General features: G+C 39.3%; 6 protein-coding genes across 7 annotated transcripts in view; 4 read left to right on the top strand and 2 right to left on the bottom strand.

Moving 5' to 3' along the window:
* The window catches only part of sntg2 (syntrophin, gamma 2), a gene marked incomplete at its 5' end in the record, with an annotated part of 34065 nt that extends 28567 nt beyond the window's left edge, over nt 1-5498 (top strand). The window contains 3 exons of the mRNA XM_079457910.1: nt 3724-3816; nt 5070-5180; nt 5361-5498. Coding sequence (XP_079314036.1) covers nt 3724-3816; nt 5070-5180; nt 5361-5492 — 336 coding nt within the window. The 3' untranslated portion in view covers nt 5493-5498. The remainder of the gene's footprint in view (nt 1-3723; nt 3817-5069; nt 5181-5360) is intronic.
* An 11233-nt stretch (nt 5499-16731) lies between these two features.
* Nucleotides 16732-31356, top strand: tpo (thyroid peroxidase; the record flags this gene model as incomplete). The annotated part of the gene is made up of 9 exons (XM_079459384.1): nt 16732-16864; nt 19544-19667; nt 20938-21067; nt 22095-22289; nt 25363-25866; nt 27641-27899; nt 29716-29886; nt 29978-30215; nt 31137-31356. 9 exons carry the CDS (start codon nt 16732-16734, stop codon nt 31354-31356), a joined length of 1974 nt encoding a protein of 657 aa, XP_079315510.1.
* Nucleotides 31357-47239: 15883 nt separating this feature from the next.
* Nucleotides 47240-66954, bottom strand: plcb4a (phospholipase C, beta 4a; the record flags this gene model as incomplete). Its single annotated transcript, XM_079459383.1, has 31 exons — nt 47240-47434; nt 47504-47561; nt 48442-48560; nt 48660-48725; nt 48795-48847; nt 48936-49083; nt 49342-49430; nt 49514-49718; nt 50435-50599; nt 50821-50923; nt 51716-51767; nt 53291-53415; nt 54775-54859; nt 55147-55300; nt 55475-55566; nt 55739-55834; nt 55908-55998; nt 56076-56160; nt 56246-56325; nt 57229-57322; nt 57595-57805; nt 58047-58155; nt 59221-59278; nt 59539-59639; nt 59803-59884; nt 59965-60018; nt 60751-60830; nt 62091-62234; nt 62311-62370; nt 65895-65975; nt 66871-66954. 31 exons carry the CDS (start codon nt 66952-66954, stop codon nt 47240-47242), a joined length of 3219 nt encoding a protein of 1072 aa, XP_079315509.1.
* A 2071-nt stretch (nt 66955-69025) lies between these two features.
* Nucleotides 69026-104683, bottom strand: plcb1 (phospholipase C beta 1; the record flags this gene model as incomplete). Its single annotated transcript, XM_079458230.1, has 32 exons — nt 69026-71282; nt 72526-72612; nt 72700-72757; nt 73604-73693; nt 73768-73844; nt 74292-74472; nt 74562-74781; nt 75030-75083; nt 76128-76263; nt 77608-77723; nt 78235-78339; nt 78696-78795; nt 78875-79039; nt 79330-79484; nt 79571-79695; nt 81058-81169; nt 81249-81345; nt 81447-81523; nt 84371-84557; nt 84624-84708; nt 85202-85284; nt 85493-85650; nt 87375-87521; nt 88818-88984; nt 89073-89173; nt 90932-91007; nt 91099-91152; nt 91470-91549; nt 91816-91956; nt 97248-97316; nt 101685-101762; nt 104585-104683. The coding sequence occupies 32 exons, from the start codon at nt 104681-104683 to the stop codon at nt 71085-71087; spliced, it is 3678 nt and encodes a 1225-aa protein (XP_079314356.1). The 3' UTR covers nt 69026-71084.
* Nucleotides 104684-105525: 842 nt separating this feature from the next.
* On the top strand, nt 105526-112693 carry tmx4 (thioredoxin-related transmembrane protein 4). The gene is made up of 8 exons (XM_079459223.1): nt 105526-105887; nt 106322-106437; nt 107913-107958; nt 108059-108187; nt 108936-108981; nt 109111-109212; nt 109902-109965; nt 111055-112693. Exons 1-8 carry the CDS (start codon nt 105712-105714, stop codon nt 111273-111275), a joined length of 900 nt encoding a protein of 299 aa, XP_079315349.1. The 5' UTR covers nt 105526-105711; the 3' UTR covers nt 111276-112693.
* Nucleotides 112694-113019: 326 nt separating this feature from the next.
* hao1 (hydroxyacid oxidase (glycolate oxidase) 1) lies at nt 113020-121074 on the top strand. Of its 2 annotated transcripts, XR_013786837.1 has the most exons (9): nt 113020-113289; nt 114996-115147; nt 116092-116347; nt 117245-117420; nt 118364-118455; nt 119291-119449; nt 119679-119748; nt 119864-120011; nt 120083-121074. XR_013786837.1 is itself a non-coding variant. In XM_079459222.1 (8 exons), exons 1-8 carry the CDS (start codon nt 113153-113155, stop codon nt 119929-119931), a joined length of 1110 nt encoding a protein of 369 aa, XP_079315348.1. In that variant the 5' UTR covers nt 113020-113152; the 3' UTR covers nt 119932-121074. The 2 variants fall into 2 exon arrangements, 1 of the variants encoding a protein (XP_079315348.1); XM_079459222.1 differs by having other exon boundaries at nt 119864-121074.
* Nucleotides 121075-144179: the final 23105 nt, after the last annotated feature.

Raw genomic sequence — 144179 nt, 5'->3', positions numbered from 1 at the left:
GAGGAGAACAGGTGAAGGGCATGAATCAATAACGAGGATAGGAACAGAGACGAGACCAGAGAGAGAGTATGGAAGGCCATAAGGGCCATAAATACCTCTCCTCACACAAAACATGAGATTCTGTCATGATCCTGCCACTAAACCAAGAGAAACATGACATGATGCGGCAGAATCATGACACATTTGAATAAAAATCAATTTTGAATGTTTATTAAAGAGTGTTGAGCATCACATCAATGATAAAGGACATGATCTGTTGATATGATGGATGTTATTGGCGTTTTATTTTGAGATCCGAGAACAGGTTGAAAGATCTGTAAGGTTGTTTGGTGTTTAGTAAGGGATAATCCAAGGCTCAGGATTTAAAGGATGTGGAGGCCGTGAACCACCCGAAGCAAGCTGTGAAGTGCATTGTATCCCGCTTAGTACACGGCTACTTGCCACATGAGAAAGAAACTGAACATGAAATGTGAATTTGAAATAAGTGATGAGCTCATTTTACTGAATGCAGTTTTGGTTTTAAGGTGAGAAACGACGTTCAAACGTCACAAACATGCAATTTGGTTTCATCATTTGTTAATATAATGCCAAATATGTTATTAAAAGACATATTTATATTTCATTTGTCAAATAAACTACTGCGTCCGGGTTACCGTGTGTTATTAGTTTTGAGAGGTTGTTATCTGGGAATAAAGAACCTGCAAATGTCAATCAGAATCAAGCATCCCAACGAGCAGTGTAATAAACCGCTTTAATGCACACTTACCAGCCAATTAAAATCACGTTTTCACACAGACCATGGTATTATTCTTTATACAAGAACATGATTGCAAAGTTATTTTTCATACAATGAACAAGGTTAAATAATGAAGGAAGAACACATTTTTAACACCAGTTTAGGAATAGTTGAGGAAAACTACTAAAAAAGAGAATTTTGCTGTGATTATTTTCAGCCAAGCGTTGGGACCCAACAATGGGTTAAAACAACCTAGCACAGGTTCATTTACAATTCACTTTTTGATCCAACACTGTGTTGAAAATAACCCAGCTTTCTATTGGTGTTGGATGTTTTCTTATACTAGAAAAAATAAACGAGTAAAGCAAACACACTTGACACATTTGTATTTGTGTGCTTAAGTTGTCAAATAAAATTTTGGCCTCCATGAGAAACGTTATCATTATATAAGTTTTATGTGTAGTATGTCCGGATGTGCAGTATTTACAGTGCTTTTATGCTTGGCTTGTGAAATCTTTGACAAAGCTCCGTGTGTTTCTCCGATTCCTCTGAGGAAAGTCTCCAATTAGTGGCGCGTAGTCGCCACTTCACATCTGACAGCCAGCGTTACGCACGGCTACAGTAAGCGCTGCAAATCCGCTTGTGTGCCGCTGACTTTCCCAGGCAGCTGAATTTAAAACGGAACATCTGTGAATCGACAAGCCCCCTCACTTCAGTTCAAACACATGAAGACCATTTCGTGTGGGCTCCGTATTCAAATACATCTGTGACAGAAAGAAAACAAACATGCTCCTGAATGTTCGGAAGTCAACAACAGATCTCGTTGCATAGTTGAGCGGTTCTGATGGGATATAACATCCAAACTCACTCAGTTCACAGAAGAACCACGTTTGGTTCCACAAAGAACTATCCGGCCGAAGAACCATCTTTACAGAACCATCTCAATGTGAAGAACAGACACAGAAACAGAAAGGTTCTTCAGATGTTGAAGCTTCTTTATGGAACCATTCAGACAAAAAAGGATTTCCATGGCACCTTTATTTTTAAGATAATAGAGACTCGGGAGAAATCTCAAGATGTCTCAGTGTGGTTGAAAATGCTTCAGTGTATGTGAGTCAGGGCTGTTTTCTCTTCTGTGAGTAAATGTGTTTGATGATGATGATGTTGTGGAACAGAAATGTTACTGTCTGACGTCCTAAATAAATTTCTTTTTCAGGCCTAATTGATTTAAAAAACCGCTAATCTGGATAATATCTTTATATTTCATGTACTAATGTGTACTACACATATGGGACAGAATAGATAGTAGGTAAGACTAGAACAGAACACAATACTGTATTTCATTTATTCATCAGGGTTGATAGGATTTGTGAAATGGAAGTTAGCAGCTGTAATCCCAGCACACATCCCCTCAGTTTCTTTGCATCTGTTAAGATAGTCTTCAGAAAGTGTACAGTATCTCAAGATGATATGATTTGAAGGGTCAGTGTGCTGTGAATGCTGATGTCTTGTCTAGAAACACAAAACTGTCATGAATTTAATTCTAGCGTTTAGGGTTAGCAGGTGAATGAGTAGTATGTCCTATAATAAAACGGTAGGCGAGAAATACCCGGCTGGTGCACTATTTCTTCCGCGATGGTGAGCTGGTTACGCCCAGATTCTGAAGCACTCGGTGACGGAGACTTGAGATGCTTTATATCCCATGAGCCCACAATACAATGCACAGCCCGCAAAACAGTCTCAGCCGACTTTCATGTGCAATGAAACATGTTGATAATTATTGTAAAGATAATTTTACATTAACATTGACTTTGCTTTGTTCTTTAATTGACCGTGTTTTATATTGTGCATGGTTTTCATTCATTGAAATGAAATACGAAGCATTATTGAGCTTATTTTCAGCAGCTTATATACCTTTGTATTTTATATGTATATTTGCCCTTTACAATATTATGTATTGCTCAAATGTTTTTTATAACTCGCAGACAAAACAGACGACATGATAATTATTCACAAGATTGTTTTAATCAGGTGGTTTAAAGGAAAAATAATAAATGCAGCAGTTTACAGTCAATACGCATTTTTCTGTTACAAAAAGAACATTTCATTGGCATAATCCTTCTTCACAATGGGCCTGTTACCTCCGAAATTAAACTGAGAAAACGCAAAATCACAAAGCTGCTGTATTCCTTTGAATTGTTTACTTTTATCCAAAGCATATATTGCCCTACAAGGTAAAAATGAAAATACATCCAAATAAAAAGCTCTGAATGTGTTGTACTGTCTCTCATAACTTCAGTCATTACATCACATCTCCAGTACAGTAGGTGGCAGATATGCACCTCAAACGTAAATTGCCACCCGCCATTGAAAAGGAACAGAAGAAGAATTACGTCACATGATCACGTCAATATGGCGTATGACGGCCGATCGCATTCATACTACGCCCATTCAGGCAAGACAGTACGTACCCCATGAAGTACTTACTCAATGAAATGAAGTACCTACTCATCGAGTATGCCATTTCAGACGCAGCCAGTGACTTCATCTCTCCGGGTGCTGCTCATATCTGCACTCAGTCCATTAACTAAAAGCTTTTTACACGAATGCCCTGATAAATAAATAAATGCACAGATGAATCTTTAACTGTGCTGTGTCAGCCTTCACTGCTGTGCATATTAATGTATATCTACAGAATAAAGATGCGATGTGATTTTGGTTGGTGATGATAAAAAAAGAAAGACAAGCATCACTGTTGATATTGTTCAGACGTTAACATCTAGAGTTAGTCCATTTTTCTGCAAAAGCTATGAAATATATATATATATATACAATGTTTCTTGATTCCTTGTTTCTTAGACTAGTTTTCTCTTTCCTTTAGTTTCTGCTTTAAAGAAAAGTATTGAGAGTGTTTACTGTGAACAATAAACTTCATCAAGCACAAACGTTAACACTCTGAATGAACCGCTCTTGTGTTTCTTCAACAGTCTAAGAGTTACATGTGCAGCAGTCAGGGGAAGATTCTCTGCTTCACCATCCACTTTCAGTCGGGATTTTCCTGCTCGGACAACATTTCAGCGGTAAGAACAGCAGACATCACTGTGTTTGTTATTTCTGACCTTCCATGTGATTTACACATCTATAAACTGTCAGAAAAAAAGTACAAAAGCATTTACTGGGTTGGGACCCTTTAAAGATCCTTTATTGTATCCACTGACGGCTATTGTACCTTAAAAAATAACATTTTTTCCTTTTTCGACTGTGTACTATTTGTTTACCATAAACTCAAAATAAAATAGCAATTTTCAGATGATGCTCTTTCAGAAGTGCGTTTGAGTCAAAAGTTCCTCTATCACATCATTCTGCTGAACAGGGCGGTTCTATGTTTTCAATATTAGTGGGGCTCAGCCTCCAAGAGGATATGCTGTATGTATATACTGTATATATATATATATATGTGTATATAGAGAGAGAGAGACACTACACTGTATACATTACTAAAATAAAAAAATTAATAAGAAAGAATATGCAGAATAAAGTTATTGTTATTAAAATGAATATCACATGAATCTATCAATTTGAAATTGAACAATTATTCAAAGTGACAACATGAGCCACAAAAATAAATAAATCACAAAGGACTGTTGTGTTGTGCTGTTAGTTGGTTTGTCCAAAACATGTGATATACGATCAAATTGATCAAATGAAAGCAATCCAGCAAACTGTTCAGGCTTTAACTGTTTAATGCCATCTTGTTCATTTGTGTGAATTATTACTTGTTCGTTTTAAAGGTCCTTCTGAGAATATTCTTCCAGTTTATTTTGAAATAACCAAAGGTTGTGGCATGGTGATGAAAGTGAGTAATGAGTGAAATGACTGGTGTGTTATTAGTGAATGTGTGACAGGCTGAAGTCTATATTTAGTTTCTATTGTTCTTCAGTGAGAATATCAGGCGATGATGTTCACTGCGGTTAGACGTGTGTGTTAAAGTTCATCATCTCTCTGTAGTGTCTCTTAGAAGAACGTTTGTGTTTTAACACAGTTCACTTGATTCTAATGAAACTAAACCTTAGACGTCCGCACACATTGACATTTAAACTCTCGCCTTTAAAGATGAACTTCTCTTGATCTTTTCAAAGAAGGGTTTGTTGTACTGTAAAAGCACACTGTCACTTTAAATCACACTACAATCTCAAGACGTTCTTCAGTATTTAGACTTTTCTGTTCTGTGTTTTATCATTTATTCTTTTTTTTGTCAATTTGTTTTTAACTTCTGCTTTGCTTGGTTACCCTGGCTGGTATTTTGACTCTATTTGATGTTTTGAATTGACAGAAAACCATTTGGAAATACAAATTCTCTCAGCTGAAAGGTTCCTCGGACGATGGAAAAACACGAGTCAAACTTTTGTTCCAGAATTCAGAAAACAAACAGATTGAAATGAAGGTATTTATATCATATGTGTATTTATTTCATTAATGCTAGTTTAGAGTCATGCACATTGCATTTACAAAAATGGATAAAAACCTGTAGCGTACACACCTAGAAGTATGTTTTGGGCCTAATTCATTCACGTTAATCGACGGAACAAACATGTGGTATTTGTTTGTTTTGTGTTGGTGACAGGAGTTGGAGTTTGCTAACCTGACGGCCGTCCTGCACTGCATTCACTCGTTCATCGCTGCTAAAGTGGCCACGGTGGATCCGGTGTTCATCAACAGTCAAAGCATCACGCAGAAATACATCAACAACAGCTAGAACATCATGAACGTTCACAGTCTCGTCTGCTTTATGCACAATATCAACGGATGTATCTCGTTCTTGTTATTTTTGTATGAATCTTCTAATCTCAGAAATGATGTTTAATTAACAAAGTTCGGGAGGAGCCGTAGCATATAATCAGCCGGCTGGCCCACAATCAGCAATCACTGCACATACACAATTAGCCATAGCGAGCTCGCTCATAAATAGAGAATCCATCTTACCTGCTCGATCTCCTAAGATTAAGCATCAACGCGATGTCTGAGACCCACGTCATCGACGACAATCTTTCAGCGCCGCCGAGCGCTCATCAGTCCAGCTCAGGATCGGATACATCAAGCGATTCCCCGGCTTCATCACGAGGCCGCCAGCTCCGCCGTTCTACACCTCGGAAGGCTAAATCCACAGGTGGCAGATCGTCTCCTGGCTCAAAGAGACGTCCACCTGCTTCCCCGGCTTCTTCCTACACCTCCGCTCACAACGCGATCCCCGCCATACAGAAATGGACCGTCCAGGGCTTACGACTAGCTCTGTCCAACGCTGACGTCCACTTCCACAGGCGGATGACCAAGGCGGAGCTTTACGGCCTCTACGCCTCTTCCCTGGCGGACACCGCCTCACCGAAGGGCGCTACGGGGGGTTCCGCCACCAAGCCGGGCACGGCTCGCGGTTCTCCGTATTCCCGACCCGGGCAATCCACCTCCGCAGCTGGTCGCGGCCGCCCGCGGGGAAGCCGGAACAGCAGGGCTTCCGCGAGCGCAGGTATCGCCACGGACCCACCGGTCCCTCTCGCCGTTGGCCAGCTTCGGCCTCCTGCAAACACCCCGCCAGCAGTAGCGGGCCGCCTTCGAAGCATTGGCTCACCAGCACCTGGAGCTCCGGTGCTTTACCACCCATTTCCTGCCCCTGGCTCTTGGCCCACGGCGCCTGCGTCCACCACTAGCGCGAGGCTGCCTCAGCTAGCGATGCAGGCGCCGGGTCCTAGCCATTTCCCAACCCCCTCGGTAGCCGCCGCTAGCGCGAGGCTGCCTCAGCTAGCGATGCAGGCGCCGGGTCCTAGCCATTTCCCAACCCCCTCGGTAGCCGCCGCTAGCGCGAGGCTGCCTCAGCTAGCGATGCAGGCGCCGGGTCCTAGCCATTTCCCAACCCCCTCGGTAGCCGCCGCTAGCGCGAGGCTGCCTCAGCTAGCGATGCAGGCGCCGGGTCCTAGCCATTTCCCAACCCCCTCGGTAGCCGCCGCTAGCGCGAGGCTGCCTCAGCTAGCGATGCAGGCGCCGGGTCCTAGCCATTTCCCAACCCCCTCGGTAGCCGCCGCTAGCGCGAGGCTGCCTCAGCTAGCGATGCAGGCGCCGGGTCCTAGCCATTTCCCAACCCCCTCGGTAGCCGCCGCTAGCGCGAGGCTGCCTCAGCTAGCGATGCAGGCGCCGGTTCCTAGCCATTTCCCAGCTACCCTGGTAGCCGCTGCTAGCGCGAGCATGACTCCGCTAGCCGCTCAGGCGGCCGCCATTCCCCCCCTTCTCTCTCTTCCGCAGGCTCGATCGAGCTTCTCATTGGCCTCGGCGACAGCTATGCCAGCGCCAATCAACGCACCAGCCCTGGAACCGCCTCCTGTTTCGGGGAACATAAGAGCACAGATCTTGACAGGTGCGGACACAGACCTTTATTTTCTCCTCTCACCATTATCACCCCCGTCAACCGAGCGGCAGATCACTTACGGTGATCTATCACTCACATTTAAAAATCAGTCACCCAATCACACCCGCACACTGTCTTTCCCCGAATTTACCGTTGCTTTTTCCCGTTACACTGACGTGATCTGCACTGCGTTCCCTCATAGGAGACGCGAGCTGGGCGATTACCTCGCCATCGTGGCAGAGCTCGCTCTCTCCTACGGGGGCGCGCATTTTTACACTTACCACAAACTTTTTTCCGCCAAATGTGCCATTCGTGTGGCTCAGTGGAACCAGTGCCCCTACTGGGGCGCACTGGACACTGAGCTGCATAACAGGGTTTTCTTAGGCGTTCGCAATATTTCCTGCGCGGTATGTCGCTCAGTAGCGCATTCTACTATCGACTGTCCCCTAGTCACCCCCTCTCTTCCCTCACGCCCAGTTACGCCTCCCAAATCCACTTCCTCTGTTCCGCGCCTGCCAAACCGCCCAGCAAACCAAGCTCACGGGCAACCCAGCAGTCTGGAAGCATGCAGGAGTTTCAATTCTGGCAGATGTTCCAGGCAGCGTTGTCGCTACCTGCACGTGTGCCTTTTCTGCAGCGGTGCACACGCTCGCATCGTATGCCCGATGTCCCAAATGCAGAATAAAAATCTAAAAAATTACCTCTCGACTCCCGTGAACGTTTCTTGTTTGTCTTTCGAGTTGTCTTCGCACCCCGACATTCACTTCACGGACTACCTTCTGACCGGTCTCTCGAACGGCTTCGACCCCGGCGTTATCAGTCTTCCATCACGCAGCTTAGTTTGCCCCAACCTTCAGTCCGCGCTTTCCGAACCAGAGTCAGTCGATCTCCTTATTAAAAAGGAGATTGACGCAAAATTCATTATCGGCCCTTTCGAAGCTCCCCCGTTTTCCGTATTTCGCATCAGCCCCATCGGCGTAGCAACGCGTAAATTCTCTGGCAAAAAGCGCCTCATTTTCGATCTCTCGTCACCGCACGGCTCGGCCTTTCCAAGCATCAACAGCCTCATTCCAATTGAGGAATTTTCGCTGCACTATCACAACATCGATCAAGCCATTACTTTAATAAAACATGCAGGTCGTGGAGCTTGGCTAGCCAAAGTCGACATTACATCCGCATTTAAAGTCATGCCCATCCACCCAGACTTCTGGCACCTTTTCGGCATTCAATGGCGCAATAAATTTTACTTTTCTGTCCGCCTCACTTTCGGCTGCAGAAGCAGCCCCAAAATCTTCGACATGTTGTCAGAGGCAATTTGCTGGATTCTCTCTAACAATTATGCAATTCCCTACCTAATCCACCTACTAGACGATTTTTTAATCATATCGTCTCCCGACTCGTTTCCAGCTGCGCATCTAGCAAAAGTCCAACAGGTTTTTGAAAAACTCGGCGTCCCCCTTGCCCCAGACAAAACTTCAGGACCGAGCACTTCCATCGAATTTCTCGGAATAAAATTAGACTCTCTTCAATTCCAGGCTTCACTGCCAAAAGAGAAAATCGACAGAACAATCGTCATCGCTTCCTCGCTGTTAGCTAATCCCCGCTGCTCCAAACGCGAGCTCCTGTCCGTTCTCGGCCATCTGAATTTCGCGATGAGAATAATCCCGCAAGGTCGCCCGTTCGTTTCACACCTCCTCTCTCTCGCGTCCTCCGCGCACGCTTTAGAGGACATGTTATCCATATCCAGCCCCTGCCTTGACGAGCTGAGCTTATGGATACAATTTCTCAAGCAATGGAACGGCTTGTCATTTTTCTACAGTGACATGTCCTCCTCCCCCGTCGATATTCACCTTTTCACTGACGCCGCCCCTTCTGTAGGTTTCGGAGGCTTTTACCAAGGTCGTTGGTTTGCATCCTCTTGGCCCCCCCAGCTATTAGAGATTCCGCAGGCCTTAGCATCCTCTGCACTTTTCGAGCTGTATCCACTGGTCGTCGCAGCATCCCTATGGGGGAAAGAGTGGTCGGCTTCCAGTATTACCGTACATTGCGATAACGAGGCCACGGTTCATTGCATTAACAAAGGCCGCTCTCACTCCCCCGCTTTAATGCCGTTCCTCAGACGCCTCATCTGGATCTCAGCCTGTGACCAGTTCATTCTAACTGCCAAACACATTCCCGGAGCAAAAAATCAGATTGCTGATGCCCTTTCTCGTTTCGCTTTCCAGAAATTCAGGCAGCTGGCGCCCGAAGCAGACCCCTTGCCAACACCGATACCTCCCTATTCGGAGCTGATATTCCCGTAAACCACCCACTAAAAACCCTCCTCGATGCATCTCGAAACTCCATCATCCAAGCCGTCTCCCTTAGGACCCTCCAATCTTATCTCACCGCATGGAAAAGCTTCAAGGCGTTTCACCACGCGTTCAACATTCCCTTTCCCTCATTTTCCGTAATCTCCATCACCTCCTTCATCTCCTTCCTAAACTTGTCAAAAAACCTCCAAGCAAGCTCAATTAAAGGTTACATGAGTGGGGTCCAGTTCTTCCACAAGCTCATATTCAACTCTCCATCCGCAGCAATAGCCAGCTCCCAAACATCTATGCTCATCAAGGGCATTCAAAGAACCCAGCCTGCTCGCCCAGACGCCAGGCAACCTATAACCCTGGATATACTGACCAGATGCATTTCCACCCTCCGTAAAGGATATCACTCCAAGCACGTCGATCGCACGCTCGACTCCATGTTTATCCTAGCCTTTTTCGGCTTTCTAAGATGTTCTGAAATTTCCACCACGTCCATCTTCAACCCCGTAATACATCCAACGTTATCCGACCTATCAGTACTCGATTCAGAGACGATCTCATTCTTAATTAAACAAAGCAAGACGGACCAAACCAGAAGGGGACATTTCATCTACATCTTCAACCTCCAGTCATCGATTCAGCCTTATCAGACCCTTCTAGCCTACCTTCACTTCAGGAAATCTCAGACCAAAACCTCATCAGACCCTCTCTTCGTGGATGAATCTAACCGCCCAGCCACACGCTTCTGGTTCCAAAAACACCTCAAAGCCGTATTGCTCTTGTCTGGCATTCCCGCAGACCACTTTTCCGGCCACTCCTTCCGCATAGGCGCAGCAACTACAGCCGCCCAAAAAGGCCTATCGCAGTCTCAAATCCAAGCACTAGGGCGCTGGACGTCGGAAGCTTTTAAGAGCTACATCAGGTCAGATCTCTCAATCATCAGGGAAGCCCATCGAACCCTCATTTCCCGAATCATCTAAGAATCCATCCTTCACCCACATGGGCTCGAACCTCCACTATTCAGCCTTCATCTCCCTAGCGGGAGATCTCACTGTCACTGCAACCGCCTCAGCAATCACCAGGGATTCAGACCCAGCCTGCAGGGGCCATCGCCCAAGTCACAGGCTGTGCCACAGCAGACTCTTCAGCAGAAGCCTCCATCCAAGACGTCGAAGCCAGCGTCGCCGCAGCGATCGCCTCCGCAGAGGCCAGTGCTTCCATCCAAGTCATCGAAGCCAGCGTCGCCGCAGCGATCTCCTCCGCAGAGGCCAGTGCTTCCGTCTAAGATGTCGAAGCCAGCGTCGCCGCAGCGATCGCCTCCGCAGAGGCCAGTGCTTCCATCTAAGACGTCGAAGCCTGCGTCGCCGCAGCGATCGCCTCCGCAGAGGCCAGTGCTTCCATCCAAGTCATCGAAGCCAGCGTCGCCGCAGCGATCGCCTCCGCAGAGGCCAGTGCTTCCATCCAAGTCATCGAAGCCAGCGTCGCCGCAGCGATCTCCTCCGCAGAGGCCAGTGCTTCCGTCTAAGATGTCGAAGCCAGCGTCGCCGCAGCGATCGCCTCCGCAGAGGCCAGTGCTTCCATCTAAGACGTCGAAGCCTGCGTCGCCGCAGCGATCGCCTCCGCAGAGGCCAGTGCTTCCATCCAAGTCATCGAAGCCAGCGTCGCCGCAGCGATCGCCTCCGCAGAGGCCAGTGCTTCCATCCAAGTCATCGAAGCCAGCGTCGCCGCAGCGATCGCCTCCGCAGAGGCCAGTGCTTCCATCCAAGTCATCGAAGCCAGCGTCGCCGCAGCGATCGCCTCCGCAGAGGCCAGTGCTTCCATCCAAGTCGTCGAAGCCAGCGTCGCCGCAGCGATCTCCTCCACAGAGGCCAGTGCTTCCGTCTAAGATGTCGAAGCCAGCGTCGCCGCAGCGATCGCCTCCGCAGAGGCCAGTGCTTCCATCTAAGACGTCGAAGCCTGCGTCGCCGCAGCGATCGCCTCCGCAGAGGCCAGTGCTTCCATCCAAGACGTCGAAGCCAGCGTCGCCGCAGCGATCTCCTCCACAGAGGCCAGTGCTTCCGTCTAAGATGTCGAAGCCAGCGTCGCCGCAGCGATCGCCTCCGCAGAGGCCAGTGCTTCCATCTAAGACGTCGAAGCCTGCGTCGCCGCAGCGATCGCCTCCGCAGAGGCCAGTGCTTCCATCTCGTGTTCTGCCATCTACAACTTTCTAAGGATCAAGAACAACAGCAGCTCTCTCCCCAGCAGGAACCTCCATCAGGTGCTCTACTTCAGCTGGATCCCTCCTTCAGTAGCCCCCTCCCAGCATCAGTCCTCATCCAGGGACACCCACGAAGACAGCAGGCATCCTCTCTCCATATCAGTCTCAAACATCCTTGGAGGAACCCCTGCCCCAGTCTTGCCTCATCTCAAACCACACCTTCTAAGGAGTCATCATCCTCTTGTCCTTACCCGAACGCAGTCAACGCCTCCATACTGTCCAGCACCGCGTTTTGGGGGGGGTATGCGTACTCCGGCGGCTGTCCAACTTCTTGCTTTATGGGGGGTGTGCTCTGGGCTCAACCGGTTCCGAGCTCGGCGCACTCACCCTGACCAAGGTGTAGTGTTTCGGGTTCGGATAGATCTGGCGAGCTCGGAGCCCGCTTCCCGGACAGCACGCCAAATACGCATAACCTTCATAACCAAGCTCTTGCTTTATTATCCCTATCAACATCGCTGTTATCTGCGCAGGTGAACTCGTGAAATGATGTTTAATTAACAAAGTTCGGGAGGAGCCGTAGCATATAATCAGCCGGCTGGCCCACAATCAGCAATCACTGCACATACACAATTAGCCATAGCGAGCTCGCTCATAAATAGAGAATCCATCTTACCTGCTCGATCTCCTAAGATTAAGCATCCCTCCTCCACCCCGGCTCCTCTCCCAAACTCACTTTTCTTTTGCAAGAGCCCCGGGGGGTGTGCTCTGGGCTCAACCGGTTCCGAGCTCGGCGCACTCACCCTGACCAAGGTGTAGTGTTTCGGGTTCGGATAGATCTGGCGAGCTCGGAGCCCGCTTCCCGGACAGCACGCCAAATACGCATAACCTTCATAACCAAGCTCTTGCTTTATTATCCCTATCAACATCGCTGTTATCTGCGCAGGTGAACTCGTGAATGATGAATCTTTGAAAGTGGATGATGTTTTGACATGCATCGACTTTTGATTTCCTACCTACAGATATGATCGATGATGTGTTGAAGTGAACTCATATGGATTATGTAGCAAAGTAAATGTCCAGGCATAATGCATGCACTATACGGTTAACCAATCACAGGCCAAAACGGGTGAAACTTCCAGCTGTAATATCAACCAAACTATTTCTCTCTTCTCGCTCTTCTTCTTTTAATGTTTGATCTCAACACTACAAATAAAGAAAACTTCAGTTAGCACACAACTAAATGGCAAGTCGTATATAATACTTTAAGTCGTCTCAATTGTAACTGTTGAATTGAGAAGTCTTGCCAACTGCAGTTATCAGACAATTCATTTTCCGTCCAATCTCATAAAACTGTACCCGATCTTTTCTTTTTATTTAGTTTGGTATTCTAATGAAGGAACCGTTGGTTGACTGCTGACAAAGAACTGAATGTTTCTCACGAGAATTAAAGCAAAGCATTCCTCACAGCGATGCCATAGAAGCATTTTTAGTTCCCTAGATAATTGACTCAAAATGTTGTAATTGAAAGAACCTTTTGTGAAACAGAAATATTCAAATGGTTCTGGCATTGATGTAAAGCCCTTTTTTACGAGTGTATAGTATATGAAGGATTTGTTGCTCTTATTTCGATGAACATTGATCTGAACTCAAACCATAAAGCAAAATGTAATTGAAAAAATGTTCCTGTAAATCTTATTTAAATTCACCCAGGGTGTTACGTAATTTATGTGTTGTCACGTACAGCACTCCACACGCTGTCGAGAGGTCGACAACGCAAGACTTTGAAGAACAGACGTATCTGAAGCGCTCGGATGAAAAACGCTGGCTTGAGTGAATTCTAAAGTAGAAACTCTTGGTGTTGCATTTAAAGAAGTGTGAAGTCCACAGCGGTAACAGACACACAGTCAGCGGAGACGCTGAAGTCAACTCCAGAGACTGAGATCTAGAGCCTCCAGTACTCTTAATGTTCTACATTCACAAACACGTGGTTTCTCGATGACTGTCCCGTCTTTAGAGCTCTTGAATCAGTCTGAAGAGATGCTGGATCTCTGCGTCACATGAGACGCTGTTGTGTTCAGTTAGAAGTGTCATTGATGCTAGACGTCACTTGTGTGGAGAGTTTCTGAATATGTGTTATTATTTAGAAAGTCTTATATAATATGTTTGCATTTCCCTGTGAAATACAGTACTGTACACATGAGATGCTTCACTAGAACAATAGTATCTGTTGTTTTTTCAGTCTTTTCATGCTGGAGGACTTCATACACTAATGACAGTTTAAGGTAAAGAATATACAACAAAAAAATATCTAAATATCGTTTATTTAGAATTGAGAATTTGAACAAATCTCCAAACATATAGACGCTTTATCCTAAAATGTAAAATGTTGTTATTGTCGTAATGTCGGCTCAAACCACTCGTTAACATTTTGCATTATGAATTGCGATGGCATGCTTCAAAATGCAGTGATGCACTAACACTTGTGTAGAGAATGTTTGAGGAGTTCAACTTCTGAAAACTGAACGCCCTGGATCAAGATATGTTTGGAACGTATAAAATCTTTATAACGATGTTATTGTTCTCTAGGGTACTTGTCACTCTTGAGCATTTAGATAATTGTTGCTATACACTGGCTTCAGATCAGATATAACTGATGACAATGAACTCTTAACGTGATTAAATCAACGTTAATGGATTGAATTACTTTCATTACGGATCATGGCCCAGCTGAAGACTTGAAGAGCATATAAATGGCCATTCATATAAGTTAAGGACAAAAACACTGGGTCACCATCTATTACAGCTGAAATATGAGTTAGAGAGGATAAACTGACCCTTCACAGAAAATAACATGATGCCCAAAAGAACTGCAGAGGTAAATGTCATTTATAACCATTCATCTGAAAAATGCAAATACTGTCAATGTTTACTTTGTTTTAGTTCTGTGTTCAGATACATTTGGACACTTCAAACAGGGTAAAAAACACCAAATAATCCCACGATCATGGTCATGATCTCTTGTATGTGTTATACACAGCGTTGGTTTTTCATTGTATAGCCCCCATTGTGTAGAGTGCATGTCTTCCCCCCCGAATCTCAGAATTTAAATTAACCCAAAAACTAATTCTGTTGCAATTCATCAATACATTTGGTTGGTGCTCTTATTTGTGTGATGTTTTATTGCATAAAATGTATGTTAAATATATTTCATAAAATGCCACAAAATCTGTGGCCCCCCTGGATCAATCTTGGGGCCCCCTACTGATATTGAGTGCCACATCTTGTACGTATGATTTGGCCACGGAACTGAACTGAAAATGTTTTTCTTTATCTGTCACCAAATCCCACATTCCACATATAAATATCCTGATGGTTTTACATTCGTGTATTTCTGTGAAGATAACCACGATTAATAACCCCTGACAGATGCTTGACATGATCTTGTGTTGAGAGCACTTAAACACGCTTCAGAGACAAAACTAGTGTCCTGCAGGCAGAATCAGTGCAGTTTCAGTTCTTTTCATTCAGTGAGACAGAAAATACTGGAAAACACAAACGAGACACTTTCAGTTAAGGGGAGACCACCAGGAACGGAGAAAAACAGGTATGAGCATTATATATACAGTACATGTGTCTTTATGACATGATTCATTGCTAATTGTCTGCCAAATGAATAAATGTAAAAATGTAAATGTAATTGTATTTTTGTTTTAATCAGTTGATCTAATTTGCAAAGTAAATCTACGTAAAGTATATCTCAATATTATTTGACAACGTACTGTACATACAAATGTATTGTTGCCTATAGCTTGTGGAATATAGAATAATGTGTCTATAAATCTTGAAAACTGGATGTCATTTTTAAATTAACCAGTCTCTTTGTGAACGTTTTGCATAAAAATTCATATACGTCTTTAAATGCAACTTAAGGTGATTCCAAAAAGTTTAGTTTGCGAAATGAATATCTAAGTATGTTATATAGTATATCATATGTGTGTACAGCATATTATAAAATACACAATACAAATCAAATCAATGAAGTCAAACCTTTATTTTGTGTCATATGTTCACTATCTTTCAGTTTAAGTGAACGTTTCTGACATGACGATGCGTTTGACCTCCGTCCTGATGTTCTGCAGTCTGTTGTGTTTGAGCACACCTTCATCAGACTCACATGAGCGTATGTAAAAAAACCTTCGTTTATCTACATTTTAACAACAGATGAATCTGTCTTTGGGACGGTACTCTTAGAAATGTCCTATATGTACCGTTTAAATACAGACACACCTTTAAGGTCATTTTAGAAAAATGATATCTTCTGTATCTTTATTCCTGATAATGAGACGGATGTCATAGCAAGTAACCCGATCAAGTAAAGAGCTTCTATTAGAATGGAGCTGAACGCAGCTGGTGACAGATTCATTACGGCTTATCTTGTACCTGCTGACATTTAGTTTGAACATCTTTAGACTCGCTTTTTCCAGCACATCTGCTCTGTGACATCTGCTGGCAGATTTCTGTAATGATATCTCCTGCAGCGACCCTCAAAATGACACTTAACAGTAAAGGTCAGAAGATGGTGGACTCTTCACTTTAAAGAGCTTAAAGTTCATTCAAGATGAATACCAAAGACCCAAAATATGTCCCGTAAATTCATAAGATCTAAACGTTCATCTTAAAACCTGAATCTGAAATCTTTTGCATTTCACATGAAACATCATTGAAGGACATGAGCAATCTGTTTTACGTAAAAAACGAAAATTGTTAAATTTATGATAGGATTTTTCTGGAGGTTATAGTTACAGAGACTTGTTCAAATGTGTTTTTATGTTAGCAACAGCAATATGATTCATTTATTTATATTATCAGCATCCATTCCATTAAGTTTGTCTTGTTTTGACGTTCTCAGGAAAACAGATGATGTCTGAGAGTTTGATCGCATCTTCATTCCAAGAGAGTTTTAATATGATCAATAATGCACTGACACACAGGTAAACACTTCTCCTTTCAGACATTATTATCTCTATCTATAGACAGCTCGATGATCTTGTGTTTTTTCCCTCTGAATAGCCGGTCCTGTTCTCCATCGTCCCCTGAGAAGATGTTTGTGTTCTCCAGACAAGCTGCATCAGAAACTCAAGATATCTCTAAAGCTGCAGAAATCTTCCACATGACGTTACGGCTTTTAAAGGAGAAGACAAACAAGAGACACAAAAGATCACTACCTGTGTCAGGTGAGACTGGATATACTGTCTCCCTAAAACATCTACACTAAACATGTATAAATGTCATATCAACATATCGTGTGTCAGCGGCTTTTATTAGAAAATAAGAGAATGTGTAGATGTCAGAGAGATTAAATACAGAGCAAATGGAATCATGTGAGTCTCAGATGTTTCTCATGAGGAGAAAAGAGTCAGAAATGTGTCTGTCGTGAGAGTTTGAGAAGAGACGTCAGCAGTGTGTCAAACTGAGATCAGATTTGTCTCGTCTGCGGTCAAAAGTCAATATTAATGAAGATCTCAATATGATCTCAAACATTTCTCATCACATTTACACAAATCCAGATGATTTCACCTCTACGGTCTACATTCAGCTACACCTCACTCTCTCTCTTTGAAAATACTTCAGGAGAAAGATCTGGAACTAAACTGAGACTTAAATGAAACACAACTGAGAGCTCACGATATAACCAGCTGATCAAAAACCAACACTGTAAAAAAATCTGTAAAATGGAGGAACAGAGACACCGTAAAATAATTATTCAATTGTTTTCATCATTATTCTTTTAAATGTGTTCTCTTGTCTCTGTAATTGTAATGTTTTTGACCGTATTTCGAAAACAAAATAAAAAAGATATTTTCCGGCAGCTGGGGCGCCAGAAATAAACGTGAAAATAACGTTTCTCTGTAAACTTACATTTCCCAAGTTTTTATTGTAAATTTGTGGTCTTTTTCGGTCATTTTACAGTATGTGTGTTTGTGTGTGTGTAATGTGTTTGGTGGGTATAAATGTCACATCTGATGTTATGCAGAAGAGTTGATATGAATCCTCAGTGGAGTGTTAACTCCACTGAGTATCGCAGTATCTCAGGAGTGTGCAATAACCTGAGAAAGTAGTTACAATGTCTGATTTTGAAGAAATTGATGGCAAAAATTTGGAAGAAACCGTTCAACACCTTAAAACATCAACCTGCGCCCTTGACGCACTTCCCACATCTTTTTTCAAAAGTGTGTTAAACTGTTTAGAAGCAGATCTCCTAGATGTGGATAATGCCTCACTTCTCTCTGGAAGTTTCCCAAACTCCCTGAAAACTGCTGTTGTCAAACCCCTCCTGAAAAAGAGCAATCTGGATAAGACCATATTAAACAACTATAGACCGATCTCAAATCTTACCTTCAACCAGCTGAACAAATTCTTAAGCTCAAACGGACAATTTTCAATCTGGGTTCCGCCCGCATCACAGCACAGAGACAGCGCTCATTAAGATAGTAAACGACATTCGCTTAAGTACTGATTCAGGCAAATTATCCGTGCTGGTCCTATTCGACCTCAGTGCTGCATTTGACACGGTCGATCACAACATATTCATTGACAGGCTGGAAAACTGGGTGGGGCTTTCTGGGATAGTCCTAAAATGGTTCAGGTCATACCTAGAAGCAAGAGGTTATTATGTGAGTATAGGTGACCATAAGTCTGACTGGACATCCATGACATGCGGAGTCCCTCAAGGCTCAATTCTTGCGCCTCTCCTATTCAACCTCTACATGCTCCCAATGAGCCAAATAATGAGAAATAACCAAATTGCTTACCACAGCTATGCAGACGACACACAGATATACTTAGCCCTAATGATTACAGCCCCATTGACTCCCTGCTCAAATGCATTGATGAAATAAATAGTTGGATGTGCCAAAACTTTCTTCAGTTAACCAAAGACAAAACTGAAGTCATTGCGTTTGGAAATAAAGATGAAGTTGTCAAGATGAACGCGTACCTTCACTCTAAAGGTCAAACAACAAAAAATCAAGTCAGGAATCTCGGTGTGTCTCTAGAGTCAGACCTTAGCTTCAGTAGTCATGTCAAAGCAATAACTAAATCAGCATACTATCATCTGAAAAATATTGCAAGAATTAGATGCTTTGTTTCCAGGCAAGACTTAGAGAAACTTGTGCATGCTTTCATCACCAGCAGGGTGGATTATTGTAATGGACTCCTAACTGGCCTTCCCAAAAAGACCATAAGACAGATGCAGCTCATACAGAACGCTGCGGCAAGGATTCTGAGCAGAACCAGAAAATATGATCATATCACACCAGTCCTCAGGTCTTTACACTGGCTACCAGTTACATATAGGATAGATTTTAAAGTTTTATTACTGGTATATAAATCGTTCAATGGCCTAGGACCTCAATACATTGCAGATATGCTCATTGAATATGAACCCAAAAGAACACTCAGGTCATTAGGATCACATCAGCTAGAAATACCAAGGGTTCTCTCCAAGCAAGGAGAGTCTGCATTTAGCTATTATGCGAGCCGCAGCTGGAAGCAGCTTCCAGAAGAGATCAGATGTGCTCCTACAGTAGTCACATTCAAATCCAGACTCAAAACACATCTGTTTAACTTTACATTTGATTAATGTGCACTGTGCCTCTGACCGTCCCACTGTTTGTGCTGTACTTTATTTTATTTATTATCTATTCTAAACTATATTTTATTTTATTATTATTCTTAACTGGTTAATTTTTATTTTTCTTATTTCTTCACTGTTTTATCAAATGGATATTTTTTATTTCTTCTATGTAAAGCACTTTGAATTGCCATTGTGTATGTAATGTGCTATACAAATAAACTTGCCTTGCCTTGCCTACTCTTCTATGCATTTGTAAACACATGAACTCCCTCTTAAGATCTCCTTTCCGTGGAACAAGTGAAGCGGATGGCTAACCTGTCCGGATGTGTTGGTGTTTCTCAGCCCATCACCTGCACCGAGGACAGAAAGTACCGCAGTATCTCAGGAGTGTGCAATAACAGGTGCGTCATCTTAATCATTTATCCATGATGCAGAGCTGAAAACACAAAACTCAGAGTCAAGCGCGGTGTGGCCTTTTGAGAAGAGGATACAGCTGATGTGATGAGATGACCTGAGACACAATCTAAACCAGATGGAAATATCACCAAACATTATGAGAATACAGTCTTTGTGCCACAGAGATAAACTTGAAATATTCATGTCTGCCCATCTCATGGCATCACTGCAAACACTGTGGTTTCTCAAACAGTGGAGGATTTGGACAATAGACAGGGGCCACATCTGGGGCCTCATTTGTAAAATTGGCGGAGCGTACACACATATTTGAGTGTCTGTACGAAAAAATCCAAGACACCGTTCATATTCATTGATAAAAACGGTCTTTGACGTGGAAAAGTGCATAGTGCCACATCAGGGTCTGAGCAGACTGCTGCAGGTTTTTGGGATATTTATATATATATACATATTATATTTATATGAACTGTTCAGCTGTGCTTTCACATGTTTTCTGTGCACATGTTAGTTCTCTGAATCACATGTACGCACTTTTGTAATGATCGTAAGATGAAATATAGGAAGGTATCTATGCTGCGTTTTATAAATGAGGCTCGTGGACTTAAACATTTTCAATGAAGCTTGAAACTCCCTCTGTGTAGTTCACACTGAAGCTTTGCTTTAGTTAGTATCTGATGATACTATTTAATTAGATTAGTCAGTCGGCTTCGTTCGGTTTTATCTCAGACACTTTCCTCATCTGGATGCTAGTGTTCAGTTTCTTGGAGAATCAGGGTTTGGGTTTGTTGATCCTGAAATGCTTGTCGTCCCTTGACTGATACATCTGGTACTCTTGAATCTTTTTATAAAGGGGAACCAGTGTTTGTTGTCAACTTGTCAAACGTAACCAGATTTAGATAGAAATAGAGGTGAATGCGATCAAATGAATCTAGTGGTTGACAGATTCGCTGTATGCATGTCTCACTGTAAGTTGCAGTTTTCTCTGATATTGCTCTAAAGGTGTGATGTTTGTGATCAGGGTCCAGTTGCATAAACTTAGATGCTAAGTTTAGACTGCATCTTAACAACTAGTCTCACTGACTAGCAATTAGTTGGTCTTACTTTTCACATTTCAGTCCGTCCAATCTACCTTTTTATGTAACTGATTTAAAGAAGTCATGAAAAGTCTTGACGAAAAAAGTGAGATGACTAACTTCTAAGACTAGTCTAAGCAGTTTATGCAACCAGTCCCAGATTGATTCATACTGTGTTCTTCAGACAGAATCCTCTCTGGGGAGCTGCCAACACGGCTCTGACCCGATGGCTTCCGGCTGAGTATGAGGATGATGAAACACAACCTAAAGGCTGGAACACCGGACGACAATACAACGGCTTTCAACTTCCGCTGGTAACATCTTCACTGTCATAGCATTCATGAAAGAAACGCCTACAAATAACAATTCAAATGTACTTTAGTATTTATTACAGTAAAATACGAAATAATGTTTACCACAGTAACTATTCAAGTATACTGGAGTGTTTTGTATCGTCATTTCACTGTAGTATAGAACATCACAGTACACCAGGGTTTTTCTCATTTTGATTTTAGTTTTATTACTATTTTAAAGATTTTTAATTTTGTGTTAATCTTAGTTAAAGTTTGAGCAATTTATTGGTTTAATTGTAATGTTGCTTTATAAGATAAATTAATTAGTATTGTAGTTTTATTTAGCTCTATCATTTTGCAGATTTATTTATGCTCTGAGAGATAAAGTTGGCATCACGTGGAACGGCACCTTTAAACTCACTTCAGTTCATTTTTCCTTGAGTTGAGTTTTTCCAATCATTTTTAGGTCAAAAAGAGGAACGTTTTCAATGTTTTAATTTGAGTAATTAAAATAACCTTGCCGCACACCATAATTTACTATATTTTACTCTAGTAAATCAATACCAAAGTATACTGAAGTATTTTTCCACGTGAAATTGATAAATAATTCAAAGTTGATGATAAATATGGAATCATTGTTGGGAAAAAGGCTTTAATACAAGAACTGCAATAACAGCATATTTAATTTAAGTGCATTAAAGTTAAATTGTTGGATTCTTTTAATGACATTTTATCAGGTAAACAAACACTGCCGGAGGGGTTGAATCAGACTTCCCAGACTGCTAATAGACCCAAGACATCAAGATATCAGATCATTCTGTGTACCTACTGACAATAATCATGATATTAATAACTGTGTATATTGTGTTTAAACTACATATATGACAATATAAGTGTGCATGATTGAGAGTCAGTATCTGGTTGACACTTCAACAGAGTATCTGGTGGTTTTGCGCTCGTTAAACCTTTGTGTCGATGGTTTAAACATCTCACTAGAGTCATATTCTGAGTGTGAGTCATTGCATTCATCACGTGTCTGTGTATGAAGGTTCGTGACATCAGTGTGAAAGTGATGCACAGCTCCAGCGCTCGGGTCCTGAAGGATCATGAATATTCACAGATGCTGGTGGACTGGGGTCAGTTCATCGACCACGACATCTCCTTCACACCACAAACAGCACTTTCACAAGGACTCAACTGTCTACACACCTGCAGAAACCACAACTCCTGCTTCCCCATACAGGTGACCATCAACATATAGAAACGCGATGTGTTCAGGACGTAATGTCTGCGTAAAATGGCACATTATTCTAACTGGGATGTTTCTCTTTTATTGCTTAGGAGATTTGATAGAGTTTCTCTCATGAGAAATAAAAGGAGAATGAAATGAGAGTTAGATTGTGTGAACACATGAAGATTCTGGAGGTGTAACTGAATGTAAACCGTAGATGTGAATTCATCCGGAATTGAGTAAATGTGATGAGAAATTATTTTGAGATCTTCAATTATATTGACTTTTGATCACAGACGAGACGAATCTGAGCTCAGTTTGACACATTCACAACATCTCTCATCTCTCAAACTTCTCAGCTTTCCAAAGGTTGGATCCCAGCGGATTGCACTGTCAGAAACAATAGTGTATAGTACAATGCTTTGGATAAAAGCATCTGTCAAATGCATAATGTAAATGTAAATCTCTAAGGGCACATTTTTAACATGTCTGACTCTTTTTCTCAAGATAAATATCTAAGACTCATTTAGATGGAGAAATAATTGAGAAATTAAAGAGATCTTATTTGTGATTTTTCAACATTGACACATTTAGTCACATCATCTATTTGCAGATCAGACGACTGTCAGTGTTTTGTGAGCAGAGATTTCATCACAGCGTCTTCTCTTGCTTTGACATTCAGTGTCATGAAACAGGTTGTGGTTTTGGTTTAAATGCTGTTCCTCGGGGATGAAGTAATGGTCTCTCTCTGTGTGTGTGATGTGGAGTCAGTGGTCTGGATGTGTTTGACTCAGAGGACGGTTCAGAGCTGTTGGTTGGGAACAGAGAATATGAACCTGTGAATGTGTGTCTGTAATTGAAAAGAATATATATCTCACTGATGACTTCTTTATCTCTGACGAAGCACAAGCGCAGCTGAAAACAGAGGCCAGTGTTTGCGGTTGAATCCTTCAGGGGAGCGTTTGCACATAAAAATATGAGGAGAAAGAATATGAATGAGTTTCTAACTAATCTCACTGTCCCCAGCCCCGGGGGTGAAGAAAAAATATACAAAACAGCGTCCACCCCGAGACCCAGCGCACACTGTGTACTGCATACTAATATTCAGAGACACTCGCTGCTCTCGGCATCGGCCTGTAAATGACAAACTAAAGGATTTATGATTCATCTTTCAACTCAGACTAAAGGAAAAGTTATTACTCATTCAAAGACTAAATAAATTAAAGTCAACGTAAACCTCATGAACTTCACTCGTACATTTCTAAATGAAACAGAATAGTCAATAAAAAAAACAGGGCGGGACTTGATTTAAATAGTCAGGATCTGATTGGACGTCGACTCTGTCATTCTGAGATTGTGAGTTTGCAGAGGTCACACTTGACATAGGTAGGGCAGGGCCAAAAAATCCATCTCTGCTTCTCCTCCAAGTTCAAAGTCGTCCTACATCGTTGTTTTACCTCTTAACTCCCTTTTTGTAAACGGCATTTGACTTAGATTTTGCACGTTCATCTTGCAAACACCGACTCCACCTACGTCAAGCGTGAGCTTTTCAACGTAACTACGCATTACGTGAAGTCATGAACGCGCATTACAAAACAGAACAAGGCAAGCATTTGTGTTTATAAAGCTGATATATTTTTATAAATGACCGATGGTTTGGCTAGATCAGACCCAAAGAACGATTATAACCAGACAGATCTCGCTCCTCATTGACTCCCATAGTAGGAAAACATACAATGGTGGTCAAAAGTGTCCCAGAACTGTTAGTGAGAAATCTTTGGTGTGATCTATCACTTTAATTCAGTCTCATGTTTACAACATCTGGAGAACACAAAAACTCGTCCTGTGAGATCAGAAGCTTTATTAAGTCAATAAAATCTGTGAAAACACAGACCAGTTAAGAAGATTTTCACACTGGGAATCGTCCTTTATTTCTGAGTCTGCCGTGACTGTATGTGCTCTCGTTTCCAGAAATCTCTGTCTGAATGCAGAAAACACAGCGGGGGGATGAGATGAGGACTTTTAAATCTTACAGATGACAAGAACGCCTTTTCCAAAAGGGACATTCAAGTGTCAGCTTGATATCTGCCGAACATCCACATGCACTTTCTGTAAAACACTGAATGAATGTTGTGTGAGATTTAAAAACCAGCAGGACGTGTGAAAGGAACCAACACCACATCACAACACTTTCATCTTCAGCTCTTTCATAGCTCAGAAGATTAGATGAAGTTCTCAGTCGTGTTCTAAAATTGCTCATGAGGAATTAAAAATGAGAATGAAATGAGAGTTAGATTGTGTGAACACGTGAAGAGCGTAAATTAATGCAGAGGTGAAATCATATGGATTTGAGTTCATTTGAGTTGAGATTGAATATTTGCAGACTTTATAAATCTGAGCTCAGTTTGACGCATTGTTGACGTCTCTTCTCAAACTCTAATGACACATTTTTTATCACGACGAGACACAAAATGAGACCAGCATAACGTTCCATTTGCTCGTATTTATGTCCAGGAGAAATAATTGAGATATTAAAGAGATTTGTTTAGGGGAAACTTTTAATTTATGAGTGTTGTTGTTGCTGGGTTTATATTTCCTTTGACTAAAGTACATTTACTGTATATAAAATGGCAACGTTATCTAAAAGTCACATCTAGTTTTATAGTTTTGATACGTGAACAATACAAATCTAATTCCTCAGTAAATGCAGTGAGTTCACACATGCTTGATTTTTGTTGACTAAATGTCATCTCAATCTCAAGAATTAAATGAGGTTTGGTTTAATGTCAATGTTGTTCTAATGTTATCAAATCAGAAAGACGTCAACATCAACATCTTATACGTCTTTCACAGATCTGATAATGATCTCGAACCAAGATGTTTTCTGGTATAAATCGTATTAACTGAAGTATGAAATTCATCTGTACTTCACAAATTCCTTGTGGTTTCATGTGCGTTGTGTAGTTGTGATACTAATGAATGTGTGATCTCAGTGACCTGTGTGATGAAAAAAAATGTCAAGTTTTGGAGAATTTCTTGTGGGAAAATGAAGGTACGGTAATCTCTTTCTCTCTTCCTGTGACAGATTTCCAGGAACGACACACTGTCTGGCAGTCAAAACTGTCTTCCATTTTCCCGTTCTTCACCCACCTGCCCAGACGTTCATCAGCTCGACTCACGACACACACTTCAGCGTCAACAAATGAATTCAGTCACTTCATTCATAGACGCGTCTACAGTCTACGGTCATTCAGAGCCGCTGGAGAAAACCCTGAGAAATCTCTCCAGCACTGAAGGCTTGCTGGCTGTCAACAGAAAATACAGCGATAACGGTCGAGCGTACCTTCCGTCGGTCACCGGCGCTCCGTCCTCATGCTTCCAGCCGCCCGGGTCAGCCGAGGATGAACGGGTGGAATGTTTCGTGGCTGGAGACACCAGAGTCAATGAGATTCTGCCCCTGTCTGCCCTTCACACGCTCTGGGTGAGAGAACACAACCGAGTGGCCGAACACCTGAGGCGTCTCAACCCTCACTGGAGGTCAGAGGTCATCTACCAGGAGACGCGTCAAATCATCGGAGCGCTGCATCAGGTACCAGTCATCACCACATTCCTCACAGATAAAGGACATGATGTATCAACATATCATTGATCTTATGACTTTAGAAATCTGTGAGGAAACAGTCCCGCGGTTTATAACATGTTTTATATGGAAGTGGTGATGTGTGGTTAACTTTTGAAGTTCATTGGAGTGTGTACGAAAAGTACGTCCCTGTGATTTTATAAGGGTTAATAAAATCATACTTCAGAGTATCACATGGGCATACTGTAAAAGCAATGCTTTTGAACATTTAGAAAAACTGGAATTAATATTCAATTCTGCATCACAGATTTTTAACCAGCAAGTCTTGATTGATTGTAAAAGTCAAAAAAAGAAAAAAAAGATAATCATTCAGTTCTGAATCTTCTTAATGTTTGTAAATATAAAAATCCTTTATAACATTATATTAAATTATATCTAAACGTGGCCCTTGATGTCCAGTGGCAGTTTTTAGCAATCTATTTGTTCATGATCACACCAAATCTGACATTTTTAATTCAATTCGGGAAAAGGAATCGAATATGTGTATGTGATGGCAGAATTCATGCTTTGTTCAGGATTTCTCTATTAACAACTCTAAACCAGACTTATTACAGTTTTGGTTTTAGTTTTTTATTAATATTTTACATCATCTAACATTCAAATTTTTGTTTAAAATGTAAGTCATTGTTTTAGCAACTTTGTTTATTTTTATGTTGCTATATGAGATTACTTTATTTAGATTTTCGTTTTAGTTTATTATGATAACTTTAGTGCTTCAAACTTACTTCAGTTTATTTCTAAAATTCAACATTTAAATTTTTAATTTAGTTGAAATTTTCCCCGATAATATTTAGGCCGATATTTGATCTGATTTTAACAAACAGAAAGGTTTTCGGTTTAAATTTGAGTTAACTAAAACAACCTTGCTCTAAACTAAACACAGTTAATCTATCTACGAGTTGTGTACGAGTGTGACAGATGGTGGAGAGTTGGAGTTTGTGTCTCATCAGGGATTTCTCTACAGTCTCACAAACACGCTGCGCTCCAGGAGGTGAACTGATGAATTTACTGACATATGTGTGACCGCCTGATGTTGTTTACACATCCTCTTCATGTTTAAAATCATCTCTGAATCAACACAAAACTAGAATCACACGATAATATCTGTAACGTGACTGTATTAACACACTATTAAGATTAGTCGCAGTTAAGTGATTTCTGTGATGAGCGTGGCGGGACGGTGCGGTGCGGATCACAGACTGTCAGATTCATCACACTGAAGAAATGCAGGGATTTAAGAGGTTGAGTCTCACATCTAAAGCCTCTCGTCTCAGAGCAGAATCAAAGAAACATTTGATGGCTTTCACGTGTGTCTCTGCCCAGATCCCTTAATGTGCCAAGTGACTGTAATGGAGAAGTGAAGGAAACGGAGCGAGCGCGTGTGCTTTACCCACAGGGACTGACTTCACACCATCCCTGAAAACCTCGGACAGTGAGTTTAGATTTAGACGTGAGCCGTCGGTCAGACACCACGCTGTCGCCTTTGTGCAGGTTCTCCTGCTTCTTCATACACAGAGATAAGACTGAATAAACGCGAGGTGTATCGCAGGAGAGAGATGACTATACAATTTCATTTTATCTCCAGATTCATGACTTCCCAAATGACCAGACAAATAAACTAGTGAAAATATGAACCACATCCCAGACGGCAGTTTTATTCACATTAATAAACCAGTGGACTGTGTCTGTTTTGCATCAATCTTCTCATTGATGTTTCTTTCAGATTATAACCATGAGGGACTACATTCCGAAAATCATTGGACAAGAATGGTTTGACAAGTATCTTGGAGAATATGAGGGTTATAACGCCTCTTTAAATCCTTCCGTATCAAACGTGTTCGCCACCGCCGCGTTCCGCTTCGGCCACGCCACCATTTCAGCAACACTCAAGAGACTCAATGAAAGCTTTCAGGAACATGAACGCTTCTCTTCTGTGAATCTCCATCAGACGTTCTTCAGCCCGTGGAGACTGGTTAAAGAAGGTAAAGCTGTCTGTCTGCGTCTAAACTAAATCGCTTTTATTTATTGGTCATGTTAATGGTGGTCTGTCCTTTATCAGCTTATATTCTGTCCACGAACCCATCGCTGGTCACCTGAAGTTATGCCAAGTGTTTCATTTAATTTCACAGTTTTTCTGTCATTTCCATTTCTCTTAATTCTCTCAATTCTTTTTCTTAAATCTCCTAATTGTTTTCATAGGTCTCTACCGTTTGTCTCCACTGCTTTTTGTGTGAGCAGAACGTCAGTCCGTTCAAAGGATTTTTCACACTAATCTGAAAGCATAAAAGTTGATAACAAACAGTTGTTCTTCACTTCCTCAAATGTTTCATACCATCAACTATTTCTTGCCAAAGATGACGGTTAGTCTGTCTGGGGTAGAAATGTCTGTCTGGGGTTGTGTCTTGTGAGAATGAGGTTATTGCTGACACCAGCTTCTCTTTAGTGGTCTAAAATATTGAAAAGCTTCCTGGTGTTGAAAAGAACCAAAGAGTGAAAGTGTTCCAGAGAGACTCTGGACTTCATGATTGAACTGATTCATTCAGACATGTCCAGACAAGAGACAGAAATATTGAATATGTCCATATTAAATTATTACTGCACGTCTCCATCAGACGGCCTGTGCTGCTGTCAGCTTCATTCATGAACACTTACATCATTTCTCTTATTTACTGTGTGAAGATGTATGGTACAGTACCTTCGCATGGGGTTGCACATCTGACAGTTGTTTTACATCCCAATCTTAAAACAAATTTTGAGATTTTTGTTTGAGAGAAATCTAGCATGAAGATAACCTGACAATCCACTAGTAGTAAAACTGCACACCCTTAAGAAAATATACCATGGTTTTACTATAGTTAAAATGTCACCGTGGTTTTGGTGGACTGATAGCCACAGTGTTAAATATCCACCTGTTTCAACTTAAAAACTTTAGTCCAAACGTTTACATTTGAATGTTAAGTCAAATTGGCTCTCACTTGAATTTAAATCATTCATAAAGACTTAGAGGAACAGTTCACCCAAAAATAAAAATCGGTCATGATCTGTATAAACATCTTTGTTTGGTTGAACACAAAGAAAGATATTTGGAAGAATGTCTGTAACTGAACAGTTCTTGGTCACCATGGACTTCCATTGAAGGAAAATGAGAATGGTGGTCAGAAGTGCCGCAGAACTGTTTGCTGTCCATTCTTTTGTGTTCAACACAACAAAGTATTTTTTCCTACTATGGGAGTGAATGGGGTCCAAGATCTGTCTGGTTATAATCATTCTTCCAAATATCTTTCTCTGTATTCATCAGAACAAAGACCTTTATACACATTTCAAACAACTCAAAGGTGAGGAAATGATGACAGACTTTTTATTTTTTGTGAACTGTCCATTTAAACATCTAGTTATATTTAAAGTATAGTAAACAGGTTGTTTTACAATGCAAAAAATGTTTTTTGTCATATCTTGTCGCGTCTGGTGTAGTCACGTTGTTACAAGAAAGAAGTTTTTTCAAGTGTACTTTTAAACTAAAGATTAAGGAAGTATACTTTTATGATTTTAGCCAAAAAATGTAGTTGCAGTTGTAAAACTAGCTGTGACCTCAAACTACTAAACTACTAAAAAAATAAAAAAGGGCCAATTTAGTCTCACAAGCAGTAATATGAATAGATGGTTGAAGTATCAGACACTTATACTACAGTACTGGAACAGTTTAAGTGTACTTAATAAAATGAACTTGAAGTATACTTCTTCTGGTAAGGGTGGTTGATCAATGTGATATAAACATGCAGCTGGTTTTGTGGTGTGCAGGTGGTCTTGATCCGGTTCTGCGGGGTCTTCTGGGCCGTTCAGCTGCTCTTCAGATTCAAGATCATCTGATGACGGAGGAGTTAACAGAAAGACTGGTAGTTCTTAACATCCCAGCGTCTCTGGATCTGGCTTCTCTAAACCTGCAGAGAGGAAGAGATCACGCCTTACCAGGTTAATAAAACACAATCACGACATTACATCTTCATTATCTGAATGTTGTGTTGTCACGCACTGCACACATCTCATGTTTAAAATGTTCCAGGTTACAATGACTGGAGGATTTTCTGTGGATTAAACAGGATTGAAACTGAATCCGATTTTATAGACGTGGTCGGCAGCGATGTTCTGGTGGAGAGAATACTGCAGGTGTATGGACATGTCAATAATATTGATGTGTGGCTCGGTGGACTGATGGAGCGTCCGCTGCCTGGCGCTCGCACCGGCCCGCTCTTCGCATGCTTGATCTCTAAACAGATGAAGACGTTAAGAGAAGGTGACAGGTGAGCTCGCTGCAATAATCTTAAAATGCTTTTCAGTTTGTTTCTGTCTCGTAAACATGAGTTCACCTGCAACCAGTGTTGGAATTGTGTCAAAGCTCTTGTGGGTCCTCTAACCTGCCCTAAAAAAACATGTCACAGGTATCAGTCACATGCTCTCCTTCACTCGCTCCAAGTCAATAGTGACTACTGTACAGTGCTGCCAGTCACCGTATGCATCAGCGATTTAAATGTGATTCATCTCTTGATAATGTAGATCAAGTATATGAAAACAATCCATATGAACCAATCAGAATGAGAAAATCTAAAGTCATTCCTTTGTGCCAGGGCAGAAGGGTCAACTCTCGTCAAAGCGCAAAAAGGGAAAAATGAAGTTTTGAGGAAAAGAAAAGAATTTTTGGAAAACGGCAAAGTTTGGCATCTGACATTGTGAGACATAACAGCTTACATAAAGGAAGACTTTTTATATCAAAATGATAGTTTTTGTTGCGATTTAAGATAAACACTTTCAATATGAGAGGATCTGAATGCGGTCAGTGTCTCGGTGCAACATCTCTGTACATCTTTTCATTGAACACCATCTTGCACGTACAGCATGTTTCAAATAAAAATGTCATTAATTTAAATAATGGACAATAGTGTTTTGTTTAGGCGTGATCATTTGTCTTAAAATAGTTGGATTCTCAGTCTCGTTTTTATAAAAAACCAAGGGACCCCAAAGTTCATTATTTCAGACCTTACGAGGGGACACTTAAAGGTTAATTGGGGTCCGGGACCACCCCCTCTATTCGAACCCTGTCTGCAACAATGTTTCATCAATGTCGCCGTGTGATTCTCTTTTCCTTAAGGAACAGATCACCTGAAACATAATTGTGTGAAGATTTGCTGATCCTCATGCTTTGATGATTTATGTTTGCATTGAAGATTCTGGTGGGAAAATCCTGAGATCTTCTCCGTCCAGCAGAGACGGGAACTAGAAAAACACTCTCTGTCTCGTGTCATCTGTGACAACAGCGGCGTGATGGAGGTTCCTCTCGATTCATTCAGGGTGGGACGTTACCCGGAGGATTTCCGTTTCTGTGCTAACATCCAATCATTTGACCTGGAGGCATGGAAGGAGAATCCAGACATCTGCACGCTTTAGATTGGTGGATTACAGACACTTCTGATGTCTTTAATGATGTTGGTTTTAATGTTAAGGGAAATGACATTCTGTCACCATTTACTCACCTTCATCATTTACTGTGTTCTGATGCAAGATGTTTGTAAGAATGCTTATAACCAGAAAGATTTTGGCCCCATTGACTGGAATTAGGAATCAGAACAAAGAAATTGATACAGATTTGGAACAACTCGAAGGTCAGTAAATAAATGACAGAATGTTCATCTTGTGTCTTCACATGTCCATGAGCTTTTTTATTAAACGAAAGGTAATTATTCAAGTAGTTTCTCAGTTCATACGAGCTCTTCTACACAAGAACTGTGAGCTAAATATATTGTTTAAAATAGTTACGCTGACAGGCTCATCTGAAACAGCCAGTTGTGTGTGTGCGCGTGTACAGTATGTTTTGAAATTCATGAATAGCCTACTGAAGAGAAGCTCTAATTTGAGCTGAGAAAAATGAAATGCAAATCGTCTCGGCGAGCGAGTCGCAGCTCTTTTGTTTAACTCACAGGAGCTGGAAGTGTGTGAGGTGAAAATAGAGATGGCCATTCGAAGTGTAATTGATTAAAATATTCTGTTTCTGTGATTGTAGCACAAGTTAAAGCACCGCTCTTCCTCATACTGGAGCGCGACTGGAATTATAGCGCCATTATTCAACATTTCAATCTGATCTACAAGCAGAAATCAGAACGTCTGCAACATTATGTGTGTTTTGCCTTTATCATATATGCGACATGTCTTAGCGATCATCATATCCTGTCGATCAAAAGCATTCGTGACAAAATTGTAAAAACTCAACCTCCAAATCTGTCCTATGAATTAGCCCCAACCATCGCTCCAAAACAAAGGCTCCAGCGTTTTTCACCTATAAAACAGGAAGATTTAATTCAACTTATCGCAACTTCTAAACCTACAACTTGCTTACTAGACCCCATACCAACTAAATTATTAAAAGAGTTACTACCTGTTGCAATTGAGCCCATTTACAACATTATCAACTCGTCAATTAATCTAGGCCATGTCCCAGGACCCTTTAAGATGGCCGTCATTAAGCCTCTAATCAAGAAACCAAACTTAGATCCAAATGAACTTGGAAACTATAGACCGATTTCAAATCTCCCATACCTGTCTAAAATACTAGAAAAAGTAGTGTGCACTCAGTTGTGCTCTTTCTTACAAAATAACAACATGCACGAAAAATTTCAGTCAGGCTTTAGACGCATCATAGTACTGAAACTGCGCTCGTTGAAATTACAAACGACCTGCTTATAGCATCAGATAAAGGTAACATCTCACTCCTGGTCCTGCTTGAGCTTAGTGCTGCGTTCGATACCGTAGACCATAACATACTTCTAGATCGCTTACACAATTATACCGGTATTGAGGGACAGGCACTACAGTGGTTTAGATCTTACTTATCAGACAGACATCAATTTGTCCATTTAAATGGGGAATCATCAAATCTAACGCAAGTAAATTATGGGTTACCTCAGGGATCGGTTCTGGGACCCGTGCTGTTCTCCAAATACATGATTCCCCTCGGAAACATTATTAAAAAACATGGAATTAGCTTCCATTGCTATGCAGATGATACTCAGCTATATATCTCATCAAGACCAGATGATTCCTCCCAGCTATCCAAATTGGCAGAGTGCATTGAAGATATACAACATTGGATGACCTGTAATTTCCTTCTTTTAAATTCTAATAAAACAGAAATATTACTTATCAGGCCAAAGACACGCAAAACAAATATTTCTGATTATAAACTGCAAGTTGATGGATGTACTGTTACTCCAACAAATACAGTAAAAGATCTAGACGTTATATTAGACAGAAACCTGTCATTTAGAAATCACATCTCAAATGTCACAAAAACAGCCTTTTTCCACCTAAGAAATGTTGCCAAATGATGAAATATTCTGTGTGTTGCTGACTCGGAGAAGCTTATTCATGCATTTATGACCTCAAGACTTGACTCCTGTAATGCTCTACTTAGTGTTTGTCCTTCATCATCAATAAACAAACTACAGTTAGTTCAGAACGCAGCTGCCAGAGTTCTAACCAGGACCAGAAAATATGATCACATAACCCCAATGTTATCAACCCTTCACTGGCTACCCATTAAGTATCGTATTGACTTTAAAGTTCTTTTAATCACTTATAAAGCCTTAAAGGGTTTAGCCCCTACCTACCTAACAGAGCTTCTATCACACTACAACCCATCACGCTCTCTAAGATCTCAAAACTCTTTTGATAACACCTAGAATAACTAAATCCACCAAAGGGGGTCGAGCTTTCTCATACGTAGCACCTAAACTCTGGAATAACCTTCCTGATATTATTCCAGGATCAGACACACTCGCCCAATTTAAATCTAGATTAAAGACGCATCTTTACAGCCAAACATTCACTTAATGCAAAATATGCTAAATAAACCACCAGGAGATGCTGACATTAGATATTATTTACTAGAATAATTGGATTCATTATATAAAACACCATGTAGTGTGTTTTACCCTTTCTTGGGTTTTTCGTTTTTTCCCCTGTAAAGCTGCTTTGGAACAATGCAAATTGTGAAAAGCGCTATATAAATAAAATTGAATTGAATTGAATTATCATTATTAACAGTTCATTTAAATACTGTGTTGTATTATTTTTCTAAATCACATAAACCCTTAGCCAGAACGTAAAAGATAATGTTATCACTCTTTTACAAAGAATCCTCTATTTAGTTGTAAACGGCTCTTTAAATGAAATTAAAATTCTTCTCGTGTTCTGCATGATGATCAGTGCAGGGGCCTCATTTATAAAATGTTGCATGGAAACTAGAGCTAGAGGGGGGGCCCAAGGTGGCACTGAACACCCCTGACATCCCATTGGACACCCTGGGTGCCACCCCAAAATTGTATTCGCCACTTATGTTGATTGACATTTGATTTCACATCTCGTTGATACACTTATAAATGTTACGTAAATGTAAAGTTTCCCCAGCATTTTTTAACCTTAGATACGCGGTTATATACTTCTTTTTACATTCTAAGCAGGTGTACTTCATACAAACTTTAGAAATACACAAGAATGAAGCATCGTGTTTTACATAAGTTTCACTCTTTAGCCTTAGCTTTAGGATTCCAAAACAACTTTTAATTTTGTAAGTCCAATGACATATAGGATCGGTTCCCAACATACATTGTTTACAGGGTCGGAAATTAACAGAGGCTTTGGAAACATGGTAAACAAAACTGCTCTCTAAATTCAAGATAAAAGAGGAAAAACAATCTATGCATAATAAAAAAACAACAGTCGCAATCTTCACTTAATTATCAATTGTATCAGAAGTCTTGATATATTATTCGATGCCAGGTCTGGGTTACACACACATTTTCTGTCATGGTCTGTGGACCCCCTGAAGTAGCCTTGGCCACCCCATATATAAAACTCCGCCTCTGTATAGAAACCGTCCGAAATTAGACATACGATCATTTCTCAAAGTACTTACGTGTGATTCATGGAACGAACGTACGCACAGAAAATACGTATACGCCTCACTATCAGATGTCTATAAATCGCAAATGATGTGAAATTGCGCTCAGCTTTAAATGATAATGTCTAGATAATGCCATTGAAATATGAAAGAGCGCCTCTCAACGTCCAAATCCTTTGCGAGCTGCAAGAACGACTTATATTTTCAAAAGCCTACAGCACGCGAACAAGCAAAAGTGTGTATGTCTGCGTAGACCCTAAAGAGGCGCTAAGCACTTTTCCAAGCCAAAGACCATTCTTATAAATATGAACGTTACCGTGGAGTTTTCTAAATGAGGCCCAGGTTTGTTGATGTGGACAGAAATATTAACACTGGTGCTGTGATTCTCAGTCTGGAGTTCGGCCCGCTGATGAATATTGATTTATAATGAGACTGTGATGCTGCCAAAACAATTACCATTAGCAGTCGCACCTGTGACATGCTGAGAAATGAATCTTTCTCATGAGTATCACACAAATCCCACCAGTCAAGAGTCCTGGAGAAGCTGCCCAGTTTTCCATTCTGAATTTCTTGAAGCTGAAAGTAATAAAACTTCCATACAGAAATCCAGGAGGATGTTTACATTTGATCGACCTCTGACATTCAGCACATACAGTGTTTATTCAATGACAAACCTCAAGCTGACTGTAAGACTGACTGAGACGAGAGGATCTCTGGAGGAGATCCTGTGAGCAAATATCTGCCGCTTGTGTCTCAATCTTCACATCTCGAGATTCATTTGAAGTCAATCAACCTTTAAGACATTAAGTTTGTACTACTATGATCCTATTTTGGGATTTCTATAAACAAAATTAGCTTCAGTTTCGTATGTTTTATTTACTCCTCCAGCCACAAGAGAAAAGTAGTCAAGAAGTATTTCTTTATACTTTAATAATAAATATTTTTGACAAGTGCATGAAAAATAGACTGAACATTTTCGTTCTCTTTGTTTAGTTTAAAAGTATACTAATAGCACGCTTGAATAAACTTCTCTTGTTTACATTTAGAAAAGTTTAAGCGAGACGCAAGCCACAATATTATTTCAGAATATTTAAAGGTAGAATACATAATACATTCATGCTTATGGCTAAAATACAGTACAAGACTTTTGCTCAGATTTTCAGTCTGGTCAGAAAGTCTTCAGATTTGATCACTTAGTCACTAAGACATCATACACTAGCAGCTTAGTGTGTTTCTATCTGAAACTTTCCAAAAGTCTGCTAGTGTATGATGTCTAGTTTAAAAAAAATCTGTTCAGATTTTATACACATTATGCACAAAATATTACAAGTACAGGAGGTGGTGAAATTGTGTCGTTCTACGGTTGCTAAGGTGATCTCAGTCATTTTTAGCCCGTTGCTACGGGTTTATATTGATTCTAGGAGTTTTTCATATGCTCGTAAGTGTGAAAATCTTAAAACACATTCATTTATATGAATCATATCTACACTAATTGGGTAAAATCGCTGTTAATATGTTTGAATAATGAATATAGACAGACACCAGAGACTCCGACAGCGCAGAATGAACCACAAGTTTCATCTGAACCATCGACATAAAACATCAACGACAGGCGCAATCACACCTTCACCTCCAGAGAATAAAGTCGCTCTGTTGAACAATAAAGACTCAGAAGCGTTGAATAAAAGACGACATCATTACGCTGCCATAGCTCACACTATAATTCAATGCACAGGTTCTAATTAATTCTTAACACAAACGATTATTCTTCATGTTCTTTATACAGACCTCATATTCAGAGCACTATTCAACCCCAACATTACAGTTCATATGTACAGCGGACGGTTGTGTCGTCATTATATTAACCTTTATGCTGTCAAATAAACATGATATCATTGTTCAGTTGCTTTGATTCTCATGCATTCTCTATTTCAAAGTCAAGTTTATTTCTTAAGAGCTTTTTTGCAATTTAGCATTAATTGTTGCAAAGCAGCTTTACCTTAAAACAGATGAGGGAATACATGCATAGAATGACATGAACGTACTGGATCAATACAGGTAAACTTGACCAGATGAAATGAAAAAGATTTGCAGATTTACAAATCGTAAAGTCAACGCAAGGCAAATACTGCACTGTGGTTTGTTCCCATCTTCACTCTTTCCTAATGAAAGAAACAAATGTATTCAAATGGATGTGGGCTACATTTACATTTTAAACCTGAAATTAAACTCCTCGGTTGAGAAGGGACTCCTCTGTTTCAACACAAATAGGCATCACATTTACATTCGGGATGTCTTGTTTTGTTGGAGATAATGGAAGACAAAAACAATCAGTTGTGGGAAAGGAGGCTGCCGTTCTCATCTTCTGAATTAAACACAATTGGCCCTTTTAGGCAATTCATTTCAGTTTCTAATGCGGTGACCAATTACAGCTCTCTGGCGCTCAGCCCGCAATTCAAAGCAGGATTTCCAACGCCTCCGGCCATTTTCACACTCTTCATTACTGCAGATGTGTTCTTCTGAATGACTACATCTGCTTTGTTTGTGTGTGTGTGTGTGCTGTACACCAGACTGTATCTGCTCTGCTGGACTGTACAACACTTTCAGGAATATTTCCAGCTGATGTATGAAATAATGCTTCTCTGTGTTGCATTCCTGAGAAAAAAACAACATTAAAGGGGACAAAGCAGCAACTTTAACCGTCAGGAATTATTCACACCCTGAAATGTTTCTCTCAATCTGTCTCATGACAACTTGTGATGATAACAGTATATGTTTTAGAAGATTGGTTGCTAAAATCAGACATTTTTGTATTAGGTTCTTTCATGAATATCATACAAAATGAAGAAATTAAGTAAATTTACTTGACAAAATTGTGGCAAGTTTTAGAACAGTTTTTTTTTAGTTAATTCACTTATAATATTTTGTGTCAAGTTTCTTTTTGTTATTTGACTGATTTTTTTTTCAAGTCAAGTCTTTGAACAATTGTTTTTGTCAATTCACTTATAATATTTTGTGTCAAGTCTTTGAACATATGTACCTAATATTTTGTCAAGTTTTTGCTAAGTTTTTAAGTACATTTAAAAAAAATGTTAACCCAGTTTTTAAAGTAAATCCTAGTTTTTTTTCAGTGTATACTAAAAGTTTACTTTCAAATGTACTTTCATCAACTAAAAAACTCTCTCTCTATGCAGTATATGTCTATACGTTCACTTGTAGTGTAGTCCTTCTCGTGATACGGGCCCGGGGTTGATGTTTGATCTGTTTAACAGTCTTCAGCTGGTGTTACCGATGTTCATGTGTATACCGCTGTGAAAACAGCACAAATCTTACATTCATCTTCATTCCACACAGATCTGCTTATGTTCAGTCTTGCGTGAAGAAGAGCAAACACATTCACACGCCGCTCATCTTCAGTGCCTTGAAGACGTCTTCTGCTGTCAATGGAGGATTCTGTCATTTCTCCGGTTCATTTGACTGCACACATTGATTGTGTGACTATCATTTAATTAACTATTCATATAAAAGAGTTTCTTCTTCCTCTGATAGTGTCATTCTATATTTATATACTTATATAAATTCCAATTGTATTTAGACTCCTATTGTTATTGTTGTTCTAATAATACAGTAGTTAATTGTCATATGACAGTACTGTACGCCTGTATCAAAAAGTCCAGATATACAATCTTAGAATTAAGCGTTTTTTTGTCATCACAAACGGTAAATACAGAACAGCTCTACTACAGCACAGAAGAAGAAATAGAAATACACGTTATTGTCCCCCAGGGGAACTCCAGGTGTTTACATTGACAAAAGCTTTAAAAAGACATAAACAACATATTCAACAATATGGAAAATAACATTCATCATTTAACATTTAGATTGAAATGGGTTAAAGGACGTATTAGCTGAAGTGGGTCAGCTAATACTGGATGTGTTTCTCTGAGAACAGACTGGTCATACATTGAATCAGGGGATATATAGTCTTTTCTCCTCGTGGTCTTCATCACTATTTTGACCAAGCGTCCCAGCTTACTTTTTACTTGAACTGTAAGGTTACCAAACCAAACCAAATCATGATACCTTATGTACAAATATTCTCTATAACCACCTGATAAACCAACCACATGATTCTCTGGTCCACTCCATAAAGCCTTAATGTACACAAAAATACAATCTTTAGTGCCAAACTAAATGTGTTATCCATATGAATACCACGGTACTTAAGAACACACGTGCTTACAGCGTACAGAAGATATTTATACATAGTTAGCATTTGATGTATATTGAATTTTCACAATTGACACATAATGTTGAAGAAATCACACACTGTAAAAAACAACGTGTAGGATTTACATTATTTTTCGTGTGTTTATTTGCGCAGGATTTGCACCCCTTTGTTAAAAGTAAATTTAACTTAAAACATTTTGTAAAAAAAATTCACACAGTTTTTAAAAGTAAGTTTAACTTTAAATATACCTTTAAAAAACTGTGTGCAAAAACTTCCGCAAAAAAATAAGTAAGTCCTACAAGTTGGTTTTAACAGTGTATTTTGTCAAATAAAAATATTGAATTGCTCCTCATTGTGTTTTCATTCTCTCAAACAAGCTGATTTTACACCATTAATACTGAAATGGTTTATGTTTGTTTAGACGATCATCCTTTTAGTTCTATTTTTATGATTATCATATTTAAGTTTGAAAGTTTGCTCTGGGTAAAACAATAAGGTTTAATATAAATATATATATAAATAAATGATGAAGGCATGATAAACCAGTATTGCGAGGAAATTTAAATGAGTAAGTTTCAATAAAAATACAAGCCTCCAGGTATCAGCGTCCACATTTATACAAACACACACATTTCAGAAACAACATCTCAAACTTTCAGAAGTAGTTTAACCTTCAGGAAGTGAAATTATCCATCAAACAATCTTTAAACAAGCAGCTTTTATCCAATGAAAAAAAGGCCATTCCTTTAAAAGCTCCATCTTTTCCAGCTCTTCTCTATTATTTTAGTGATGGCCGTCCTGTGAAAGCTGTTGTTTCATCGCAGCGTATCATTTGACCGCCTCTTATTCTGGTTTGGTGAAAACGGTGTCAATCTATCAAAGAAATGCTTCAATGATGGACTGTTGAAGTGATAATTGCACGATTGCCTTCCTCCTCTCGCCAAGAAAGTGGCAGAATATATATCAACATGTTTGCGTGTGTTAAAATGTCACATGATAATCATCGGCCGAGTGGAATAATGATGAAGTGCTTGTGTCTTAATTGAAATTTCACCTTGTCAATGGCGTGCCGGCTGTATTTTTAGTCCTCTTCACTTGACTTCCACGTCGGCACCCACGCAGCCCGTGACAAGCGAGTGTTGTGAGTGTTTCTGTTCTGGGTAATCATCTCTAAATCGGTCCCTTCGGGGCCTGCTGAGATGGATGAAAAAAGAATGAAAGAAAGAAAGAAAGAAAGAAAGAAAGAAAGAAAGAAAGAAAGAAAGAAAGAAAGAAAGAAAGAAAGAAAGAAAGAAAGAAAGAAAGAAAGAAAGAAAGAAAGAAAGAAAGAAAGAAAGAAAGAAAGAAAGAAAGAAAGAAAGAAAGAGTAAGAGAGAAGAGGAATATGTGTTAGGAACAACATACGGTCAGCAAAATAAAAGATTTCTAGCTTAACTTAAAATCCTTAGTTCATGCAACACAAAAATATAAATTACACAAATAGCTCAGAAGTATGCATGAAGTGAATGGAAAAATTTGAGTTATGCCTAACATACATTTCCAGTGCAATGAACGTAATAATATCAGTACAGATGCTGTGGGGAATACCCATAAGCCCTTGCACCTGAAAAGTTGATGTTCATTTATATAGATGTCAAATCAGTGATCAATTATTTCAAAACTGTTTATTATAATAATATATGTCACTATGCTATATGAAATATTTCATTCCAGCCTACATGAGCACTGTAAGTTGATTGAACTCATCACTACATCATTTTTAAAGTAAAGAGGGTCAAGTGAACTGATATATTTGTGTAAACACAACAAAAATTCTCTTGTTATTTTGAAGTTGAATTCACTTAAAAACCATGATGCAAAAATGGTGCACATATATTTTAAGTAAAGTCAACACACCAATGTACATCATACTATAAATACTTAATTATCAACGATAGACGACTGTAGTATATTTTGCACTTTGTTAATGCTATAGTGAAAAACTGCAGTGATTGTTTTATATAGTAGTATTTACTAATGTAAGGTTGAAAAACACTACGGGTATCTAGGAATTTAAAACGTTACTATAGGAAAGTACACTATGGTGTATTATATCATGTGGGTGTGTCACAGATACTGTACCTCAGACCATCTGTGTCATTTTCCAAAATGTGCATAATACAACCGGCACACCTGTTTGGATTTATAAAAACGATGGTTTAGAAATTAGAATGTTTGTGCTGAAAAGAAGAAATAAAACAACAAAACTGCAATAAGAACTAATAACCATGAATAGCAAAGAGAGCGTTATTATAGCGCGTGTGTGTGTGTGTAATCCAGTTTTATTGAGTCTTGAGCAGCTGTGGGTCTCTTCTGATGCTCAGTAATATCTCAGAGCAGCTCACGACACGAGTGCACCCGCGGCTTCTCTCATCCTTTTTATTACAGCCTGTGATTATATTTCAGTCTTATCAAATATTCCCCACAGTCAGAGGAATATTTAACCTCAAACGCCGCTCCACAGGCACACTTCATTTGACCCAATTGTTGAATATCCCCAAGAGTATCGCCTGTTATAATCTCTCTCAGACGTATTTTAAACTAATCAAATAAATGACTTTTGTGATGTGTGCATGTGTCTGACCTTATTCCCTGCACATTTACAATTACAAACTTTTATTCAAAAGGATTTACCGTATAAGTCCACTCAAACTATACATTCTTTATCAGTATGTGTGAACATCAAATCCACAACATTTGTGCTAAACTGTGAATTTCACAATCATTTGAAAACTTCCACAATCATCTCTGATCAATCTTACCTTCATTATCATAAAGACACACAAAGTTTCATGTACATGACGGGCTTAATGTTGTTTTGATCCGTACTGAAGGTCATGAATATCTCTGCAGACGGGAGTAAGATCCGTTTAAACACAGATATTGAAATAAACTCATTGAAAACGACAGAAAACTAAAACATAAACCAGCGCACCGGTATCTACTACAGCATGCTGACTACTCGAGCATATGAGCGTTTGTGATGACGCCAGAAACATCCAGAAATAATTGAGAGAGCTGACATGACAACACAAAGAGAGAGAAACACATTTAATGAAATGCATATTACTGCTGTAAACATGTCACTGTTTGATTGTGAATTTTCACATCAGGTGTGTAAAATAGACTGTAATAATAAACACATCGGACGTCAGAATATAAATATATTGAAGAGTTTGACATAAACTCAACTTATCAATAGAATCTCCATTATTAACAAACTGCACAAGTGTGATTTACTTTTTTCTCTAAAGAAACAAACCCTCTCTCTCTGGCTTTGTGAAAACTACAGTAGTATCTTGATTTAAGCACTTGTATTATTGCCTTCTTAAGCCAAATCGCTTTATTGTTTCCTAATTTCTTTGTAAGTCTCTTTGAATAAAAGCGTTTGCTAAATGCCTCAATGTAAATGATTCAGTTTCCTTCTGTGTCTATGGTGAGAGGTCATGTGATGTCTGAACCCGTGTGATCCGTGTAAAACAATAACACGCTGTGTGAACTGAAAGCTGATAAACATTGTATAAGTAAATGGAAACACGCTTACAGAATGAGAAATGCTTTTGAGTTTAATTTACTGCTAATTGAAAACAGAACGTGGAATACAAAATAAAACATGATAATAAAGTTTATAATAAACAGCAGGTTGTGAAAGGTGTAAGATTGAGACTGTTAAAAATTCTGCATTACTGTAAACACAATTTTTGCTCGCTTCTTCAAAAAAACAGACAATTGTTATTTTATGGTAATCAACCCATAACATCCCTTTAATTTGTTTCACGATATTTATAATCTGATGTTGTTGAAAATCTTTTTGGATGAAAACATGTTTTTTTTAAATGTTAATAAAATGACATCAATGATATACATTTTAAATAGTGAATAAATATAGGATATTTATAAAAGTGAGTCTTAAAAGTCCCTGTGAACTGGAAGTCAAGATCGTTTTTACTTCCGTTTTTTGACACATTTCAGAGTGAAACGGTGGGCGTGGCTTTTGTCTTTTTCTGCGATTTGATTGGATGTATAAAAACATCTGCTGCATTTTGATATGAAACTGACAGCAGACTGACAGGTGAAGGGGAGGAGTTAACGAATGCTCCGCCCAAGCTGTCTAACATACCATCTAAGATGGATAGTCATCACAGGAAGGAAGTGCATTTTCAGATTTAAACTGAAGAATATGAGGGCACACAAATTTTAAAAAGAGAAAGACCCACATTGATAAACTATTTACAAAAAACGCTGCAATATTTCGTGAAAAAAAATGTCATTATCATTTTTCTTTTCACTGGGACTTTAAGTTATTTAAAAAAATTGTGCTCATTTGCAGTATTAATAAATTCTGTGGTATTTGTACATAAATACAAAACTTGTTTCAAACATAAGCCTTTATGCACTATATAAAGTCTATGAAATGTCTATAAAGAAGAAAATGTTTATAATAGGTGTAAGTACAGTAGCCGTGTGCGTTTTTGCGTGTGTTTATCTCACTGTTGACAAGCTTGCGTGTGATTGGTCAGCGGACTGTTGATGTCCTCATGTTCCACGTCTGTTTGGCCTGTGATGATACATTAACACAAAAACACAGCGTTCATCTCAAGAGACTTTAACACATCTCACGAGAACATCATCCTAACCTGAGACGTGCGCCGAGAAATGAACATTTTCTTAAACCCCAAGTGAAATCATTTTTGGGTTTAAATCAGTTTGAGCCGTATGAAGCTGATGGAAGTCAAATGAGCGCTGGAGTTTATCAATCACATCCGTCAGCGAAACACAATCTGACATCCAGATATTCCTCTGATGATTCTAACACAACACATGAGAACATCAATTCTGCATTAACACTTCCGTGTCAAAACCTCAGATGTTCAATATGTTAAAGCAGTGTGATCTCACTCCAATATTATTTCATTCACTTCATATCGTTCTTTCTGTGAAACACAAACACAGATTTATCGGCAGCTGTCAGATTTCAAATCCTAAAACTGCTTTTGAGAAATTAAATGAGAATGAAATGAGAGTTATATTATGTGAACACATGAAGAGTCTGGAGGTGTAACTGGATGTAGACCGTAGAGGTGAAATCATCTGGAATTGAGTAAATGTGATGAGAAATTATTTTGAGATCTTCACTAATATTGACTTTTGATCACAGACGAGACGAATCTGAGCTCAGTTTGATACACTGTTGACGTCTCTTCTCAAACTCTCATGAGAGACACATTTCTGACTCTTTTCTCCTCATGAGAAACATCTGAGACTTAAGCACACGTTTCCATGTGCTCTCCATTTAATCTCATCATTGTCTAGTTTAAAATCACAGTGATATTAAAGAGATCACACAACACATTCTCCAGTGCTTTTAAACTTTTCCTTGAAGGTACATTGAAGGTGTTTTTGTTGTATTGAATTCATCAGTATACAATAGTTTACGGTGCGTGTAGATGCACATTAAGATGCAAAGACAGTTTAAATAAACAGAAGCCACGAGGAGCGATCTGCTCGGCAGTCTGTGAACGTGTGATCATATCTCATATTCACGACGCACTGAACGTCTGCACGGCCAAATGAAAGAATCATGGGAAAGTGAAGGTTCTGTAAAATTGATGTGAGGAGGAAAGTCCTACTGTACCTGAGCACGATGACTTCACACCGCACGACTTCAACATCTGAGCACAAACACACACAAATAACACGCATGCTTCAAAATAAAACATCAAATATCAAGCTAATGTTCATTTTAATAAAAGGCAGTAGTAAAATTCCAAAATTTGTAAACCGTACTATAGTAAAGATGGCAGTATACTACAGAACAGTATTTATGACCGTTTCAATCAATTCAATACAGTTTATACAGAACAAAGAAGTGTCCAAAGAGTACTCGTCATTACTATAATATATAATATTGATATAAAAGAGAAAAAACCTCCAGGTTGCGTTTCTCCAGTTTCTTGTGTTGTTCTCGCTGAGCTGCCTGGAGTCGCTCGATCTCCTTCGAGTGTTGGACGGCGAGCTGTCAATCATCACATTCATTTATATAATGACAGACCGGTATCTGTTATGAAAGTAAAGCTATGAAAGAAGATAAGAGACGGTTTACCCTCTTTCTCTCCGTAAGAAACTTTCTGGTGTTTGTGCTGTTCAGCTCTCGAACTCTTCTGCGTCCCAAACCAAAAGAAATCACACGTGAAAACACAACAGCAGAATGATTCAAAACAACACGACACATTTGATTTCTTACCGTTCTCTCTCGGCTTTGATCTTGATGCTTCTGTCGTGACTGATGGCTCTACTGCTCTCCATCGACATCTTGGCTTGTTTTCTTCTCATCTCTTTACATTCTCTGTATGGACAAAATCAACTTTTTTGTCTGTGTTTTAATCTTTAATGTGTTTTGCTTTTACAAGCGAACGATAGTTGAAAACTTGATTTATATACCGTATAAATTAGCCATTAGGAAAAACCTTATAATGTCAAATTAGAAAAAATGTGTCAAATTAAACTGTACATTTTCTGTTTGTTTATTTTTTATTTTCGACTGCAGCCACATCTCAGATTTTATTGTTCAGTGTAATAATAAAAAACGCACATAACCATGAAGAAGTAATGTTATTAAAGTCATCATTTCACTCATTATGCCCAAACGTTTCATTTAAACATTAAAAACTGGCCAAAACAAACTCTCCACAATCTAAAAATGACTTTTCTTCTTAGCACAAACTTTTTAACCTCTAAAGAGCAAAGGAAGTCATTTATCCTATCAAATATTTCATAATAACTTTGAAAACAACAGAGAAAGCAGGAACACACGCACGCACACACACACGCACACTTAGCATGAAATAGAAAGCCCATCAGAAACGTTCACATGAGGGAATTCAGACAGAACGAACCGCATCCGTGTCTTTCATATGCAGGTAAACTTTCATTGTCTCAGCTCTCAATTCACTGAAGGAATTATGCAAATGAAATAAACCCGCCCACAAAAATACAGCTGATCTCAATGTGTACGGGGCGATTCCCCGACCGACCGGCCCGCTGCATCTGACAACTGACTGTGGAGGATAAAGACCACCGGAATTGACATCATTTGCATATATATGCATCTAGCAGACGCTTTTTGTCCAAAGCGACTGACGGTACATTCGAGCTTTAGATTTGATCAGAGTGTGCGTGTTCCCTAGGAAGAGTATTTTTTATTATATTGTACTTCTGCCTGGCATCAAGCTTTACAATGGACAAACACCGTCACTGACGAATAAAACATTACACTTCTTCTCTCTTGAATTACTGCTGACAGAACTCATTTCTTTTAGAACTGATTTAAAATATTAAACGTTGACTCTAATGTCTAACTTTCACATTACTACCCTTAAATAAAGGTGATTCAAGAGGTACTTTGATGAAAATCTTAGTTTCTTTCCACACGCCAGATTAATAATTAGATAGCAATTAATATTAGATTAATAATTAGAGGATTAATCTCTTGAAAGTAAAAAAATTTGAAAAAAATGAGATTTTCCGTAAACTGGAAAAACAGCTATATACTGTCAAATATTTTTCTTTCTGTAATTTTAGATATTAGGATAAAAAAATTCCTGTTTTTTTATATGTTGTCTTTTATTGTAGTTTTATAGTATTGACTGTAAAAAATAAATCTTGTTTAAAAAACTGACATTTTATAATAAACTGTAAAATAATGTTTTTGTTTTGGTAAAATTCTGTAAAAACTACACACTGGAACAATATGATGTAGAAATGACAGTATCACTGCAGCAGTTTACCAGTAACTTACTGTAGATTTACATTAATGTTATTAACAGGCAACGGTTTGTTCAAAGATAAATGATCATTAAACATTAAACATGCTTTCTGAGAGCCAAAATAAAAAAACCGAACAAGGTTCATGTGGATTTCTGGTTCCCAGAATGCTTTGCAAGAGGCTGTTATTTTATAAAAAGAAATTGTCAATAAATGAGATAAATATAAATCTAAAGTAAGTTACTGGCAACGAGCTGCATCACTACAGCAAAAACTTTTACTGTGTAGTTTTTTACAGTGTTGAAAGTTTCTTTTTATTTCTACAGCACTTTCACAATGTTTCAGTGTTTCTCCTCTGACCTCTGATGGACGACACAAAGTCTTCGTGTTTGTTGCTCTTGTTCCTCCAGCATCAGTTTGTGAAGTTCTTCACACTGCTGAACGGCGTGTTGTTCTCTCAGTTTCTGTTCTTCAGTCACGTGTCGTTTCATCACGTCTGTGGTGTGGAGCGTGTGAGCGCTGACCGTGTCCTTCACCTGTCATACAAGCGTACGTGAGCGTCTGTGTTCATGCAAACACATCACAGAGAACAGAAAACTGTGTACCTGTGTTCTGTGGTTTGTGCTCAAAGTCTTCAGTTCAACGTCTCTCCTCATGTCATAGCTGAAGATGAACAGAGAATGACAGCGTGTCAATAATAATCTGATCAAGAATAAACACACTAATGTATGCACTGTTGAAATAAGAGAAATTGGTGACACTTTACAATAAGGTGCGATTAGTTAACATTAGTGAACGCAACAATGAACAATTGATCTGCATTTATTAATCCTTGTTAGTTCATGTCAATACAGTTATTGATGTTAGTTCATGGTGCAACAGTGACAACATTTTATTTTAATAATGCATTAGTAAATGCTGAAATTAACATGAATTTAATATTAATAAATAACGTAGAAGTATTGTTCATTTTTATTTCATGTTAGCTAATTCATTAACTCATTGTTAACAAATAGCACCTTATTGAAAATGGTTACTGAAAAAATGTGAAAATAAAACCAGCAGTACTGTCTAAAAACTACTATTCATACATTTAGGGTCACTTACTCGATTTGTATTTTTTAAACTGATCCACACAGTGGAATAACACTAATGTCACTTTGCCAATCATGTTGTGACCAAAAAAGAAATAAAGAAATGAAAACTCATATTTATGTCTCTGTAATCTTTCATCACATTCAGTCAGTGAATTAGTTTTCTTGTTATTTTATTTTAAAGATGTTTTCTTGAGGTCTCACCCTGAGATCTATTCTGACCTCTCGTTGAAAGTGTTTCTTCATTACTCAGTTCATTATGAAAGCAGACATTTTTATTAAAAGCGCACACTTGTATTCTTCTCCACAAAACCAATCTCGGACATTATAGCATACGCCTTCAAATCAAATGAGCTTTTGAGTTCAAGATAAACATTTCACTCAAATGAATCTTAAGGTTTCATTAGAAACGTGTCAAACACCAGACGACAGGAACATAAAACACAAACGTGAGAAATGTCTTGCTGTTCTTCAGGAGTTGTTTCTCCAGAGTTTCTTTCTCTTTATCATGTTGGGCATGAATTCTGTCCGTGTGAGCGCCGTGGGAGCTCCGCAGAGCGGCGAGTGCCTGAAATATGAAGCAGGATTATTCCTCTGATGATTCTGTGACTCCAAACAACAACATGAAATCTCATGGTCAACTCAATGAAGTGGGAAGGGGGGTCACCTTCGCCTGCTTCTTCTTCAAAGCGTTCATCTCCTTCTGCTGCTTCTTGACTAGTTTTAAGTATGTCTGGAGAAGAGGTTACACATGAATGCAAATATAATCAAAGACGCTGTTGTGTTTTGGTTTAGACGCTACCTTCATCTGCTTTAGGTCATCGATGGTCAGCGAGGGTGTCAGCATCGATGTGTCTACAGGTTTAAAACAACAAATCTACATCAACAAAGTGTCTGAAAGAGAAAGCCACCTGAGCATCGAGAGTTAGTTTGCATTTGTTACGTGTGACATCATTGATGGTGATGGTGATCTTACCCTCTTTTGAACAGGTGACATCAGATGAGTCTTTCTGTGACAACATCATGGCCGGATTCATCTCGTGTTTGTTATTTCTCTTACAGCCGTCATTCGGCACATCAACGATATCTGACTGAATAAACATCCAGTACAAAACAATTTCATAAAAAAAGAGGGAATAGACAACTGTATGAAAAAGTTGTAACCAAACACAGATACACGGACAAACAGCGTTTCAGAAACGACAGGAACACGTAAGAAATTCAGAAAAAACAGGAATCATTTTAATTTCCAGTTTTACTGACGTAAATGATGAAGAATGTATTAAATGAAAGAAACGGCTTTGCTGTAATGTGTCGAGGTCGTGTGGATTAACAGCGAAGACGCTCACCGTCTCGATGCCCATGGCCCTCATCTGATCCGTTCTTTTCTCACAGATGGATAAATATTTTTGGGGATCAGACAGAGCATCTACAATAGCTGAAAAAAGACATTTCACATGCAGGATAAAAACACCGCACGATGAGATTCAATAAACGTGAACACAAAGATGCTTTCCTGACCTCCGAAGCCATCGGGCACGTATGTTTTGAGGATGATGTTACAGACGACGGTGGCCAGAGACAGGGGTTTGTTGTATTCATTTCTCAGAGAGATGTGTCTGTAACCCGACTGCAGTCCGTCCAGCGGCAGGATTCTCTGTCCGATCAGTTTATTGTTATCATCATACACAGCCACTCTGAGGACCGCCAGGTCTGGGAGGATAACCTGAATCAACGAGACGTTTACTCAAGTTATTTACACAAAAAACACAATATTGACCCAGAATAAAAATATTTGATATTTGTAAAAATATTATATGTGTGAGAGGATTGTTTAATCATCACAGTTACAATCACTAAACTTTTGCTTCATAGATGAAAATATTGATGTTGATGTTGGATATTTTATCACTATGATATATACTGTATATCAACGTTCACATTACTGGAGCAAATATTTAATGTTACTGTTGCCAGGGTGTTGCTATGCAGTTGTGAGAGTGTTATGGGTTGTTATTAAGTGGTTTCGACAGCATGTTGCTTGTTTTTCTCAAGAACTCAAATTATGAAATTGTGAAAAAGCCTGTATCACAAACATTGTTATAAGCCGTTAATAAAACAGTGTTTGATACTTAATCCCATCATGTGCGATATGAATAATCATTCAATAGTCATTTGTGTTATTTAATAGCTATATTAATAAACTTCTCTCCTGGAACAGTCTTCAGTATTATTCAAAGATTTTACACTCGTGATGTATCACACGTAATGATCTCTATCATAACCGCTGCACATATAATCCACTATAGACGTTCACGTGGTCTCATTTCTGTATAAAGACAGTGGGCTTTTAGAAAGTGTCATATGTCAAACTTCATCTGAATCACATTATACAGCATCCAGACTTTGAGAACATCACATCACACATTGGCCTAGAGGTACCTTTCTGAAGACGAAGGGTTCAGCGTCATACACCGGATTCAGACCGTTATTCATCACCATCTTCGTGCGAAACTCTTTGCGTATTGTGTCTGTGGGCAGCCCATACATGTCCACTTCCACATACGTGCCGATCTTCTTATCGGACAGAAACTGACCGGATACGACCTGAACAAACATCTTAGATCAGTGTTTTTAACTGAATGAAGCACAATGTACATCATGTACAATGATATATAAAAAAAAACTTGAAATGGGTTTCAGTCTTTTGTCACAAAAAAACACATTAACTTTCATAATCACTTACAGAACTGACTGTAGTATCTGTTAATGGTTGATTTGTGTTTTTTCTGTGCTATGTGGGAGATATGCGGTATAAAGATCAGTACCTGAACGCTGCAGGCGGCTGCGATCACTCCATCCACAGGCGTCTCAGAAAACGGGTCAAACATGCGATCCGGCCGGCGCATGAAATCCGGCTTCAGTAGATACCTGACAGAATCCAAACACAAACCGCTTCATTTCCAGTATATGAGAAGACATAGCTTTCCTCTTCAGACACTTTAGAGCAATGATTGATTTAATGATTCTCGTATTTTATTAAAAGTGTTAAAACAGATGATGATGAATGTGTTCATGTGTTTCACAGGAGAAGCACATTAACACCGACACAACACTGTGAGTGTAAATGATTTCTTCACATTATAAATGCAGCGATATCAGTCAAGTGTCCACACCCGTAACAGCAGTATGGATTTACCGCGGTACATAACCTCAATACCATTTAGGTTTATTTGCATAACCACCGCGTTACTACAAATACAGCAAACTTGTGGATTGTGGTAAAACTACAAATTAAATCTAAATACTAAAGTTAAACACTTCATAGTAAGGTTCAATTTGTCAACCTTACTTAACATGAATAATGAACGACACTTTTACATATTAATCTAAGAACAATTGTATTTGCATTATGTAATATAAAAACAAACATGAATCAATGTACAATTGTTTTTATTAAATATCTAAATATGTAGTCAAAATGCTTATTGTTAATATGTTAAATAGTATCTTACATGTTATTCAATATATTAACAAATGTTAACAAATGAAAGGTTATAGTTATGGTGCCAGTGCCAGTGCCAGTGGTTGATTTGATCATCAGAGAGAAACTCAATAATACATGAAAGATCAAACACATCTGACTTTATTTGAGAGATTCTCAGCACTCTGAAAGCTTCACGTTGTCTCTGAGGTTTGATTTGTTTAATGATGTCCACTTACCCACACGAGCTGTTGTATTCAAACTTCCCCTGATTCAGCTGCATGGCCAAATCTACACAACACAACACATCTGATATTAATACAGAGTTTAAGTGCACAGTAAAATCTGTCTGCATGATGTCAGGACGTGTGACGGGTTTAACAGTCTTAAATCAGCGATGCTCTCCTCTCTAGATCCACCTCAAACTTATTATTGTGTACAAGGGCTGTGCGATATTAACAAAAAGAGCAATTGCATGCTAAACAATGTGATATTTGACATGATATTTTCCTAAAATAAATTTCAATGGTTTTCAAATATATTGAAGAAAAATGATATAGCCAATAGGGCTGCACACTATTAAAGAAAAATAAAATGTGATAAACAATAATCTGCTAAATAATGTGACGTGCGATAGACTAAAAGGTTCAAGTTTGTAAAATGTATATTTAAAAACTGAAAACGATATAACCAACATCCATATTTTACATTATTTCTGATTATTGATCATCTTCCACACAAGTCTCTCTGCATCAACCTAAAACTTATAGACTAGAAACCACTTCACAAGATGCAAACACACTTTATGAACTCAGATTGATTTTTAAATCTCACATATATCATTGAAACGATATTTGTTCAACATTTTGATTTTGTTACTAATGTTCTGTTAGTTGAATTTTGTTCAACTATTGTGTAGTGTTAAAAGACTGAAACAGGAAGATCTTTTGGAGCAGTTTTGGGTCAGCGTTGTTTACGTCATCCAAGTGGTTTTATAAAAAAATTATAATAATATTGCGATATGCACATTTGCTATATTTCTGTAATTCCAATTTACTGCGCAGCCCTATTCTGTAGCGTAGTATTACCAGTTTTATACCACAGAACAATTGGAGAGGAGTTTTGATCTAGTTAAGACAAAATCTGTTGTCCTTGTTTGAACATTGTTTCTGTTACTTTTAACACAACTTTTGTTGTACATTTCCTTTATTTCACACAAAATGAATACAAAATGTGTTAAATAGCATAACACAACAATTAGTTAATAATTAACCCATCCCTAAACAATACATCATCATCAGAAACATTGAATGAGAAGAGTGTGAATGGAGCATGAATTGCTTTTTAACATGAAATCATTCTTATATTAATTCTCTAGACAGTGTAAACACTCTTAAAACATCAAACTGGGTGTTCAGCATCAGGACCAGGCTGATAAAACAGATCTGTCTGAATGATGGGAAAAGTGCTTCATATCTATTTATTTATTTTAACCTAATACATTGAAAATCAAATATCAATATCAAATATTTGTGTCATTTTATCTGATTATGCTTATGGAACAGAAACTACCGACATTTCACCATGACCAATTGAATCTCATTAAAATGCAAAAAGAAGGTTTTGGGGAGAAACTGACATTTTGTTTTATAAATCCAGACATTTTGGTCTGAATCTGGCAAACAGAATGTAGATGTGAGATTTAATTTCATGAAAGCGCGGATGGAGGCAAGAGACAGACACCAGACAACATGCGCTTACAGACACACGAGCATTCTGCTTCACACGCGTGTGTGTGTGTGGATGCGTGTTACCTGGGGTCTGGAAGTTCAGAGAAACCATCTGGCATCCAGCGTTCCAGAATATCTGAGGTATATAATTACTGGAGTCCACTCGACCTCCTTTGGGGTAGATTCGACTCATCTGTTGTTTGTTGTAGCTGCGCATCTCATTCAGGCAAACACAAGCGGGAAGCTTTCAGGGATTTCTGAAGAATATTTTTAGATCCTATTGCTTTAAACTCAGTCCTTTCCTCCAGCAAGAGTTTATGGCTCAGTGGCTCTGCTGCTGTTTTAACACCACAAACACACTTTAAAAGTGAAGAGTCTGATGATAAACTCCTGAAGTCAGACCTCACACGCACACACATGAACGCACACTTACAAACACACACACAAACACACACACACACACACACAGATGCACTCACAAACACGCACACACTCACAAACACACACATGCACGTAAACACACACACTCACGCACACACACGCACACACAGAGGCACACACTCAGGCACACACACTCACACTCACAAACACATCCACACACGCACACTTAAACACACACACAAACACACACACAGGCACACAAACACATACACGCACACACAATAACAAACACACACATGCACGTAAATACACACACTCACGCACACACACACAGAGGCACACACTCAGGCACACACACTCACAAACACACACATGCTCGTAAACACACACACACACACACTCACACACACAAACACACACACACACACACAGAGGCACACACACTCACACTTACAAACACACACACGCACACAAACACACACACAGTCACACTCACAAACACACACATGCACGTAAACACACACACTCACGCACACACACACACACACACACACACACACAGAGTCACACACTCAGGCACACACACTCACAAACACACACATACACACTCACAAACACATACACGCACGCACACTTAAACACACGCACGCACACAAACACACACACAGTCACACAAACACACACACAGTCACACAAACACATACACGCACACACAATAACAAACACACACATGCACGCACGCACACGCACACTCACAAACACACACATACACACTCACAAACACATACACGCACGCACACTTAAACACACGCACGCACACGCACACTCACAAACACACACATACACACTCACAAACACATACACGCACGCACACTTAAACACACGCACGCACACAAACACACACACAGTCACACAAACAGTCACACAAACACATACACGCACACACAATAACAAACACACACATGCACGCACGCACACACACACTCACAAACACACAGTCACACAAACACATAAATGAACACACAATAACAAACACACACATGCACGCACACACACACACACACTCACAAACACACAGGCACACAAACACATAAATGAACACACAATAACAAACACACACATGCACGCACACTCACAAACACACACGCACACAAGCACACACACGCATAAAATACACCAAAGGATACTTCACAAATTCAATGGCGTTCGTTCTTAAATATCCCAAACCCACAGATTCATTGAATGACGACATGTTGTGATGGATGTTTTTCTCTGGAAACACACAGAAGAAACATTCAAGCATCACACACTGACATCATTCACTGTAACTGCACTTTAGTGTCACATTCACAAAAGATCATCATTACGACAATACAGTTGTAATATTTTGAGAAAAATTATGACATGAATCACAATAAAAACACTTAAAAATATTCATTTTATATGAATTATCAATTTAATTCTCATAATCGTAATTTTTTAAATATTGTATCAAAATGTGTTTTTAATTTGCAGTGGTGTATTTGTATAGATGTTTTTTTCTCTCAGTACGTTCTCACCCTCAGCTTCAGTGAAACCGAGGAACTTCACGGCCTGGGCGTAGTTCACCATGTTGGAAAGATACGGGTGAATATTTGTGGTTGCAGCGACGTACGTGTACGACTGAATCAATGCGAGTTCATCAGCTACATTTGTTTCTCCGGCCTGTGAAATCTAAAGAGATTTAATGAGAAAGATGATAAATTACATGTCTCAACTCATATATATATTAATATAGTATCGTGATATCGTGAGATAAGTGTAATCTAATGAGACTGATTCTTGATTCTCTTCACAGTTCCTGTTACACATGACACATCCATCAGAATATAAGAGAGATGTTTGAACCTTCGTGACTGTGAGCGGCTCTTCATCCTGATGCTCTTCTTCACTCATCATACATCCGTGAATCCGTTCAGGATGAGCTTCATCTAACAGCTCTGATAATACAAACAAATATCATTTATATTATTTACAGTGTTTATTTATTCATTAATAATGCAGTATTACACAACCGTCTCCACAACCAGAAAATATCTCATATTTATTTTGAAGCACCTCTCTGTGTTGATCATTTGTTTATGAGTCAGGTTGTGTTTTCATGAATCTCACCGGTGGACACGTCCTCCTCCGTCTCATCTTCAGAGATGTTTGTGGAGACGCTCGGCTCTCCGGCCTCCATGTGTTTGCTCCAATGATCCAACTGCTCTGAAAAACAACAGCGGAGATTCATTTCAACATTAAAAAAAGATCCAAATATAACAAAACTAATTCAACATACTTTTTTCCACTTCTGGTTTTAATCGTCTGTTCTTGATGAGAATTTTTCCTTTGAGATCATTGGGTGACGGCAGCGGACGGCCGGGCTCCAGCTACAAGAGAACTAAAATAAGTTGATCTGTATTATACAGAAGAACGCTGTTAAAGAGTTTGTGAAGTATGAACACACCGGGAAGTCATCCAGCGCTTGTTTTAGGAGCAAATCCCCAAAGATCTCCTCACAGTATCGAGCCAGTTTATACTGTTGAGGTTTCCTGAAATCACAGACATTCTCTTCATTAAGTATTTAATATTTCTCTGTAAATATCAATCAGGACACAAAGAGTAAACTGTACGCACGTGCAGTGATTCTCAAAGGACAATATCACAGGATAATCAGATGTTACGAAGGCGGTTTCTTTAATTCCCTGAATAACATCCTGCACGTAAAAAAAAGAGTTTAATGGATTTAAATGTTGACTGACAAGACACACTTAGTGAAAGGAAGAGATTTTTAGCGGCCACTATCGGCGAGTTTGAGAATTGCGACTAGTATCTCAGTCCTCCTCTCACCCATCCCTTTCGAAACACGACGGTGGCCACCACAGTACAAAAATATGTCGTCGTCTGCGACAGCGTGTCTTTGTGCTAGGACCTGTGTTCATATATTGAGCTAGGACCTGTGTTAATATTTTAAAGACTTCCCAGAAGAGACGCGTTAGGACCGAAGTACTATGCCGATACTTTCACCCCGAGGAGGTTGCTTTAATTCGGATCAGTATGTGAGGAACATTGTTTTTTCGGTATGTCAGAATGTTGTTGTTGTAATATTAGCTGTGTAACGGAGCAGTTTTGAGCGTCATTGTTTATCTGGAACCAGTGTGCTGCTTCTATATATTCGTGTCGTCTCCGCTTATTTAGAAACGTTTGAAAGTTAAATAATCTTTACTGTAAAGGAGACTCGGTACTGATTTTCAGGGTAAAACAGTGAACGTTTGTATATAATAGCAGTCGTCCACTTTTTGCCTTTTGTTTCAGTCTCAGGGAATTTTATATTAATATCTAGATACTTTATATCGGCCGATATACCCGTTATCAGCTTCCAGTGTTAAAGAATCATCGGTTATCGTTATCGGCCAAAAGTTACATCCCTAATAAATAGCTTGTTCTCAGGTAATAAAAAACATAACGCTTCATTATTTAAGGTCTTTATAGACCTCTGAAGAAAAAGTTTTGTATATTACTGTATATTGCATTTATGTCATTAGATCCTCCTAAAAATCTCACATTGCTCTTTTGATCGACTCATTGACAGAAAGGCTGTTGGATTTGTGTGCGTTCACCTTGAAGAGCACATCTGTACACATGGCTTTCCCGTGTGTGATGATGGGATCCTGATCTTCACCTTTACCATCCCAACAGTCCAACTCAACACACCTGACAATACAATACAAAAGAAAAATCACACAAGAGATCTCTTTAGTAGCGCAATCATTTTTTCAAGACATCAATGGAGAACAAATGGATTTCTCATGTGTGTCTCAGATGTCTCAGGAATCTGACAAATGTGTCTGTCATGAGAGTTTGAGAAGAGACTTCAACAGTGTGTCAAACTGAGCTCAGATTTGTCTCGTCTGATATCAAAAGTCAATATTAGTGAAGATCAAGATATGAACTCAAACATTTCTCATCACATCTCAGTTTGGCACCTGCAGCCGGACAGCAGCACTTGTCTGTACATCTCAACTGAAGATCTTCCTCCAAACTGTCGTCCGGTCAGGTAAGTGTTGTGAGACGAGTTGATGAAGTAATGAGACAGAGGATGATCCATCTCCTGATAAACCTCCAAGTGGTCCAGATACACTGGAGCATTTTCATCAGACATCAGATACCGACAGAAGCCGTCACAGGACATCACACCTGCACACACACATCCATACATCCATTCACACGACAATCTCAAAAGCATAAATGGGTGATTTTGACATTGATTTGATACATGTAGCTCAAAGATTGGACTGTGGATTGATTTTTTAAGCATTAGTTATCATAAATAATAAACAGTAAGAATGAAAACATGTAACGATGCTTCAGTGAAACACCCTCAAAAGAAAAACAATGAGAAACAAACCACTTCAAAGAGTGATTTACTGTGAAATACCTTTTCTTCGGAGTTTCTCGTCGGGTTCGTGTCGCTCGATGATTTGTAAAGCACGTTTCGAGTCGCAGAAGGGAAATAAAATCTCGTTCAGACGCGGATCTCGCTGATTCTGTGAGAACAAATATCGGCAGATTATAAACCTGAATCAAGCAGTTCTAAGAAACTGCTCTATGATTCATATTTCATCAACGTAAAGCCACATGAACACAGAGAAAAGACACAAAACAGAGCAAAAAAAGCCATAAAAATGACCCTGAATGAGCTTGTGTCCCATATTTATTTGGTTACGCAATCACATAAATATCATACCAGTGCTATTTTTGTCCAGAAAACCACCAGTGCATGCATGTTGATTTTAAACAACTATTAATTAAATAAGAAAATAATTTTAAGACATGTTTTATAGACAATGCTGTCTGTTTTCCTAATTCTTCAATGAAGATTTATATAAAATATAAAGCCTGAGGAAAAGTGTTGCGCGTCTCTGAGGAGCACACAGCGTGGTTTAGTTTCTAAATGAATACGAGCGAATCAATTGTGTGAATCAATGAATCAGCGGCTCATTCATAAAGAGTCATTTACTACAGTCCTGAACGAATTCACTGAATCTAATGAATTAATGACATTTACCTTCTGGCAGTTATTATTCTTCAAACAAATTGAACAGTATAAAAATAAAAACGTTGAATTACTATTTCTTTGGGGAATAGGAAGATATTTCTTAAGAATGTTAGTAACTAAACTGTTAGTCTTGGTCTTTAATTATAATAAACCAGTTTCTAAAAAACTCAATTACCGCCGTTTTAGCTTCTGAACATCTGAACCTACTTTCTGTATTGTCTTATTATGGCTTTAAATTGTATTTTGGCCCCAAATGTAATGTGCGATTAATTCGATTAAAAGTTTGAATGGCTTCACAGCCCGAGTACAAATATAACACATGCCCTGCGTCCACATCACATACATAGTGTGCAAAAAACAGTATTAAAAAAAGAATAGTATTTGTTAATTCATCACAGGTCAAACACACAGGTCACATGACAATGAAAGCATGGAGGATGTAGTATGAAAGTGGTGGTACTTGACGTAATTCAGTATGTATTTTCATAGTACTGTATGTGATTTCTGACGCAGGGATGCGACTGCGACATGCAGCTGATGGAAAACTTCTTACTTCATTCAGAAAGTGCACTAACTGGTCCACACTTAAAAAATCACTTCTGTCTCCAGTACTGAAAAGAAACACAGCACATTTCATAACACAATCATCATCACATTTACTTCCAGAATAACTCATGTTATTGTGTTGATTCATCAGTGTTTGTTATTTAAGAAAACTTCTCTCTTTTGTTAGCTATAGGTGAACTTGTTTGGTTAAATGTAACACTGATTAGTGTTCATGGGACACATTCTTCCACTCATGCAGAAAAGACCTTTAGAATAAAGTCATTTCATACTGAACTCATACAGTCAATTATTAATGAACACTTACAGTTTCTTGAACAGATTTTCAATATCAGTTCTCGGACAAATCTTTTGTGTAAGACTGTAAAATTTCTCAAAGGTGAAGAATTCCGGATCTATCTCATCGTTCTGTAAAAACAACACAATAAAGCCTAATATACTGTATACACTTCAATCCAAACCCTACAGACTGTGTGTGGATCATCACAAAACACACCATCAAACATCTGTGTTTACGCTTCAGTGCATTTTAAAAGACGTTCTGTCCCGGAGACTCAGACTACGGTTTTACCTTTCCGCTGGGTAAACCCAGATCTTTGAGCGCTTGGAAAATAACCTTCTCGGTTTTTCCAGAAGCAAACGTTCTTGTGATGCTGCAGACAATAAAACTCACAGTTTATAAGGATCCACATTAGACTGCACTCATATCAGTGTTCATACAGCACTACTGCACCTCCTGACGGGGATTCTCCTGTTCACGTTCGTCAAAAATGACAATCGCATCCAACTGCGCAAAACACAAGAACACAAGAGAGCAAAGCAGAAAACACAAATGAACATACAAAAAACACATTCATGTATGACATCATAGTGTTCTGTGTCAATCACACACGCGCCCACACACACAGAGACACACACACACACAGACACACAGACACACGCGCACACACACACACACACACACACACACACACACACACACACACACACACAGAGACACACACAGAGACACACACGCACACACACACACACAGAGACACACACACACACAGACACACGCACACACACACACACACACACACACACGCAGACACACACACACACACACACACACACACACACACACATACACAGGCACACACACACACACAGACACACACACGCACACAGACACACACACAGAGACACACACACACAGAGACACACACACACACACACACACACACGCAGACACACACACACACACACAGAGACACACACACACAGAGACACACACAAACACACACCCACACACACAGAGACACACACACACACAGACACACGCACACACACACACAGAGACACACACACACACACACACACACACGCAGACACACACACACACACACAGAGACACACACACACAGAGACACACACAAACACACACCCACACACACAGAGACACACACACACAGAGACACACACGCACACACACACACACAGAGACACACACACACACTCATCAGGTGATGTTACTCACTGTTTTCTTAGACAGGTCATCTGACAGACGTTATTGGCTCTTCTGTTATGAATGAATGAGCGTAGACCGTCCGTCCATTGCTGTAAACACACAAGAATGAAACCGATTCCTGTGAACATGCACACATGAAAAATCAAACACGCAAACACACACACAAACTGATATACATTCATCAAACCTCTCACACTTCTTTAATCATTTTTTCATCAGTTTTTATTAGTGTTTAAAGACAATATTTCTATCCAATATCAACTTGTGAATCCACATCTTCTAATGAGGAACAGATGAGTCGTCTGCTTTTGTCTTTATATCAATATCAGGTTTGTAATGATGTGAGAGTGAATCAAAGCGATGAAGAGTTCAGTGATCTGCTGTGAACATCCTGATGTCTTATAAACATGTGTTTTTCCGTCAGCTCTCGTCGTGTGCTGGATTTTACAAGCAAGCTATTTTTACACGAATGAAACATCTACAGCTCAAAAACTCTTTACCGGAAATACAATAATGATTCAAGCACATGTTGGGGTGTGAGAGCAAAACATCCCAGAGGAGCACAAACACATGAGCCTAACGGAACACACGTCACCAAACTTCAGTTTAATGATCCTGAGGAGACGGGTTAGTCAGGGTTACTTCTGCTCGGTCTGATTCTTCTTTATCTGGAGACGCTGCACTAAACATGTGAGGTACGGCTTGTGCTGTATTAAAGAAACATACCATATGCTCTGTCTATTCCATATGAAACTCCTTTTTATTTTCCTAAAATCTATTTAAATGGTTTGAAAATATATTGAAGAAAAATGATACAGCCAATAGGGCTGCACGCTATTAAAGAAAATAAAATGTGATAAACAATAATCTGCTAAATAATGTGACGTGCGATAGACTAAAAGGTTCAACTTTGTAAAATGTAAATTTAAAAACTGAAAATGATATAACCAACATCCATATTTTACATTATTTCTGATTATTGATCATCTTCCACACAAGTCTCTCTGCATTAACCTAAAACTTATAGACTAGAGACCACATACAAGATGCAAACACACTTTATGAACTCAGAATTTTGTTCAACTATTGTTTAGTGTTAAAAGACTGAAACAGGAAGATCTTTTGGAGCAGTTTTGGGTCAGCGTTGTTTACGTCATCCAAGTTGGTCTATATGCAACTTTTAGATTTTTTTAAATAATACAGTTAACGCAAAATAATGCGATATGCTCATTTGCGATATTCCGATAATTCTGATATATTTCGCAGCCGTAATGTGAAGTCTGAAAACAACAGGTTTCCTTCAGAAGCAGAGGAATCGTGGAGAGATGAGAGGACTGATGTTTTGTTACCTTCGCCGTGTTTGAGTCGTGCGTGATGATGTACATGAAGTTCAGGTTAAGCAGATCTGTTCCGCTGCACACACACACGATTCTGTCCTGCAGATTACTGGAACATCTCGCTGATGTCTCCAGAGCTGACACAAGCTTTGAGTCCTGAAGAACATCACAACATCATTTACTCCACAACCTACTAAATCTCAAACACTAAAGAGACGACTGAATGTTTTACCTTTGGTACATTGGCTTCACACACACGGTTGATGAGAGAACATTCCAGAACCTGACCCTCCTAAAAGAAGAGATGCAGAATAAATCTTGAAAGGAATAGTTCACACAAATATATATAAACACACAAATATATATAAACACACAAATATATATAAACACACAAATATATATAAACACACAAATATATATAAACACACAAATATATATAAACACACAAATATATATAAACACACAAATATATATAAACACACAAATATAAATAAACACACAAATATATACAAACACACAAATATATACAAACACACAAATATATATAAACACACAAATATATATAAACACACAAATATATATAAACACACAAATATATATAAACACACAAATATATATAAACACACAAATATATATAAACACACAAATATATATAAACACACAAATATATATAAACACACAAATATATATAAACACACAAATATATATAAACACACAAATATATATAAACACACAAATATAAATAAACACACAAATATATACAAACACACAAATATATACAAACACACAAATATATACAAACACACAAATATATATAAACACACAAATATATATAAACACACAAATATATATAAACACACAAATATATATAAACACACAAATATATATAAACACACAAATATATATAAACACACAAATATATATAAACACACAAATATATATAAACACACAAATATATATAAACACACAAATATATATAAACACACAAATATATATAAACACACAAATATAAATAAACACACAAATATATACAAACACACAAATATATACAAACACACAAATATATACAAAAACACAAATATATATAAACACACAAATATATACAAACACACAAATATATACAAACACACAAATATATACAAACACACAAATATATAAACACACAAATATATATAAACACACAAATATATACAAGCACACAATATATATAAACACGGAAACATCATGAATGTAAAGATTTGAATATAAAACAAACAATTCTGTAACACAAACAATTATCATAATAACTGGCGATACACCAGTACGTCCCAGTTGTACAACCATATAAGAAAAACATTTTGAAGGTTCATATTTTCTGAGTGTCTATTTACTACGAATAGCCTGCCTTGTTGAGACTATTTTCACCAGCTTCGTCCACCAATGTGTGATTGGAATCCAGAGCCTCAGAGATGACGTATTTTTGTAGGCTAACCCAGAAGCAAGCGCCGCGCTGGTCCCCTGTGCATTTTCCCATAGACAGACTATAAACAGACTACATTTAAGGTCACCGACACCAAACCTCTGACAACGTTCTCAAACTTTATAGAAAACGTGTTCCCTGGTGAGTAACTACTCCGTGAATGAATCCGCATCTATGTTTTAAGAGATTTGTGTCCATGTTGCATTATTTGTGAGCTTTATACACGTGATGATGTCTAACGTCCCCGCCAAAGGAAGTAATCGCTTTTAGCAACTCATTAGCAACTGCCATTTTTAAAACACAATAAGGCTTCCAAAAATCACACGCGGGTTTTAACTGTTGTGTTTTATCTCACAGAATAAAGCGTGAAACTATTTGGAGGTTTTGTTTACCACAGACCTTATTTAAGGCGATTTACCAAAAACCCATTCAAAAAACCCATAGACTTTGGAGCGATGGAACCGGAAGTCCTAAAATGCTTCCTCGCTTCCGGGTTTAGCACACAAAAATACGTCATATCTGATCTTCCCTATGGAGAAGGTGTAAGAACGACGCCATTTTAGAAAGCGACGGGCGTAAGGTGTAAAGTCTGTAAAGGTTTGGAACTGGAGACCAGGATTCTAATCCACTTCTTGATTTATCTCAGTGGTAAGTGGGTTTGATCTCAGGGGTTTGATATCTATGTATAAATGTAAAGGATAATGCAATGTAAGACACTTTGGATAAAAGCGTCTGCCAAATGCCTAAATGTAAATGTCTTGCTGAAAAATGCTTGTTTACCTTTTTCTATATCATTACAGATCATAAAGGCATTTTAGATAGACAATAGAATTGATTTAAGACTTAATTCATTTTTATTCATAAAGTTTAGATTTAAAAATATAAAGATTTACACTCTGTTATTATTGCATAATGCTAAATGCACAACAATACTATAAATACCAATTGCATCTAACCACTATTTCTACTTAATCCAAAGAAAATACATCTATTTACGGTTAGTGTAAATACCACCTATTGCAAATAGCCACTGCCTCATATTTTAGTCATAGTTGATAAAAAACATTGCTAAGGGTCCAGAGTCTGTGTTTTCAAAGATCAGGATTCATGTGCCTGATGGATAAATCAGACAGATACACCGAACGTTTGGCAACTGAAAATAGCTCAAAAAGCTAAAACATTTTACGTGTGATTTGATCAAGCATCAACCAGTGCAGAGAGAGAGAGAGAGAGAGAGAGAGACAGAACTAGCCACGACGGAGTAAATTTCTGAATGAAAGTGTGTTTACGTTTGAAGTAACTTGTGTACTTCAGACTGGAGCGGGTTGTCTGACAGTGGTCCCGCCACTCGAGACATCCTTTGACATCATACAGTGGTCGCATGCACACTGTTCCCTTCTTAAAGTGTGTTTTGTGCATCCCGGCCACAGGAGATTGCCTGCATGGATGTTTTTTTTTCCTTTAAAGTCCGAGTGAAGTGACATTAAAATATGCGTTCTGAGTTTGTCACGCAACAGTAAAGTGTGTTATTAACCACCCAGCCAAATTTGAATGGAGAAAAATACATCCAAGTAAATAAAGTAAGAAATGACTCTCTGCTCTTAAACGCTGGGGGCGTGTCGGCTGTCTAATACCACGCCCACAGCTAGGGGCGGGGCCATGCATGCTCGTATGCCCGTTTCCGTAATTGTTGAACAACTGTTAAACGGTTTAACTCCACAATTCAGTATTATATACTTCTGAGTCTTTGCAACGTGTTTCAGCAATATATTTCACACATTTATGATGTGTTCAGAATGTGATTTCTCTTTACCCGGTCTTTAAATCATTTTGCAATGTAGCCTATAATAATCCAACAGTTTTTGTTTATTCATATCTTTAGTAATGTTGAATGACACCGTGTTTTGTTGTAGGGGTACAGAGTTAAGTACATTCTTTCAGCAGTCAGTCCTAATATATGCTATTTAAGCATATTTTAAAATTTTGTTTTAATTTATATTGCATTATATTGATAAGCAAGACAAAATATAACAAGCATTTTGACCATTAAGTTTATGTAACAGTGAAAAAAATTGGCTAAATAAATAGAAGAGATATGAAAAGCCATCTCCGTATTCCGTATAAATGTTTCATTTTTATTCGTATTCGCTCAAGACTTTTCCTTTCGGTGCATCCCTAACACACCACAAATTAAATGTCAGAGGTGTCGCAACGATGTTATATTTATAGAGGATTTCCAGGTGTGCATCCATGCATGTCTGTTTAGTGAATATTACCCATAATTCTTTGCACCACAGAGGAAGAGTGAATAGCGGTGTTTTCACATTGGTACCGAGTCTCAGAAACACGTGCGTTACCTTTCCATCACTTTCCCATGTGAGAAAAAATCCAAAAGCATCAACTCTGAAGAAACAGTTTGATTCAAAGACAAACGGATCCTGAAAAACAACAACAGACACGTCAACTGTGATTCATAACATTTCACTTCAAAACGTCTTTTGTTTTTCCTCTTTATTTATGTTACTGTAATCCTGTTATGCTTTTTGTTTAAATGAGCTCTTACAGTAAGCGAGGCTGTGGAAAATTCAGAAAATCAACTTGGCTTTTTATTTATCTTTCGGTAAAATAATGTCACTCGTTGCATGATGGGAAAAAATAAACATGGCAAAATAAACCACCTTCATGATGTCCTCCCACGTCATTTCAGTTTTCCAAATATGTGAGGATCAACAAACAAACGTCATTTCATTTAATACCAGTAGAGCAGGACACCCGAGAGCTCTCGGAGACTCATGGGAAATCTGAACGCGAGTTTAACAAGTCAAATCCAGTCTCTGACACAAATCGCTCATGAGAAAACACTCGCGTTCCCAAAAAAAAAACAGAGGCAAAATTCCCAGGAGACGGATTTCTTTGAGAACACAGATGTTCACAGTATCCTCAATGATAAGAGAGCGAAGCGTCACATTCAAAGCATCTTCTTTAAGAAATAAACAATCACTTTTCTTTAGAGATTATATCAAACACAGCATATGTACAATAGATCAGCCGACATGATATTTATTTCACACTGTGAACCATAAACTAACACATTTAACCCAAAAATTTAAATTAAAATGAATTAAATTCAAATCATTATGATCCTATGATTTTCATGACAGTGTCAAGCATCATTGCAAGCATCACCAACAGGACTACAAAAAACATTCCTATATTATATTAAAATACAAACAAAACAAACGTGATGATCATACGTTGGTTTCCAGGACATTAGTTTAGTGGTCATGTCAGATTTGTTCATGAAAATCAACGAGAGAAATCTTCATACTGTACCTCCTCAGATCTGTCAAAACAAGCTCCCTGCTGCATGAAGAGAGGAACGGGTCTTCTCCAGCTGAACTCGTATGATTTCGCCATTTAACCTATAGGACAGAAAATACCATTAAATAATGAAACACACGTCCAGAGTTACAGAGAGAAAAATCACATGCAGACATTGACCTCAGTCGTGTACGGGACGTCCAGATAAAGTCCAGCCCAGAGTAAAGAATACTGTACAGACACCACACCTCCAGAGTAAACCATCACGATAATATTCCACTAACCACAGGACGTCTTTAATGCTTTCATGTACTTTGTGTTATTGCTCATACTTTTCTTACAGATTTAACCTTTAACATTAAACTCATTCTACACACATGACCGATTCTTCATGGAAGAGAAATGAGGACTCAATCGGCCTCCAACAGATTTACATTAAAACACAACAGAATAGAGCACTCACAGACAGACAGTAACCCCTAACCAAACTTCTTAGATCTCCCCTAACAACCATGCGAAACCCCCTAACAACTGCACAGCAACATGCAATAATCCACTCAGAGCCCCATAGCAACCACAGAGACGAGCCCTGGCAACCACCCAGAAAAACACTGAGAGACTTTCAGAGCATTCCAAAAAACAATAGACTCAAATAATCCTGTCATAAATCTGTGTCTGGACACATGTACTTTACAGAATACATCAGTACTTCAGACCGAGAAAAACTGTACCAAAGACATGTTCTAATGCTGATAACAGTGCATGCAGTTATCAACATATAACGCATGACAGAATGTGTATATGATATATAGTAGGGATGCACGATAAATAATCAACCATATCTGTATCTGCCGATAATTAGTCCTTAATGTTATCATATCGGCCGATAATACAATTTAGGCCGATTAATGATTTCCTTTGGTTAAACTTCTTCAGCTGCTCACAGTTCAAATCCAGCACAGTTGTGTCTTTCTGTCGTGATCTTTCACAGCAAAACATTGATGATGTAGAGACAGTGTGTATTATATTTTATATTATATATTATATTTATGATTGTGTGAATTATAGGAACAAAAGCACATTGTTTGAGTCTGAATGCTTTCTGTCTTGAGAACATTATTCTGGGTTGCTCTGGAAGAACATCTATCATTTGTTTATTAAATATAAAATATATTTGAAAAGTTTGAAGGTTAAATAACCTTCAGTGTAAAGTAGACTCGAAAAGAGAACTGACGTTACTCTGTTTTCTTCAGTGAATGTTTACAAATAAAAGCAGTTGTCCACTATTTGCCTTTATTAGATATTGTATATATTGGCCATATATCGGTTATCGGCTTCCAATGTTATAGAATTATCGGTTATCGGACTAAATGTACATATGGGTGCATCCCTATAATATAGTGTTTCATGTTAAGGGTTTTATAAAAGAATTCAATGAAATTGCAAATAAACACACAACATAAATTCTCTTTAGCTTTGGAAAACGAGAGAATAACTGCCTCTCATTTCAATAACACTGATGGCAGTCTGATACGTTCACTGTTACTGTAACCTCTGAATCTCGCAGTGAGATGTTTCATTGGCCGACGGATGTTTTTGTTTACACTTGATTTACATTCAATAATCCGCTTTAATCCACATCACAGCGGTCCACGTGTAACAGAAGAGCCTTATGAATAAGGTTAACTTACTTAGATTTGATAAATGTGGAGTTTTATCTTTGCAGTTACCGCAAACAGTCTGTGCTTTTCCTGAAACGAGGTTTGAACTGAAGCCGAAGGTTTGAGAGATGTGTGAAGAGCGCCCTCCGCAGGCCTTCGTGTGCTGTTACAACCATCTGTCTGTATAACACCGAACCTGTTTCATATATCATTACATCACTTTATTAAGATTAATAAGAGAGTCTCAGAACAAAAATCAGTGATCTTACTCTGTCGACAGCATTACACTGATCTCTGATTAAAACATTCTTTTCTTTTCATCTATTGCAGTAGGCTACATTTATTTTGTCTTTCTGACATTATTCATAGTTTGACCAAACACACTTTAATGGCCGAAAAGAAGTTATTTTTTGCAGATGTTAGCGATGAAGAATAATTCACGAGTATAACTTTTATACCACAGAAATGAAATGTTAAAATAATCACATGGTTTATATTGTCCAAAGCCCAAATTTCACAAGAACAATTTTATTAAAACCAATGCACAGCACAAGCACAACTTACATTCAACAATATTTGTCTTCCAAAGATGATGTTATTTGTGAGATAACTAAACCGGACAAAATGTTTTAAAACAGGATTGAACTAGAAAAGAAGAAGTTTGGCATTCAGCATCATTATGGGTTTGATACGATATCGGCTCGATCTGAAGAAATCGCGCTTACGGTTTATACAAAAATGAGCATCTATTCATCATCACTGTTTACATTCCACATCTAACATAGAATACACATTCAAAGGCACAAGACTTCACTTTAAACCCATCAAAAATAATCTCATATTCAAAAAAGAATTCAAGTAATTTTACATTGCAAAAAGACTTTGGTGAAAAAAGAAACGATGGCACGGGATCATTGTGTTGTAAAAATTCAATACAATACGTGAAGAAGTGAATATACAGAATCATTGTTGTAAACTATAAGATGTGGGGAAATGAAGTGAATGAATAAATGATAACCTCTCTTCAGTATTATTATTCCATTAACATTTCAGTCTTTTCAAGCAAACAGTCCAAGTGGTTTAGTCAATAAACAGAAGTTCTGCAACATGCAACGCGTGTTTTATCATTTATGATGGTTTTATTGAACCATCAGTCACCGGCTAAAAACAACAAAAAAACACATTTGGCACTTTTTACAGAATATTAAACCAAAATAAACAACCAAACAAGGTGCTTAAAGACACACACCAGTGTGATGTAACGTGATGTAAAAGAATCCAAAATAAAATTCTACGTGGCATAAAATCCTTACACGTGTCCTACATCCTTAACAAGATGAAATATTCAAAAGGAAAGTAATATTACATGCTTTTTGATTCATGTAGAAAGATTGCATAACCATGAAAAACCTCCAAAGTGCATATCCATTTTCATATTGTATTCTTCTTCTGCATTACTACTTTTACTGAACACGGAGTGAATCTCAGGAAGTCCATTCACATTAGAATAATCTGCGTTTGTGTTTCATGAAAAGTGTTTGATCATGACAATCGTGCACAATTGACCTCTGAAACATTTTTATAATGCAAAAATAAAATCATTATTGGGAATGATAGAGCCTCGTTTGCTCATCGTGCAAAATGTGTATTTCTGTTTTATTCTTTTGAGTTGAAAGCTCTGGATGTGCGTTCGTGAGATTCACTTTGTGACATTAATGCTCTGTTCTGCCAATATTACATACAGAAGTTATTAAATAAATAACATTATACAGTAGCTTCATTAAACTTACTGAGGAATTAAAAACAGCAAATCAAACAATATACAGAATTATCCTTTTTAAAACGTCATAATAAAGATAACAAAAGAAATTTCTTGTGATAAAGCTTGTTAATGTCAACACATCTTAACGAATTGATAATAGTCATCACATTACAACACAAGCTATATTGCTGACGTTCACACATGTGTAGAAGCACGAAGCGTTTGATTGGCTGAAAGCATGCGTAAGCCGTCAGTGTTTGAGTGAATGAGCGTCAGCACGTGTCTGTATAATATACACCAGCAGCAGATCATTCACATCTTCATCTTCATCTTCATCTTCATCATCACCATCATCATCGCTTCAGTGCAAATAAACCTGCTCAACTCTCTCATCCAGACATGTGAATCTCACCACAAGTCCAGGTCACATTTCACAACATAACCATCAATCGAAACTAAAAATAAAACATCCAGATTTATTTTGCATTATGACTTAATTTAGAGAGAAAATGTGCACGAGCATCCCCTAATTATGTATGTATACATCTTTCACGGCTTTCTTTCTTTTTTTAAATGTGACCTGAATGTTTGGGTGAGATCCCCTCATCACTACAGTGTTCATGACCTTCGCCTGCCAAAAACAACACTGATTTCAAGAAGAATCAAATGAATTCAATTAAAATTAAAACTAAAATCCTCAGCATGACGTTTCAGGTCCGAGGAGGTCCGATGTCATCTGGAGCGAACTTCAAACATAGAAATGATATAAAGTAACGGTGGAAGTGGAAGGAAGATGTGTGACATCACACGGTCAAGTCCTTCTTCTCTTCATCCATGTCCTCTTCAGACTGATTGAGTTTCTCCAGCGTGGCAGAAGACGGCAGCAGGTCTTGATCTCCGTCCTCCGTCTTTCTCTTTGTGCTTTCCTGCACAAACTCCTGGATCTCCAGCGGGAGCCGACGAAATTTATCCTGATATTCCTGATCCAGGTCATTCTGAAGCTGTGAGCAGACGACAACAGACAGTATCAGCAACACATCTCAATCCACAGCCTTGAAATGCTTAATGAAGACTTCAAGCGCAACAAATGATGGAATAAAGAATGAATGAGTCGCTTAAATAGCTTTCGAAAAGTGTATTTCTGAGAATACATTTTAAAAGGCTTTGTCTTCTCGTGAAGGACATACGTGATGTGACACATGATGTCTCCACACAATTCAACACACATTTATATGAACATACAGCTAGCAGTGAAATATAAATGAAGTTTATTTCCAAAATGAGATATCGTTAACACTTTACATTAAGGTTCCCTTTATAAAGCATTTATAAATGTGTTCATTAATGATAAAGAAGTCATTTACAAATGCATTATAAAGCAGTTATAACTGCATGAATAAAAATTATTCTACCGAAATACTTACCAAATAGTGAGCCATGTTTAACACACATGTTATAAATGATTATTTATTTGACTCGAAAGCAGATTAATTATTATCTTGATGTTGTTTGCAATTCTCAGATTCAGATTAGAATCCCCCCTTTTATTCATGCAGTTATAACTGCTTTATAATGCATTTGTAAATTACTTAGTAATCATTAATAAACACATTTATAAATGCTTCATAAAGGGAACCTTAATGTAAAGTTACCGAGACAACTCTGTTTTTAAAATCATGTTTTTATTATGGTATCATATTTTTATTGTGTTTTATATTTGGCTTAAATCAAAACAAACCAACTGCAGTTTGATTGATATTAATTGGAATGCACAATAAAAACGTGATTTTGTAAAAACTGAGTTGGAAATAAACACTTGAAATCTACTGTAGCATTCACTATACACAGAATGTTGGCGGTCGCTGGCTGTAACTGTACAGTAATGTGTTGTGATGCTGTATTGACGTCTACAGTTGGATATTCAGCAGCGCTGCTGTAGATTCTGAGATCAGAAATCACATCACATTTAATCACAGAAATGATGCTGTTCAATATGACTTCAGCATCGATGAGATGATGTCACAGGACGAGACGGCAGGTGTCACGTCTACGATATTAACTTTCACTTCAGTGGATCATTAGAATCTATCTGTAGTGTTTCAGCTTTTACAAATCAGCCGGTCAACTATTGATCATTCATAAAATAAAACAGGAAGCACTCTGAGGTTTGAAAGAATAACGTGCTACACGTCCAAAACATGGTATTAGCATAACCTCATACAGTCCAACAGAGGAAAGTCACACCTTGGGTTTTTCATCCAGTATTTGCTGCAGAATGCTCTTATGAGTCTCCACGAGCTTCTCGTGTCGTTTGGTTTGAGCGTCTTCCAGCTGGTGATGAAAGAAACAGATGAGAATGAGCAAAGTCATTATAATCTTTGATTTATTTCTAGAGAATGAACGAAGAGACTCTTTTACCCTCTTAATATGCTGAACCACCTCATTGACGTATGACCTGTTGATCTCCAGTTTCTCTCTGAAGTCACAGAACACAGAAAACAGGCTGTCAACACAAACCCATCACAGAGACAGACAGACAGCTGACATGAGTTGAACAGAGGGACTGTTATGGTGTTTTGCTGCCACCTAGAGGTGACTTGATGTCATTCTTTCTTTTTACTGGGCATGCATTGAGCAGGTGTATTGAAAGTGACTTGCAATGCAAAGCTCATGGGTTTGATTCCCAGAAACATGTCAACTAATAAAAATGACACATTTAGAGGGGACCTCCGGCCATTAACTCTCCCTCGAGTACTTTAACATCTGTATGACCTCCATTTTCCCCAAAAATGCAAACGAAGGTCGTTTTGGAAGCTTTCTGACTCCTTAGATCGCAACGCAACAAACACATGAGCCACACGACAGCGCATCAGGTGTTAGCATCATTCGACGCATGTGTGTTCTGACCACAGAGGCTCCACATCAGAACACACATGCGTCGAATGATGCTAACACCTGATGCGCTGTCGTGTGGCTCTCAGGAACACGCGCTGGAAACTAACTCTAAAATCAGGATATTTTTAATATAGTCGTTAGTTTTGTTTGTTTGTGCCAAAAAGTATCCTCGTCGCATTAAATCAATTTATACTGAAGCACCGGAGTCGCATGGACAATTTTACAATGTCTTTACGCACTTTCAGCGCTTTGAAGATGGTTGCAATCTGCGTTGCAATCCAAGGAGGAGTCAGAAAGCTTCCATTTGCATTTTAAATGGAGTTAAAATGGAGGTCATACAGATGTTAAACTACTCGTGGGTGATTCATTAATGGCTGAATTTTCATCTGTGAGTTTGGTGTTCATGCAGATGTGATGAAGTCTTTACTCTTCTGTCAAGTGCTTCTCTTTGGATTTGGCTTCATTCAGCTTCTCTTGTCTCTTCTTGTCCATTCTCTTCTTCAGTTCTTTCTTCTCTCTGTAAGCACACACAGATGTTAAAGCGAGCTCACGAATCCCAGAAGAACCTCACGACGTTCAGGACAAACTCACTTCTCACACACGTCCTTCAGCTTCTTCATCTGGTTGCTTTGACCTTCTTCTGCGATGACAGTCAGCTTCTCGATCAACTACAAATACAGCAGCGCTTCATAAACACCTCCCTCAAAATAATTCTCCATCAGAGATTTTCTGTCACCACAGACGGGCGGATGCTGATGTTCTCTAACCTGAGCGTTTACAGACGGGTTTAAAGGGACAGCTCACACAAAAATATCAATTCTGTCATCGTGTGGTTGTAAATCTGTCTTTCTTCAGAGAAACTAAAAAATATATATTTTGAGAAATGGTTTTGTGTTCGTACAATGGAAGTCAATGGAGTTCAGTGTGGTTTGATGATCAACATTCTTCAAAATATCTTCTGTTGTGTTCCGAAAAATAAAAGAATTCATACATGTTTATAAAAACACGAGAATGAAGAACTGATGACAGAATTTTCATTTCTAGCTGAACTGTCCCTTTACTTCACCTCAGGATGGGAACATCAAAACGGTTATAATTATTTGTGGTTATCTGACCTGTTTGATGTGTTCTTTCTTCAGGTATTTCTCGCTGTAATATTGTTCCTGACGGAGGTTCAGCAGCTGTTGTTGTTGTTGCTCTTTCAGTTCAGACAGTTTCTGTCGACTCTCCTGATCCAGATTGGCCACCTCCTGCTCGAAGAAAAACGGTCCGTGTTCTGGACTGGATGACAGACACCTGCCGGAGAGACACGAGACGCCCGCTCAGCATCACGAACCAAACAAAACCAACAACGGAAGAAAGCAGAAGCGACGACGTCGACCTACCTCCTCTTACCGTCTCTTTTGGCCGATTTCAGGAGGACGGTGCGTCTGCGCAGGTAATCGTGCTGGAACTCGTTGTATTTGGCCGTGTGCTCTTTGATCATCTCTGTGGTTTTTTTGTGATGTTTCTTCATCACGTCCTTCATCTCTTTGTAATGTCTCCTCTGTTCTCGTACAAACGTCTTCTGTTGCTTCAGCTCCTCAACAGACTGAGCTTCCATCTCTGACAAACAAACACACAGACCTCATATAAACCTAGAAATCATCGTCATTGCACTTTTAACGGCACTTCAACCCCAAAATACAACGAAACAAACATGAAAATCCTCACAGCTCTACAATAAACATCACATTTTTTTGCACTGTTATATATCATGACACAATTTACTGTATGTTAACACCTCCAAATGATGTTCTGATTGAGTATTGTAGATTTTATTCAGGAAATCTGAGTTTGTGATGTAAACTGACCAGTGAGAACACTATGAATCAGATCTTCAGTCTTCACCGCCGGCTTTATTGAGCCTGAAACACACACACACACGTGATTAATGAAGTATAATGTTTGATATCACAGCTGTGATGTGATGATGATGCCAATCTGATAATGTGATGATGTGATGATGATGGTGATGATGGTGATGATGGTGATGTGATGATGATGATGGTGATGATGGTGATGTGATGGTGATGATGCTGTGATGATGGCAAGTGATGATGATGGCGATGTGATGATGGTGATGATGTGATGATGGTGATGTGATGATGATGGTGATTCTGCTGTGATGATGGCGATGTGATGATGGTGATGATGTGATGATGGTGATGATGTGATGATGGTGATGTGATGATGATGGCGATGTGACAATCTGATGATGGTGATGTTATGATGCTGTGATGATGGTGATGTGATGATGATGTGATAATGTGATGGTGGTGATGTGATGATGATGTGATAATGTGATGGTGGTGATGTTGTGATGCTGTGATGATGGTGATGTGATGATGCTGTGATGATGTGATGATGGTGATGTGATGAGGGTGATGCTGTGATGATGGTGATGTGATGATGATGTGATAATGTGATGATGGTGAGGGTGATGCTGTGATGATGGTGATGTGATGATGATGGCGATGTGATAATGTGATGGTGGTGATGTTGTGATGCTGTGATGATGGTGATGTGATGATGCTGTGATGATGGTGATGTGATGAGGGTGATGCTGTGATGATGGTGATGTGATGATGATGTGACAATGTGATGATGGTGATGTTATGATGCTGTGATGATGGTGATGTGATGATGCTGTGATGATGTGATGATGGTAATGTGATGAGGGTGATGCTGTGATGATGGTGATGTGATGATGATGGCGATGTGATAATGTGATGGTGGTGATGTTATGATGATGTGATGATGGTGATGTGATGAGGGTGATGCTGTGATGATGGTGATGTGATGATGATGGGATAATGTGATGATGGTGATGTGATGATGGCGATGTGATGTGATGAGGGTGATGTGATGATGATGGCGATGTGATGATGGTGATGATGTGATGATGGTACCTGTGGACTGTGGCTGAGCGCTGATCTGAGATGCAGGTTTAGGAGCGGCGCTGGGTGTGTGACTCAAACCATTCTCTATCGGAGCAGGGCGGGGTTCAGTTGTAACCTCTGATGAATGTTCAACACTACTTTCAGCCTGAAGAACAAGAACAATTTTGACATGAATTAGTTATGTAAGTATTTCATTGCTTCTTCTGATGAAGTTCTCATAACCGTAACGCGTCCCGAATTGTTTATTATATGTTGTCATTTAAACAGAGTAAAATTTAAATATTCTGAAAAAAATAGGACGTTCTACTACATGTTCTCAGATGACAAAAAATTACTGACAGGATATTGATGTATAATAAAAATGAAGAAATAGTGGAAGAAGGAGTGTCCAGGACTGATATTCTCATCGTCCGCAACGTTTTTAAAAGACACACACAAAAATATTTACCCTTAAATATTAAACAAATTACCCTCCTCCATCCCCAACTCCACTTCACATTTACAATTGTGACTCAACTGTTGTTCCCTTTCACACTCTCAATTACTTTACAGTATGTGTTACACTTAAATGTCAATAAGAAATGATTATATTAGCTTGTTCTGTTCTGTTTACCCAAAGGGGGGTTATCAATACGCTACAAGTTTTTTGCCCAGAATCATACCACCAATCTAAAATGTATGCATATTGTCAATCATTTTTGATGGAAGTGAATAGAGGTCGCGTTAACCAAACATTCCTGTGTCATTGACAGCGCACACTGGTGTTTACAGACTTTTTTCCTTCAGAGAGCGATAGCGACTAGCGTCATTTTGGATCAATCTTGACCTTAAGTGAAAAATGTCTCTCTGCGTCTTTTCCGTTCAATGATTCGCAGAAGCAAGCACATTCATTACCAAACAGCAGCTTAAAGTTACTTGTAAGTGAATGAAGGAATGATTGCATAACAGCGTTCGAAAGCACCTGTCATTGGACATATGATTATAAACATTTGTCTGAAATTATTATAATGTTTTTGTCTGACAACAGAAACAATAAAAATGTCAAGGACTTCAACTTTATTGGGTATTCAGTTCAGAAAGTATACATAACGATGATGTCACAAACATGCTAATTAATTAGCACGTAACATCACCTTGCACTGTCCGTCAAAATGACAGACGATGAAGTTCTAGGGCAACCTCTGGTGGTACGTGACAGAAATCTTCTTAAAACACGAAAAAGCTGTCAATGGGCTGAGAAAACTACTCATGAATTAAAACTTAGCAAACAGCTTTTTTTGGTAGAAAACAGGATGGCATTTCCATTTAGTCATTAAGCAGAGGCTTTTATCCAAAGCGACTTACAGAGAGTTTAGGAAATAATAATATCAATAGAGTCAATAGACTTTTAATGTGATTTGAATTGAACAATCTCCACATAAAGTGTTTCGTCACCAGTGACACCAAACCAAATTGTAATTACGATATTTGTTTTTTAAGATATCTTCACCTCATTGTTGTCTTTTTCTTCTTCTCCTTCTTCTAGAGTCAAAGCCGCCAGCTGTTTGGATCTCTGCTCCATTAAGTTGACGTATCTGATGGGGTTGGAGAGCGCTTCAATAACATCTGTTCACCAGACAGACAAACATTCACTGTCACTCAACGAGTTCACCATGATGCCCCATATTGCATTCATGTTTTCTGCATTTATATTTGTGTATGATAACATTTCGCTTTGTCTGGCTCTCTGTGACTGTCACTATTTGAAGTGAAGACATCGGGTCTCTCTCATTCAGATGTGAATTGAGTGTAAACAGACGTGTGAAACGCTTAAGAGAAGGAGAGTGTTGTTTTTCCTCTGTGGTTTAGCACATTTTAAGTGAAGAACAACAGGAAGAGATGCATTGTGGGTAATGGAGTTATGTAATATTTATCACGTATGACAAAAAGAAAATCTGCGTTATAATTCAACTTAAAAGAAGAATATTCTAAAACAACAATGATAGATTATCTAAAATACAAACAAACTGTCCCAAAAGCCATAATAATAAGAAAATGTGCTTTTTTGTTTAGTAGAAGATTCGTTGGTGTTTCTGGAGCATCTGACAGGTGTTTATACTTAGTGTTCATTTCTTACCAGCAAACGTATCCGGTACATAATCCTTCACCTCAATATACACGAATAAAGCCGGAAGAGTCAAGGCCTGATTCTTTTCATTTCTCAGACCGATGTAACGATAACCTGAAAGAAAACATGATGCGAGAAATCACTTTTTGCATGTGCAGTCAGTTATTACAGTTTTATTCATATTTTAAATTAGTTTTCATGTTCATTTTAGTTACATTTTCAGCAATTTTGTTATATGCATCTGTCATGTATTTGTTTATTTACATGTTGCTATAAGATACATTTATTTTATTTTAGTGTTTGTTTATAATTATCATTTTAGCGCCTTGAATTTATTTCAGGCAACATTTCAATTGTTCGCCTACTTTACGTTTTTCAGATTATTTTCAGGCCAATATTTGATTTGAGTTCAACGAACAGAAATGTTTATTTGAGTAAACTACAATCACTTTGGAGAAAAAAACTGTTACCTGGTCGAATGGCAGAGACGGGAATTATACGATGACCGATGAACTTTCCTCCCTCTTCAAACACGGCTATCCTCAGAGACGCAAGAGTGGGCAGAACGACCTAATACACATCATCATTGTTATATAACTTCAGCTCTTGCAGTCTGATTCATCAGACAGACACCATAAATATCCTTTACCTTTTTAAAGACGATGGGCTCCTCATCCCACACCGGGTTGATGGCGTTGCTCTGGGACGTCTTTGTCTTAAAAGCTTTACGTCTTGTATCGACTGGCAGTCCAAACATGTCAATCTCCACGTACACACCCACCTTCTTATCCGTCAAAAACTGTCCTGATATGATCTATTTGGAAAGACAACAAGATATAAATGACAACAGTGACAGCGAGTCATGTGACCACCTCAGGTCTGATCTGATGAAAAACATCTATACAAATATGAATTGAAGTAACTGTGAGTAGGTAGAACAGAAAGTATAGAAAACACTTACCCTAAACCTGTAAAAGGAAATAAATGTAAATCTTTTCATTTCCATCGTCAAACTGAATTCTATGCGGATAGAAGGTGCCATAGATCTAACAAAAGACGCCACAACATTGTGCAGTTTTAACTGTAAATACATGTTGATCTGACCTTGACTGATAAAGTATTGGCTACGATCCCGTCCACTGTGCTCTCTGTGAAAGGATCAAAATGTTTATCCGGGCGTCTCATGAACTCTGGCTTCAGTCTGTATCCACTTTTCCCGTTATACTCGTACATCCCGAGATTGAGCTGCATTGAAAGATCTGACAGACACACACACGCGGAAGAGAAACATTACAGTATACCGTCCAGATGTACGCAGGTGTCTCTCTGAAACTCATCTGCTTACCAATAGTCTGAAAGTTGAGTGCAACGAGCTGACAGCCAGCGTTCCAGAACACTTGAGGCATGTAGTTTGAAGAATCCACGCGTGTTCCTTTAGGATAAATTCTGCTCAGCTGAAACTTATTGTATCTACATGAACACGGTTAAGAACTGAACTACACAGAAAGGTTTCAAATCTGAATCAGAAAACCTGAACCGCATCACACCACCAATGACATCTAACACTGCAGCCCATCAAGAATTCAAAGAATTGATTACAGGAATTGAACTGAATTATACACAATGACTTATAAAATAATAATGTTCATATTGAGTTCATTTTCTTAATTTGAAATCTAATGGGTTGGTGACGTCAGAATCTGCAGCCTATCGCATATATTACTTTCTTCTTTTTGATCTAAAAAACTCCCATATTTGCAGGCCAAAAACACATTTCCCATACAGTGTCCCATAAAGCTCACCGGTACAATCTTCAACAACTAGCATATGGAATGGGTTACATGCATACGGGGCTATGACGCACTTCAGCTAAAATCTCAACAAGCTAAGACACTTCCAATTCAAATTTCAGCGAACCGACAGCCCTACGGCTGAACATTGCTATACGTGATCATGTGTCAAGAAAAAGTTTACTTCGCTTCATATTTGTGAACGTCATTTGTGAACGCTTCTCCTTTTTGATTGTCGATGTATGGCGTAGTGTTCGGATAATTTGACCCGGTTTTCTAGTCGGTTTAGGGAACATCTTTGCAAGGGCAGTTATTGAGCGTTGCGTTCCTCCCCATTCATTTCAAGGGCAGTGACGTATCTTGTTTATATTAATATATTTGCCGTAATCCTATGTGCATCTTGAAACACCATTGTTTCTTATGGACGCTACGTGCACCGGATGTAACAGAGCTGGCTGAGATTTAACCGGACATACGTCATCGCTCCATGTTCATATACCAATTTAAGTAGAAAATAAACATTAACTATTAACAAAACATTTCTACTTATTTAAAAAATGTCAATAGTATTATGAGTTCTATGTTTTCTGCACAGTTTTTTTCATTCTTTTCTGGGGTTTTTTGTCTTTACTGTTTGTAATATCATAATTATAATATAAAACAAAATTAAATATTAAATACAGTATTGTCATTATATTTGAAAATGACATTATTATAATTATGTATACATTTATTATGAATATTAACATTATAAAATACTGTAAGATATAAAATCGGAATGATCCTCAAACGGATTTCTTCTTTTTAATATACAGTCTTGATTCTTGAAGTTGAGTGTGATAAATGACACGAACAGAAAGTGTTGGTTTGACTCCAGAAGTGTTTTTTTGGGGTCACATTAATGTCTAAAGCCGTTGGCATGGTCTGACAGATCTGATCATCTGGGTCATAAGTTTGCATAAATAATAAATGCACCTGTCCCCTTTTTCCCCGTCATGTGTCTGATCAGAAATGTGTGTTACAGTAGGACTTATCTCAGTACAGCGGAAGTTCTGGAGGTAAAGGATTCTCGACAAACTCTACGGGGGTCTTTGTGAGTTGCTCCAGCGCTTTTGTCTCCACAAATGATGACATCTGATAGCTGCGTTTGGTTTCTGAAAACAGACATATATTGGATTTACTGATTGAAGTCTATTTGGATTGGACTTGTGACCTTGCTTGTGATGGTCTTACTTTTGGAAATCTCAAAGGAATGAAATTTGGTGGGCTGGATGTAATTGACTAAGGTGGACATTTCTTCAGTGGCAAAGGCCTCACATCCAGCCGTGCCCTACAAACACAGAAAAACTCACATGAGATATTAATGCAGATCTGTCGCTTGTTTTACATGAATCATTTTCACCCTACACTACGATACAAACGCTTTCTGACCTCATCCATGGATTTCTTGCAGTCGTCGTCGTCATCTTCATCATCATCTTCTTCATCAGCATCCACCTCTGCAGATGCTGAACAACAGAAACTTCAATCAAATCTGACGTCAGATTCATAAACACCATTATAACATCAGACGTCTGAAAGGTTTCTGTGTTCAATGAAAATGTCACTTTCCCTGTATGCTGTGATGTTTTCCGTGGGATTTCATTTCTTTTGGTCTGTTAAAGATCTGCTCATGATGACTCATGCGTCTCTATTGACAATCACACAACAGCTTCATGTGACTGTAATGTTGTTCTTGTGTATCCAGCTGTTCAGTGCTGAATGATGTCTGAAACCTTTAAAAACCCCTCACATCCTTCACCAGACCCGAGGCTTTACTTTAACCTGACAGAAACACAGACGGCCCGCGTCTTTCTCACCTGCCGTCAAACACCACACAAATATCCCAAACTGTACCACTGGCTCTCCTCTCATCATCTCATACTGTACAGACACTAAAACTCCTCATCACCTCATCACTTGTGGTTGTGCTCCCTTCCTTTAGGAAAAGCCTAGTGGTCATTTTGAATAAATCTTCAAAATGTGGATATTTTGAAGTATAACATTGTTTGGTTTTTGGAAGATAATAAAGTGTGTTAAAAGTCTCTCTTTCTTTATGCTAAAGATGTAAGTGAATGTGGTAATGGAATATGTCATATGTTAAACCTCATCCTAACCCAACACGATGCGATGACATTCCTGCGGTAAGCAATTTGTTAGTCCAAAATAGTGTAAAATTGCATCGATACCAAAGACGGATACTTCGCATGATTAGATTAGATTAGATTCAACTTTATTGTCATTACACATATACAAGTACAGTGTAACGAAATGTAGTATATCAGTTATGATATAACTGAATGAAATTTGCTGTGAAAGTTTTGAAAGCAAAAATTATTTGTTTTTTCATAATGTGCTTGAGTTGTTTGTTATTATAAAGCTATTCTATTTTTATTAGTCTCACTGTGTTGTGAAACGGTTCCGGCATTGGTATCGGCGGGTACCAGAAAATAAAAAGTGGTACTCGTGCTCTGTCTTTAAAAAGTGTTATCGGTGCATCCCTACTTATAACTTATTACTTTCTTTATCCTACATCAACCTCGATTAGTGAAGTGATTCATGGATAGACATGAAATAGATTTTTAATTCATTCAAATAAATAAATAGAGAAATGCTTAACTGACGAAAGTATACAAATGTGGCAGGGACTCATTAAAGCATACATTTTACAGTTAGACTTATAATTTGATCTCATTTCCAATATTGAATATATTACATAGTATTAAACTCAATTACATCACAGGTTACTGTATTGAAAAAAAACTAACTTTTTCCTTACTTAACTTTTTTAAGGGAAAAGTAATAATTACAGTAACTAATTACTTAGAAACTAGTTACACCCAACACTGACCGGCGCCATCTTGTGCAACTGGCCCATTGATGTTTACAGTGTCATTTTGGATCAGGTTAAATGCACTCCTTCCAGCAAATCAGAAGGATTCAAACAGACCATATTTGATCATGTGAAATGAGAGTTTGTGTGTCACTTTTGTTCAACTTTGTTTTGTGGCCTTTCACATACTGTACGGTGTATGTGAATGGCTGTTGTCTATATTTCAACAAATTGGCACCAAGAGATATTATATGTGTTTTCTAAATAAAATGCAACAAGTTCACCAGCTCACGGCTAAAAAACCCTTTCTAGATGAAGTGTGCTGCATATGGTGTCGCTGATGGATGTGTTATATACTGTATGATGATGATGTAATACACATTCAAACAGGCCCAGGTCACGCCCCTACTTAAGAAACCCATATTGGACCGACCCCATCGTTACAGACCTGTCTCTCTCCTCCCATTTATTGCAAAAAAAAAACACTTGAAAGGGCAGTTTTCAACCAGGTGTCTTCCTACCTATCCCAGAACAAACTACTGGATGACAAGCAGTCTGGCTTCAAAACAAACCACTCCACTGAGACTGCACTGCTATCGGTCACAGAAGCACTGTGACTGGCCAAGGCAGAATTTATATCATCTGTACTGATTCTGCTAGACCGATCTGCAGCGTTGGACACGGTCAATCACTGGATACCACTGTCAACCCTTACTGTCATCTTAAGGAATCTCTTGCACTCCTCTCCACTGGTTCAAATCCTACCTCTCCGGCAGATCCTTAAGGGTGTCATGGAGGGGCTCGCTGTAAACTGCTCACCACATGATCACTGGGGTCCCTCAGGGATCGGTGCTCGGACCGCTGCTTTTTTCAATTTACACGACATCCTTGGGACAACTCCTTGTCCAGGCCCTGGTCAACTCAAGGTTGGACTACTGCGATGTTCTCCTTGCTGGTCTTTCTGCAAAGGCTATCAAACCACTTCAGCTGGTTCAAAACACAGCAGCACGCCTTATCTTCCAACAGCCCAAAAGGGCTCATGTGACACTCCTTTTCATTTCTCTCACTGGCTACCGGTTGAAGACCGGATCAGAATAAAATCACTGATGTTTGCATACAGGACTATCACTGGATCTGCACCGGCATACTTTCACACCCTACTACACTCCTACACCCCATCAAGAACCCTGCGTTCAGCCAAGTCAATCACTTTCCTGCTCAATCTCCTTCACAACTTTATTCCTAACTCGGTCCGGTAAACCAAATCTCTCACAACCTTCAAACTTAAAACCCATCTCTTCTGTGAATACTTGACAGACAAATGAAAAAAAAGAAAAACACTAACTCTTTCTCTAGCTTTTGTTGAAACAAGTAACTTTGTATTAGCACCTATTGTACTATTGCTCCTGTATGACATATCGCTTATGGCTCCCTGAAATCTCTGTAAACGCGTCTGCTAAATGACTCAATGTAAATGTAATACCTGCAGGTCCAGCGCAGGGTGACGAGGGTTCAAACACGCTGGAGGAATCACTGTTAGTGTTGGACGCCTGCTCGGACAGCTTCTTCTTTGTGCTTCCATCTGACGGTTTGGGGTGAGATTTCTTGTTTTTAATGAGAATTTTTCCCACAAGCTCTTGAGGACTCGGCAGAGGAACACCCGACTCCAGCTACAACACAAGCTGCGATGAGAAACTGGTGAGACCGAGATGAGAATATGAGATCAGTGAACTCACAGGATATTTCTCCAGGGGTTCAGTCAGAAGAGCGTCTCCAAATATCGATCTGCAATATTCTGCCATCTTGGCCTGCTGCTTGGGACTGTGACACACAACAGAAAAACAAGCGCTGATGCGATAAAAAACTCAACAACTGAATTATTTACCAATAAACAAGATAAATCAGGGCAGGAAATGTCAAATCTTGCAATTATGTTTAATATTTAGTAGATTTTACATTTATAATATGTATTTCCAATAGAAAAAATAAGCTTATGAAAAAATATCTTATGCATTTTCATCTCTCAACACAACATTGTATTGATATCTTTGCAGTGTGTTGTGACATCTGTGTGCATGTGTTTCCAGGAATCTGCCTGTGATGTTATTCAAATGAAATTGGCCGACGGCACGCATCGTGTCATCTTTGATTTCAGGCATGAAATGAAGCAGGCACGACGTGTGACGCCTCACAGCGATGACTGCAGATTAATGATGCGTTTCAGAGACGCTGTAATCGCTTCTCTTCTGTTGCCATAGCTGCGGTCGACTGTGAGGATCAGACGCTGCACCGGCCGCCAGCGCAGGAGACTTACGAGTCCACGTGATTCTCGAAGGACAGAATGATGGGGAAGGGAGAGGTTTTGAAAGCACACTCGGCGATGGCTTCAATCACTTCCTGAAAAGAAACAAACATATTATCGCTATGTTTGATTAAATAACATACTTTTATTCTTTTCACTGTTTAATCATTTTCTGTTTGTTCCACACGTGAAAAAAACTGTAGTTTACTTTACGATTTACTGTAGTAAACTGTAGATTTGTTTATGTATTCAGGTACACTGCAGTGCTCTTGTGTGTGTGTGTGTGTGTGTGCTGCGGTTCACCTTGAAGGAGATTTCAGATGTCATGGTGAATCCGTGTGTGATGACGGGCTCTTCCTCTGCGGTACGACCCTTCCAACAGTCCAACTCCACACAACGACAACCAGACAACATAGTCTGACGATACATCTCAACGGAAGAGTTCCCTGCCAGCTGACCCGCTAACACACACACAACACATACAGTATGGTTAGCACAACAGAAGTTTACTGCATATGCACTTATCTTTTCTGACAAGACTTTTCACGTTTTTGTTACATCGGTTACTGTTCATGTTTTTTCTATTCTTTCACTTTTGATTTTCACTTTCTTCTTTGTTCATGTGAACATTTCAAATTAAATATTTATCTTTTTGCATATGCTTATTCATTGTGTGTTAAGTTACCTATGAGGTGTGCTTTGTGTTTTTGGGTCATCTGTTAGATAAGATATGTGTTGTGTTATCATTGTGTTGTTGTGTTACACCACCAGCAGGATGGATTACTGTAATGGACTATCAGACAGCTGCAGCTCATACACGACGTTGCTGCCAGGATTCTGACCGGAACCAAAAAATCTGAGCACATCAGGTCCTTACACTGGTTACCAGGTACTTTTGGAATCGACTTCAAAGCATTATTCATTGTCTCTAAATCACTCAATGGTCTAGGACCTAAATACATTCAGATATGCTTATTGAATATAAACCAAACAGACTTCTCAGATCATTAGGATCAAGTCGGTTAGAGATAACAAGGGTTCAGTCGAAACAAGGCGAGTCAGCATTTAGCCATTACGCCACCCGTAGCTGGAATCTGCTTCCAGAAGACATCAGATGTTCACCAACAGCAGCTAGTTTTAAATCCAGATTCAAAACACACTTATTTAGCTGTGCATTTACACGCTGAGCACTGTGCTGGTTTACATCAACTGCACTTCTATTCTTATTCTTTCTGACAGTATATACTGACAGTTTTATTGTTTCTTAAAATCGAAAGTAATATTTTTGATCTTAAATCATTTGCATTTTAATGATACGTTTTATTTCTCTTTGTCAAGTAATCTGGATGACGTAATCAGATTCCAATTATCAAGTACTTGTAATTATAATAAACTATATTTTCAAATAATCGTAATCAGACTTATCTTTTGGATTACATGATTACGTATTATTCACAGAATGGCAGAAATTTGTTTACAGTTCAGTGGATTTCACTACATTAAATCATTTTTTACAATAAACATACCTACCACTCATACTAATATCATATTTGTGATTCTTCAAGCTTTTTCCGGCAGAGAGGGGTTTGATCTTTGTGGCAGCCCTTATAGACACCCTTTCATTTTTAAGGAAACTCTGCTTAGTAAGAATGTCATTTTTGCAATGTAGTTATATAAGTGTTAGTGTTTTTTCCGTACTGCACTTTAAAAAGATGTTGATGCCCTAGTTGGCGATTAAGAAAAGAATATTTAAGTATGGGGGTAATTCTCACTATTAACTAGTTGTTATAAGCATGCCTATAATTGGCATATTGGCTGTTTATTAGTACTTATAAAGCACATAGTCTGCATGACCATATTCTATTTCCCTGATCCTACCCAATACCTAAACCTAAATAAATAAGCAACAAATTAAGAGTTTATTGGGGGGAAAGTTGTAGTTAATGGTTTGTTAATAGCGATCAATATTTTTCCTCGTTGTGTCTGTCAAAATAGTACAAAATGATCCTGCATCAATATACAACATGTTACATTAAATGAGATTTAAATCAAACGTAATCTAAATGTAATCCGATTACATAACCAAAATCTAAAGATTACATCACTAACTATAAATTTTGTCATGTAATCTGTAATCAGTAAAGTAATCTACCCAGCTGTGCCTGCGTTCCGTGTGTTGTGTTACCTGTGAGATATGTGTTGTGTGATGAGTTGATGAAGTAATGTGAGAGGGGGAAGCTCATGTCTTCACTCTGGTCCAGTTTTTCTGGAGGAATGACGCTGTTCTCTTCACTGATCAGATACCTCGTGAAGCCCTCCACAGAGATCAGCCCTGTCACACAGATAACACACAAGTCAACATCAAATTCTTTTTCTCAGCTTTTTGCATTCTACACAAATATCGTATGACAGAGGAAAGCAAGTCTAAAAGAAAGTTCTGCCTCACAATAATTCCCAACAGGTATTCTGTTGGACTCAGAAATGCGTCACATCACAAAAGTTAAAGTGTTTTGTTTTTAAGTTTTTTGTTTATACAGTATAATATATACCATGTGATACTATACACAACTTGAATGAAGCATTAATGAGGACAGAAAACCAGATCTTTTTTTGCACCTGACGTAACAACTTGAGTAAATGAACACGACAACTGCCAACCAACTTGAGATAAAGCTCCAGCTTGCAGGATTCAGACTCTTTAAACAGCGGTGTGGCATGGAGAGACGCTTGGGTACGGGCGTCCCCTGTGACTCACTCTCACCCACACTTTACATTAATTAAAGTCATTGTTCATCTCAGAGCTCCAGAGGTAATTAACCGCGGCCCTGTTTGAGAACGACACCGACACGCCTCGACGAAACGTTCCACAGCTCGCACCGTCACCATTTCTGTCATTCCAGAGCAAAGAACCTTTGATTTAAACTCTAAAATAACACAGACCACCTTCACTGTCCCCGAGTCGACGCTTTATAAAGACCACAATTACAGCCGCTGGCGGATCTTCAGCAATTGTCTTGTCAGGTTAAAGGGAGAAAGAAAAGAACAAACACAGGACACAAGACCGTGTGCGGCTCTTAACAAAGTCAAATAATCTCAAGTGCTCTGTCGCTCTGTGCCGGCCACCGAGCTAAACACACTTTGATGGTTTGTCATGAATCTGAGTGTCCTCGGCCCGTCTTTCGAACCGAATAGAGTCTGAAGTGAAGGTGTCACAGCGGACGGGCGATGTAAAGAGACCACTGATCATCTTTATCAGTGCCTATCAGCGCTCTTTCTGCTCCTAATGTGTGTAATAAATCAGCTGTCACGAGAGAACGGCCTCCCGCACATTATCATCCAGTGACCTGATCTCCAGTTCGCCCGTGGAGCCTTGTGCTCTCACAGATATATAAATAAATCCACTCGCCTGCAGCGTCTCAGGACTAACTGTTGCCATGGCAATGACACTATACGACAAAGGATGAAAATATTTTACAATAAAAACAAAACCAACAATAAGATTCGACTTGGCAGACTGCTTACATTCACACACGGCAACATTACGCACTGAACTCGTGTATGTACTCTTTAAAATACTGCCTACAGAGACAGCTCAGTGGGGTTTGGAGTGTTATCATGCCACACAGACCTTTCTCAATCATTCCCGGGTTGGGCTCAAACTTCTCCATGAGCAGTTGAGTTTGTTCAGGCTTCAGCGGCGGGTACAAGATCTCATTGAGCCGTGGATCTCTCTGTTTGCTATTGATGAAGTCAGTCATCTGATCCAGAGTCAGACAGTTTCTGCTCTTTGCACCACTGGAGAGAGAGAGAGATGCAGTCAAACAGTACGTATTCTACAAGATTACACCACCAGATGAAACAGAAAACAGCGATGAAGACTTACAGATCAGTGATGATCTGGTTGATGTCAGGTCGTGGACAGAGGTTATTGATGAATGATTTATAAACCTCAGGGGTTAAATCCTCCAGAGGGATGGAGTCGTTCTGCAACGACAGAGAAACACAAATAACGTACATTCATAGTTATTCTTACATCCTACCACAATATTTGTGAGCTGAACACTGACAAATCCACCAAACGCTGGATCAATCCATCATTCAAAACCTCCCTGAGGAGGAACTATAAAACAGAAGAGGCTACTGTTCTTTAACAACGCGTGCCTCCTGTTAATAACAACTCAAATGTTACAGCCCAGAAGAGAATCAATGGACAAACCCAATAAATGCGTGAAGCCATCTGAGAGCAAACATTACTGCTGTCAGATATTGAAATTATTCAAGCGAGACAGTCAGTGTGAAAGGCAGAGGAAGCATCTAAGGCTGATGAATGCTTTAGTGGTGAAAATATAAAAGCAGAAAACATGAAAGCATTGAACGCTTTGAGTGAGTCAGAGGTGAAGAACAGAGAGAACAGCACATGATTATTTCTCATTAACTCCCCCGACACAACAACTCCCTCCAGAGACCTTTTATCATCATCATCATCATCTGTGTGCTCACACCGCTCCACCTTACACTCACTCACTGACATACAAAGACCACGGATGTTATTTCTTATGGGCTCTATTTTAACGATCGAAACGAATGGTCTAAAGCGCAGGGCGCAAGTGCACTTAGGGCATGTCCGAATCCACTGCTCCTAGTTTAAGGACGAGAAAAAAGGGTCAGCGTGCCAGCCACATGGTCTAAAAGGTTTGTCCCTATACTCTTAATGAGTCATGGGTGTGTTTTGGGCAAAACGTGCATTGAAGCAATCAGTGGCCATTTCTCAATTCTAAGAAAGCAAAGAACGGGCTTGTGCTCTTGTGGAGGCCAGTCTTCGGGCACCTCGGAAGAACGAACTTGGATGGACGTGCTGTAGTAACTTCTGCGACTTCAAGTTAGACGTACTTCCGTAAACGTGTAAGGCTGCATTCGATGCATCCTTGATATCGAGAACCCATCCGGGTACTTTCATGCGTTCTCTGTTCTTGAGAATTGGAACAGGATTTTGACAGTTATTGATGAGTCTCATCTCCCATTCCCTTTAAGAGCCAGTTGAGCTGTGCCATGGCGGATTCGCTATTTACATTGCAGAATTTGCAAGAGCATAGACTGGATGCTTTGCCAGAGAGGAAACGCATCTTCAGACCATCTACAGTACAAGTAGGATATATATATTTATCTTTTACATTGTAGTCCATTCATTTTTCATATTTTGCATGTTTGTGTGCTGCTACGCATCCCTCTGTGTGTAATACGCAGAATGTAGGCACACTGTGCACTTGCCTATAGACGCATATTATTAACAGACTCTTTAAATAACCAAAATCATAACCGCCCGTCGTTTCAATTGGTCAGTGGCATAAAATAGCAACGCCCCAACAATGTGCCTGAACACACCTCGTTCTCAGACCAGTGTGCCCATAGGCGCAAATACATTTGCTATTTAAACAACGTGGCGCAGAACGCAAAAATGAACACTTGTGTCGCACCTGACGCCACATTGCGCCAAAAGTTGTCCCAGATGTTTTTTATAGCTCAAGAGATCTGATGGTTGCGTTCTCAGTTGTGTTTCAGTTCAGTTTCAAATGAAAGCGTAACAAATGAGCAAACGTTTCTATTTGTTCTCTATTGAATCTCACTGATGAGGAGATGTCATCTGTGATTTTTCTTTTGGTCTAATGGTCACTTCTTGTTGAATCATGAGTCTTCCTGTCTGCCTGCAGGTTGTCTGGAGTCATTATCAGAACATATGCTCACCCGGCCGGACGGGAGGTTACAGGTCTCCAGTGCCGTCTCCACTCGCTTCCGATCGGCAGAAAACATACGGAAGATGCTGCAGAAAACGCAAAGACACGTTTCAGAGAATAATATCTGTTAAAGATACAATTTGTGATCAACGGAATGAATCGGTTGCAATCACTTACTTTTTCACAGGGATTCGAGCCTCCTGATTGGTCTGCAGCTTGAGTCTCGTGTAACTGATAAAAAAATGTTTCATCAATGTCACATGTGTCACAATCGTTTTATATCATTGGACACAAACTTGGAACTTTTACGTGTAAAAGTTCTATGTAAAAGAACTATGTAAAAGTTCCAAGTTTGTGTCCAATGATATAAAACGATTTGACTTTACACTGTACATATGATTTCTCGAAATAACATCCTGAAGATTTCGAGCACACGTTCAGGGCGTGAGAAATACCCGTCAGAAAACATGCTCATGCATTTGTGGTGATTCAGCAAACATGACTTTATTTATGGGATGTAAGCGTGTGAATCTCATGCAGGTCCTTACGCTTTCTCCAGACATGATTCTTTGCCCATGTTTTGAGCGAGTAGGTTGGACGCCAGACTGAAAAGCTCATCTGCCCACTCCTGTGACACACACACCAGAGTTCACATTAAATCTGCTCGACGCTAACATCGATTCTCAACAAACACACAGCTATTTTGTTTTCATCAAATCATTCAGATTTTTCATGAACAATTTGTATAATTCAAAACATAGATTTTACAAATATCCTAATATTTTCGATGCTTCTCCGTGCTTCAATAACAGTAGAATTTGAGAGAAATGAACACAATTACATCACAGTGTTTGTGAATGTTTATATGATAAAAACATGAACTCATTGAAATACCCTGGCCACGTCCTCCTGGAAGGCCATGAAGTTCAGGTACTGGATATTGACCATGTCTGGACCCGTCACCACGGTTAACATTCTGTTCTCTATCCGTCCCACAAGATTCCCCACATCCAGAAGCTCTCGAAGCTTCGCCTCCTGAGAGAGAGAGAGAGAAATAATCCTGTAAAGCCTCTTTCACCCACAAGCACTTTATCTGTATGCTAAAAAGTCTCTCTAAGCTGCTAAGCACCTGAAGACCATGAAAAACATTTCATCTCCCCAGAGCCAGAAATTTCATGTTCGGAGGACATAAACTGATCTGAGACTGATAATAAAACATATGCTTTCAGGGTTTGGCTACAATCAGTTCAATATAAAAATACCTAATAAATGAGAAAACTCTTTGGAAAGTAAACTTATAGTTTCATATTCAAACTATTTCTTGCAAATAAACATCTCAAGGACATTTCTGCAAGTTCTGTGTGCAAATGAGCACATGTTTTTATCTGTTCGAGAGACTACAGGATATTCAGAAAACACACAATATTTGGTGAAATAGTGTGATAGAATTTGTGTTCAATGCTTTTTTAGCAATTCAACCAAAAATACTTTCTTTTCCTTAGTGGAAGGTATTTTGAGAAATGTCTCAGTGTTGGACACCTGTATGTCAACTACACATATCGTTTCACATCTATCAATCTTTTCAGTGAGAAACACCTGAACTGTGTTTGTAATGTTTAAATACAGCAGAGAAAAGAACGATCTATGAAACGCAATATTCATTCAGATGCTTTCCAGTAGCTCAGTGGTAAGAGGGTTCCATCCCAAGGTTAGAGGTCACGGGTTCCATCCCAGGGGGAAACAATGTAAATCGCTCTGATTAAAAGCGTCCACCAAATGTGTAAATGCAAATGAACAAACACAATCGCAGCCGTGAGGTGTTTTTCTTTCCATGCAGCACAAAAAGCAGAAAGATCTTCACACAATAACTGTCTATCATCCACCAGAAAAAAGACACTAAAGACAAGACAGTTAGTAGGGTCAGTGGTTGACTTTAAGACGCCTCCATACTAACTTGACACAGCAGTTTGGTCTACGATAGATACGAGGCGATGATGATGTCATATATGATATGTTGTGTGAGAGTCAGAACGAGATGTGTGCGAGTCATGTTTCAGAGGCCACAGACCACTGCTGCACTTTCATTTAAAGCCGTTTCCAGCAACAGCATGACAAATGAGACAGCTTCATTAGTGAAAGATGCTGTGTGTAGCTCTGAATATCATCTGAATAATACATGGCGTTATTGAATATTAAAGTGACTCTTTAAAAGGGAAGTTATGTGTGAAGCGGACAGATGTGCACAATTATTACAGCTCAACACAACCTGAACTAAACTCCAGTCTTCTTGTTTCATGTTTCATACTGTACCGGGCTCATGTTTGCACCAGCAAAAGCCATTAAAGTCCCAGTGAAATACATGACAATGTATGACAATTCCTATTTTTATCAAATATTGCAGCGTTTATTGTAAATAGTTTATCACTGTGGGTCTTTCTCTTTTTATAATTTCTGTGCCCTCATATTCTTTACTTAAAATCTGCAAATGCACTTCCGTCCTCTAGTGACTATCCATCTCAAATGACGTATGTTAGACGGCTTGGGCGGAGCATCTGTTAACTCCTCCCTTTCAACTGTCAGTCTGCTGTCAGTTACATTTCAAGACGCAGCGGCTGAGAAAGACAAAGCCACTAGTTTTCTCATTAGAAATTCCATTTCACTCGGAAATGCGACAAAATACGGAAGTAAAAACGATCACAACTTCCGGTTCACAGGGACTTTAAGCGTCACACGATGTCAACCGTGTTCAGAATGTTAACAAGCTTTCTAAATCATTACAAAGATGTCAATAGGTCTACTGGTGTGTCCGGAAAGAGGGCGTGGGTCTCTGATTTATCACCCGTTTTTAAACTCATCCTTCAGCTGTCAAGCTCTTGAATACAGATATTATCTCTTGTGTTTGTATGTTTCATGCAAATCTCCTTTTGATTGTATGGTGAACAGGCAGTGGGGAATGAAAGGTCCTGGTGAGGGAAATAAATTGCATTTAGATTTATCAGCAAACCTGCATACATTACACACACCGCGGACAAAACCACAGACCTTGGCATTTCTCGCTTTGTCTTTTGGAATTCAGTGCCGCTTGTGATAAAATAATATTCACGCACTGCCGACTCGTTCAAATGAAAACACAGAACTCAAATATCATTTTATCTTCCACAAACTCTTGATTTGGGAAGAAAATACAAGAGGCACTTGAGCTTCGTGAGGGTTTACAGCACATTGCTATGCGGTTGCTAGGGTATTGTGGATGGTTGCCAGGTCATTGCTATGCGGTTGATAATATGTTCTGTGTGGTTTCTGAGTCAAAAGAGTCGACCCCAATGGGATTTGTTGAAATGCAAAACATTTAGTCAAATGGCTCTGAGCTCATATATTTATTATTCTGATGGCTTTAGAATCACATGAGTCAGCGCTGACTGGCCACAGGGCTCCAGAAACCCATGTCACCGCCGTCACTTTGTCCTCCGTCGGGCTCTTCGCCATGTTGGCTGTCCTTTCTGGCAACCTCATTAACTCCGGTGCCTTTGGCAGCTTTTCCACTAGAGTTTCTATGGCAACATGCATCAAGACCTCGATGTATTTAACCAAACCAGCACCAGAGCTCACTCAACTCCCTCAACGTGCTTTTTTAGGATTTGTTGCGTTCTTTAACGCAACCGCAATCAAAGAAAACAAAAATACAGACGTTTTTCAGCTCTTCTCTACTTTTCAATTTTAGCAAATAGACTGAAACTTTTTTATGAGCAGCATCACAGATGAACACACATAAACAATCCTTTGCTACTGCAACAATTTTAACATGAATCACTCATAAACGTCTAATGATCTTCACATTTTTCAATGTCACGAACAATGAACAGTTTGTCCTTCTCTCATCTTTAACAAGACATCAGGAGCACACTGAACGAGTTAAAGATGAGGAGGAAAGTGTTGCCGATAAGATGACGGATTCATCTTTCTATTCTTCATTTATCTGCCATTGCATTATAAGCACAAAGAAATGCAATTTTCTTTTCAATTAATATTCTTTTCATTACAAAATCAGCCGGATATTTCTGCACGGTCTCAGCGTAAAAGCCATTAAAATCTCATTCTTATTGCTTTCCGTTCATAAACCAGTAAAATCTAACAACCTGCAATTAGGATGCGACGAAAAAACTCAGATTGGAGTTTGTCATTGCTCCAACGAGACATGAGAGAAAAGACATCATCTCAATGTCGCTCAAGGAATCATATGCATCTCTACAGAAACACATCAGTGAAACACACGGCTTTAATATAGATCAAGATATCTGTCAGAAGCGTTATTTGCATTTCTCTGACGGGCTTCATCTGTTCAGTTTTATTGAGGGCCAATCTTTCATTTTGGCAACGATCCTTTATGACATCTTTAACATGACTCAGCATCTCATTCTCTGTCTTTATAAATGGATTTGACCTCTCAGGGCTCCAGACAAAAAATCTATAAAGGGGCCATTGGCTTGTATAGGGGAATACAGGCGCCAAAAAAGAGCCACAAAATATTAACTTACATTTTTGAATCAAATACTCTCCTGTAGGCCTACCATAGCTTTACGTGTCTTTAACACTTTACAAACAACAGATGAAAGTTCTAATATTAGATATTTAAAAAATAATTTTAACTAACTTTTCAGCACAAAATAGCCAACCAGTCTTACTAAATGAGCAAAACTCATGCAGGTCCTGCGTTCTCTTTATTTCAGATTTTCATCGTAATCATGATTGTTTTCAAATGAAATGTGCAATCGTGTTTCATATGTTATAGGGGGTTCACACCAAACGTGAATTAAGTGTTTTGTGCCAGAAAATGACATACAAACTCAATGCAAAGACACAAATCCAGCGCTCAATCTCATCTTTCGTGAAGGTTTTAAATATTTGTCAGATCTCATCACTCACGCGAAAATGACAAACTTTTACCGCGAGTAATAAAGAGCATGGAATGCGATTGTTCGCGTTTGGTGTGAACCCAGCATTAAACAATGCAATAACATGAAATAACACTGAACAATATTACTAAAGCATTCATTCATTTAGCTTATTACACGGCTCGTTGGAATGCTTGATTCTGATTGGCCAGTCACGATATGTGCAGGTTCATTATTCCCAGATAACAACCTCTCAAAACGAATAACACACGGTAACCCAGATGCAGCAAATCATTTTGATATAAACATGTCTTTTAATAACATATATGACATTATATTTACAAATGATTAAACCATTTTGCCTGTTCGTGACATTTGAATGTCGCTTCTTAACTTAAAACTGAAAGTAAACAGCTTTTCCTGGCGGAAGGTTTGCATTCAGTAAAAATTAGCTGATTAAATATTTCAAATTCCCATTTCATGTCCTGTTTTTATCTCATGTGGCCAGTAGTCGTGTAATAAGAGGGATAATGTACAAGCAGCCGGTTGTTATGGCAGAAATAAGCCCTTCAGTGTGATCAGGACGTGAAGTGGAGGGTCTTGTGTCTCACTGAAGGGGTTATTTCTGCCATAACAACCGCCTGTACATTATCCCTTACTTTATCTTAACTTTTGCTGCCATTGTTCACCTCATATGTTATTCGCTTTGGATTACAGCGTCTGCTAAATGACTAAATGTAAATAACTTTTTACATACAATTTTATATGTTAAAAATCTAAATTGGAAAACTGGAAAAAAGAATATCTAAACTACTAAATGCTGTAGAAAAGGTTTCTTTATCAGAACACACTTCCGTCAATGAGGACAGATCCTCTTTATCCTCAGTTGATTTCTCCATCTGAATGCACTGCATTAAACACACAACACACATGGACTCTGTCCTGGTTCTCCTGTATCTGTGCACTGATATTCTCACATGATTGAGACGTGTATCGTGTCACTATGCGTGGGAAAGAGTTCACCTGGCAGACCCCCGGCCCACAGGCTCCAGATTTAGATCACGCTGGTCTCGATTTAGCATGACTACAGATGTCTGTGTGCCTGTAACAGACCATTACCCTCATAGAGAGATACTTATCACCCACCTGAGCTATTAACCTATATACTGTACAACAACAGAAACACACTAAACCTCCCCACCTCACAAGGACAAACTTAAAAACAGAAGAAACCAAACACACACAGTAAGAGAAGCTGAGAGCGACAGGAATCACAAAATAACATTTATTTTATTCACAGGGATTTCAGTGAAAGTCTTCAAAAAGGAAGAGAACTACACCCACATTTTATAGCAGTCAAAGATACATAACAGAGCTTTGTGATTTTTAGTTTGGGCTTAATCACGTCATGATGGACCGGACAGTCTGTCTTACCTTTGGGGTTTTGGTGCATTTGCCTGTTCTTGCATCTTTGATGTAGGTGATGTCCAATAGGTCGGTCTCCTGAAAGAGGGAGGGGCATGTGCATTCATTTCACAGCTCAATATAAATGTCACACACTGCGTGATAAAAACAATGTCACGCCGGAATCAATCGATACACTTTTAAATATCACAAAAGCCATTCAGACATCACGTGGGGACGACACAGGAGCTGTTGACAGAGAAAACATTTAGGGAAAATACAGAATGAATAATTAAGCAGATGCAACGGCTAAATAGTAAACATTCATGCATGTTCAAGAAAAACATGTTGTGAATCACATTGGTATGGAAATGATGTCGGCGTGGACACCGCAGTATTTGCGTCTGCATGTGTAATGCAAGGGATGACTGATATGACTTCTGACAGCTGCAGACCAAACCACAGCTGACGGCGATCTTGTGGCACGACTGAGCCGAACAAAGAAAGAGCCGCTTGCTGTTTATACACATTTGTTAAACACTGGAAATGATTTGAGGATAAATATAGAATGTCCTTAAATTCTCTGATCCACCTCCGTCCACCTGGATAACATTTAATTCTGTCAATCAAAAATCTATAAACATTCACTTTTGAATCAATACACTTTCTGTGTTTATTGTGTGTGTGAGTTAGTGACTGTAATGTATAATGTGTGTGTGTGTGATTCTAATGTCTGAAATGAAATTGTACTATATACAGTATATCACATGTCTCCCAAACTGTTTACAAACAATAAACGTCTGACCGTTTGAGTCACATCTGACATCAGCTGGTGAAATCATGTCAATCATTTTTATTTACGTCACGCTATTGCTAGATAGCAAATGTCTGAAAGAAATGTTGCCTCCGCTCACTATGTCATAATCACTAGCGCAAGCTCCTGATTGGTTAACATGGCATAAATATCCGGCAAAGTTCAAATTTTTCAATTCGCTCAATTAGCGCCGAATCACGCTACAGAATGTCTATCGCGTCTTTTTGCATTGACCTAACATGTAAATCACTCGCGTTTAACGCTTCATTCGCATCTGGTTTGAACACACAGTTACTATTTGTTCACTTACAGAGCTTTCAGCTACTTGCAAACAGTATTTATCAGGACTATTTTAAAATCTGGAAACATCGTATTACCATTCATTTGTCGCTCTGATTCCATGTAGAAAAATGCGCAAAACAGGCGCACCCTTGCTCAAATCCAAGGCAAATAAATGAAGGTGTGTTTAGTTTTCTGTTGCCTTGAGAAGCTGCTTTAACGGCGCTATATAAAAAATGAAGTTATTATGACCAAGGCTATCTTCTCTTACAGGTGTTTTATTGAGGTAAATACATTGTAATCGGCTTAAGCGCATGCGCAGGGTTCGGTTTGAAAAATGCCATCACAGAGAACGACACCTATGAAATACCTTATAAACATTAATTGTAGTTGTGACATTTGCTGAAGTCTCATGTGCGTCTCAGAGTCAGAAATGTGTCTGTCATGAGAGTTTGAGAAGAGACGTCAACAGTGTGTCAAACTGAGATCAGATTTGTCTCGTCTGCCATCAAAAGTCAATATTAATGAAGATCTCAATATCAAACATTTCTCATCACATTTACTGAAATCCAGATTATCTGACCTCTGCGATCTACATTCATTTACACCTCCAGACAATCACAATATCATTTCATTCTCCTTTTATTTTGTCTGATGAGTAATTTTAGAAGAAACTAAGTTGATACTTAAATGAAACACATCTGAGAAATAAGAAAGAGAAACATGTGAGCAAGAACATTTTCCTCTGCGTTCTTTGTAACATTCAAGGTGAAACTAACAGAGTCGTTTTCATTCCTGATGTGACCTTCTGATGTTTCGAATAATGGCAAATAACAGATCACGGGCATCTGAATAATGAAAGCATTTGTCATCTCTCTCTCCCTCTCTCTATAAGCCAGTTCCACTATGAAAACTGAAGTATGTTGTAAGCGCTTCATCAGCTCCATGGCAACAGGGGGTGGTGGTCCATGAAGGTGAGTCGGGTTAAAGCAATTTCAAGACATGCATCAGGCCTCCTTGAAATCATTGTGCAGATTCTGCAGTCAGTGTGCGCAGACGTCTGCTTCTGTGGTAAATCCACTGAGACTATATCATCAAACGGCACAAATGTGCTAGAATATTAATACTGGTGGCGGTTGTAAGCGACTGTCGTGTTTTTCTCGTGGTTCACTGGCCTGCGGTGTTTCTAAATATAGCCTCTCGTGTATTGATTCAAAAGACGCTTGCTTTGCATAACAATACAGGAGGCTATTATATTACTATTGGCCAGCAGCGGCTCTACCGGAATGTCTCGTGTGTATTTTATGATATTCACTGTATTCATTGACTTCATTGATTCTATCAGTAGATGATCATGGACAAATATTCAGAGTTAAACTTTAAAAGGGCTCGAGCCTTTAATGAACATTTAATCCACGTTTCCTCCAAAATCCAAAGGAAATAAGCAATTACAATTGCATCAAGAAGATTCGACTTACAATAAACAGTACTGAAAAATACTGTATTGAGATGTGTTGCATTTTAGTTATGTGGATTAACATAATTACAATATAAAAGGCATTGGAATACAATGTGAAAAAAAACTGTAACGATTGAGTAAACAAGGCATAAGGCACATCTCCCCTCATTTACTACAGTATGTGAACAAAATGTATTTATTAGGGGGTTTAAAAGCAGAAAATATCATTGCTTTTTACCTTTGAATCTTTTTGATGTTAGATGAGACGTGTTTTATCAGATTCATCCGTCATTGTCATTGTTTGCTGCTCTTGTAAGACACTTACAGTCCCAATTAGCGACGGTTTATTCAATACCATCTGGAATCATCGAGTCCCACTCGTGATATTATTCTAATATTATTCACAGATATCCCGCTGTCCTCATGAAGTTTACTGGAATACATTTGAATCAAGTGACTGAATCACGATTGATTTTCTTATGTAACTCTGATCTTATATGACATCACTTCCTGTTGAGTTCACTTTCTGAAAGTGGAAAACATCACTTTCTTGTGATTGAATTATCTTTTTTTATTGACTTATTGTTAGATCTCAGTTTTAATTTTCGTCTTGGATGTGTCGCATGATAAAATAAACACACGAGACAACTGTTGAAAAACTAAGATGCTATAGAAAGCAAAGTTCAGAATGTTTCGTTTTACAGGATTTCATATTGCGTGCAAAAACCAGTGACTTGTTTTATTGTTGAGTAAATGATCCTCAAGACATTTTCATTCTGGATTAGAAACATTAGAATTCTAGGTGTGTCTTGAGAAACTTTATGCAATTTCTTACATTAGTTCACAGCTCACAAAAGCACCTAAACTAAAGGTGTTACACTTCTGCCGGAGGGTGAGACGATTACCCATCATGCACTGCAACATGAACCGCCAATAAAGAATTCAGTAAAACTGTCAACAACGAAAGGACCTTTTTTTAATGCTTTGCTATCTAGATGAGTCCAGTTTAAAACAGATTCTGTTTTGTAGGCATCTAAAGGCATGAATTCAATCTGAGAAAGTGTTTTCAATATCAATGTCATGTCAGGTGAACACTTCACTCGCCCAAAACTGATGCCATCCACTTTAAAAGAGCTCAACGGTTTGAATGACACACGGCTGTGCTTTTAGAAATTCCACGGCTGGTGTGAAGGTAGCTCTCAGTGGTTAGAGAGCAGCGCTAGCAACACCAAGGTCGTAGGTTGGATCCCAGGGGATTGCACATACTTAGAAACAAATGTTTAGTACAATGCGATGTAAGTTGCTTTGGATAAGAGCGTCTGCCAAATGCACAAATGTAAAGTATGGTGAGTAATAATTGTGTGTGTTTTTAATACGCTGTGACTTCATGTACTGCACTTCACCCACACGCAACTCCAGTCGGATCATTTCAGAACAATTACACTTCAACACAATCCAAACACCTGCCGCGCATCACAACCATCAATGAACAGATAGATAGATGGATGGATGGATGGATGGAAAGAATTCGTCTGTGGCTTTGTTAGAAATGTTGTAACGATTTATAGTGGCGCACGCACACACACAGGTTTATGAAGAGCCAAACTCTGAGGCTATGTGAGCAGTTGGCTGTCAGAGCTCCATCTGGACAATAGAGTCACTTCATATCATTCCCCGCGGCTAGACCTCAACCCCAGATTTAGAAACTGACACCGTTCCATGAATCAAATGTGTGCGATGCTCTCGATTTTGAGTCACATATAATGTCACGGCGCCTGAAGCCTGAAGCTTTCTGATCTGTTCAGGAGTTTGACAGCTCGGGTCACCGAGCGCAGAACACATAAATAAATCAAACACATCATCATTTTCATTAGTACGTGTTTTATGCATAACATGTTGATTTCAATAGTTTTACCTTATTCTGATCCGTCCAGTACAGAAAGAAGCCCTGCGGATCCACACGCAACGTCACCGGAGTCACAGTAGACGAATCCTGGAAGCAAAAATAAAATATTGAGTAGGCTACCATTATGTTTAACTAAATGCAGATTTTACATTTTTAAAGAGAATACATGCCAGGCAGCACAACCCTTAGGAAAATGAACCCATGGTTTTATTAAAGTACTGTAATCATTTTGGGACACAATGAGTGAGTTTACATCTACAGTCTTACGCTGATTATGCTTAATACGCTGATATATGTAAGGTCATTTAAATGTGTAAAATGGTTTTCTTTTATCGGGGAAAGCTCATAAACGGCTTGAGCATAAACCGAGGGGCAGAGATAGTTTTTGCCCATTACTCTGTTTTTGCGCTGCATGTTAATGCCTTTACCGGCTTTCTCTCAGTTTTGTTTATGTGCGCATGTCTGAAAGCGCAGTAGTTAAAGTCCCAGCTATTAATATAAAGGTCGGCTCTGGAATCATGCAGTTGATGTAGAAACCTCAAAATGAAGAACTATTGCTGCATATGCAGGTACAGTGAACATGAGAAGAGATATTGAGTATCTCATTTTGAGATTTTGAGTATCTCCTTTTGAGATTTTGAGTATCTCCTTTTGAGATTTTGAGTATCTCATTTTGAGATTTTGAGTATCTCCTTTTGAGATTTTGAGTATCTCATTTTGAGATTTTGAGTATCTCATTTTGAGATTTTGAGTATCTCATTTTGAGATTTTGAGTATCTCCTTTTGAGATTTTGAGTATCTCATTTTGAGATTTTGAGTATCTCATTTTGAGATTTTGAGTATCTCCTTTTGAGATTTTGAGTATCTCATTTTGGAACCAAACTCTTTGTTTGTTTCACCAATGTTCTAAAAGTACAACTTAACGAAACTGCAACACACAACATGAAAACAGAGAGTACACATATTTCTATATAAAGTCACAGAATCAAAATCTGTGTGTCTGAGCAGAAGATGAAAAAGTCATTCTGGCTGGCACAAGAAGGACACAAGGGATTTCTGCAGCAATCCACTTTAAAACATGTTTGGGGTTTGACTGGCACATTGCATAAGAGTTCCTTATTATAACGATTCATTTCAGCTCCACATTCAGAATATTCCTGCGGAACAAAAGCTGTGAGCACGTTCTGTAGATTTAACGGCTGTTCTTATTGAAACAGAACCTTTGAACAGGCACGCTGCCATGCTTAAGTCTCAGCTGATAAGGAAAGGTAGCATTTTCCCCTCAAGCAAGACTGTTAGTCAGTACAGATCTGTACGTGATTGTGTTATTTTAGAGCTTGCGTGGGTCTGGTCGCATTCTAACTGCACGTCTGAGTTGGGCGGCGGAGCGTGTCTTAGCTAATGCAAGGCGAGCAAGAAGACAGCGATTTAAAGCATGAAAGTTGCCATAGCAACAGGCCAACATATTCAGTTTTGTTCGCTGAGAAAAGCCTTCAAACGTCAAGGTTTTAGCTTAAGCTACAAAGGTTTGGATTAGAGTCTTTTCGGAATTGAATGCATTTATTTCAAGTGATCACAACGTACACAGCAGAGTACTGTCTGAGACCAGACTGAGAGGTGTGACGTTTAAAAACATCAAAAGGAAATCCAAATTCTGTCATCTTTTATTCCCCCAAAACCCTTTCTTCAGCGAAACACAAGAGAAGTCTCAGTGGTTTTGTGTTCATATAATGGAGTTCAGGGTTGTTTGATTATCAACATTCTTCCAAATATCTTCTTTTGTCTAATGTAGAAGAAAGGCAATCATACAGGTTTGGAAAGAAATGAGGACGAATAAACCGTGAAAGAATTCTCAGTTTTTGCCTTTAAGCGTCTGATCTTTCTTCTTCCATTGAAACACATGAGATTCTCACATTCTGTTATAGTTACTTTTACAAATGTAAATGAATCCCATCAAACAAGCATGCTATAATGAGAACATGTATACATGCTCACACACAGAATTTGTGACTTGAAAGGAAGAATTTATATTGTGCTTAAGTGCATTTTATCATCAGATGAAACTTCTCAAGCACCTTGATCAACAACATCAGTAAACATTTAGCTTTGGTTTTATTTTTTGATCTTCCTTCTCACAGCTCAATTTGAATCAAGAATGTAACCAATTTTTTAAGAGTGTTACTGTAAAGTCCTGACTGTTCACTAATATGAATATTGTCTGTGATGTATATCCTATGTGAAGGGTCTTTTTATCCAGAGCTCATACAGCAGAAGTGAGTTTTTCTGGCTTTCTCCGGTGTTGAGGAACTCTCGCTCTCTGTCTCTCATCCAACAGGTGACACACACACACACACACACACATCCGCTATAGTGAGTCAGTGCAGCTCATGTAACACTCAATTCACAATGCGACACATTCTGTCTCCATCTCTGGACCACTCGCATTCTCATAATACACAACAACACGTCGAGTCCGTGATCGTCTGTGCGCGTTTGTGCAGTCAGATCTGTGTAGATGGGTTGATAAATGACAGCACATGTCAGCTTCATCAGCCTCCGCATCATGACAGCACAGATGCTCAATGTGACTGTGCGTGTTGTCTGTGCTACTCAAGGAGACGTTGATGGACTTGAGAAGTCAAAGCGGATGTCGGTCAGTAATCATCAGCTCACATCAATGAGAAGATCAATCAAACGCGCATTGACGAGGATTGGCGCTGTTTGTCCAGCTCGATGTCTGCATGGGGAGTAATGCAACGTCTAAGTAATCGAACTAAAGCCGCATGCATTGCAGCATTTCACTGCAGAAGCATCATGTGTACACATTCTCTGACTTGAAGACGCCAAACGCCCGCGCACACACACACACACACACACACAGAGATCGAGAGAGAGAGATGGTGACTTACCTCATCCCATTTCATAAATCTACTGCCTCGCTTCAGACTCTCCGAGACGCACACCGGCTTGAGCTGAAGCGCATGAACGCCAGGCTGAGCGCCAGCCATCCAGCTTCAACATTTACCCCAAAACAGCTTGAAAAATAATCTGAGTTTCTCTCTTTCTTCTCCGAAAAGAAGCCAAAGCGGAGCGCACGGAATGACAGCAGAACAACACCGGTGAATGGGGAGCCCTTTACGCACACGGCTGCTCATTTAGAAGCCATTGGAATATGAGCAGATGAAGCGCATCATCTCTCGCTGGACTGAACGTCGCAGACCTGTGTCTCAGGAGTGATCGGAGCAGATGAACATCCAGTGATGGAGAGAGACTGAGAGCGTCCTCCGCACGCGTTGACTCATTTGCGCACTGAGATCCAGCGCCTCCTAGCGCGAGCTCGCGTCCCTCCCCTGCTGGACACATGGAGATGCGCGCACCTCTTGACATAAACATTTCATAAAGAAGCCTGACAGCAAGCACCTGTTTATTCTTCTGGTCGTGTCAGTCCTATGTTCAGAACTAAAACATATAATATAACGGGAAAAATATTCGTTTGATACTGTTCTCTACATCTACCCAATATATAGTCAAGGCGAGTTTATTTATAGCGCATTTCATACACAATTCAAAAATCATATAAAAATGATCACAACAATAAAAACAAAGAATTTAGGGTGAATTAAAACAGTTAAGAATAAAATGAGTATTGTATCTCAGCTGACAAAATCGTTTTTCACAGTTTGTCGTGTTTCTCTCGCACAGGCTTCTGTAGCTACTTTATCCCCTCATGAGTTCTGTCATGTTTCTGTGTGGTTCTCAGATATACAGTCAGAAGTGTAACGTTATGAAGTCCTCCACACTATTGAATAACAGAACACCTGTGCAGGACATCAGACACGCGTGAAAGAAGGTTATACTCTTTAAGCTCATCACCACGTGATACATGATGAATGAACTCGTAGTGTGCTCGGCATTTGTGTTTGATGACACTAAATGAAGTTTAAATGTGTGTATATGTGTGTAGTTCCGCTGGGGCTGCTGCAGCTGCTGCTCTTGTATTTCCTGCTTGTTTTGAATCGTGAGTTCCGGACTCAATATGGCGGGACTGAGGCGCTTTGACGTGCAGAAATATCGCAGCATTTCCCGCTGGATCTTTGCTCTGTCCCTGCTGCATGTGTGTCGTGTGAACGCGCACGCCGACGGCGATCGTGTCGCGGTCGTGGCCGATGGCAACTGGACGCAGATTCTGGAGGGAGAATGGATTATTCAGTTGTACGTATGTCATATGTGGTGAAGGATTGTGACGTGTCAATCGTGTGATTTAACGACGCTTTGATGCGCCGCGTCGCGTTGTTTCACGCGCTTTAAACTAAAGCAACAATGTATCACTGACGTGATCGTGAAATACAGTGTAACGACAACAACACTCTGTACTGTACTGTACTGTACCAAAGTCCTGTGTGTGACGAGCGGAAGTGTGCGTCAAGATTACACGTATTTCTTCAAGGTTTTCAGATCTTTACAGATGTTCAATCATTGTAAGATTTATTGATATTCAGAAGATGATTGTGTGTGTAATGGCCGACACTGGGAGTGTGTGTGGTTAACGCCCACTGCATTCACTGAGACTGATGTCTTGTGATGTATGTATGTATATATATATATGTGTGTGTGATCATGTGTGTATTGGTGTTGCTTTATTCCAGTTATGCTCCCTGGTGCCCGGCGTGTCAGCATCTACAGACAGACTGGGAGAATCTTGGCAGAAAAAGTGAAAGTTTGGGTATAACAGTGGGCAGAGTCGACGTCACACAGCAACCAGGTTTGATTATTCCTGCTGATGTTTATAATGTTGCTTTAATATTGCTGTAGGTTGAGTGTTATGACCGACATCTTACATCATCACAGTGTGGCTCATTTAATATTTCGCTAACAGTATAAATAACTCAACTAAATAACACGCCCTGAGACCTCAGATTGTTTGGCTTGTTGAGTTATTACGTTTTCAGCCGATAAAAGAAACAGCCGTGATAAAGAAACACGTGTGAAGTTGCTGTGTGTGTGTGGTTCTGTTAAAGTTAATCCAAGAATGAAAATTCCTTCATCATTTCTATACAATTCTTTGCAATCGCCTCTTATATTCTTTCAAATGATTTTACTGATGTCGTCTTTAATATGTGTACTGGAAACGGTCGTGTCAAGAATATGATCAGAGAAATGATTCTGCGTTATTCCCCCTCATGTTGTTTGAAACCTGTAACACAAGATGCTTTTGTGTCCTAAACTGAACTGAACAGCACTGAAGTGTTGCCATGAGTCAAGGTTTTTTTAAGGTTGTCATGTGACATTAATTCAATATATTACAGTGGGGACTTTACTTTTGCAAAACTCACTGCTGCAATGCTTAAGTGTGTGGTCCTGTGTGTGGTTGCTATGGTGTTCTGGATGGTTGCTATGGTGTTATGGGCCAGTGCAAAGGGTCGAACCTCAAGCTCAGGGGCCTCCTGCAGTGAGCGTCTGTGAAATCTTTGCCTTTCATGTCAAGTTTTAAAGTGTTTTCAAGGCCAGGACCTTTTAGATGACGCAATGTGGAGTTTTTCTTTGGAAAGCTGTTGGGGTGAAAACTCCTCTTGCTGTCAGACTTCCCTGTTAAAAATAACAGCATATGCTGGTTAGGTAGGTTTCAAAGCATAGTAGCTGGTTCTGAGCTGGTTTAAACTGGTCGTGAGCTGGTTCAAGCTGGTCCTTAGCTGGTTTTAGCTGGTCATGTGCTGGTTTAAGGTGGTTCTGAGCTGGTTTAAACTGGTCATGAGCTGGTCATGTGCTGGTTTAAGGTGGTCCTGAGCTGGTTTAAACTGGTCATCATGAGCTGGTTTTAGCTGGTCATGTGCTGGTTTAAGGTGGTTCTGAGCTGGTTTAAACTGGTCATGAGCTGGTCATGTGCTGGTTTAAGGTGGTCCTGAGCTGGTTTAAACTGGTCATGAGCTGGTTCAAGCTGGTTTTAGCTGGTCATGTGCTGGTTTAAGGTGGTTCTGAGCTGGTTTAAACTGGTCATGAGCTGGTCATGTGCTGGTTTAAGGTGGTCCTGAGCTGGTTTAAACTGGTCATGAGCTGGTTCAAGCTGGTTTTAGCTGGTCATGTGCTGGTTTAAGGTGGTCCTGAGCTGGTTTAAACTGGTCCTGAGCAGCATATGTTGTTATTTTCAACAGGGTTTACTCTCAGCTTACAGCATTCTCATGCCGAGGGGCCGGTGTAGGATGTGCTGTGTATCATCATCATATTTTTCTTGTGTTGCAGGTTTGAGTGGGAGGTTTTTGGTTACCACACTGCCCACTATCTTTCAGTAAGTCTTTCTGTACAGAATCACTGTTTAGTATCAAAAAGTTTCTTATATAATGTGTATGATGCAGAGGAATTATATGTTGCACATTACCCATTTGCAGTGCTAAAGATGGACATTTCCGGAGGTATGTTTCATCACGGACCATCGAGGATCTTCAGGCATATGTTGTGGACAGAAAGTGGGCGTCTGTTGAACCTTTGCCAGGATGGAGGTCACCGTCTTCTCTGCTGTAAATATCATGTATTTTATTATAGATATCCATGCTGTCTGATATCATTTCCTTAAATAGTAAGATACATGTTGGCAGAATGATTTCTGAAAGCAGTGAAGAACACATCCCAAAATCAAAAGAAAGAAATTATATTTCACTTATCAAACAAAAGCCCCCTGTAATGTGAAAAATCCATGTAAGTACTGTATTTTTTCAGTTATCAAAGTATAGAAGTTTCATCTTAACAACATAAACAACCGTTACTGCGCATGCACACTTTTGTGACCCAGACTGAACTTCCGCTACACATTCACACACAATAGAGCGCCTGTAGATTATTCTGATAACAATAAAGAAACCGAGATGAAGCGTTACTTGGCTAAACTTGTCTCTCCAATATTATGACTTTAAACTGTGATACCAAGTTCAACCTCTAGATGTCAGTGGACCGTACGGTTTCTTTAAACGCGACCCAACTACAGGACCCATTCAACAAATTGTTTAATTAATCAAATGAACATGAACATACAACAAATCCTTGTTTCATCAAATATTTTATTCAATACAATAATAAAATAATAATAACAAATTAATATAAACAGAAATGAAATAAAATATAAATAGTTATATTATTAGACACAAGCCAAACACAAACCGGAAGTTAACTGGGGGTCAGGCGCGCATGCGTCCTATGAAACGGTCATGTCGGCAATCAAAAACTGTTTAAGTTAAATATTATACATAATGTTTTGGGTTTTTTTTTCAGAATGTCAGGAACGGCTCATTTGTTCCGCCTGTCAGTCTGGATCAGAGTAAGAACTATTTACTCGTAATCTATCAATCAAATAGAATGTTCTATAGCTTTGTCTAATATAAAAAAACATGATAAATCCATGCTGATCTGATTGAAGAAAAAAAATCTCTTTCTCTGTTTAACGCAGCAATTCCACACGTATCTGACCAACACTTTGGGGATTCCCTCGTGGGGGTCATATGTGATGTTTGCCATCATCACACTCTTTATGGGTCTGATTTTGGGTCTGGTAAGTCAGGAAACATAATTTCTTCACTCGACTGTATTATTTATTGTTACGCATAATTCTGTGGTTGGTCGACAGTTCTGGAGGTACAGAGAGAGAAGTACTCTTGAGCTTTCGTGAAGCGGATCATGTGAAGAGACTCATGATGATATGCAGCAGGAACAGGATGAATTATATAATGTTTTTTGAAAGAAAGAAGCTGCTACATTATACAACCGTGAGTTGTGTAACAGCGGCTCTTGTGAGGGTACAGTGGGCGATTCTCACATAAAGTCAAATCAGTGAAATCAAACTTTTCAAAGTGAACTAACAGACTAACTTGCAGTTTCAACAAATGAAATTTCCTAAATCAAAACGAATAATTGTAATATTTTAATTGTGACTAATAATTATAATCCTATTATTCATAAATATTAACTATGTTACTTTTAATCAAAGTCAGTGAGTGCAGCTGTGACATGTCAGAGGAGATCTGGTCCCCCCGGCTGAGTCAGTTTTTTTCCTCCATTCATTGACCATTGGAGTTTGGGATATTATTTATTAGAATGATCTTGCTTGTTCTATAAACACCACATACTGTGCTGTGTTTGACCTTTAATCCGTTTTTCTCCTGTAAAGCTGCTACAATGCACATTTTGAAAAGCGCTATATAAATAACATTGAATTGAACTAATGTTCTATATCTCTGTTAGATCCTGGTACTGATCGCTGACTGCATTTGGCCATCCAGACTAAAGCACAAAGATGACAAAACGGGTAAGAAAAACATATAAACACTAACACACTGAAGTCATGAAACATTAGATGTTCTAAATCTCACATTACACCGACCAGCCAAACCCCCAGGACACGATTATTATATAAGATTCCCACTCACTGAAAACATCTCTTCAAGACTTTAAGGAGCTGTAATGCCCCACATGAAATGTTGATACCACCCAACAGATATCATTGAACTACCTTCTGAATGACTCGAGATATTTACAGTTCTTTATTCTTACTCATTATGTGCGTAAGGGATAATGGAGCTGGTTGTTCTCGCAGAAATAAGCCTGGACATTGTGTTCAGGGCTCCACGTGAAGCGGAGGGTCTTGTGTCGTCTCACTGAAGGGGATTATTTCATGATAACAGACGGTTGCTTGTATATTATATTAATTTCCCGCTTATTACACGACTACTGGCCACATGAGATAAAAACTGGACATGAAATGCAAATTTTTACTGAATGCAAACCTTCTGCAAGGAAAAAGTAAGAAACGACGTTCCAATGTCATGAACAAGCAATTTGCTTTAATCATTTGTAAATATAATGTCATATATGTTATTAAAAGAGTTAATTTGTCAAAAAACTGTCCAAATGATTTGCTGCATCCTGGTTACCGTGTGTTATTAGTTTATTATCTGGGACTAAAGAACCTGCAAATGTTGCGACGTTTTTTGTCTTAAATAAAGAACATAAATGAATACATTAACTCAAGAAGCAAAGCGACTTAAGAAAAATACTAGTTTACAGAAGATAACATAAGGCAAAAAAAAAATATATATATATAAGTACTTAATTTAACTTTGTTGTCTTAACCCATTGGCAAATTTGCATTTTAATTATTAGCCTAAACTTATATTTTGATAATTATATTTGATTTCCTTAATATCTTAAGTCACCGTTCTTGTCAAGTAAATGTATCTCGATTTAAGACTTTCTTCGATGTTTGCACTTTACAAAACAAATATACCGTATGTTCACAAGAGAAGTATGTTGTATCGTTATAACGTGGGTTTTATTGCAGTACTGACTGACTCGAGCTTTAATAAGTTGTGTTTTTTCGATCTTTGTGTCTTTGCAGTTGTGATTATGAGGGAGGAGGTGTCAGAGGAGGAAGCGGAGGAGAAACACACATCTGATAATGAAAGTGAGAGAGTGTCTGGTGAAGAATCCACTGAAGATGAGGCTCCTTCATCAGACACAGCGGTCAGTGGCAGTGGCCGCTCTCCACCAGAGGGGGCAGCAGAGAGCTCGGTGAGAAAACGCAAACCGCAGGGTTCACCCCCTTCAGAGGAGACATAATGACCGCTGTTTACACCAAAACAAAGAAGAAATGTCCATATCTACAGAATAAACAAGGCGATGCCAGCTATTCGTTTGTCCATTTGATGCTTTTCCTGCTTCACTGCGGTCCAGATAGTTTTACTGTGTGTTGCTTACATTTATTGCCAGAGGTCTGATGCCAAACACCATGGTCATGTGATGATTTTATATTTTGTTTAACTGCGGAATATGTGGATGAATTTGCACCTCTTTTAAATGCTGTTGTCATATTGAAAGCATGTTTACAGTGTAGGGTGAATCTCACGAAACATCCTCCTCACATCATTTAGCGATTCTTTTTGTGCTGCCTTTAATTTATACAAATGTTTTAATATAAAAAATACTGTTTACAGTGATTAAGTAGTTTTTATACTATAATGGAATAGAAAAAACGCATTTCCCAGAATAAGAAAAACTCAGAATGGAGGTGCCTGATTTTCATTATATTGCCAAAAGACTTTTCTTAACACAAAATTCAACTTGCTTGGTTTCTCTTAACATGTTAAGGTTCTTGGCATATTTTGTGAGATTCGTCTGACGTTCCTTTCACGTTGTTCTGTATTTGGTGTCAATGGTCGTTTTCATGTTTGACGTTCCTGTCGTACGACTCAATTCCTGCATTTGTAATCCAGCGTTCCTACAGTATCTGCTGTCACGATGCATAATGGTAATGAATATTAAACTGTATGTACAGTGTGTTACAGAACAAGTGTTTTACATATGAGCTCTCAGGACAAGCGCTTCTCAACACTTTAAACACATTCATGTCATTTATTCCAGCGATTGCAAATTAGTTTGATTGCAAGAACAGAACTTTGACGGCGTCTTCAGTATTGAAGTGAATGCACTCTTTGACGGCTCAATTGCCTTTAATTTTGATACTATTGACAGACTGTTGAAACTTTGTGTAGCAAATAAATGTTTGCCTGATGAACATATTGTGAGTTTGCTAGATATGAGGCAGCACAGAAACACACCAGCACAATCCTTCTCAGTTTCTGTGTCTGTTCTCAGTTGTATTCTGTACCAAAACACCTATTGCCAATAACCTCAGTGTATTGTATGACAGAGAATTTCAGATTGTAAATTGTATATGGTTTGTTATTGCTGGTTGTTTGATGTTCATTAAACGGTTTTACTTGAGACTACAGTAAGTGTTTTAAATACTTGATGTTAATGCAGTAATATAATACAGAATAAAACAAAACACAAACAAAGAACAAATCTAAAACTGGGATGCTCTGATATGGAGTTTTTGTGACTACCAACCGCCAATTCTTTTATTCAGTTTAATCTTTAATGTAAAATCCCTGCCACTTTACAGACCAGTGCTGATATACATATATACATTATATATACATATATTGTATACAAGTGCAAAATAAACATTCACACTCAATAGTTAACTTTTCTCGTTCATACAATAGTTTTAATGAAACATTTGATTTGAAAGTCTGAGCGCTTAGTAATATTTCACCTCTTAACAAACCACAAGATTTGTAAATGTCATTTAGTTCCATATAGCACGAAACACATTACGCAATTTAAGTTTAGGCTATGATCAAAGATCACGGCTTTCTAATAGTCATGTTATCATCATTATTTGTAACAATTTTCATTTAATCTTGATTGTGGGGATGAAACGTTTTAAGTTTATTGACTGAATAGATTTTTCCTCTGTGTACATTGGTTCACATATAAGACCCGTACACAAGCAGAAACCAGGGGCAAAGACCCGTGGCCAGATAAACATTAGTTTAAAAACTTCATAGAGTTAATTATTAATAGAAATCTCTCTCTGTGATCCTTGTGAAATCTGAAAGACAGACGTTGTTTTAGAGGAACATTAGTTGAAAATGTCTGACAAGCTTGTGTGTGTAAGTGATTATGAGCTTCAGGCCAAAAAACTTTTACCAAAGTCGGTCTTTGACTATTATTCATCAGGAGCGGATGAGCAGCAAACTCTACGTGATAATATATCAGCCTTCTCGAGGTATGTGACAACACACACATTCTAATAAAGCAGATTCAAATTCAGCTTTAAATGATCTAGCAGCACAGTAAAAAAAGCTCATTTACAACGGACAAATTTGCTCAGTTTACATCTCTATTTTACAAAACAAAATATGAATTAGAATTAATGATTTAATTTATTTGAAATGTATTAGTGTTTTGTCATGTAAGTTTGCTGGGAATGAAACCCACAACATTGTGCACTGCTAACATTGAACTTAAACTTGCATAACATAATAAATATGCACAAAAACTATACTCAACGTGGGTGTAATGGTAAGACTTTACAATAGGGTTGTATGTTAATTTCACCTTTTCTTCACATTTGAATGAATATCAAACATTGTAGCTATTTACATGAGCAAATGTACAGTAAACTAACATGAACAACTGTGATTAACATCAAAACTATATTTTTCATCTTAACTTTGTTTGTTCATGCAATATAACCTTATTGTTAAGTATAACCGGTTTAACATTCATTTACATTTATGCATTTGGCAGACGCTTTTATCCAAAGTGACTTACATACCATTATCCTTTACATTTATACACAGGTATCTGCAATCCCCTGAGATCCAACACACAACCTTGTGCTGTTAACACAATGCTCTTACCACTGAGATACAGGAAAACCATATCTGTACCATTTATAACTATAACATTTAGAAACCTTTCAGTTAAAATGTTCCTTCAGTATAGTTAGTTAAATGTACATACATTACTTCACAGTGTTTACTTGTTTACCCAGCAGGAACTACAAAAAGTATGATTATAATAGAATATTTAACTAATTATTTTAATTTCAATATTAATATAAGCTTAATTTATCAAAACAGTACAGTTATAGAGACACAGCGTGTGTGACAACTAGCCCCGGCCTGCTGATATTCATCAATCTCCAGAGACTTTACAGTTTCTTTATGGAAAAGTGTGTGTGAGAAATGCACCAGAATTAGTCATAAAATAAACGATATCAAACACTTAATGGCGTCAGTTTCACATCAGCATCACTAAAGTGACAAGAAGGACACTTTTCTATATACGTTTTAACCTCATTTTAGTCTCTCTCTCTCTCTCTCTCTCTCTGGGTTATACAGGGTCAGTTATGGCGAGTTATAATTATGTGTGTTTTTCTTGGCCTTGAGCATTTGTGTGGGTGTGTGGATGAACCCAAGCGACCCAAAAACAAGCCAGTAGAAGTAGAAAATGATCCTGATGAATAATGTTAAATTACTCATACATATACATTTATTTATGTGCAAATGTGACGTCATTTCAGGTTATAGACATTCATTTACAAAAGTTACGGTCAGCCAACGCCATGAGTCATAACATTAAAAACACTGTGCTAAAAACATACATTAACATTTACTGTATGGAGAAACATCGTTTCAATGAGTAAGAGAGGCCGGGGCTAGTTGTCACACATACACACTTCTCGAGTTCATAGAGCACTTTCTGCAGTTGTCATATTTCTTTAAAAGCTGTCAAAACTATTAAGATTCAAACATATAATGAAAGATGATTTCTTTTTTAACCTTACATTCTATTGTATTTACTTAATATTTCATATCATATCTTATGAATAAACAGCGTGTTCCTCCTTACCCCACACATCTCTACAGTCCAGGACATTAACTATAAAGCATCAGTTTCTGTGTGTCTCTCTGCTGTGTTCTGTAGGTGGCGTATTTACCCTCGTGTTCTCAGAGATGTGTCCTCGGTGGACATGTCCACTACTGTTTTGGGTCAGAGAGTCAGTATGCCCATCTGTGTGGCAGCTACGGCCATGCAGAAGATGTCTCATCCTGATGGAGAAATGGCCACGGCGAGAGGTCAGACATCACATCACATCATATCACATCTGCTCTTTATTACACTCAAACAACCACATGGTGGAGCTGTATGTCTTCTACAGAAACCCCTTTACACACACACCAAAAACTTCCTTTCTGCAAATAAACTCAAAGCTTTATATGTTTAAATCAACACATTGACTTGAGAAGCAATATAACTTAAGACTGACTATTGGTCTCTGCCCACTGGTAGATATTTATTCTTGTTTTAAGCTTAAACTCTCTTCATTTACATCATTTTGCTTGACAAAACCAGACGGAACAGTTTGATGTCCTACGTCCTTCAAAATATCTTCTTTTGTGTGCAACAGAACAAAGACGTTCATAAAGCGTCTTTTCAATGGGGAAAATGGCAAGTCAATGGGGTCCATGATCTGTCTGGTTATAAGCATTCTTCCAAATATCTTTCTCTGTGTTCATCAAATCAAATTGACTTGAAGGCGAGTAAATCATTACAGAATTCATTTGTTTTTGGATGAACTGACCCTTTAACATCATACCGTGGCTCTTTACTAGAGTATATTTGTATTAGAAAACAAGACACAAATACTGAGTTAGAACTGCATGGTTTGCAGCCGATGGGTTTGCTCTTTAATATATTTGAAATTTTACTTAAATTGTACAATATTTGGATGATTTAAAATTCCCATATGTCTATTTTGAATAAAGATTCAGTGATGTTAAAGGTCTTTAAAAGGTCTTTAAACCGTGGTTCAGCTATGACCCGACCGAGAACCACATGCAAACACAGAAGACGAGGGTTTGTGTTAATGCACGATGAGAATGCAGCAGGTTTGCACAAGAGGAGAGAATTTGACTTTATATATTGTCCCACACCGGTGACGGCTCATAGACAAACCACCAAACCACTAACACCACAGCACTCTTCAGTCAGTTGTGTCCGTCTGTCTCTGTGTGTGTAGGCTGTGTGTCGTGTGACACAGGGATGATGTTGAGCTCGTGGTCCACCTCCACCATAGAGGAAGTGGCAGAGGCGGCACCCGGAGGCGTGCGCTGGATGCAGCTGTACATTTATAAAGACCGAACGCTGACTCAGTCTCTGGTCAGGAGGGCTGAAGACGCCGGGTATAAGGGTATCTTTGTCACTGTGGACACACCTTATCTTGGCAGGAGACGCGATGACGTGCGCAACCGATTTAAGCTGCCCTCTCATTTGAGGTAAATGCTGAAACAGGCACACGTGACGCACAGACCGTGTGTGTATGTGTGTGTGTGCTCATGAGCACAGAGTTCATTCTAGAATATCTAGAGACAGGTCTGATTGTTATATTTTATCTTTTTTCAATTGATAACTTTTCAGAAAACCTAGCAACTGCATAGCAACCACCTAACATTGCCTACCATCCCCAGAACGCCTTAGCAACCACATAGCAACACAACACAATCCACTCAAAGGAATATAGCAACTGCATAGCAACCACCAGAACACCTTAGCAACCATATTAACAGCAAACCACAACTGTATAGCAATGCCATAGCAAAGATCCTGAGGTATTGGTGATTCTTTATGGACAGTTGACATCCATTAATGCGTTGAATACATCCCAACTTCAATAGTGACATTATAAACATTACTTTTCATTAAAACAATCAAGATATATTGAGTGATAAAACCTACAACTATTCTTATTTGATTTGTTGAAAGTGAAACACTAAAGATCTTTATGTATTAATGTGTACAGTAGATCACACAGCTCGTGTGGATTAACTTCACTCAACGTCACCCGTTTAATGTGAGGAAACATTCAGCTATCAGCGCTTCAGTAGATACGCCAACAGCATCACAACTATTAAATCATGAAAGCCCGTCCCACCAGGTGAATTACGGCAATCGGAAACCTAAAAAAGTGCTTTATTTTCACGCGTGGTGAACTTCACGTCACCCCTCCTGGACAACTTCAGCTCGGCCTTACAGATCAAAGCCCACCGGCGGCAACAAGGTGCCATTGAGTTTGACCTGCGGTGTTTGGATCAAACCCCGACTTAGCTTTCACACACTGACCAAAAACAACACTCACAGGACTAATTCTATTTTGCACTTTCTTTTTTCCCCAGAATGGCCAACTTCGACTCGGCTGATTTAGCGTTCTCCTCTAAAGAGGGTTACGGTGAGGACAGCGGCCTGGCGGTCTACGTGGCGCAGTCTATAGATCCCACAGTGAAATGGGACGACATCGCTTGGCTCAAGACCATCACCTCTCTGTCTGTGGTGCTCAAAGGGATTTTGAGAGGTGAGAGATCTTTTGGGATGAGACTGTGACTGCTGCACCTGTTGATGACGACCAAACAGCATCATAATGTCATGTGTAGTAATCCAAAACAGGTTCTTATTCTACAGAACATTGTATCGGACTATAAATGTGCTGTTAGTATAGCTAACTAAAACTCTCAAAACATATCTATTCATTGAAACCATTTAAAATATAGACCTAAATATTATCTTAGAACCCTAATTAAATAAAAATTTAAAATGTTTTAAAATATGTTTAAGTTGAGACATTAACATTAACTGAAAATAAATAAAAACCAAACTGAAACATCAAATTAAAATAGAAAGTATAAAAATAAATCATATAAAATATAAATTAAAATATATATAAAAAAATAAACTTAATAAAGCAATATAAAACGAATGAATAAATTAACAATATCAACAGAAAATGAAAGCGAATGCAAAAAACAGACTCAAAAATGAAATCTTTTTGATAAAGAGACACCAGATGACGGACTGAAGTCTGATTTCACTGGATCTGTTTTCTCTCTGGTGTTCACGTCTATCCAGGAATGTTTCTCCTGATACAGAACGACACATTTGCATAATGTAATGAAAACAAAGTGGACGTCTGAAGCATCTGTCATCAGGGTGATAAGTGAAAGATAAAGTGTCATTTATCTCTCGGGAGGAAGGAGCGGTCAGACCCTCAGCCCTGAGGTTAATCTTGTCTAGAAACAGCGCTGTTGTTATTGTGTCCTGAGATAAACTCCATCTCTATAGAACTGACAGATTCTTTAAATAAAAGCAGCTCGAACATTTATGCCTGATCTCGATGGGTTTCCTCAAAGTTTTGTTTTGTGGATTCATGGCTTTAAATCACATCTCAAATCGACTATAGAGTGAGAAAATGTGAAACGGCTCTGAAAGTCACGGTGTTCTGGTGGTGAATGTCTCTCCAGCTGAAGATGCCAGAGAAGCTGTGAAATATGGTGTGGATGGAATACTTGTGTCAAACCACGGAGCAAGACAACTCGATGGAGTTCCAGCCACCGTAAGTCTTTTTGAACTATCTTCTGCTCTCTTTAAACCTGATATCTGACGCTTTGAAATACAGCTGCTGCTTTCACAATGTGGAGAACGAACAAAGGTTTGGGAAAATTACAGATGTGGTTTTAACTCAACTGATCTCTAAATGACTGGAGTGCATACAGAACGCTGAACAGCAGCAATTCGGCCGTATTGATGTCTGTCCGCATCATTGACTGACAGCAAAACCTTCTCCTAAATCTGTCGGTTTTCAGATTTCAACTCTTTCAGCAGCACAGTCATAGGCCACTCCATTTATAAATCCTAAACGCTAACTTTTGAAGACATGTATGATGTTTATAGCTGATGTAAAACAATATTTGTTTGTAAGTCTAGTCACACCATATCATGGTCATGTTAAACACATTACATTGACAGGTGGGCCGCTCCTGCTGAAGAAGTCCAGGGCCACTTTTTACTCTCAGTCCGCCACTGAGCACAGTGATTGTGTTTTCTCATTGAAATATGATGCGTGTAAGAATAGCAACATGGCATCAATATTCTGACATCATGCGCGATGCAGTTATCTATTATAAATCAGCGGTAAAGACACAAAGATGGCACAAGACTCACATTTTCTGTGCTGTGCACAAAAGTCCACAAGCAAAAGTTGAGATTTCAATGTAAACTACACATTTCCAATCATTTTTTTCCAAAACCTATCCACACTCATTTAAATTCGACATTACTCAAGAATTGTCTCATTTGTGTCAGTTATTTAGATATTTTAGGAAACAAACACCTTACATTAAACACATAAATGACAACACGACTCCAAGATGAACTGTGTGCGTGCGCAGATTGACGTCTTGCCTGAGATCGTGGAGGCGGTGGAGGGGAAGGTGGAGGTCTTTCTGGACGGAGGCGTGCGTACGGGTACAGACGTGCTGAAGGCGCTGGCTCTGGGGGCCAAAGCTGTGTTTGTAGGTCGACCCATCCTGTGGGCGCTGGCCTGTGAGGTGAGACACAGAAAACACGGATTCACTCAAACACTTTGCATGATTTTAAGCAACAAAACACATTTTAATCGAAAAAAGCTTACGCTGAGATACTTGTAGATAGAAACATATCTGTTGAGTTTGCGTACAAATCTATGTATGAAAATACTAACGCAATGCTTTCAATGCTTTGTTGTTCTCATAACATACTACAAATACAAAATGAGTGATGTCTTCATCGTGTCTTCAGGGTGATAAAGGTGTCAGTGATGTGCTCGAGTTACTGAGAGAAGAACTTCACCGAGCGCTGGCCCTCACAGGTAACATTAATCCTTCATTTCACAGCATTTTCCTTCATGAAATATAACTTACAATCCTAATTTATCATTTACAGTTAGGGTGAAATATTTAATACAGTAGTAATCTGTTTGTCAGGATGTCGTTCACTGAAAGAAGTGGATGGATCTCTTGTGAGGAGATCTCCGCTCGTTTCAAAGATCTGAGAGAAACTGCTGCATGGCTGCAAATGCTTCAACCGTGTTTTTCAAATAAACCCAGCGATGACTTGACCTTCTTAGACTCGGTAATTGTGTACAATTGTGATTAAATGCATGTGGGAAAAGGATTAGTTAAAGCACGTGTTTATTTTCACAGTTTCTAGTTTGCACGGACCTACAGAGGAAGATGGCGGTAATTCTTCCTGTTTATTTGAAGCGTGTCGTGTTCAGTAATCCAATCCAGTTCTGTGACTTTTCCCTCAGTGTTTGTGTCATGTTTCCAGCTGTCGTATTTCACCCGTCGATAAAGTTTGATGAATTTGCGGCGTCATCTTTCTGTGTGTTCCAAACGGGCTATATCGCCCTAGGAAGGGCCCTTCGGGTAGGTGACATACAAAACGTCGCTCCAAATTAAGAGAAAATCTTGTTTTATTGCTTTTTTGCAAGTGAATTTTAAACGGACGCATCAAGAGACACAATCGCCTCTAGAGTTTACACATCAGCTTTACTCTTTGAATGGAGTAGGGCATTGGGATGATCACTTGATATGCTGGAAGTTATACATTTTTTTCGACCGTATTCAGAGACACTAATTTTCCAAAATGTAAAGCTTGGAATTTAGATGCACATATAAAAGCCCTTCTTTCGTGATTACATGGACGTATTTAGATGTGTTCGCAGCGTACGTCAAGAGAAACACTGCCTTCACGTGCTCTCGGAAATTCAATAAATCCCACTTCAAGTTATGGAACGGTGCCGTTTTAATGGAAGCAGATACTTGTGACGTTTTAATGCTACTATAATTATTATAATGTTTCTAAATCCAGATGTTACTTTTGTTAAACACAGCTGGATATTCACATTCTGACAATGTGATGTCCAAACTGCTCCGTTATGCTTATTCACAATATTCAGTATATTAGAGGGAGGAATGTTGACAGGTACTTAAGTAAATGAGGACACAATTCTCATTTGTTATTTAAAACTAAATGTTGAAAGTACCAACAAAAAAATGAAGAAGAAATGATTTATAATGTGTTTTTCCGTTAAGTTAAACGCTCAACAGGAGGATATTTGTTTATGACAGCATGCCTTTGTTATTCTTTGATGTATTTTCACCAATAATCACAGTAAAAAGATTTCTCTGCTGTTGTGTCTCTCATGAATATTTATACTCCCGAAAGGCAAACAGGTCTGTGAGAGGTTCAGAAAGGTCACACACAAGGCATGGGATTTCTTTACTTGCTCTTTCCACAGCTGAACCACAGGACCTGAATGAAGCCATTATACACATTGAGTGGCCACAGGAAAACAAACTTTGTCAGAGTTCTGTTCATTAGCACCTTCCGCTTTGTTTGAACCGCCTACTTTGTGAAGAGGCCGGGAAAGTGAACTTCTACTGGAATCAAACCAAACCCACGGTTCATGAGAGTTTGAAGACGTATTATATAATTTGATGATGAGCATGCAAATCACTCGATGCCATTGCACTGAATAGCAGCCATTAGAAAAGTATATTTCAGTTGGTTTCAAGTCGGTTGTGGCTAGAAGGGATACAGCTACACCTGGAAGTGATGCAAAATCTTGCAATAGAATTACAAAAAACTGCATCAGCTAATGCCTACACCAACACTAAACCTAACCTAACAATAATAAAAAGAAAGTAATTAACAGTTGTCAGCGTGTCAAAAATGATGCTGTAGTGAAATGGGCATGCCCAGTGGAGGTAGCTCCATAGACATGATAAATAACTAGACGCTCCTGCGATAAGTCAATGGCGCCGCCATATTAGTGAGGGCAACAGTGCACTAAAAGCCCACTGAACCCAACGGGAGAGCTGCTTTTAAAAGCACAATCACGTTTCATTTCTTAACACATTTAATTGGTCTATGACATACGTAGAGTACAACTTTATCAACCCTCACCAATATGGCGGCAGCATCGTCATATGATCCAGTGGACATTGAGGCATCTAGTTAATATATATATATATATGTCTATGGCTGTATCCCTTCAGCCACAAGATTAGATTAGATTCAACTTTATTGTCATTACACATATGCAAGTACAGTGTAACGAAATGTAGTTTAGGTCTAACCAGAAGTGCAGTTAGCAAGTGCAGGATATACAGTTAGAATAAATACAGAATACAATATTGATAAAATATTATACAGTTATTAATTTTTTTTACAGTAGGTATGTTCTATGAAAATATGACAGTAAGTATATACTATGAACAGTATATACAGATGACTATATACTATGAACATTAACGTACAGGTGGATATGAGCAGATAATAATTTAGACTAAACAATAGTGCAAGTGATTAAGTGTGCATAGATTATTGACACTAGCTGTTAAAGTTGCAGTGCAATAGGTGAGTTAATGCAGTTGTTGAAGTAACAGTGCAGTGGATGAGTTAATGCTGTTATTAAAGTTACGCTTAAAGTTAGATAAGTTAGTTACAACCATGTAAGTCAAGAACACTGTGTTTAGTGAAAGATATTTATCATGTGTTTTGTATTTGAAATGATCAGATATGATCTGAGAGAGCCGGGTTGAGATCTTGCAGAGCTGCACTGAATATCATTTTAAAACAGTCACACAGATGTTCTTGCAATTTGTTTGAGAGTTTGTAAATAGCATCAAGACCACATCGCCCATAAAAGTTATGCGAGGTTTTGCTTAACGAGGCACTTTTGTCTGACCAGAGGAAGGCACTTGTTCAAACACTCAAACCATGCGTACTAAAGCAGAGAGATCAGACCTCAGTGCAGATCCTCAAGAGCATTCTAGGAACCAAAATTTGAACAACAAGTAAAAAGGTTTATGTGGATTTCTGGTTCCCAGAATACTTTGCACGAGGCTGTTATTTTATCTTTTTTTTCTGTAAAGATGAATACTTAATGTTAATATTAATTTATCTTTGAACAAACTGTTGAGAATAAATTGGATAAATATTAATCTACAGTAAGTTACTGGCAACTAGCTGCATAACTACAGCAAAAATGTTTAAAGTGTAGGCAATACTACAGAGTACTGTAGTGCACATTCGCCACAGCCGGTACTCACAGATCAGGGAACCGGCTTAACCTCATCTACACCCGTAACTGCTCCACACTTACATCCTGTCTTGATAACCTTTGTCCTCCAGACCAGCTTGTGCCACCCCCTAATTTTCACTGAGAAAACATCATCCATTAACAAACAATTCTCAGCACCTCAGACCTCGGTACACACTACCCTCACTTTAAATATTGAACTCTCATACTTCGCCCCACTGACTCACAACCCTGACTGGCAACCCCGTAAATCTCTAAGAATCTCTTGCACTCCTCTCCACTGGTTCAAAGCCTATCTCTCCGGCAGATCCTTCCGGGTGTCATGGAGGCGCCCGCTGTACACTGCTCACCACATGATCACTGGGGTCCCTCAGGGATTGGTGCTTGAACCGCTGCTTTTTTCCGTCTGCACAACATCCTTGGGATCCATCATACGGGCACACGGCTTCTCATTATAACTGTTATGCTGACGACACCCAGATCTACATCTCGTTTCACCCAGATGATACCACTGTAGCAGATCGCATAACAGCCTAGAAGACATATCAGCTTGGGAGAAAGAGCATCACCTCCAGCTGAACCCGGCAAAGACAGAACCACTTTCCGGCACACCCCACGGTGCAACACAATCTCACCGTCCAACTTGGCAATACCACAATCACTCCTTCCAAACCAGCCAGGAACCTCAGAGTTACATTTGATGAACAGCTGTCCTGCAATGATCACATTGCAAAGTCAACGCGATCCTGTCGATATGCCATGTTCAACATTAGAAAGGTTAGACCCTGTCTCACTGAGCATGCGGCACAACTCCTTGTCCAGGCCCTGGTCAACTCAAGGTTGGACTACTGCAATGGTCTCCTTGCTGGTCTTTCTGCAAAGGCTATCAAACCACTTCAGCTGGTTCAAAACTCAGCAGCACACCTTATCTTTCAACAGCCCAAAAGGGCTCATGTGACACCCCTTCTCATCTCTCTACACTGGCTACCGGTTGAAGCCTGTATCAGATTCAAGTCACTGATGTTTGCATCACATCTCTCACAACCTTCAAAAAACGACTTAAAACCCATCTCTTCTGTGAATACTTGAGACAAATGAAAAAAAGTACACTAACCCTAACTCTCTTATCTCAACAGGTAGTGGTCTGGCTTTTGTTTAAACTACTAACTTTGTATAAGCATCTATTGTATAATTACTTCTGTATGACATATCGCTTATTGCTCCCTGAACTCTTTGTAAGTCGCTTTGGATAAAGGCGTCCGCTAAATGACTAAATGTAAATGTACATTAACAAAATACAGTAAAAAGTACTACAGTATCATTCATTTGAGTCAATACTGCAGAGTTTTTTGCCTATGTTGGGTGTTTTAGTGTTCGGTTGACACGTGTGTGACTTGTTGAGTTGTGATCTGGCAGGCGTGTTTTGTCCGAAATACGGCCTCTGGCTTCATCCCAGCATCTATGACTTGAGTTTCGCTTGTTTCCACACTGAAGGCTGTTGGGGGAAGTCACTTTGGGACAGGGTGTGTCTCACTGCGGTCATTCTGACTGAAGATCCCTGAACGCAGGAAAATCCAGACAGATTCTGCACCTGTGTGTCTAGACAGCGAATCTTTCAGCTGGACAAAAGCCCATCAACTCTCTGAGGAGGGAATCAGACATAATACACTTCTTCTCTCCCGGCTGCATTTCAATGGATGTCAAATTGAAAGTAGGAACGTTTTCCAGCAGAATCTTCTGAGTGGTTTCTAAGGCGTTGATAGGGTGGATGCAAAATAAATCCCACACAATGAGATCAAGTGCAAGACAATCACACATTGAGAAACTTGTCATATGTTGAAACTGTTGCCAATTTTCATCCATTTTACAGTCGATTTTTTTATCTTGCAGTTGTCTTTCATTGCTGCAGTGTGTGGGATTTCTTTTTTTAAGTCTCACCTTGGATATTTTTTCAGATCTCTGTGATATTCTGATCTGTAGATAGTGTCATAGACAGCTCACTGGGTTTAAGCCCAGATACTAACTAAATACTTACTGGAACACTAGGCACTTGAGATTGATTTCACACATCCAGGAGAGGGCAACATTTAGCTTCTTATCATCACGGAAAACCATCCGTCCGATCATTGAGTTCAAATGTAAAAAACAAACAAATCATGGCACACAAAACATATGTTTCACATCAGTACAAACATCTTTTCCTTATTCTCCTGAAAACATCTTTGCAGGATGCGATGCCTTCCAAATTAATGCCACAACGTGGAACTAAACAAACACGCATTAAACACAAAAGAAACCCACCCGGCATTGAGCTACCCTCATTAAAGTTCAGCAAACTCATCTGATGAAGAATTTTACTGGCCAACTGTTGATGGAAAATCAAGCGAGTTAAAAAGATGGGGCTTGGGCGATATAGCAAACAGAACACGGCAGTTCCTTCCTGTGCCACAGTAACTAATGACCTGGAAAACCAGATCAATGTGCAAGTCATTACTCCATCATACTTCCCCACAGTAGTCATGTGCTGATCTCAAACTAACACTTAAACAACTCACACATCCACATGAATGTCAGAACATCTGACAGAAGAAACAAACGGGAGGGATAGAAAACAGAGTGTGTCGTGATTTCATAGGTTTGGGGGGTCTTCTTACTCCTAAAACTGTTCAAAAGTACTACGCTTGTTGGCGTAATTTGCGGGTGGGACATGTCCCCGCCACATTTTCGAAGAAATTCAGAAATTCTTGCGGAAGGTGTGTATGGGCATAAACATCTAAAAGTGGTGAAAAATGCAAGTACTCCCTTTGCTCACACTCATAAGTCAATTTTACGGAAGACTCCGAAATGTATGCACGCATCATCCGCGTTCACCACACTTGCTTGTGCATCCAATGTCCGAGCACAAAAATGCGTAACCCCCAGTGACATTTTTAGTCATTGGAATAAACTGCTTTTCAAGTGCATGCAATAGCCAAGTGACCTTCACTAAATGCCAGGTTGGGAACGACATACTGTGAGGGCTGGAGTCAAAAAGCGTAGTAGGCAATGGACGAACCGCCCACTATATATGATAAATATTCCCAACGTAACAGAAACAATTTATTAAAGTTAATTGTTTTGATCCCACCACTTTTCAAAACAGAGTTTTGCCACGGACTGCGTTATTCCAAACACAGCCTTTAAAAGGATGCTCACCCATTAAATTAAATTTCTTCTGCGGAAAACGAAAGAAAGTTGAAAAGTACTGAACCCCATTGACTTCCATTGTATGAACACAAAACCACTCAGACATTTCTCAACATATCTTAATTTGTGTTCCACTGAAGCAAGACTCGCATACAGATTTACAAACGAGAGAGAATAAATGATGACAGAATAGTATTTTTGTATAAACCTGTAAAGCTTTTCTGTTCATCAGACACAGTGTTTTAATGCTTTCTTTCTTTCTTTCTACGTGTAAGAACGTGTGAGTTTTTCAAATGAGCGCTTAAGTCGTACCAGGTGAAGAAATATGATTGCGGTGAAAGTTTTGAAAACACTCCGTCTTTTTAACACTCAGTGACAATTGCCCCAAATTATCCATTTATTTTTGCACAGGCCTGGTGACAGTACGTGTTTTCAAACATGCGACTCACAGCTGCGGCCGATTAATAACAGCGCAGGGAGGGGGTTCGGTTCGACTAAATTTACTTTCAGAACAAGAGAAACGTTGAGGCCAGAGAGAGAGAGAGAGAGAGAGAGCGCACACATCTGTTGACATGAAAATTGTGGAACCTTGAATTCTTTTTTCAGTGGTTGTGGTGTTTTACTACCACGACTCCGAGTCCAACATCTGGACCTGTTGTTTTACGAAACATTTCCCACAGATCTCTCTGTTTTGTTTGTCAATTCACGAACGTTTAGTGCTCGAATCCATAAGACATGAAAGCAAGTCCGTTGTATGTGGTCTCTCTCTGCCTGACGCAGCTGCGTCTGTTCGATATCCATCTAAAATCAATATCTGTAGATGATTACGGCCAACACTATTTATTCTTCTAGGGTTGGGCTCTGGCCTGTGGTCAGCAGATGTTCGCCTGTGATTTGCATTCCTGTTTTCTTCCTTTTACCAGCAGATGTGCAGATGTTCAGAAATATAAAGGTTTGTGTGTGTGTGTGTGTGTCTGGCCACGTTTGGAACAACACACCAGCCCTGAAAAAGTGTTTGGACTGTTTCAAATGTGTGTGTGTAAAGTCATTGCATTAGTGTATCAACCCAAAACATTTCACTTGAGGTTTCACGGATGCTGAGTGTGTGAACTCCATAAATCCACTGAAGATCACCTGCACACCTGCTGCTTAAAGGTTCAGAAAGGTTGAGTTCTGCTCAGACATCATCTGCTTTTACACGTTTCATCTCATGTACACTCTTCAAAATAAAGGTGCTTTCACAGCGATGCAATAGGAGAACCATTTTCAGTCAAAGGTTCTAGAAACATCTCTTTCTTACTTTTTTATCATCTGAAGAACCTTTTTCCGCCACAAATAACCTTTTGTGAAACAGAACGGTTCTTCAGCTGTTAAAGGTTCTTTATGGAACCAAAAGGTTCTTCTTTCTTTGGCATCAAAGAACCTCTTGAAGCACCTTTTTGTTTGTTAGGTATGCAAACATTTCTAGTATGCATACTTTGCACATTATCTGTTAGCCGTCTCAAGTTCAGCCGAGCGTGGAATGTGTTCGTGCTCTCCAAAAAATCATAGAATGAATTTATTAAGGATGCACGTTGATTCATTTACATTTACTCATTTGGCAGATGCTTACAAGTAGTTTTCTACAGTGACACATTACTGCAGAGCAATCAGGGGTAAGGTGTCTTGCTCAAGGGCCCTTCAGTCATGACCTGCTGGCACTGAGATTAGAACCGGCAACCTTCTGATCACAAGCCCAACACTCTAACCATTAGGCCAAATGCATGAAAGTGTCTCGTAAAGAAATGCTTTACAGTTTCGCATCTGAAGGTCTGGGATTAAAGTGCTCTTGGAACAGGTTTAAATCATCTGGAGGAGCGGCCTACAGGATATCAGACACATTCTCCGGCAAACATCATGAGAAGACACCAATAGCATCTTGATTTGTGCTCCTAACAGAAGAAACATGGCATGATAAATGAAGTGCTTTGGTTTGCAGTGATACAACATGTGATGTGTTGCTAAGAGTTTGCTAGGAGACAGATATGCAGTTTCTTGCGTTTTGAGTGTGTTGAAAACGCATCTTTTTAAAACGAGCGTTTTAAAAGTGCACTTGAAAGTGGATACATTTGAAAACGCCGTTTTCGCTTTGAATTGTGGATGAGGGAAACGGGTAGGGCGGTGTTTTCCATCATGTGATGCTGTTGTTTCGGCTGCTCTCCTGTTTCATTTCATTAAAGTCACCATGAATCGGAAGTTGGGATTGACTTCTTTCCGTATTGTGAAGTGTTTCCAAATGAACCGGCTTCTGAAATTTGTAAACATTTAGGGCGGGGCTTTATTTTGACATTCCCTTTTAGATTTGTGTTTTTGTTGGTGGGGCCTGGAGGGGAGGGGCTAAAATGTCTGGCCATTGGTCAGTCAGTATAATCCTACCTCTTTTGTGTTGTTGATGTCATGTGTTGAAGAGTTGTTGTTTAGAGGGGGAGGAGCTTCATGTTTGTTACGAAAGATTACAATAGTGGTGTGCATGGATAAATCATTTATAATAAACACCGCAACACTTAAAATTATCCTGTTTGATGTCATGGCGACTTTAATCTTATTTAATTACTCACAGTTATTGTTTGGCAGAAGGAGAGTTACCTCATTGTCCGTCTATTTAAAAAACTGTGTCTTTGCTCCACATTGCCACGACACCATAATGCAGAAAGTAAATAAACGCCTGAGAGATATGACACATGCTGACGTGTCTTAGGTTTTACTCATGCGCAGCACATGGAGATGGACAGAGTTTGTGAAACACTTGAAAACGCTAGTGTGGACGAAGAGTATTTTTAAAACAAATCTTCAAATGAAAACGCACTAGTGTAGCCAGAGTCTAAGTAGAAGAAGGCTGGTTTTGCTGTGTGGTTGCTAAGCAATTCTGGGAAGTTTCTAGTAAACTGCTAGGCTGCTGCTTGAATGTTTCGTGTTCTTGGCAGTTGCTAGAGGATAGTTCTGCTGTTTCTAGGGTGTTGTTAGGGTGTTCTGGGTAGTTGCTAGTGGATAGATGTGCTGTTTCTAGGGTGTTGATAGGGTGTTCTGGGTAGTTGCTAGTGGATAGATGTGCTGTTTCTAGGGTGTTGATAGGGTGTTCTGGGTAGTTGCTAGAGGATAGGTCTGCTGTTTCTAGGGTGTTGTTAGGGTGTTCTGGGTAGTTGCTAGTGGATAGATGTGCTGTTTCTAGGGTGTTGTTAGGGTGTTCTTGGCAGTTGCTAGTGGATAGATGTGCTGTTTCTAGGGTGTTGTTATGGTGTTCTGGGTAGTTGCTAGTGGATAGATGTGCTGTTTCTAGGGTGTTGTTATGGTGTTCTGGGTAGTTGCTAGTGGATAGATGTACTGTTTCTAGGGTGTTGTTATGGTGTTCTGGGTAGTTGCTAGTGGATAGATGTGCTGTTTCTAGGGTGTTGTTATGGTGTTCTGGGTAGTTGCTAGTGGATAGATGTGCTGTTTCTAGGGTGTTGTTATGGTGTTCTGGGTAGTTGATAGTGGATAGATGTGCTGTTTCTAGGGTGTTGTTATGGTGTTCTGGGTAGTTGATAGTGGATAGATGTGCTGTTTCTAGGGTGTTGTTAGGGTGTTCTTGGTAGTTGCTAGTGGATAGTTCTGCTGTTTCTAGGGTGTTGTTAGGGTGTTCTGGGTAGTTGCTAGTGGATAGATGTGCTGTTTCTAGGGTGTTGTTAGTGTGTTCTTGGCAGTTGCTAGTGGATAGATGTGCTGTTTCTAGGGTGTTGTTATGGTGTTCTGGGTAGTTGCTAGTGGATAGATGTGCTGTTTCTAGGGTGTTGTTAGGGTGTTCTTGGCAGTTGCTAGTGGATAGATGTGCTGTTTCTAGGGTGTTGTTATGGTGTTCTGGGTAGTTGCTAGTGGGTAGATGTGCTGTTTCTAGGGTGTTGTTATGGTGTTCTGGGTAGTTGCTAGTGGATAGATGTGCTGTTTCTAGGGTGTTGTTATGGTGTTCTGGGTAGTTGATAGTGGATAGATGTGCTGTTTCTAGGGTGTTGTTATGGTGTTCTGGGTAGTTGATAGTGGATAGATGTGCTGTTTCTAGGGTGTTGTTAGTGTGTTCTTGGCAGTTGCTAGTGGATAGATGTGCTGTTTCTAGGGTGTTGTTATGGTGTTCTGGGTAGTTGCTAGTGGATAGATGTGCTGTTTCTAGGGTGTTGTTAGGGTGTTCTTGGCAGTTGCTAGTGGATAGATGTGCTGTTTCTAGGGTGTTGTTATGGTGTTCTGGGTAGTTGCTAGTGGATAGATGTGCTGTTTCTAGGGTGTTGTTATGGTGTTCTGGGTAGTTGCTAGTGGATAGATGTGCTGTTTCTAGGGTGTTGTTATGGTGTTCTGGGTAGTTGCTAGTGGATAGTTCTTCTGTTTCTAGGGTGTTGTTAGGGTGTTCTGGGCAGTTGCTAGTGGATAGTTCTGCTGTTTCTAGGGTGTTGTTAGGGTGTTCTTGGTAGTTGCTAGTGGATAGATGTGCTGTTTCTAGGGTGTTGTTATGGTGTTCTGGGTAGTTGCTAGTGGATAGATGTGCTGTTTCTAGGGTGTTGTTAGGGTGTTCTGGGTAGTTGCTAGTGGATAGATGTGCTGTTTCTAGGGTGTTGTTAGGGTGTTCTTGGCAGTTGCTAGTGGATAGATGTGCTGTTTCTAGGGTGTTGTTATGGTGTTCTGGGTAGTTGCTAGTGGATAGATGTGCTGTTTCTAGGGTGTTGTTAGGGTGTTCTGGGTAGTTGCTAGTGGATAGATGTGCTGTTTCTAGGGTGTTGTTATGGTGTTCTGGGTAGTTGCTAGTGGATAGATGTGCTGTTTCTAGGGTGTTGTTAGGGTGTTCTTGGCAGTTGCTAGTGGATAGATGTGCTGTTTCTAGGGTGTTGTTATGGTGTTCTGGGTAGTTGATAGTGGATAGATGTGCTGTTTCTAGGGTGTTGTTATGGTGTTCTGGGTAGTTGATAGTGGATAGATGTGCTGTTTCTAGGGTGTTGTTAGGGTGTTCTTGGTAGTTGCTAGTGGATAGATGTGCTGTTTCTAGGGTGTTGTTAGGGTGTTCTGGGTAGTTGCTAGTGGATAGTTCTGCTGTTTCTAGGGTGTTGTTAGGGTGTTCTTGGTAGTTGCTAGTGGATAGTTCTGCTGTTTCTAGGGTGTTGTTATGGTGTTCTGGGTAGTTGCTAGTGGATAGTTCTTCTGTTTCTAGGGTGTTGTTAGGGTGTTCTGGGCAGTTGCTAGTGGATAGTTCTGCTGTTTCTAGGGTGTTGTTAGGGTGTTCTTGGTAGTTGCTAGTGGATAGTTCTGCTGTTTCTAGGGTGTTGTTAGGGTGTTCTTGGCAGTTGCTAGAGGATAGTTCTTGTGTTGTTAGGGTGTTCTGGGCAGTTGCTAGTGGATAGATGTGCTGTTTCTAGGGTATTGCAGAGCTTGAGTGCATTGCGATGTGGTTGCTAATGCAGTCTGGGTGGGTGCTAGTGAATAGCTAAGCTGCTTCTAGAATTTTCTGGGTGGTAACTAAGGTGTTACTAGGGTGTCCTGGCTGGCAGTTTGTTCCACTTTAAAAAATGTAAAAGTAGTGAGTACTACACACACACTTACTATTCTACAGATTTTTCAGGCGTTTCATTTATATGACAAACTAATCTGGCATTAACTTTGTGGTGTAGTGCCAGGCAATTATGATGTGGTGTGATGATGCTTTGACTGTGTGTCAACAGGAAGTGATGCAGTCAGTCAGGTAATGTGAATGTTTATGGCGTACTGTTCATTATGACCTAAGCTCTGCCTTCAGGTCATGAGTTGGAATTCATTACCTGAGTTACACTTTGGTAAACATACTGTTACCCCAAAGAAAACACACACAAAGAGAACATGTATCCAAAACAACAAACACATTGGGGTGGGACCGTGTGCAGGGAAAAACTGAGATGTTGAAATGTGTGGACGTTGGCTCTCTCTCGGGCAATAATAAAAACATAAAAACCCAAAGGAAGTGGAAACATCAGCACAGCAATAATACACAAATTAACAAACTATAAGACATGATATTTTTTGCTCGGCTGCGGTGGACTGCTGCAGAGATGTTTACACACAGTTTTGTTTCAAGCTAAACAAATGAAGATAACCATAAGCTCCAAACTCTCTTAATTAATAGATTTTTATTTCAGAGCTATATTCATAAGAAAAGTTAAAAACATCAATTTTAATCATTTTGGAAATGACTTGAAACAGATATTTAATAAGATATGTATAGATTAAATGCACTTTGGGTAAAAGAGTGCCAAATGTAAAAGAAATAATGTTGCTCGGAGATTATTGCTGTTATATAAAATCAATATGAATTCCAATTGATAATATTTGACCTCAAAAATGTGTGCACCTGCCGTGATGGAACTCTTCAACAATCTTTCTTTCTCTGTCTTACGCAAGTCTTTGCATTTAAAGTGCAGGTGTAAAGCTGTCCGGTTACACAGACCCGGCCGAGTCCACTGCCAAACAAACAATATCCTCTGCCAAACCTTCAGAGAAAGCATCACCTCGACTCTTTTTCAACACGGCATTCATAAACAATGTCACACCAAATCCTCTAATGTGTCTCTGACCCAGTATTCCATCCATCTCAAACACATCCTTGTCAAGAATATTTGTGTTATTTTCAGACCTGTCACTTTCTTCTAATATTTCATTTGGGATGTTTTACGGATGGACCTACTTATCGTTTAGGTCCATAAGCTGAAGAACACACAGAGTCATTACACTAAGAAAGGTCTAAAGACACACGTGTACGCCAACAAACAGAGCACCGGTGGTGTAAACTACAGGAACGGTGATGTGTCCCGCTGGATTTCACTATTCAACTGCTACCGGTTTCCATTTCGATTTAACAAATTCCTCCATAATGAAAGCCACGTGTGCTAATAAATGACTTTGAGAATTGAGCAGCTGGACTCCAGCGTGTGTTTTACTAACAGTTCATGATCTTCAGACTAACACACATGTGACATCTATTACTGTGGAACTCAGATCTGCTTTATTGTGTCTTTTCAATGGATGGCGTTGAAGCCCATCTCAAATGACAGACTGAAACCTGCCCTGGCCGTATGACTGTCACACTGGTACACTAGCAAAAACATTGAATACCGTGGTAATACCTTATTATCCAATATGCTTTGGTGCTGCCAAAGTTCTACATCTTGTTTTTGGACACATTTGCTCTCATTGAGGTCTATGAAAGATCATTTTTTGTACCCATACAGTACCATAGTAGAACCATGGAGTACCACGGTATTCTGTCAAAGTTCTCTTTAACCACATGACACATGGACGATGGTTTCCTTCTTTATCATAACATATCGCCGTTACAGGAGAGGACGTTAATGTGAGCCTGTCATACGTCACACTATCATCCTTCAGAAATCAAAGTCAAGCGTGACACACAAACAAACATTAAGATACACTTTATTTACAGGCTACGTTTCCTATGATGGTAAAAACCTTTTGATATGAAGGTTTATTCCTAAATGCTTGAATGAAAAAAAGTAAACCACTGCACACGTGAATGCATATTGACATAAAACATCGAAATCTTCCAGCACGCAAGATCTCCTTCAATTCAATTTGAAAGCTTCCCAGCATGCACTGCATGAGTTTGGATGAGCTGAAATCACAGACACAGAGCTGATATTCTATTCTCGCTCAGAAATAAGATCATTTTTATTTAAGGATGCACTGATATGTATATGAATATATTATATTCTTGAACATTGGCAGCCGATAACCGATATATCGGCCGATATACAGCATCTAGATATTGATATAACATTTTCTGAGATCTATGAAAATTCTTCCCCCATGAAAATCATGAACTGATTAAAGATTCTTTAACTTTTACACGTTTTACACTGTTTTATTTATAAAAAGTACTTGTAAGTCGCTTTGGATAAAAGCATCTGCCAAATGAATAAATGCAAATGCAAATGCAAATGTAATAAACAAATGATAGATGTTCTTCCAGAGCAACCCAGAATAATGTTCTCAAGACAGAAAGCATTCAGACTCAAACAATGTGCTTTTGTTCCTATAATTCACACAATCATAAATATCTACATACTGTATCTACATCATCAATGTTTAGCTAATATCAGTAAAGTGAAAGATCACGACAGAAAGACACAACTGTGCTGGATTAGAACTGTGAGCAGCATGCAGCCGAAATGCTTCAACCAGAGGAAATGATTCATAATTTATCCGCTATAATATAAATTATTATAAAATAAAAATTAATTAGAAATGAACTAATTAAAAATAGGAATGCACGATGAATTATGGTCATTTTTAATGTCATAGGTATCTATGACTGCTGATACTGATATGGCCAATAATTCAATCTGCATCTTTATTTTTATTTGCATTCTAACATGTGCAGAAAAGACCTGAGCCGAAGAAGAAGAAGATTTAAAGGGAAAGTGTTTCTTTCTTATTAATGAAAAATCACGGATGAGATTTCTAAAAAAATTCTCCTGGAAATCAATCAGCATCAATGGAGAGCAAATGGAAGTCTCGTGTGCATTTCAGATGTTTCTCCTGAGAAATGAGTCAGAAATGTGACAAATGTGTCTGTCATTGGAGTTTGAGAAGAGACGTCAACAGTGTGTCAAACTGAGCTCAGATTTGTCTCGTCTGACATCAAAAGTCAATATTTGTGAAGATCTCAATATCAACAAAAATCCAGATGAATTTACCTCTTCAATCCACATTCTTACACCTTCAGACTTGCTCAGAGTTGTGATATATTTTGCCTTCCTCGGATGTGAACGCAGGGATGCGACGCTCCATCCAATCACAGCTCGGCCATGTCGAGTCACAAACGTCTTCGCTATCTTCACGCAAGCTTTGTTTGGTCGCAGCTGATGGTTCAGATGAAAAGAGAGATTATCAGAGCATTTATCACACAATGAGCGTTCTGTTGTCTAACAGTGCTTGTCCTGTTTGAAGAAGGTTTACACTGTTCCCAAATGCACATTTCATGGAACAGTTAACAAGGTCAAAGCGGCTCATCGACGAACAACATACGAAACAAAACCAGGCCCATCAGATGCTCGGCTTCTCCATTCAGACGGTCGAGAGATTTTACACTGACCGCCACACACACACACACGGACAGAAATCAACCGCACCATCACAGCGCTTACACTTGATTTTCATCCGAAGGAAGCGTTTCCATGTGTCCAAACACAAACTGAAAACTACGTAACCGAATCTCTCTCTGCTTTCTTACAGAAAAAGTGGAACCATGAGAGAGGCAAACAAGAGCGGCTCGAGTGTCCAGATGTTTGTTTGTCTAAGGTTTTAATACGACTGCACGGACGGGCTAGTGTTCCCTGACAAATAAGCAGAATTGTAATTGGTTACTGCTTTGCCAAAAGTGAAAGCAACAAATGAACAGGTTCGATTTTTTATAATAATGACATATTCAGTTTCTTGAAACTCATTTTTGATGGAGATTTGATGGAGTTCTCTGCGGTGTTTAATTTAAGCATCAACGTCGTCTTGGACGTTTCTTCTAAAGTTGCTCAAAGGGGAAATAAAAACATAAATAAACAAGACTGGGCAATTCCAGCGTTATGGACGTGACATAAAAACGCTGAGAGAATCTTTGTTATGAATATATTGAACCATCTGTTTATGCTTCAATATACCCTTGTTGATAGAGTCTAAAGATAAAAAAGTTTCAGTCTATAAACAATTCTTCTATTTTAAAAAAGCGAAATGAACATGCCTTATGGATGTGACAAAAAAGAACGCGGTTTTTGGGAGGATTTCTGTGAAAGAAAATGCACAAACCTGAAGCAATAATACCCGATGAATGCCTCTTTATAGAACATTAAATAAATACTTTATTTTAATTTTCATGTTTCCACTTATGAGGAATATGTACGTTATGGATGTGACAATCCTGAAAATGGCTCTTACCTGACTATGAAAAATAATGCACTAAAAATAAATGCTTAAAAACTTGAAGAGAGACCTCACATGGATATTTAAACCACCAAATGTTGTTATCTGTGCAGTTAGCATAGTAAAACTGTCTGTAAAACAGATGATTTTTCTGGTTTCTGGGTGGTTGGTAATCTTCTTTCTTCTATGAACAATTTCAATAATAAATCTCACCTTTCATCAATGTTTGTGCTCTGATTTTCAGTCGAGGTTGAGAGCTGAATGAATACAGAAAGGCCGTCGGCACAGAACGGATCAGCACCTGGTCCAGACACATAAAGAGTCACATTCATCTCAATGAAGCTTCACTAATGTCAGCTAACAGAGAAGCCTGTCGTCTGATATCAGAGTCATTTTGTTTGACGGTACTGAGCGAATAAACTCAATCAGGGCTTTATACAATTATTTTATGACAGTTTTTCAGCAAACAATATCAACAGCGTGTTTTCAGTGTGGCGACTTGAAATACACGTGTTGACGTACACATGTGAGTGCTCATCTGACGGGTGAACGCGGGTGCGTGATGTCTGCATATGAGCTGATGTGAGCTTGTGGTGGCGGTTTCTCAGATCTCTCTCTCTCTCGCTCTCTTTGATGCCAAGTCTCAGGATTAAGGCACTTCCAGGAGTCTTTGACTTTTATGACTTATGGGGTCGCTCTCAAGTTTGAGTGAACTTGTTAAATCAATTTCCTTTCACTCCTCCATTGTGATTCAGGTCATCAGTTGAAATGAGATTGTGTTCCAGCGACAGATCCGCAAATAAACACTTTAGAACAGACGTGTGAATGATCCAGAACCAAACACAGCCTTTAGTTTGTCTCACACTGGTTTTTGTGATGTGTCGAGTTTACATTGTTTCGTTGGGCAAATACATTTATCAGAAGTGACTTCAGTGCATTACAACATATACCTTTGGTCAGTACCTGTGTTCTTTAAGGCCGGATCTCACTAGAAGACGGTTACTCGGATGTGATGCCCTCTTTCTCTCTGCAAACTTTCAAAACATCTGCAAGTGCGTGACGTCTAGCTTTTCAAGAATCTGTTCAAAGTGGTGCGGTGTATTCCAGGCTTTAAGAATGGAACTCATGACCTTCGTGTTGCAAACACAATATTTTACAGATTGAGCTTGAACTCGTTTGACACAATAATGATATTTATATTGAATGATTCAGAATGTCATGTAATGAATGTCACATTTTGCCTACATGTTGTGTCTTTGTTTGTGTATCTGGTTTCAACGCCACATCCCAGTGAACACCTGCTGATAACACGTACCGCTTTAATATACCAAGAAACGTTTGATAGAAAATACACAAACGTCTCTGCACCTCACCGCACTGGTGATGGTCCATCGCCGTGTCTTCACAATCGCTTCGTTGGAAATCTGTGTCATGTACGGAGAGAATAAAGCAAAGATTATTAAGTACAAAACAGGTAGCAGACAAACACTGAGCGCTCATTCAAACCCAGCCAGGAGAACAGGCCTCCATCTCCGACTGCCAACGCCAAATGAGGCCCGACACGCACCTGCAGCTCCAAACATGCAGCAATTAAAGCAACATCTCACCGAGAGAGAAAAACACTCAGCGTGCCCTTCACAAGCCTTTAACCTTTAGCGGTGAACATAAACTAATGACATTCCTCACCGAGCGGAAGCTTTGGGCCGCTCGTGAACGGGAATCGCCACTGACGACTTAATTAGCGATTGCCGACGTGGAGCGTGTAATTCCACCGGACTTCTGCTGAATGGCCTCTCATTATCTCAGTTCTGCAGAGAAGTGCTGGGACGGAGGCGGGGGTCCAGAACGGAGGGGGTGACATGAAAATGTCAGCTGGGATTCTCCCCCCCGGCCACCCCCGCTTTTGACGGACACAATGAAGGACATTGTCGAGCGTCACTTAGGGATAATTTCAGGCCGTCAAAACAGCTTCTGTTTTAGCAGCGACGTGTTAATGGGCCCGCGGCTGGGTGTGAGAACGCCACACACATCACATGGGGGCCAGAGGTTAATGCCCACTCTCTGATTCGGGTGGCTGGGATTTTCGCAACCTTTTCGGAAATCGGGGAGGGAAAGCAGCAGTGCTGATAATGCGATATAATTAGTCGGACTCTTTCTGGGTCAGAAACGTCGGTGGGCAAGAGAGAGAGGAAGAGAGAATGAGCGCAGATGGGCCACCTGGACCTCGGAGGGGGTCGTCGGGCCCGGCCACGTGAGATGATACTCTGCCAAGGGCTTCATTAGAATTCCAGGCTGCGAGTCAACACAAGACGTAGAGATGCGCGTTTGAACGTGTGGTTTAATGCGGACTATCACCTCGGGTCAGCTTCTATCCGTTCACATGTTAACTTTAAGAAACTCTCCCGTCATTCAGTTACTCAGCATTAGCAGATGCTCAGATGTCACGTGATGTCAGTTATGTGTCAAACCGCCCTAATTACAGCCATTAAACCCGCTTTCTGTTCCGACTCGTACTGGTCTTTGAACTCGGACGTCTGAGCTTTGATCTAACTAATACAGTCTGGAGTAGGGGAGATATTAATAACACATAATGCCATAATGACAGCACGCATTCGTGTTTAATCCGTTACTACACGCTTGAAAGAAAAACCTGAAGCTCACCTGAAAGGGATCCACGTGTGCAGGTCGTGACCCGGCTTCTGACACTTTATTCACTTCTCGTTATATTGCTGGGCTTGACCGCTGTCAGAGTTCACTGTAAAGAACACGGCATGAATATTTCACCACCGTTTATTAGCTCGACAGCTGCGGCCACAATGCCCGAGTGGAAAAAAATACAATCGTGATGAACAAAAACATACATAATCCTCTCTAATGCCCACGGCCGTAGTGTCTGACAATAGTAAATTAGTGAATGTGCTAGAACAATAGTGTCATATCTTTAGACAGTGGTCCCAGAGGTCGAGTGGATATGGTTACAGTAAATCCTTTGGGACAGGCAATGAGATCTGTCACGGAGCGGATGGATTTCAAAAGTACAGCAGAGAAATAATCATCAAGTGAATCCAGAGTAACCTATGAAATAAACTGTCTGTCAAGATCATGAAATTAAGCCACGCTGCTAAAAATAATGATTGTCAAACAAGTTCATATTTCTTTATAAATCAACTTCATAAATCTACAAAGAACTATCGTCCAATTCCGACATTTGTCAATTGCATAGTACTTTACAACACTAGTTTTTTTCTTCTGCATTCACTTCATTTTATTGGACATGAATTGGATCCATTTAACATTTTAAGAAAGGAACAAGTTATCAATCTTCAAAAGTGATTTTTCCATTATTCAACTGATATTTGACTTAAAATTGAACAATTCTCTAATAAACGTTAGTAAAGTCTGTGCTGTTGCTATTTAATTATTTTGCTCCGAGAAAAGCGTTGGATTATTCAGACATGCAACTCTTTGCCTCCTTGCAGTGTCGGCCTTTTCATGCTATTGACGATATGCAGATGGTGTTAAATGAATCCAATATCGGTGCATCCCATCTCTCGACTGACACATAATCTACAGTCACACTCAATGTAATGTGTTAATAAAACAAAGTGTACAATATTATGTATAAAGTAAAGTAGCCTGATATTAAAAGCATGCAACGCATTTAATGTGAAAATAAGGGATTCAAATACTCAAACGGATGGATGTGACGTGAATGGCATATGTTTGATGTTTGTTTAGCATAAAGTTTGAGTATTTTCTACACAGTCTGTTTGTGCTCAATTTCACAAAGACACGTAATGGGCGAAAACAGCGCTTCACAAATGTTTCTCTAAAAACTTCCATAATCCTGCTCAACGTGATTTGAGAGGCATTTTTCCTACAGAGACCGAACGCTGTGCTTTCCGCGCCGCAATATTGGACCGGCGAGAATGACCGGCCACTGTGCAAACTAACACACACCAACCGGGGCTTCGCTTTTTTAGCTAAACATCACCATAACGTTTACTCAGGGATCGGCAAGTAACTTTGGCATCGGGCCAAAAAACTCATTTGCATTAACTCTACCTAGTTATGTGAATGAAAAGCCGATGCGTCTCATATCTGCAACGAAGTTGTCGCTGTTTGCAAACAATATAATATTAGACGGCAGCACAAGATGAATTGCTGGCGGTCAGTTTTGGCCCACGGTTGCCGACATATTTCCCAAGTGATTTCAGTGCTCTTCGACGTGGAGTACAAAAACGTGTCCTCTACGGATAGTCAAACATGGAAAGGGTCCTAATATCATTGAAACTCATACTTGTCAAGGACAGATGTGGCTCATCATATATGCCACGCGTGATGAATGTCCATGCGGTGTGAACATGGTGGTTTCGAGGTGGATTGACGGGCGCTCTCTTATTGGCTGTACACGCGGATCAATCAACGCCACAAGAGAGGTATTTGGAAATGACAGGTGAAGTGCAGGTTTGCAGACAAGAGGATTACACATATAATTATATATTTATTGAGCCAATGAGTGACTTCTTCTTTAACATTTAAAAGTAAATGGCACTATATTCTTTAAACTGCGCTTTGGTCCGTCAGTAGGTGTATGCAGAGAAATTCTTTCCTCTGAGTAAATACGTATCTTAAGTAAACAGTTTACATGCCAGTAATGGTCTTTTGGGGTGATTTTGCACGGTGGCTCATCCAACAGGAAGTGCACACGCCCAGCCAATAATTATCAGCTAAAAGCACTTCCTCACAAACGACATCAGCCTGTTTGATATTTCCTTTTACAGACTGGAAGGTCTTTCTCTCTCCGGGGCTGGTGGAGCGAGGCCTACACAAACAGATCTTATCGTGAATGGCCTGCAGTCTTTGATGGGGATGTCGCGGGCGCTGTGGAACACATTTCTACTCACCAGTGTGTTTGAGGGATTTTATTGGTCTGGAGTTCAGTCATCTGAATGATCTTAGAGCTTCTCTTCTGTTGTGGAACGGTTGTGGTTGCTCAAACCACAACAAAGAAACTCAATAAATGTTACTTGGAAGAAGCTAAATGTGACATTTGCATTCAAGACATGCAAGGTACATTTTGTAATTCTATAAAATTCGTATAATCCAAATACATTTCCTGTCCTTTTAATCATTTTTGTATTAAATTCTCAGTATTTTTCATCATAATGAACATTGTGTCTGCAGCAAATACTGAATAGTTTAAGCAATTTCAATCATAAAACGTTTTTCAAAGAAACACGCACGGCCTTTTTAATAACATCACAATATTCACTTGTCATGCGAGGCCGGCCGTGTGAGACACCCCTCTCTCTCTCTCTCTCTCTCTCTCTCTCTCTCATAATCCATTTTCGCTCATGTCGAGCAGTAAATTAAAGTGTGGGATCAAGACGCTGTTCATTTATTTGGTCTGTGTGGTACAAACTCTCGCTCCGCACCGTTCCTTTTCTTGCCTTTTATTGCGCCCCCAGGGAACGGCGGGGCGAGCGAGGGGCTGCTGAAACGGAGAGTATACGGTGGGGTAACAGGAAAGCAGCCAGCTGACAGACTGACAATAGAGTCCGGCCCTGGAGGACACCAAACCTGTGCTGAGCCCAGACAATAGCAACCAAAGCCTTTCCCTTCAACCGCTGACAAGATACCATAATGGGAAGGTAATCATCGAAGAAAAGCGCCATCAAATATTCAAAAGGTGACGCGGCGTGTGGTTGATTAAATATCCACTCTTCTGTTCCGCTGTCATGCTCGGCTTTGACTTCTCGTGCGCTTCCTGCCGTCTCTGACCGTTGTCAAGCTGGAAGGCATGCGAGACTTTCCCAGCACCCCGTCCGGCCCCTGGAAACGGCCCTGGTGAGAGCTTTACCCATGGGGCTCTTGCGCTGTAGGAATGTGGGGGTTTAAATGGCATATCATATATATCTGAAGCGCTAAACATGTTTTGAGATATTAACACATCAGACAATCATCTGAACAAACTACTAACATCACATCATCATAACTCATCCTGCAGCGTGTGATGTTTGTGCCCTTCGCTTTACTTTTGGATATGAACTTGTTTTCAAAGTAATATTACTTTTTAAATAATATTTAAGTCAGGGATACTAATAGCAAGGTAAACGTAGTATACTCATTGGGGTGAGTACTATACACTATAATGAAGTGTCATATACAGCAACACAAAAACATTAGTTTAATATAACATGAATTATGATAGTGATGTTGTAATAGGAATAAATAGGAAGTAAATAAATAACAACAAATATTTGTAATAAAAGTTAATTACCCACTAAATAACGTTGAAAATAAAATAAAACAGATTGTTTTCTCAATAATACTGTAACCTCTGCGCAAAATAAGCAAGTCGGATTCGAACTTCAATCCAGTGAGGAGTCCAGCATGGAAAGCAGGCGCGCTAACAGCATCTTTTGACTCGTCCAAATGAAGTTTACCTGCTCAGATCACACTAGCTGGTTTCTGTTACACGTGCATATTTACGTAACGCATTAAGATGATTCATTTTAATTGCATCATGATGCAAGAAGCTGTTCAAGTGCCAGATTTTTTGGAGCTCTCGTCTGGTTCCCCTCCGGTCATTTTGCGCTCTAGGCAACCGCCTATGCCACGGACCAGTCCTGCTATGGCAATATATTTTTAAATGAAATAATTAGTACATATTTTTTTGTCAAATGTTTGTTTTGTTGTTCAGTGATAGATGTATTCAGTTTTTTTGTTGATATAATTGTAAATATCGTCAATTCTTTAAGAAAACAATTCTCGTTCTCGCGTGAACAGTCGGTTTGTAGTAAGTATATTAGTAGCATACTCGAATAAAGCATTATTTTGTAAGGCTGGATGGTGATGTATTTCAGTCTACAGTGACCCTACAGTGATGCTCTGCCAACTACCCGCATCCTACAGTCTTGTGTCTGTAACTTGTGTTTGAACTGTTATCATCCTGCGCAGTGAGATTTGAGTTATTAGCACAGAAATCATTCTCTCTCGTCTAAATATGGATGGAGGCGTCACACTTGAGATGTGTTCACCAGCAGTAATGTCCTGTACATACTTGATTAAACTCAACACTCGCTACCACAAAGAAAAAACACAATCCTGTGCGGTGCCTGTCTGGCTTTATTAAACTCAAACGCTTTCCAGACCTGCGCACCATTTGTTATCCGAATAAAGTCAATTGTGTAGTAATATCACAAATGTGTTACAGGCTGAGCAAACATCAAAAAGGTTCCGTCTCCAGCTCACGTGGAAAGACGCATTTATGACCAGTTAGGATTAATTTTTGCATATGCTGCCTGTTATTTTATCCTGACGTCACCAGTCGTTACTTTAAATGAAGTTTGAGAGCTTACTTTCTTACCGAAGAGCAGCAAACAGTGATCGATGAACCGATACTATATGTTGAATAAACTTCATTTGCTTTCTGAACCTTTGACCAAAGAATTTCATTGATTTTGGTTTCACAGAAAGCCCAAATGAACTATGGTTTTACTACCAAAAACAACAACATGCACTTACTACACTATAGTAAAACCATTGTTTCATTTACGTTTAATTACGTTTCTGTATTTGATCATCTCTCTCAAAAAACATCTCATGTTTCATTGGAGTCAATACTTGTGTAGTTTCTCGTGAAAAAAAACATTTTTAAGCAAAAAAGCATATTTGTAAACACGTGACATCTCGTTTCTCAGCAAACACTGGGCGGTCAGATATGTGCATGTTGGTTGTCACGGTTACGCTATCAGTGTAATGACTCTGTTAACAGGATGTTTATATGTCTTCGGGTTGGGGAGGAGAAATGCGAGCGTGCTCGGAGACTTGACCTGAAAACTAATTGAGTGTCGAGTGTGCTTGTTCTCACAGTGTTAGGAAGACGAGAGGTCAGAGGGCAAAGTGTCAACGTAAACATTTCACAAAGACGGTTTTTTTTTACCAAATCCACTGCGCTTATGAAAGCGTCAGCTCTGACCGGGATGTGTCCGTTTGACCGCCGGCTCTCCGGTGGAACTCACTGGACTTTGGAACGTTAGATGTTT

The sequence above is a fragment of the Barbatula barbatula genome, assembly GCF_947034865.1.
Source record: "Barbatula barbatula genome assembly, chromosome: 6".
Lineage (NCBI taxonomy): Eukaryota > Metazoa > Chordata > Actinopteri > Cypriniformes > Nemacheilidae > Barbatula > Barbatula barbatula.
Note: the sequence above shows the minus strand (reverse complement) of the source record. Positions and strands in the feature narration are given on the sequence as shown.

What these genes read in the sequence shown, in the direction of transcription:
- tmx4 (XM_079459223.1), top strand. Translation starts at nt 105,712, where the DNA reads ATGGCGGGACTGAGGCGCTTTGACGTGCAGAAATATCGCAGCATTTCC. An exon ending in AGGTCACCGTCTTCTCTGCT is followed by an intron (nt 108,188 to 108,935) that starts GTAAATATCATG and finishes TTTTTTTTTCAG; the next exon opens with AATGTCAGGAACGGCTCATT. An exon ending in GCCTGTCAGTCTGGATCAGA is followed by an intron (nt 108,982 to 109,110) that starts GTAAGAACTATT and finishes TGTTTAACGCAG; the next exon opens with CAATTCCACACGTATCTGAC.
- hao1 (XM_079459222.1), top strand. Translation starts at nt 113,153, where the DNA reads ATGTCTGACAAGCTTGTGTGTGTAAGTGATTATGAGCTTCAGGCCAAA. An exon ending in AATATATCAGCCTTCTCGAG is followed by an intron (nt 113,290 to 114,995) that starts GTATGTGACAAC and finishes TGTGTTCTGTAG; the next exon opens with GTGGCGTATTTACCCTCGTG. An exon ending in GCTCAAAGGGATTTTGAGAG is followed by an intron (nt 117,421 to 118,363) that starts GTGAGAGATCTT and finishes ATGTCTCTCCAG; the next exon opens with CTGAAGATGCCAGAGAAGCT.